The 125477-nt window shown below is 51.8% G+C and overlaps 5 protein-coding genes across 10 annotated transcripts; 3 read left to right on the forward strand and 2 right to left on the reverse strand.

The window, feature by feature from the left end:
* Positions 208-7933, reverse strand: DDX49 (DEAD-box helicase 49). Its single transcript, XM_003123539.4, has 13 exons — positions 7768-7933; positions 6782-6905; positions 6110-6195; positions 5900-6021; positions 4868-5055; positions 4585-4725; positions 3560-3635; positions 3166-3242; positions 2894-2991; positions 1675-1749; positions 944-1032; positions 765-836; positions 208-678 (listed from the first exon to the last, which is right to left on the reverse strand). Exons 1-13 carry the CDS (start codon positions 7880-7882, stop codon positions 490-492), a joined length of 1452 nt encoding a protein of 483 aa, XP_003123587.1. The 5' UTR covers positions 7883-7933; the 3' UTR covers positions 208-489.
* Positions 8152-25689, forward strand: COPE (coatomer protein complex subunit epsilon). The gene is made up of 10 exons (XM_003123536.4): positions 8152-8361; positions 14430-14492; positions 16604-16704; positions 19634-19786; positions 20956-21009; positions 21521-21602; positions 22754-22909; positions 24232-24300; positions 25265-25339; positions 25486-25689. The coding sequence occupies exons 1-10, from the start codon at positions 8236-8238 to the stop codon at positions 25531-25533; spliced, it is 927 nt and encodes a 308-aa protein (XP_003123584.1). The 5' UTR covers positions 8152-8235; the 3' UTR covers positions 25534-25689.
* On the forward strand, positions 28686-49915 carry CERS1 (ceramide synthase 1). Of its 3 annotated transcripts, none has more exons than XM_003123535.6 (7): positions 28732-29260; positions 31596-31755; positions 36228-36408; positions 38835-38996; positions 39261-39408; positions 39917-40026; positions 47994-48749. In XM_003123535.6, the coding sequence occupies exons 1-7, from the start codon at positions 29012-29014 to the stop codon at positions 48070-48072; spliced, it is 1089 nt and encodes a 362-aa protein (XP_003123583.3). In that variant the 5' UTR covers positions 28732-29011; the 3' UTR covers positions 48073-48749. The 3 variants fall into 3 exon arrangements, with proteins under 3 accessions (XP_005652979.1, XP_003123583.3, XP_020939131.1); XM_021083472.1 differs by lacking the exon at positions 47994-48749 and adding an exon at positions 49777-49915 and having other exon boundaries at positions 28746-29260; XM_005652922.3 differs by lacking the exon at positions 39917-40026 and having other exon boundaries at positions 28686-29260; positions 47994-48753.
* Positions 50141-53517, forward strand: GDF1 (growth differentiation factor 1). The gene is made up of 2 exons (XM_013991296.2): positions 50141-50477; positions 51070-53517. Exons 1-2 carry the CDS (start codon positions 50165-50167, stop codon positions 51846-51848), a joined length of 1092 nt encoding a protein of 363 aa, XP_013846750.2. The 5' UTR covers positions 50141-50164; the 3' UTR covers positions 51849-53517.
* On the reverse strand, positions 52236-90769 carry UPF1 (UPF1, RNA helicase and ATPase). 4 transcript variants are annotated; one of them, XM_021083471.1, is made up of 24 exons: positions 90229-90769; positions 75524-75666; positions 73577-73666; positions 70857-71024; positions 70298-70478; positions 68638-68799; positions 67937-68021; positions 67655-67753; positions 67025-67133; positions 66703-66862; positions 66481-66599; positions 65840-66004; positions 65618-65732; positions 64980-65123; positions 64397-64610; positions 60335-60452; positions 59762-59918; positions 59389-59531; positions 57916-58090; positions 57279-57360; positions 55573-55734; positions 55222-55439; positions 54740-54862; positions 52236-54118 (listed from the first exon to the last, which is right to left on the reverse strand). In XM_021083471.1, the coding sequence occupies exons 1-23, from the start codon at positions 90448-90450 to the stop codon at positions 54743-54745; spliced, it is 3351 nt and encodes a 1116-aa protein (XP_020939130.1). In that variant the 5' UTR covers positions 90451-90769; the 3' UTR covers positions 52236-54118; positions 54740-54742. The 4 variants fall into 4 exon arrangements, with proteins under 4 accessions (XP_020939130.1, XP_020939127.1, XP_020939129.1 ...); XM_021083468.1 differs by having other exon boundaries at positions 59353-59531; positions 67904-68021; positions 90229-90746; XM_021083470.1 differs by having other exon boundaries at positions 52247-54118; positions 67904-68021; positions 90229-90718.

Raw genomic sequence — 125477 nt, forward strand, 5'->3', positions numbered from 1 at the left:
CCAGATGAGGCCCATATAAGGGGCTTCACCAACCCAAGGTCACCTAGCTGGAATGGTCAGCCCTGCAGTTCAAAGCTTTGGGGCTGGTCCAGCAGAATGAAGAACTTGAGGGGAGGGGTGGGGGCGACATGATGTTCTGAGGGGCTGGAGAACCACAGGCGGCCACACCCTCCTCCCTCTGCCCCCTCTCCCTGAGAGTCCTACCAGGAAAGTCAAAAGATCCATTTATTGAGCATCTCCTGCAAGTGACACGCCTTCGCTCTGTGGCCCCACTGCACACCCAGGGTGACACTGGCTTGGGGTCACTGTATGTGGACTTGGGCCCAACCTCATGGCCAGTGTTCTTTCCTCCTCTGCAGGCTGCCTCTTGGCCAAGGCTCTGAAAAGGGGCCACCAGGGGCTACAGGATGGAGGGGCCGTGCACTGCACAACGTGGGTGTCCGTGGGCTCCACCGAGGGAGACTGGGCACAGTGGGAGTGGTGTGGAACTCAGGCTGGGCCCTGAGAGGGTGCTGGAGATGAGTGGGCCCTGGGCTGGGCCCTGGGTGGACAGCCCCCGTGGCCAGCCCTGCCAGCCTTCTGCCGCTGCAGTGCCTGCTCCACTTTCTCCTTGAAGCGCCGGTTCTTCTGCTTGATCTTGGCCAGCTCCGCCTTGCGCTTGGCCTCCAGGTCCGGATCCTGACACAAGGAGGACCAGAAGGTGGCTAAGCTGATCATCCCCGGGGAACCTTCCCCTCCCCTCCCCCAGCCAGCTCAGCCCTCACCTTCCCCTCCAGGATCATCTGCTTCCGCTTGTTAATCTCCTTCTTCTCATCAAAGTTGGCCGCCTCCAGTTTCTGGGGGGCAGGGAGAGGCCGTCATGGGGGGTCACCATCCTGAAGGACACGCCCTGGGCCCGGAGGTCCAACTCCCGTCTCACACCAGCCCCCTCCCCGACACTCACAATCTCGCACTCCCTCCGCACCACGTTGACCTGAGTGAGGATCTGCAGCACCTCGGCTTCCTCCACTGAAAACTCCTCCAGCTTCTTCTCTGTGGGGACACCAGGGGCCCAGAGTGGGGGAGGGAGGGGTGCAGAGGAGGGTAGACAGGGACAGGAATTTCAACCACATGGTGAGTTCCCCTTGTGGCAGAGCATGCAAGACCATCTGGGGTCATATCAGATAAAGGGTCAGGTGGGCAAGATCTAGGGTTTCAGACTTAAGGAAGGGACAAACTACTCTTTTTTCGTTGTCAGCGACACTATGAATTTGGTTAGGAGTTTTGTTTTTTGTTTTTCCTGAAAACGGTGTCCTTTAAAGTCATGGCCTTTCTGAATCTTAGGACCATCTATGCAGTGACTGAAAATGACCCAGAGATTCTTGGTCTTGGCAACATATTAAACCACCCACCCAAGGGAGGTTTTTGAACATGTTCAGGCCTTGTCCCTGGGGCTTCTGACTCATCCATGGAGACGACCCACAAACCCCGGTCTGAGAAACCAAAGTCCCTTCCCACCAGATGCTATTACAGAGCTTCTCTTTCAACAACTGGGCAACAGAAACTTCTTTGGGGGTTGTACAGGAAGGGAAGCGTGGTTTCAGCCTACCCATGTGAGCAGGCTAGCGGGCATCTGATGGGGTGATTGGGCATCTCACCCAGAGGCCCCACCTCCCCCAACCCTGCTCCACTCACTGATTTGCTCCTCAATGGCGTGTACCAGGTGGATGTCATATTGCGTCACCAGCGTGATGGCCTGTCCCTGCCGCCCTGCGGAGACACATGCAAGCCATGTGCTGGAGGCCAGGATGAGGGGCCAATAAAAGCAGGTCCTGACCCCTTGGCAGCTCAGGGTGCCTCTTGATCAGGGAAAACAAGGCAGGAGCTTGGTGGGCAGGTGGGTAGAGATGAAGGAAGCCTAGGGCATCAGAGCTCAACCCCCTGCCCACCCTCTTTGTGGCAGGCAGGTCTGCCCTGGGGATCTGCAAGACTCCAGGGAGAGGCAACTCTCCTCACAGCTTACCCTTCACAGCAGCTTGTGATGTGGTTGATTTCCCTTTTTGGTGTGGCCTTCAGGGAGCCCAGGCCAAGTCATGTCAGCAATAAGCCCTGACAGGCTTCACCCAGACCTCTGCACACTACTTTCTCAGTTCCCTGTTTCTGTAAGTGACCAGTGCTTCAATGGCACAGACAGTTGACTAGGTCCAAGACCTTCAGAATGGCCCCAAACAGGTGTCACAGTTCAAAGTTTTGGGGCTGGTCCAACGGAATGGAGAACTTGAGGGGTGGGGTGGGGGATGACATGATGTTATGGGGTGACAAGATCTTGTTACCCACTGTTTTCTGAGGCAGATGTGCCCTGCCTAGAGAGCTGATGTGACCTGCCTGAGGCCACAGGGCAGAAGAGAAGGGCCAGGCCCAGTCTGGCCCCAGAAACCATGTCTCCCCCGACTATTCCAGCAGTGAGAGAACCTCACAAACTCTGTGCCCCTCCTGAGTGGGGCTGGGGAGCAGACACAAAGATGCCTCCTAGCCAGAGTCACAGTGAGGGGTTGAACTTGGATGCCAAACCCTACACAGCAGCAGCACAGCCACTAGGACTCGTACACATATTTGCTGCTGGGCCCTGACTAGCAGCCCTGGGGTGAGGCAACAGGGAGCGGTGGGGACTGGGGCAGTGAGTGCTGTCCCCAGGGATAGCGCATGTTGCTCAGTTAGCGCTGCCTAGACCACATGGAGGGGACAGAGCACCCTCTGCGGTTTAGAAAGAACGATTCCCCCAACCTGCCTCTAGGATCTCTCACCTGTGGGCTGTGGCCCTCCCATGTCCCACCAGCTCATGACTTTGGCTCCTCATGGTGTGGGCAGGTGGGAGGGACAGGAGCCCAAAGGCCACCCCGCCCTGTCTGCTCACCTGCGCGGGCTGTCCGGCCAACTCGATGGATGTAGATCTTCGGGAGCCCAGGGGTGTTGTGGTTGATGACCACCTGCACTGTGGGAATGTCCAGGCCCCTGTAGGCAGAGGCCAATCAGCACCTCTGTCCACGTGGGGACAGCAAGTTTGGGACTCACCCAAGGTCACTCAGTAGTGAAGCTGGGGCTGCCTGACCTGAGCCCAAAGCCAGCCTCCCCCTCTGACCCTTTTCTGGGATGTCATGGGGGAGAGAGTACCCTGGAGGGGCTCACCGGGAGGCCACATCTGTGGCGATCAGGATCCGGTAGATGCTGGATTTGAACTTGGCCAGGGCGGCAAAGCGCTCTTTCTGTGCCAGATTGGGGAGACAATTGAGGGGTTGGGGAGAGGGTGGTCAGGTAGCATCTCGACACACATGTGAGCACTTACATGTGAGGCCTGGGGACAGGGCAGAGGCCAGGACAGTTGCTGACCTCACGAGGCTCACAGTCCAGAGAGGGAGAGATCCTTGAGGATGCCAGAGTGAGGCTGGCGGGTGGCAGGAAGAATGTTCCCAGGCAGAGGAAAGGGCCTGGGCAAAAGCTCTGAGGATGGGAAGAGTCTCTGGGGCGAGACTGGCAGGTGAGGGCCACCTACGGGGCTCTATGGGGCCACCCGGCACCTCACCTGTTTCATCATGGAATGCAGGGCCACGGTGGGGAAGTTGAATTTTCGCAGCATCATGCACAGGATTTGGCAGGTCCTGGCAGGAAGGACATGTGGTCAGCCCATCCAGTGCCAGGGTCCTGGGAAGGCACTGTCCCTCCCACCCCCAATACCCTAAGCAGGTGGTCCCGCATAGCTGGGGAAGGAGTAGCAGGGGTGCAGTGTCCTCCCTTCCCCTGACCTAAGCCAAGAAGCGTGGGCCCTACATCCAGACTTTTTTGGTAGCCAATATATTGGTGGGGGGCGGTCAGCCAGTTAAGTCTCCTGCGTGCACTGTGGGCTGCCCTTCTACTCTGACTCATACCAGACTGGACTACAGTTTCTTGACAATCTCCCCAAACACATCAAAGGATTCTGACATTCTTTTTGGGGGGAAGGGGGGGTGCACTTGTGGCATATGGAAATTCCCAGGCTAGGGGCTGAATTGGAGCTGCAGCTGCTGGCCTATGCCACAGCTCATGGCAACGCTAGATCTTTAACCCACTGAACAGGGCCAGGGATTAGACCCAAGTCCTCAGGGACACCACTGGGTTCGTTACCACTGAGCCACAATGGGAACTCCAACATCAAAGGATTTTGAAATTCCTGGGCCTGGGCAGAAGACAGCCCAGGTGTTGGGGCTGATATGCCGGGACTCAGAGACACCCTGAGACCATGTGGACAGGCTGTTCCAGGGCCTTTCCAGATGCTGCAAGGGTCTCCCGGGGAAAGCCTGAGGTCCCCGGCCCTTCCAGTTAAGGGTAGGTCTGAGGAACCCCAAATTCTGACTCCGCCATCAAAAGGGATGACCTTAGAAAATTGCTTGACCTCTCTGAACCTCCTTGAGCGAATCCCCCAAAACTGCTAGTCTGAGCAAAGGCCCTGGAATGCCAAGATTGGCTGTGTGCCTCACACCTGCAACCTGGGGCCAGCTCTTAGGCTTCTGTGAAGGGCTGTGTGTGGGGGGGTGTCTGGGGGACGGGAGTGGTGGGCCTCCCTGTGCTCACTTGCACGTGTTGGTGAAGATGATGATGGACCAGTCCTCGTGCTCGTCCTGGAAGTTCTGGATCAGGTGGACCAGGTAGGCATCCTTGACCTTCTCGGGCACTAGCAGGTAGCGCTGGTCCAGCTGTTCTACAGTACGCACCCTGGGGATAGGTGGGCCGGTTCCCATTCTGTTGTTGAGGCCAATGCCCCGCCCCACCCATGGGCAATAATCTCTGTTGGATGTGAGCCCTCCCCACCCCCACTGCCTGCCTTGTTCCTCCAGGAATGTGGCTGTGGACTCACGGGGCCTGAGCCTCCCAGAAGAAGGGCTGGTTGGTGGCAAGGCTCTGCAGCTCCCTCAGCGTGTCAGTCAGTGTTGCACTGAAGAGCAGCGTTTGCCTGCGGGCCGGCACGGCTGCCAGGATGGCCTCCAGGTCCACGGTGAAGTCAGTGCAGCCCTGCTCCAACAGCCGGTCGGCCTCATCCATCACCTGGAGCACAGGGGCGGGGTGGGCATCTGGGGTCAGGGCGCTGTCCAAGGCCTGCCCACACATCCAGGCGCCCCCCCCCCCACGTGCCTCCTTCTTGTTTTTATCTATCACACCATCCCAACCCATCCCTAGGGCCACACCCGAGGCATATGGAAGTTCCCAGGTAGGGGTCAAATCGGAGCAGCAGCTGCCAGCCTAGGCCACAGCCACAGCAACCTAGGATCTGAGCCACATCTATTACCTACACTGAAGCTCACAGCTACACCAGATCCTTAACACACTGAGAAAGGTCAGGGATCAAACCCATGTCCCTATGGATATTAGGCTCATTACTGATGAGCCACAGTAGGAACTCTCTCCTTTCCTGGTCTTGGACGTGGGTCCTGGAGCACTCTCCCTCTGTGTCTTAGAGGCCATCTCAGTTCCAATGTCACCCCCTCAGAGAAGCCATGCTCCCGATTATCTTCGCTAGTACAGGCCCCCTCTTGTTGGTCTCTGAACTGTCTTTTTTTTTTTTTTGCCTTTTTTTTAAGGGCCACTCCTGCTGCATACAGAGATTCCCAGGCTAAGCGTCTAATCAGAATTACAGCTGCCGGCCTACGCCTTAGCCACAGCAATGCAAGATCCGCACCACATCTGCGACCTACACCACAGCTCATGGCAATGCCGGATCGTTAACCCACTGAGCGAGGCCAGGGATTGAACCCACAACCTCATGGTTCCTAATCGGATTTGTTTCCACTCCCCTGAGCTGTCCTTGTCACCATCCCTAACGTGGTACTGGATGGCTTGCAGACACGCATTTCACAAATGAATGATGAATCAGTACCCCAGGCCAACTCACCAGGAAGCGGATCTTCTTTATGCTGAAGGTGTTGGAGCTGCGGAGGTGGTCAGCAAGGCGCCCTGGTGTGGCAATGACCACGTGTGGTTTTCTGGACAGCTCCAGGGCCTGTGCCACCATGTCTGTGGGTGGAGGGCAAGAGGTGGGGCTGGGAGGATAGTCTGAAGCCTCAGGGTTTCCATGCCCAGAGCCTCCCTGGGCCTCTCATACCCATGCCACCAACGATGATGCAGTCTTTCAAGCCCAGAGGCTTCCCCAGGACCCGGAACTGCTCTGCAATCTGGTAGGCCAGCTCCCTGTGGGTGTGAAGGGGCCAGGATGGGTCAGATAGGGGTTTTGTGCCTGCCTCTCATTCCTATTCCACCTCCTGACTGGCCCTCTCCTGTTCACACACCTTCCACAGCCCCCAGTCCCCTTAGCACAAAGGTTCTGATACTGAGTGTTGGAGGCTCATTGTGCCCCTGCCCTCTAACCAGGTCCCAGAACAGCTCATGGCTCGTCACCTGCCAGTCCCACTCAAACTGGCCCTGTCTCTTCCCATGTCCTCAGCAATGACACCACAGTCTTCAAAGCCTGAGACCCAAGTGTCAGTACCCCCTCCTCAAGGGCTGGTCAGTGTCCAGGTCCCCTCCTCTCTGCCCCCAGCTCCAGCTCCGCCCAGGCCTCTTTTCTGCCCATGTCCCTACTTCCTGATCTTCCTGCTTGCCCTAAATCAAGCCTCATGCTCAGCACTTTCCACATATCATCTTGTTTAATTCTTCAGTACCCCTAAGACATGGGCTTAATCTCTGTCCCCATTTTGCACAAATGCAAAGTGCGCTTGCCCAAGAGAACACAGCTGGTTAGCTCCCCCAAGAGGCCTATTGGGGGCCAGAAGCTCACCTTGTGGGTGTCAGGACGAGGCAGAAGATACCATAGGGATCTTCAGACAGCTTCTGCAAGATGGGCAGGACAAACGCTGCTGTCTTGCCGCTGCCTGTCTTGGCACAGCCGAGGCAGTCCCGACCTGGACAGAGGGCAAAGCAGCATCAGAGGTATAACAGATGTTCCACTGGGCCCAGTGTATAACAGCTAAGGTCTAATAAGCAGTTACTGTATGCTCAATACTGGCGTGTGCTCTTTCTGTTTCAGGATTCTGATAACTTACTGTTTTAGCAACTGACAAATTTTAGGAGGAAGAGGCCATTACCATTCCCACTTAACAGAAGGGAGAACAGATCTCAAAGCTTTGCCCAGGACACACTGCCAGTGAGTACAAGCTGGACTAGAACCCACATGCATCTGACCTGAGATGTCTGCTACTAATCACTACCTCATTTTGACTCCTTCCCAGGGATAGAAGCTTGGGAAACCCAGAATGTTCTCCAAAATCTGCATCCTATGCTCCCAAATGATGCCTTCAGCTTTATTTAATCTCTCAATTTGTCCATCTGAGGCTTCCTAAAAAGCCAGAGGAGTGAGGAGAAAAGCAGTCTACAGACTAGAGTCCTAAATTTACCTAGGTTTACCAGTTGTCGGTACCGGTAATACCGACAACCTCAGTTTCCATCTATGAAATGGAGATAGTAATACAAACTACCGAATTTTCCCAGTGTTATCTACCAGTCACTCATCAAATCATCCCAGCGCTCTGAGGCTATCTATGAGAGCTTCAGAAATTACACCACTTGTGTGCGGAAACACGGCGAGTCAATCGTACAGCCTAAACGCCAACACTGAGTAGTCGACTCCGAGAAACCAGGCTCGCCCGTGAGGCCCCAAAGCTGCCCCTCGACCCACGGTACCGGTGTGGGCAAAAGGGGCGAGAAGGCAAAGTAAGGCGACAGGAGCGGGGAAACCTCCTGTAGAAGAGGCCTAGGTACACTCACCCTCCAGGATGGCGGGGATGCAGCCGAGCTGCACGGGCGTGGGCTGCTTCAAACCCAGCTGCCGACATTGTTCCACCAGCCACGATGACAGCCCGAGCTCAGCAAAGCCAGCCATCCTCTCAGTCAGCCCGGCACCCCTGTGAGCCGTGCTTCCGGCGCTTGTCGATGACGTCAGGGAAGCCTTCGCGTTTATTGGATCTACCTTTTGCGCGGCTCCACCCTCTGCAGTTTACTGCCATTCCTAGGCTCATTATATCCTTACCATGTTTTCCCCGAGCCCGCAGACTCGAATACAACTACAATTCCCGAGATGCCCTGTGAACGCACGTGCGTCTCCCGCCCCTTTAACTCCTCTTTAAGCTCATTTCCAGGGAGCCGAGTAAACTACATTTCCCGGAGGCTCTGCGGTGGCTCTGTGCTTCCGGCCGACGTGTCCTCAGGAAGAGGAAGGGGTAAGAACACAGCGACATGGCGCCACCGGCACCCGGCCCGGCCTCCGGCGGCTCCGGGGAAGTAGATGAGTTGTTCGACGTAAAGAATGCCTTCTACATTGGCAGCTACCAACAGTGCATCAACGAGGCTCAGCGGGTGAAGGTGGGCTAGGGGATGCTAGGGGCGGAGGCGGGGGCGGAATACGCTTCCTGTTGGCCACGGGTCGTGCTCTGATTTTAAAACCCTTTCTTTCCTCGTCCCGTTTTTCCTCTCACACCTCTTTAGAGCGCGATAAGGAATTATCCCTGTCCCATGACAAAACCCAAAGCAGCAGCAGTTTATGATACTTCTCACTTTGAGCGCTCTTAGCCTGGGAGGCGTTTGAGTAAAAGAGGGGTTTCTTACCGCTATGGTAATAACAATGGCGAGGTTATTACGCTATAGTAATGATAATAGTAACAGTAATTCTTGTTGGTTCAGCGCCCACACTGTGCCGCCATACCCTCAATACCTGTGAAGTAGGGACGTTGTTTATCCTCATTGTCCAGGTGAGAACTCCGAGGCTTTTCGCAATGTCACCCTGTCCCATTAACCAGATTATTTCTCTCCAAACATGCCCATTCGTTCACTCCTCATGGAGTATCTGTATAAGCCAGGCAGAGTGCTCGTGCTGGGCTCAAAGCAGTACAAAATAGACAAAACTCCCAGCTCTCTTGGAAACCTCAGCTCCCAAGGGAGACAGAGAATTAACAAGTTAATAAACAAGATGTCAGGAGATGGTGTGATGGGGAGTGGTGAGGGGGCTTGGCTGTTTGAGGGCTGAAAAATAGAGTCCAGGGCCCAGGCAGTGAGCGGGTGACAGGAGAGGGAGCAGAAAGGACCTTAGGCAGTACTTTTGGGGAAGGGTCACGGATATTACAGTTACTTTGAGAGTGAGCCATTGGAGAATTTTTTTTTTTTTTTTTAAGGGCTGCACCTGCGACATATGGAGGTTCCCAAGCTAGGGGTCTAATCAGAGCTGTAGCCGCCAGCTTACACCACAGCCACAGCAACTCGGGATCTAAGCCTCGTCTTCGACCTACACCGAAGCTCACAGCAACGCTGGATCCCTAACCCACTGAACAAAGCCAGAGATCGAACCCGCAACCTCATGGTTCCTAGTTGGAATCGTTAACCACTGAGCCACGATGGGAACTCCAGGGTTTAGTGTTCTGAAGAGAGAAAGCTTAATTACAACTTGAGCCCTATGGGGGTGAGAGGAGATGAGAGTACTGAGTCAGAAATGGGGGTGGGGGGAGTTCCCACTGTGGCACAGTGGGTTAAGAATCCAGCTGCAGGGGCTTGGGTCACTGCCATGGCTCAGATTCAGTCCCTGGCCCAGGAACTTCCATATGCCGTGGCGCAGCTATAAAATAAAATTGAAAAAAAATTAGAGATGGGGGTGGGAACTGCTTTGCATGAGAGTGGTCAGATCAGGCCAGATCTCTCTGTCATTTGAACCTGAGACTGAACCTTGGGGAAGGATCTAACCCCATAAGTTGCTGCAGAGGTGGCCGAGGCAGGAGTGAGTTCCAGGTGATCAAGGCCTAGGAGGCTGGTATAGCAGAAGTGGGGCAAGTACAGCGGGAGAGACAAAGAATGAGGTGGACAGAGCCTTAGGGGGCGGCAGCAGCAGGGGTTTGGGTTTTATTCCAAACATGTTTGGAGGCCATTGTGGGAGGCCATCGAAGCACCAAGCAGGGGAGTGGCAGATGTCTTCAGAGAGGCACGCAGAGCCTTCGGAGGAAATTGGATTCTGAAGTAGAGAAAGCTTGTTTTCCCTTCTGGCCATTTGCAGGGAACCTCATGTCCCTGAGCATTATCTATGTAATGGGGGTAGAACTCCAAACAGATTTCAGGAAGGTTAGGATTTGCTGAAATAACGTGTGTACAATCATGTTCGCTTTCCATTGCCGCTGTGACAAATTAGCACAAACAATGGCTTAAAAGAGCACACATTTATTATCTCACAGCTTCTGTAGGTCAGAAGTTCAGCAAGGTTCTCGCCAGGCTAACATCAAAGTATTGGTCTGGCTACATCTTTTCTGGAGGTTCTGGGGAGGAATCACCTTCCTAACTTGTTCCAGTTGCTGCCTCTTGACCAGGGGCCACTCTTAGCTCCTAGAGGCTTCTCTCTAGTCCTCAAGCTCGCACATCACCCTTCCATCTCAGAACCAGCCATAAGGTTCTCATGCTTGGAGTCTCTCAGATTTCCCCCTCTCCTTCATCCCTTTAGTCTAAAAGTCTTCTGCTTGGAGCTCCCGTTGTGGCTCCGCAGGTTAAGAACCTGACATAGTCTCCATGAGGACGCACGTTCAGCCCCTGGCTTGGCTCAGTGGATTAAGGATCTGGCATTGCCACAAACTGCAGCATAGGTTGCAGATGCTGCTTGGATCCAGCATTGCTGTGGTTGTGGTGTAGGCCGTCACTGCAGCTCCAATTCAGCCCCTAGCCTGGGACCTTCCGTATGCCGCAGGTGTGGCCCTAAAAAGAAAATAAATAAATAAGTGGTCTTTGCTTTTAAGAGCATCTGTGATTAGACAGGATGTTCCCATGTAACCTAACATAGTCTCCCCATTTTGGGGCTCATAACGTTCATCACACCATTGAAATCCCTTTTGTAATGTCAACTGTTCACAGGTCCCAGGGATTGGCGTGGACGTCTCGAGGGGAGAGAGGGTACAGGGATGTGTGCGTGTCTCACTCTGCTTAGCACCACGGTTATGGGCCTCCACGCTGGGGTAGTGTATGTAGCTCACAAGAAGATTGAGGCATTCCTGGGCTCGGATTCTGGCTCTTCTAGGTTCTCTCTGCAGCCAAGCCTGATTCACTGCACCTCTCTAAGCCTCAGTTTCCCATCCTGTCACATGGGAACAGTGACATTCATTTCAGTAAGGTCTCTGTGAGATTCATTGTTATACTCATGTTCTGCCTTTTGCTTTCTGCTGAATGTCTGTTTTGCTTCTGTTATAGCAATATGTTCTTTGGTTTTTGTTTTTGTTTTTTTCTGGCTGCACCCAGATCCTTAACCCACTGCACCACAGAAGAACTCCTCTTTGAGTCTTACTGTATCATAATATGGAAACTTTACCTCCCTGCTGAAAGAACCAGCATGAGAGTGACGGAAAACAAAGGAAACCAGATCAGCAGTCACCTTGCTAGAGGCGCACTTGCAGCCCAGCCTCTGAGCCGAGGGACCTGCACCCTCTCTAGCAACATGATAAAGATGTGCCGGCCCCAAACCAAGATGTTCTCCGTGAAGAGTAGAAGTCCTTTCCCTGCTGAGCCATTTGATGTGATTAAATTCTGGTCCAGGAGTTCCCATTGTGGCTCAGTAGGTTAAGAACTGAATTAGTATCCATGAGGATGCAGGTTCGATCTCTGGCCTCGCTCAGTGGGTTACGTATCCAACATTGCTGCAAGCTGGGGTGTAGATCGCAGATGTGGCTCAGATCTGGGGTTACTGTGGCTGTGGTGTAGGCCAGCAACTGCAGCTTCTATTCCAACCCTAGCCCAGAAACTTCCATGTGCCACAGGTGTGGCCCTAAAAAGAAAAAAAAAAATAATAAATTCTGTCACGCAGGCTACCTAAACCCTCCTAGGCAGCCTCCTGGGTTGAATGGTGTCCCTGAAATGGTATGTCCATCTGGAACCTGTAAATGTGACTTACTTGGAAAAGGATCTTTGCAGCTGCAATTCGGTGAAGGATCTCTGCATGAGATCAGCCGGGATTTAGGATAGGCCCTAAGTCCAGTGACCGGTGTCCTTCTAAGAGGAAGGCAGGAAGAGGTTTGAGGTAAACAGAAAAGATGGAGGCAGAGGTTGAGGTGATGTAGCCTCAAGCCAAGGACTACCTGGAATCACCAGAAGCTGGATGAGGCAAGGAAGGATCCTCCCATGGAGCCTTTGGAGGGAGCATGGCCCTGCTGACACCTTGATCTTGGACTTCTGGCCTCCAGAACCATGAGAGAATAATTTTCTATTTGAAGCCCCCTGGTTAGTGGTTAGTTATAGTGACCCCAGCAATCTCAGACAGGCACCACCAGAGGTGGCTCTAGGTAGAACACCTGGTGAGTGATAGTGTTGGCACTGACATGTTTCCCCACTGTGCCCACAAGATGGCAGGCACTGCACAGGCGTTGGGGATGAAACAGTGGAGAAAGCTGGAAGCTGACCATCTAGGGTGGCCAGGTGACTGATGGCCACACGGGCAGTAAGGGGAGGGGACGTGCCTCCTTGGACAGTTCTCCTTGCCCTTAGGCCTGGCTGAAGGTAGTCTGGCACCACCCTGGGGTTGGGCATTGGTGGAATTCCAATTCCTCGTGGAATTCCTGGTTTCTGAGAGCCCAAGTGATCCTGAGGAGCTGTCAGGACTGGGGACCAGAGCGCTCACCTGGTGGTATTCATCAGAGACCTCGTGGTTCCCTGGTCTGAACATCTGTCCTTGTTCTTACACCTCCCAGAAGTTCTTCACTCTCTGGTTGATTGAGAGGGCCTTGAATGTCTGCTGGTGGGGTCTTGGTGACACCTTGGGAGTCCTGCAGAGTCCCTGGTGGTGCCCGTTTTACAGACAGGGCAGCCAAGGCTCGGAGTTGCCTCTGGGACCCTGGTCTGCCATGGGGCATCCTACCACGTCCTCGCTTCAGAGACTCCGAGAGCCAGCCTTTGTCTCTTTTTTTACTGAAGTTGGTGTGGGAACCCCAGATGGGTCATCCTCACCAATGTTCTCCTCTAAGGGCCATTTGAGAATCACTTATTTAGAAGACATCGTGTTCCAAATGGTGGCCAGATTCCCAGCTTGGCTACCGAGGCCCGAGCAAGCTGCAGAGACCCCGCGGGGAAGTTGGCCTGAGTCAGGCTGGGGCTAGGAGCCAGGCTTCTTGTTTGCAGTCTCCCTTGGCCTGGGAGGAGGACACGTTCACCACCCACACCCCCTCAGGCTGGGAAGAAGAAAGCCTGGTGACTAGGAGTCTGGTTCTCAGCCTTGGGGGGAAGGGCAGTGGTGGTGTGCTCCCACCGGTGGGACTCCGGACCCTTTGTCCCTGCTCCGTGGCAGCTGGACAGGCTGTTCTCTCTGTGCTCTTTTCCCAGGCCCTGTGGTTTGGAGGCTGTTGGTGTGGCAGCTCCAAGGTGGCCGGACCCCCTGCCCCTATCACTTTCCTCTCCCAGCTCCCTCGTGGCCTGTCCTGGTGCTCCCGCGCCCCCTGGGCTGAGCTGCTCTATTCCCACCCACCCGAGGCACCTCAGGGTCTACAGGAAGTTGTCCAGAACCCTGGGGTATGGTCCAAAGCCATTCTCTCTAGGAAGGGACCCTTGCCCGCCCACAGCCTCATTGGGGCCCTCCTCGTGGTCCCACAGTGAACCCTGTATGAGGTCACCCCACTCCTGCTTCTGGATTCTGTACAGTGGCTGGGCTGAGGGGTATGGTCCATGGACCTTGTTCCGGAGCACAGGGCGGTGCCCAGGGTCTCACCCAGCCTGGCTAGACCCCCAGACATTACACTGGGGCACCCAAGCTGAGCCCTCAGAGAAAGGTCCTCTCAGTGAGGCACACCTCCATCTCTTTTGTTTATCATGTTTAAAGGGTATTTTAAAACAAAAGTAAGATAGGAACAAGCAGCATGAAAGTATTTGTTCCAGGAAGTAAAGTCCCATCTCTTCTTCAGCATCAACCATCCATCTCCAGATGGAAATCCTCCCAGGCCTGTTTTCTCAACTTTTACAAACTCTAGGCACCATGGCATCACTGCCCTCCTACCACACCTCATGTCCTCGGACCATCTATACTGTTGAGCAGCCTCTGTTTTGATCTGCTGCACCCTGGGGTCCTTCTCCCTTGGCGTACATGGTCATGTGTCCCGTGGTCAGAAGCATCAGCTCTGCCCTGGCCTCTGTTGTGTGGCTGGAATGGTTTCAGCACTTTTGGTGCCCCCATCCCTCACCTGGACGGACAAGGGTGATGATTGAGCCTCCTTTCCCAGGAGAACATCAGGGTGGGACCAGATCAGGTGCCTGGCATGCTGCATGCCCTCAATGGAGGCTGTTCTCCGGCTCCCTAAGGTCACAGGCAGCTGGGAGCCAGGGCTGGGACTAGGGCCCAGACTCCCATCTGGAAAGCTGCCTGCTCCTGGCCTCTGAGGGCCTATTAGGCACCTAGCCCTGAGAGTCCTGACCTGCCTCTGTTTCCACAGCCATCAAGCCCCGAGAGAGATGTGGAAAGGGATGTCTTCCTGTACAGAGCATACCTCGCACAGGTGAGCATGGGCCCTTGCCTGTGACTGCCATCAACCCGGGGAGAGAGGAACAGACTGCTGGCAGAGGTGGGGACCACAAGTAAGGGGCCAAGTCACTGATGCCATGGAGCACCAGGCCAGAGGGATGGTGCTGGGATTTCCTGCTTTTCTTTTTTTCACTTAATGAATTTTACTTGTTAGTATGCTTCTGAGTTTACGGAATAACTGAGCAGATGGTAAAGAGAATTCAAAATTCTATCCCCCCACCCCTGTTCTTTAGGCTGCTTCTCTTATTAACATTTTAGGTTGGTGGGGTGCTTTTGTTACAAATGATGCACTGATATTGCTACTGTTTTTGTTTCTGTTTATTTTGGGGCATTTTAGGGCTGTACCTGCCGCATATGGAGATTCCCAGGCTAGGGGTTGAATCAGAGCTGTAGCTGCTGGCCTACGCCACAGCCACAGCAACATTGGATCTAAGCACACGTCTGCGACCTATACCATAGCTCGCGGCAACACCGGATCCTTAACCCACTGAGTGAGACCAGGTATTGAACCTGCATCCTCTTGGATGCTAGTCAGGTTCATTTCTGCTGAGCCACGATGGGAACTCCAACTCTGTTATTAGAGTCAGTGGTTTCTAAGGTGGCTTGGGGGGATTTTTTGTCTTTTTTTTTTTTAAGGACCTCTGCTGTGGCATATGGAAGTTCCCAAGCTAGGGGTCAAATCAGAGCTATAGCTGCCGGCCTACACCACATCTGTGACCTGTACCCCAGCTCACAGCAACACCAGATCCTTAACCCATTGAACGGGGCCAGGGATCTAACTCGCATCCTCATGGATACTCTTTGGGTTTGTTACTGCTGAGCCACAACAGAAACTCTGACACTAGGGTTTTTAAAAGGCAGCATTATCCTGGTAATAGGGCAAGCATATATCCCCCTGTTCTAAAAATAATCCAGGTGGTGAAAACAGGACTGCATTGTGCCCCACCTTGTTCCCACCCCAGGCCCACAGTACAGGTGTGGCCACCAGCCTCCGTGCTGGCCTTGTTCCCCAGCCATGGCCCTAGGCAGCTCTGTCGTGGGCACATGGTTCCACAGATGCCCCCCCCCCCGCCTCACATTAGGCCTCAGGTGGCTTCCTGAGGGTCTGTTTGCATCTTTCCCTCTGCAGAGTGTTCTGGAGCCTGATGGGACTTCCCTCTTGTGAACCAGGCCCATCTTACTCCCCCAACCTCTGGGGTGATATTCAGGCAGTGTTTGTGGCCTCCAGCAGAGTAGGGTGTCTGAGTGCACCCCTCAGTCTCTGGGATATGTTCATATATACATGTCTGTATGCACACGTGTATGAGCACTTTATTTTTATTTTTTATTTTTTGCTTTTTTTAGGGTCACACCTGTGGCATATGGAAGTTCCCAAGCTAGGGGCCTAATCACAGTTGTAGCTGCCTCTGGCCTACACCACAGCCACAACAACGCAGGATCTGAGCCATGTCTGCCACCCATGCCACATCTCATGGCAATGCCAGATCCTTAACCCACTGAGTGAGGCCAGGGATTGAGTCTGAGTCCTCATGGATACTAGTTGGGTTCGTTAACCACCGAGCTATGACAGGAACTCCCCGTACAGGCGCTTTAAAAGATGAGTGCGTGTAGATGGCAGTGTAAACACTGAAACTGTCTAGAGAGAAACACAGTGAAAAATGGGTCCCTGATTCCAATTTCCCTCTTGGCAGTGACCTGCCTGCTGGGTATTCCTCAGTGGGGTGCCTATTTTGCTCAATAGAAACACACCCCCACACCCCTTTGCCCCTAATGACACCCCCCCTGCACAAATTGGCCTCACCCTGTCACCTCATCACTAGGGGCTGGATAATGACCCACCAGGGTCTCCAGCTAGAGCAGCAGGCAGAGTGGCCCAACAGGTAAGAGTGATGCTGTGTTGGCTTCCACAGTGCACTCCAGCAAAGGTGGCACCTGTGGGCTGAGGGGTTCCCTGTGGGTGGTGGACGCCAGCCTGGAGTACTGAGGCTCCTCCAGGGTCTTGTTTGTGTGTTCCCGGGGCCTGAGAACGCAGAAACTCTATGAGGTGGTTGGGTGGAGCTGACAGGGTGCTTGTTTTGACCACAGAGGAAGTTCGGCGTGGTCCTCGACGAGATCAAGCCCTCCTCGGCACCTGAGCTCCAGGCCATCCGCATGTTTGCTGAGTACCTGGCTAGCGACAGCCGGCGGTGAGGAGGGGTGGGCGTGGGGGGCCTGGGCGGGCAGAGGATGTTGGTTGGCATCCCTCCTCTGCCCTCTCACCTCTCTGAGCCTCACTTTCCCTCACCTGCACAGTGCTGGGTAGTGATGGAGCCTGCTTCAGAGGGGCTTCCGGGGGGATCAGAGATGAGGACTTGTGTACAGGTACTGAGGGACTGCTTCGAGGGCCTCCTTGTTGCCACGAGGGCCTCCCCTGAGATACAGGGTGGGGACCTCCAGCCAGTCTTGCAGCCATTGCTGCTCACCCACAGTGCAGGCAAGGGAGTGGAGGGTGAGAGGGGACACCAAGTCCTTCCCCTGAGCTGGGTGTCTACCCCGCGCCACAGACCAGCAGTTGTCAAACTCCCTCAGGCAGTGGCCAAGAGACGGGGGTCAGGGCTGTGGGGACCCGGAAGCCCTAGGTATCCCAGGACCAGGCCCGCCTGTGCTCCGCCTGCTCAGTATGGGGTCTGAGACCGCGCACAGACCAGCTCTGCTGGCCTCAGGTGGTTCTTACTCAAGCAGGTGGGAGCCGTGTGGCCCTGGCTCACTTGGTGGAACACCAGCCTGACCCAGCAGGCCCTGCGGCCTTTCTGCACCTCAGTTACCCCATCCCCCTGGGAATGGGCTGGTCATGAGGGCTCCTGAGATTGCAGGGGTAAAACACTCCCTAGACAGTGGCTGGGATAGAAGGCTGGGGCCACACAGCCCATGACAGGGAAATGCTTTGCTCTGTGAGCTGACCCCCCCCCCACCTGCCTGTCCCAGCCCCAGGCTCTTCCACTACCCAGGCTGCTCCTCACAGCTTGGGGATGCCGCACAGGGGGTCCCTCCAATCTCTGCCCTGTGGAACTTCTTAGACCAGGATGTGGTTGTGACCTTGTTGATACTATGCTTCCCTCATGGGCCGCTGCAGCCATCTTGGGTCCCAAATGTGAGTGAGTCTGCTGTGCCCCCCACCTCTGCTCCTCGTGAAGGGCAGTGCCCTATGAGCCACCTCTAGTGATCAAGCCCCTTCGTCCACAGAGAAGCTTGAGGGGTTTACTGTGAGCAGTGGCAGCTGCATAGGGCCCCCAAGAGACATGTCCATGTCCTGACCCCCCAGAACCCATGAACCTGACCTCACTGGAAATGGGGTCTTTGCAGAGGAAAGTGGTTAAGGATCTTGCGATCTCGGATATAAGGTGGGCCCTAAATCCAGTGACTGGCATCTTCATAAAAGACAGAAGAGGAGACGCAAAGGGAAAGGTCATGTGAAAACAGAGGCAGAGTTGGGGGAACAGACACAAGCCGAGGACTGCCTTGGCACCAGAAGCCAGGAGAGGGCCTGGGGCAGATCCTCCCTCGGAGCCCCCGGAAGGCTGGAGGCTGGAGGCTGCCAGCACTTTGGTTTTAGGCTACTGGCCTCCAGAACTGTAAGGATTAAATTCCTGTTGTTTTAATAGCACCACCCTCATGCCCCTGCCACACACGTGGTGCTTTGGGACAGCAGCCCCAGGATAGGCAGCTTCCTGGAGCCATCACTTCACCCTCTCTGCACTTTGCTTGTTGGGGTGACAAACCCCATCCTCCTTTTGGGAAGATAAGGAGCCCCAAGCCCTCCAGGAGCAGGGGCTGCTGTGAACATTACAGGCAAGACCCCTCAGGCAGCACGCGGCCTGGAGCAGTGCTTGGGAGGGCAGAGTGGCTCTCGCTGCCTCCATCCCAGCAGCACAAACCACCGTCCCACACAGACTGCCCAGCAGGCAGGTGTAGAGAATGTGCCAGAGCCTGTGCAGATAAAACAACACGTTCCAGTAACACACATACCGCTAACATCACAAGGATAAGAGTAGACGTCGTGTTCACACCCTGTGTGCCAGGAACCGGGCACGAAGCTTTGTGAGGTTCTCTTGGGACTCCTCACACCAACCCTGTGTGACCTTTGTACACAGTCCTGCCATGCAGAGTGGGGAACAGGCTTGATGTGAAGTCATTTGTACATCAGGCACCTGTTTGGAGGGTGCGGAGAGAGTGACAGGCATGTTCAGGGCCCTCAGCTACCCGGACACTTGACCACCAGCCCCCCAGCAACTTGCATGAAATGTGCATTTGTCAAGACTGGATCCCAAGCCACAGCTTTTGTCTAGCAGTGACAAGGGGCTGGGCCCTGGTCTTCCTTTTCTTGTTAACCCCCTAGCAGCCCTTTGAAACAAGGAGTTGCAGCTCCTCATTTCAGTTAATCAGACCACGGTTTAGGTGTCCTGTGGCATGTAGGGGCGTCTGGCTGGTCCTTGGGGAAGCCCAGCCTCCAGCTGGCTGTCGGCTCCCAGCCGCCAGCTTGGCACACTGCCCACTTGCTGGGAGCAGCCAGCACGCCAGGCTTGGAAATGGAGAGCAGTCGCCCTCAGGACCCAAGCCCATGTGCTGACCCGAGAAGATCAGGACCCTCTGCTGAGACCACTGGCCTCCTGGGGAGGGTGGTCACCAATGTGAGGTTGGCTTGTGTAGCCTCATGTCCCTGTGGAGGGGCCCCTGGTGAGCCACTCCGTCCCTCTGCATCCAGGTGATGTGGACCCCTTAGCTCTCAAGCACCGAGGGCCGGGGGAACTCAAGGCCTGGCTGGTCATTTGTACTGTTTTGTAGGTAGAGCCAGGTGAGGCCTGTCCTGTACCACTTCCCCCCACGGGGCCCGGAGCACTGACCCCCCATTCTTCCCAGCCTCAGTTTCCCTGTCTGTAAAAGGGGTGAGAAATGCCTGGTGGGAAAGTGGCAAGACCGGCACCCAGTGGGGCTTGGCAGAGACAGCTGGGCCCATTCTGCCCCCTGCTGCTCTGTGCCTCCAGGGGCCTGACTCGCCCTCTCTGGGCCTGTCTCTTTCCATGGGGGTGAGGCTACCTCCCACCCCAGCCTTGGGCCCTGAGCAGCAGTTTCTCCCAGGGATGCGATTGTGGCCGAGCTGGACCGGGAGATGAGCCGGAGCGTGGACGTGACCAACACCACCTTCCTGCTCATGGCTGCCTCCATCTACTTCCATGACCAGAACCCGGACGCCGCCCTGCGCACCCTGCACCAAGGGGACAGCCTGGAGTGGTGAGTGGCCACCCCGCACCAGAGGAACGGCCGGTGTGAGTGGCTCCTCCGGTGTCCAGGCAGCTCAGGGCCATCATCTTAGGAACGGTGAGGGAGGCTGCTCTGAAAGGCCAGGGCTGGGGTGGGGTGCTGTCCTCCCATTTAGGCTGCAGCTCTTGTCCTCAGTCCAAGAGAGAGTTTTCTGCACGGCTGGGCCGCTGCTCCAAGGACACGCACCCGGGGCTGAAAACCCTCTGTTCCCGGCAACAGAGCAGAAAGCACCTTTGTCTCTGCCTGAGGTTTCTGTCTGCCCCCCTGCCCCCGCAGAGCCTGGTGATCCTCTGTCCTGGGCCCTGGGCCCTGGCCTTTCCATGTCCTCCCTGGGCCCCCACAGGCCACCCCAACCCCCCAACCCCCCAACCCGGGGCTGGCCCTCAGGGTGCTCCAGGCTTGGACACCAGAGCCCTGTGCAACCTGCAGTCGGCTCCACCCTGACCCTAGGGGGTGGCTGTAGGCCGTGCTGTGGCCAGGGCCCCGGGCCCAGAGGACACAGCTATTCACCCCTGTGAGCACTTTGATTTCTGCCTTCTGCTGGTTAGTTGGTCACCACGTGTTCCTTCTACATCCATTTATGTCCCACCTTGACCCAGAGGGGAATTTGTAGCAGCCTAGAAATAGGCATGATACACGGCTGATGGGGTGGTGGACCTCATGAGTATTTCTCATGCTCCTCCTTAGACGGTCAGGGTGCTGGGTCACCTTCTGGTGGGAGGACTTGGGAACAAATGGCCACGTCAGTGATCAGTGGTCACAGCTGTCTGGGTCCGAGACAGGAACAGTGGGTGTGAGCTCTGAAGTGGGAGAGCAGCTGCTCCCCTGCAGGACAGTGTTTGGAAGGGGTTGGGTGCAGATGGGTCGAGAGGGCGCAGGCCGCAGGCCACAGGCCACGGGCCTGGAGTCCCTGTCCTGGGGACCCAGTGGGAGCTCTCTGCCCAGGCGTGCTCAGTGGTGACAGGCAAGGAGTACACCCAGGCCTGAGTTTGGCTCTGCTGCATGTTCCCCTCTGCAAGGCAGGGCTGGTGGCCTGAGCACTCAGGAAGTTTCTGGAAGATGTTGCCCATATGGGGTGAGCTTCTGGTGGGAGGGTGAAGAGGCAAGGGGGTTCTCTGATCACCCACCCTGTCCCACAGCATGGCCATGACGGTGCAGATCCTGCTGAAGCTAGACCGCCTGGACCTCGCCCGGTAAGCCCCTCCCCGCCGGACCCACCTGGGGCCGCTGGGCTATGGCCTGTGCGTCAGGGGTATGTGAGCAGTGGTCAGGCCATGTTGGGACCCTGTGTTCTCCAGAAACCAGGCTTCTGTCTGCCAGGGGGCACTTGGCATGGGGATTGCCCTGAGCCCTCCCCATGGCCCAGAACATCAGAGATGGGAACATTTCTTCATTGATTGTATTCTAGTCCATTGGGGTCATGGCTTCCCCGCCCTCCCCTGCAGGGTGTTGCCTGGGACAAGGGGCATCACTATTTGTGCCTCAGTTTCCTTCTGTGAGGCGGCCAGTGGGGCCCAATTTGCAGGGTCAGAGTGGGCTTCACAAATATGCAGGGGAGAGTACAGCCACCCGTAGAGGGTGGCCGGGCCAGGGCCTGAGGTCCTGGGGCCTCATGGGCAAGGAACTGGGTGGAAGGACATGGGGGGCACTGGCTGGGCCACTGAACCACTGGGCACCTTCCCACGTCTCTCCTCCACCCCCCAGGAAAGAGCTGAAGAAAATGCAGGACCAGGACGAGGATGCCACCCTCACCCAGCTGGCCACCGCCTGGGTCAACCTGGCTGTGGTGAGCACCAGGCTTGTGCAGGGGCATGAGGGAGAGGTGTATCAGGGAGCTGGGAGGTGGAGGCAATGTACTGCGCTCAGCACTGGCTGCCCTTGTGGGCTGTGCAGGTGTGGGGGTCCACAGGTGCTCTGGTCCTCCTGCTTTCCTGAGGGCCAGTCCCCTGGGAGAGCCCCAGTCCAGGGTGTCCATGCATGCTCTGCCCTCACTCAGGCCATCTCCTGCTGGCTTCTTGCCGCTGAGTACCTTGACCAAAGCCAGAGTGAATAGACTGGGGGGTTCTGAAACCAGACTTAGCAGACCTCTCTCTGCACACGCCCCTGGAGGCGCAGAGCTGGCCTGCCCGGCAGCTCACCCTCCTCTGGGGTCTGGCCCCTGTGCTTGGCTGCTGCTCAGCCTGCTCCCCGGGCTCCTGGCACAGGGTTGGGTGACCAAGTCCCCCTCTCACTTTCACCCAAGCCCAGCCCCCTGCCTCCACATGCCTGGCCACACCCTCTCCTGGCAGCAGCCTCATTTTTGGATTTGGGCGCTTGACTTCCTTTCTCTGAGTCACTCTTTTGTACGGGCCTTTTAAAATGTGCTCCTCGTCCACATGCATCTGCACTTCCCTTTGGGGGGCTGAGGCCTCACCCCAGCTCGTTTTCAGTATCCACTCAGTTAAGTGGGGCAAACACACCCCAGTAGTTCCTTCCAGTAGCCTTTGTTTTTTCACAAGACATCTTGGTCTCAGGCTCTCCTGCAAGTATGATGCTGTATCTTCAGCAGATGGACAGAATCTTCTATTCAGAGTCCGGGCAGTTGGGGTCAGGGCTGCTGGTCATGAGCAGAGGCTGCCGCTGACAGTCCATGTGTCCCAGTGGTCCTGGCCCAGACCTTGGCCCAGCTGCTCATGCACTGATTTTTTCTCTGGAAGCTGAGGCTTCTGCATCCGTAAATGGAGGGCTGGGGGAGCCTGGTGTGAAGGGACTGCATGTCTGTTGGGCCCCCTCACGGCACAAGCTGCACAGGGGTCTCGGCAGGGGAGGGGGCGGTGCCCATGGTGTGCCTGCCACAGGCCAGCCCCGCTTGAATTGTCACCACAATGTGCTGGGCTCACTCCAGGACAGAGCAGGCAGCAGGGTGACAAAGCGGTGACATCAGAACTGTCCCTGCAGGGTGGTGAGAAGCTGCAGGATGCCTACTACATCTTCCAAGAGATGGCTGACAAGTGCTCGTCTACCCTGCTGCTACTCAATGGGCAGGCAGCCTGCCACATGGCCCAGGGCCGGTGGGAGGCCGCCGAGGGTGTGCTGCAGGAGGCCCTGGACAAGGTACAGGCTGGCACCGCCCCACCCCACCCCAGGGCTCTCAGTAGGGACTGCAGGAGACATGGAGTGTGGCATGCACTTGCCGCAGCAGCTCACGGGCAGATGGAGGTGGATGGAAGCAAGTGCAACAGAGATCCCATGGCCTGCCTTGTGGCCTCGGGGGCATTTTAATACTGTAGCAGCTAACCGTCGGGATTGCAAACAACAATCCTGATTCTGGTTTCTCTAGAAACTGGGATAATCCCGTCAGCCTGGGCCCCAGTTGGCCTGAGCTGAGCAGACACAGGCCCCGTCTCCTCTTCACTGTCAGCTTGGCCGCCTGGCCTGGGGCCTCTCGAGATGGTCCTTCACTTGGCTTTCTTCTTGGGCAAGACACCTACCCTTTGCTGCTGAGGGGAGAGCAGGCTGCAGATGGGAGGTGTCGCCTGCGCCCATCCTCGTCCATAACAGCCTGAGAGTGTGGCCATCTTGGGCCTGCAAAGCTGTCTTTGCCCAACCAGTATCTGCAGCGTTTTTAGATGTAGTGAGAAACTGACACTAATGGGAAGCTTTCTCCCTGTTCATCTCTGTGAGGGGCCAGGCTGTCATCAGAAGGTTTGCCGAGTGGAAACAGGCCGAGGGGAGTTGGTCAGATGCTCCCACGTGCTGGCATTCTCAGGCTGCACGTCTGGAGCTACCTCGCTCGCTAGGGTGCCCCGTGCTGTGGAGAGAATTTGAATCTCTGCCAAGAAGGGCAGTGTGGGCTGGAGCCAGGTCTGTGTAGGAGGCTGGGGTCCGTGCTGCGCCTCCACCAGGGGCTCTGCCTGGGGTTCCTGGCCAAGGCACTAGCCGAGCGGATTCCCAGAGTTCCCTGTGCCTCCAAGCCCAGTGTGGGCGGGACGAGTGAGGTCACCCACTTGGAGGTTCTGGTAATTTCCCACAGCTTCCTGCCCAGGCCCCTGGAGAGCAGGCAGGGTGGGTGGGGTCTGCCTCATGATCTCAGGCCTCATCGTTGCAGCAGGAGGAACTGCTAGCTGGGCTGTGATAGGTTGAGGCCACCTTGAGATTTGTGATAAATATACGTCCCTCCCAAATTACAAGATGGGGGCAGGGGTGTGTTTCAGTCTCATCGGCACATGAAGCAGCAAGCTCAGAGGCAGAGCTACTTGAGCGGGGGGTGGGGGGAGGCAGAAAGGAGGGCCCTAAGGTCGCCACCTTGCAGAGTGGCCGGTGAGGGGGACGCTGGGTCTTTCAGCCTCAAGCCCTACCTGAGATGGGGGTAAGTGGGCCAAGTCCGGGCGCTTGGAGGAGCTGACCCTGTTTGTCCGGTGTCCCCCTGTTTTCAGGACAGCAGCCACCCAGAGACACTGATCAACCTCATTGTCCTGTCCCAGCATCTGGGGAAGCCTCCTGAGGTAGGACCCTCTCCACTCCCAGCCAGATGCAGGAGGGTTTTCAAGCTGTCATGGTGCCAGCCCAGGGCCGGGCAGGGATCTCTGGTGTGACCCAGCTCCAGAGGAAGCTTGGGGCCTCAGGGTCTGGATTCTGAGGTTGGCCTGGAGTTGGGGCAGAAACCTGCTTCCCTTGAGTGGGTACAATTGCTATCGTCCGTGAGAAGTTGGTATTGCAAGTACTCCCCCAGGACCCCCATCCTGGCCATGACTTCAGGTCTGTGGGTCCTGTGGACAAGGGGCTGAGGCTTGGGGATGTGGCCTGTGCCACCTCAGGGCTGGGGGTGGACCACAGGAAAGAGCAAAGGGGCCCAGGGGAGCAGTCCTAGTGAGCTTACCTTGTCTGCGGGCAGGGAGGGAGGCTGCTGGAGCACTGCCTCACCCAGGTGCCGGGCTCAGCTGGCCAGGGACCTGTCACAGGGCTTTGCGATAATCTGTCACCAGTTCCTTGAACAAGGGTCCCCTCAGGGCTGGGGTAATGCAGGACAGATAGGACAACCCTCCCACTCATCACAGAAACCACACCAGACTACCAGTTTGGGAGAAACAGAGAGACAGACGCCCTCAGTCCCATATGTCAGGGCTGGGCCTGGGGGTAGGGCAAGGCTGGGAGCAAGGGCTCTGCCTGAGCCCCAGTTCCAGGCCTCTGGAGTGTCTCCATACCATGGGCCCAGAAAAGACTCATCTCCTTTCCCAGCCACATCCCCCCTGACCTGCCCTCCACTCCCTCTGGCCCTCTTCCCTGAACCCCACAGTGCATCCTCCAGCCATGTGCCTGATTCCAGGCTGGGGAGATGGAGAGAATGTGAGGAAACCAGGGCTCCTGCCTGGGTCTGGCTGGGTGGCCCTCATTTCATCGTACCCCCTACCCTGTAGGTCAGGACCACCATAGGGTCCCCAGATTTAGCTAACCTTACCTCTCCTACAGGTGACAAACCGCTACCTGTCCCAGCTGAAGGACGCCCACAGGACCCACCCCTTCATCAAGGAGTACCATGCCAAGGTGAGCCTGTGTGGGCAGCCCATCTCTGAGCCCCAGGGCCCCCAAGCCCCCAGGCCCTGCCTGGCAAGGCTTGAAAGGTGGGCCCTGGCTCACGGGTTCTCCTCTCCCTCTCTCTGCACCCTGGCTGCCCCCAATTCATCTTGAAGGAAAACGACTTTGACAGACTGGTGCTGCAGTATGCTCCCAGTGCCTGAGGTTGGCCTGAGACGTACTTCCGGAGCCGTGGGAATACAAGGCCAAGGCTGTGCTGCCCCCCGCCACGGGCACTTACCCTTTAACCAGGAGCAGAGGCTGTAAGCCCAGCCCAGTCCCTGTTTTGTCAATAAACGTCTCCACTCCAGGTATCCTCACCCGATCCATGTTTGCACTAGCCACTTTGAGTGGGAGGGGGCATATGGAAACCAAGGTGAGGATGGGAGGGGCCAAGCACCATCACACGGGGCTGTTCCTGGGAGGGGGCCCTGGTGACCAGGGTCTGTGAGCAGCAGCTGCACAGACTCACCTGCCCCTCAGACAGCCACCCCGTGCTACAGGTGGCACAGCCATGCTCCCCAAGCCCAGTGAGCATCCAGGGAGACTGAGACACAGAGGGGTCACAGCCATCGCAGCAGGCACCAGGATTTAAATAAAGGATCCCTGGGTGGTCTAGAGGTGATAAAGGTGCCAGAAGCACTCAGGCCTCAGCTCAAGCTAGTGGGGAGAGAGTGTGCCGGGTTCTCATAGGAGTAGACATCCACTCCCAGGCCCCTGCTCCTTACTGCCCTGTGGTGAGTCATGAGCCACGACAGACACACTGTGGTTGGGGCCACGGGTGCTTTTGGCTCACCACTGTGGCCAAAGCACTGAGCTCCCTGCCCTGAGGGAGAAATGCTTAGTGAGTGCCCCATGAGAAGAAGCTAAACTATAGACGTCCAGCAGTGGCTGGACCTCTAGACCTCTGGGCCTCTGGGATGCGGTCATCATTGAGCTATGTCCACCCGAATAACAAGAAGAATCTGCCAGGTAAAATTCTGGGGGAATGAGGAGTTCCTGTCATGGCTCATTAGGTTGGCGAACCTGATTAGCATCCATGAGGATGCTGGTTATGATCCCTGGCCTTGTTCATTGGGTTAAGGATCCGGCATTGCCGTGAGCTGTGGTGTAGGTCGCAGACACAGCTCGGATCCTGTGTTGCTATGGCTCTGGTGTAGGTCAGCGGCTACAGCTCTAAATCATCCCCTAGCCTGGGAACTTCCATGTGCCATGGGTGTGGCCCTAGAAAGACAAAAAACAAAACAAAGCAAAAGTTCTGGGGGCATGAGCATCCTGGGCAGTAGGAACAACCCATGCAAAGGCCCTGAGGCTACGGTGGACTCAGCCAGCTGGACAGGGCTCTGTCTCTGGGCCCAGTGTCTGGGTAGGGAAAGAAATAAGGTACCTGGGCTCCCAGAGCCTGGCCTCACCTGCCTAAGAGGTAGCCACAAGAAAGCTAGTCCTTGATTGCCGAGACAGGACATAGAGCAGGCAGGGTCTCTTCTAGTGGCAGGGACAGTTGGCCCCCAGCCCAGTGGGGCCTTAGCCAGGGAGTGAAGTGGCAGAGAAGGCCTCCTGGGGCAGGGCTGTCAGTAAGGGGTGGTGGTTTGTGTTGGGAGTGAGGGCTGGGATGAGCTCCCCAGGGAAGAAGAGGCCTGCCTTCTCATGTGGGGCAGGGCATGGGTGCCCTCCTTGAGACCTCAGCAGCCCCTCACTGGGCTCCCAGTGCCCCAGCCGGCAGCCATCAGTACCAGGAGCCGCTTTCTGCTCTGCACCCACCCTTTGGCAACCTCCCATCTGGACTCTGCCAAAATGAAACTTGAGGCTGGACTGGGGTGGGTGGGTGGGGGCCCTCTCCTATTACTGATGGGTGCCATGGTGACCAGATAGTGCCTGGGTGGGAGGGCACAGATGAGTGGTTGGGACCATGCAAGGCTGCCTGACTGGCCAGGCCAGACCTATGGGGGCATGTCCAGCAGCCTGGGACCCCTTAGTGCCCCACTGCTTGCCAGGCTGACTGAGGCATCAGTCATCAAAGGGGACAGATGAACCCCTCTGCCCACATTGAATACACATTCAAAAATAACAGGAGGTACAGCAGGATGGATGGTGACAGATACCAAAGAAGACTGATGGAGGGTGGTGTCAGGGAGGTAGGACAAGAAGGTGACATTGGTAGGTAAAGCCTAATGGTGAAGGAGGAGCCCTGCCAGTACCTGGAGGAACACCATTCTAGGCAGGGGGAACAGCCAGGGCAAAAGCCCTGGGGTGGGACTGCCTGGGGTGTTGGAAAGCCACCTATAGCTCAGAGGCCAGTGTGGCTGGAACGGAGGGAGCAAGGTGGGGGGCAGAGGAGAGCATGAGGGTGGGTCATGAGTCACAGGAGATGGGCTTTTACTCTGAGTGATGGGAGCTGTGGAAGGCTGTGAGCAGAAGAGGCACAGGTAGGCTCCCTCTGGCCTCTGCAGGGTAAAGAGGAGGCCATGATACCAGGCAGGAGTTACAAGGGTGGCCGAGGGTCATGTAAAGGCTATGCAGTTGCAGAGAAGTGGCTAGATTCAGGAACATTTGAAGGTGGGGCACACTGGATGCTGATGTGCTGCAGGAACTGGGGGAGGGGGTTGGCAGTGGAAGGAGGGATGAGGGCCCCGAAACTCCTCTACCTGCTTTCCCCTGCACACCTGAAGATCATGTCGGGCTGGTGGCCATATGCGCCCCACACTGATTCCTGCACTCCGCACCTTGAAAAGCTATGGGAGGACTCCTAGGCAGGGGGAAGGGAGGGACACAGGTGTGTCAGAGGCCTGGGGACTGGGAATGAGGGCTAGCAGTGGCAGGTGAGAGGATGTCCCCAAAAGGCCACTGATACCCTCACTGATGGCCAGTAGGGCTTCGGATACAGGGCCCCGTTAGTGGACATTGGAAGATCACTGCAGTGGTCCCAATGAAATGGTGGTCTTGATCCAGCCTCTGAATTCCCCCGCGCGCGCACCCACTCCCTCAGCCTCCCTCAAGGTCTATGTTAACCTGCGGCAGGGAGGCCTCCGAAGTCCTCAGGGTCACGGAGGCAGCAGGTGGGCCCTCATGTCAGTGAACAATGAGGTCTGAGTGTGGGAGGCAAGAGAGGTGTGCTGGAGGGCCTGCTCTGTCGGTCCAGAGCACGGCCTGTTGGTGACCATCGTGCCCCAAGTCGTGGACAGCCTGGTGGGGTGGGGGAGGCCAGGGTGGGCAAGGGCATCCAGGCGGGTACGGGGTGGAGACATGGGGCCGCTCTGGCCCTGCTAGCGGGTTCAGTCAGGCGGGCGCTGGGCAGACACCCCCTTCCCCCCGCCTCCCCGGCTCCTGGGTTTCCTTCGCTGGAAAATGAGCCCGAGCGTGGGCCCGCCTCCAGGACGCGACGCGACAACGCCGGGACTTGTGAGCCGGAGGTCGCCGCCACTGCCTCCAGGGAACTCAGCTTCGGCGCGCCCCCAAATCACGGACGCCGCGCCCCCACCCCGAGTCCCCGTGGGGCGGAGCTAGAGCCGGCCCCGCCTCTCCGTCCCCCGCGCTCTGGCCGGCGCGCCCCCGGCCCAACTGCGGCGCGTGACGCGGGGCGCACAGCTCCGGCGGCCACCGCGGGCGGGCGCAGACGGCCGAGACGGCCGGCTAACGGGCTGCATGTCGGCGGCGGGGACTGCGGCGGGGCCGGCCGGGCCCGAGCCCATGCCGAGCTACGCGCAGCTCGTGCAGCGCGGCTGGGGCAGCGCGCTGGCGGCAGCGCGGGGCTGCGCGGACTGCGGCTGGGGGCTGGCGCGCCGCGGCCTGGCCGAGCACGCGCACCTGGCGCCGCCCGAGCTGCTGCTGCTGGCGCTGGGCGCGCTCGGCTGGACCGCGCTGCGCTCGGCGGCCACTTCGCGCCTCTTTCGGGTCAGTGCTGCTGGGGGTCAGGACTTGGGTGCCCCGGGTTGCGGAGCTGGGATGTTTGAGGGTCCCGGGACGGAGACCCCGGGCCGCCGCGCGCCCCCTATCTCCGTGAGCCAGAGTGACTGGAACGTGGGGGGCCTCGGGCCGAAGGAGCTCGGGGCGCCGAATCCTGGGCCGCCTCGTGCCCCTTTCGGTCAGTGCGGGATGGCGGTGGGGGTGGGGGTGGATGCGGGGGTGTGGCCGGGTTGGGGGAAGCCTAGAACGTGGGGACCCGGACACGAGTAGCCTGTTAAAAGATGTAGGGGAATTCGGGCACCACCCATTCCGGCTGGTGCGGGAGCCCCAGGCGGTGGGAGGGCCTGAGCTGCCGCGCACACTAGGGCCGGGAGGAGCTGGGGACGGAGGAACGGAGGACGCGGGTTGGAAAAGCTCGGCGCACAGGGGCCGCCTGCGCCTTGTGCCTCTGGGCCTTGCAGGGCGCGCTCGGAACCAGAGCGGTGTCCGGGATCGGTGTGGCAGCGGGACTGGCTTGTCCGCTGTGCTGGGAAAAGGCAGGAGCTGCTGGGTCGCTGCCGCGCGCCTGTCTGGAATCAGCGCCACCCTCTGACCAAGGGATGCAAGGGCCTGGGCTCCCCGGCCACGCCGTGTTCACAGCCTTTGGGGAGATGGCACGGCTTGGGTCTTCGAAGCTGAACTGTGTGGCTTCCAAGGGCTCGCGACCGAATTAGTCAGTTTTCAGCAAGCCTGGGAAGGCCACCTCCCTCTCCACCTCCTAGGAGAGTAATTGAGGGGGTGACATTGGTGACTGGCCTCCCTCCCATTCTTGGGGAGGGGTCGCTGCTGTGGAAGCTCGTGGGAAGGCGTTTGGGCCCCTAGCTTGGTTGTGACTGCCCTGAGGACCAGCTGGGGTTACTTCGCCTGTCTGACTGGAGGTGGCAGGGGATGCAGGGACAGAACGCCCAGAGCCAACAAAGGGGCCTTTTTTTCTCTGCTGGCTGGGAAGAGGCTGGCCCTTGTTAAGTCAGGGATGGGGTGTTGTCCGGCTTCCATTGTCCCCACTCCCACTCTCGTGTCACCCGCCTGGGGGGCAGAGACCCCAGCCACCACCCTGCTCCAGGGAGGGGGAGGCAGGCATGACAAAGGCCCCTCCATAGGTCAGCCCTGGTCCCAATCTGGCTATGTTGCTCCCCCACCTTTCCAGTTTCCAGCTGGGAAGTGGGAGGTCCAGGAGGAGGAGGGCCAGAGCCCTAGAGGGAGATGTGGTCGCGCTGCGACTGCCAGGGTGTAGCGTTCTTCCTCCCCATGTCCCCGAGGGAGCCAGGTGGGGGACAGCAAGGCCTTGTGCCCCTCACTTTTGGAATCCCCATAGATCAGGCAGTCACTCCAATTCGAGGCTCGCCCTTCCCAAGAAACAGGCGGAGGGGCTGGCTGCCTTGTCCTCCAAAGCTCATCTTCTTGGCAGCCGCCTAGTTGCCAGGGGTTACCGGAGCTGGATCTGGCCGTCTCCATGGCGACTCTTGGCGCTCCGCCCCCTCAGCTTCTCCTAGGGGTAGGGGGCAGGGCTTGGCCAGCAGCTCTGGAGCCCCGCCCCCAGAACCCCACGGGCGCTGGGCCCCTCACATTCCTCCTTGCCTCACAGTTGCATGCTCCTACTTCCCTTGTGTCCTTCCTGACCCCCAGGTTCCCCTATCTGTGACGTCCCTTCCCTGACCCATCGCGTCTTTCTTCCGCCGCTGCATTCTCTCTTCCTTTGTCCCTCTGCCTTCCCATGTCCTCCTCCACTACCCACCCCATCTTCCCAGCCCCCTGTTCCTCTCTAGTCTCCCCAGATTCCTCCTCTGAAGGCAGCCCCTTCCCCTCAAGAATCTCCCCCATAGGGATCACTTGGGGTTCCAGCCCCCATGTTCTGCCAGATACCCCCACATTCCCCTCCATATTCTCACCACTGGTTCACCCCCAGATCTCTTGAATCCTCCCTCCTCCCTGTCATACCTCTAGTTCCCCCTGAGACCCCCACCTCAGACCCCTTGCTCCCCTGGGCTGACCCCTCTGGTCTCCCTTGCTTTCTGCCCACGTGTCCCCTTCCTTCCCTCACAGCCTTCCCTCACGTTTCGCTCAAGCCTCCTCCCCATGTCGCTGTGGCTGGACAGCTGGGCACTAAGTTTAGCGCTTGGCAGGCGCACGTGGGCTCTGGTTACGTTCCAGGTGGCTATGGGTACCGGTCCTGGCCTTCCCCAACACTGCCTGGCCTGGGGAGTCCCTGGGCCTTGGTTTCCCTATCCTGGAGGAGCAGCCCTTGGCCCCTAGTGCTGATGGCTGCCCGCCTTCTCACCTGTAGCCCCTAGCCAAGCGGTGCCGCCTCCAGCCTAGAGATGCTGCCAAGATGCCTGAGAGCGCCTGGAAGTTTCTCTTCTACCTGGGCGCCTGGAGCTACAGCGCCTACCTGCTCTTCGGCACTGACTACCCCTTCTTTCACGACCCGCCCTCCGTCTTCTATGGTAGGGACCCGCCATCGGCCAGGAAGGGGCAAGAGGGGGAGGGCTCGGTTCTAAACTCAGAGAAGGGTATGTGGGGGGAGCCGGACACTGATCAGACATCCCTTGCTGGATTGTCTGCCCCTGGGGCCAGGAGAGGAGGCACTTGACCCTGTCAGGGCTCAGGAAGGCACCCCAGAGGAGGTGACCCTTTGTGTGGGTCATGCATCTAAGTGTCAGGAATAGCACGTGCAAAGGCCCTGGGGCTTGCATAAGCTTGATATGTGCAAAGATCACTGTCAGATGGACACTGGCTGAACAAAAGCAGCAAGGAGCCCAGTCAGCCAGGGCAGGGGGCAGCAAGGGTCTTTACCGGAGGGCCGTGAGCAGAGAGGGGGGACATTGACAGAATGATCTGAGGAGGGGGCTGAGGATGGGAGCATGAGGGCTCGGACCAGGTCAGGGCCCGAGCAGGCAGAGTGGCTGATTTGAGATTTTTTTTTTTTTTTTTTTTTTTTTTTTTTTGTCTTTTTAGGGCCAAACTGGTGGCATATGGAAGTTCCCAGGCTAGGGATTAAATTGGAGCTGCAGCTGCTGACCTACACCACAGCTCACAGCAACGATGGATCCTTAACCCACTGAGTGAGGTCAGGGATCGAACCTACATCCTCATAGATACTAGTCAGGTTTGTAATTGGGTTACCACTGAGCCACGATGGGAACTCCTCGATAACTGTTTTAAAGGTAGAATTGGTAGGATTTGCTGCCAAACCAGAGGTGGGTGTGGAGGAGGTGGGTGTGGAGGAGGGTGGGGCCCACACGGTGGTCTAGGGGCTGGGGGTGGAGCAGGTCTGGGGGAGACCAGGAGCTGGGTGTGGGATGCCCAGGGGGCTAATACTGGAGGTCAGGGAAGGAGGTGAGGTGGGGGTGACATGGAGAGTCCAGAGCAACAGGTGTGTGGAGAGGAGGTCAGACACCCACAGACAGAGCAGGGCCGCCAACCTGCGTGGAATTAACTGTTCCTTTGTTCCCTCTGCTCCATTTCTCGGGCCCCCCGGCTGGAGGGGGGCTATGCGCCCCCCTGTAGCAAGTCTTGCCGGTGTGATACAGGTGGAAAAGTTGGTGTCCTGTTTCCACAGAGGGTGCCTCTGCGTCCCTTCCTTCTAAAGAGGGACAGAGGCACCTGGCAGATGGTGGTGGGGAGTGGGGGGAGGGCTCCTTCCCTCTGTTGACTGTATCGCCACCTGCACCTGCGCACAAAACGCAGGGGGAGGCCCAGCTGGGAATGTGGGTTTTGCTGCTGAGCCTTGGGGCTCCCTGGACATGTTAAACTGGGGGTGGGGGCGTGTGTGTGTGTGTGTGTGTGTGTGTGTGTGTGTGTGTGTGTGTGTGAGATATGCTGGGTGTCCTGCGCTTTTTAGTAAGTAAAATTTACTAAAGATGCAGAGTTCCACTGTGGCTCAAGGGGATTAGTGGTGTCTTGGGAGCGCTGGGATGGAGGTTCGATCCCCATTCCAGCATAGTGGGTTCAGGATCCAGCATTGCCGCAGCTGCAGCTCAGATCTGATCCCTGGCCCAGGAACTCCATATGCCTCCGGGGCAGCCAAAAAGAAAAGAAATTTATGTAACATAGAATTAACCGTTTTAGCCAGTCACAAAAAGACAAATGCTGTGTGATTCCACTTACATGAGGAATTATATAGAGTCGTCAAATCCATAGAGACAGAAAGTAGGATGGTGGGTGCCAGGGGCCGGGGGAGGGAAGACGGAGAGGGAGTGTCTGATGGGGTCAGTTTCAGTTTTACAGCATGAAAAGAGTTTTGGAGATCAGTTGCACAGCAGTGTGAAAATAGCTAGTGCTACTGAACTTCAAAATGGGTTACGATGGGAGTTCCCGTCGTGGCACAGTGGAAGCGAATCCGACTAGGAACCATGAGGTTACAGTTCGACTCCTGGCCTTGGTCAGTGGGTTAAGGATCCAGCGTTACCGTGAGCTGTGATGTAGGTCACAGACGAGGCTCACATCTGCGTTGCTGTGGCTGTGGCTGTGGCTGGAGGCTAAAGCTCCAATTCGACCCCTAGTCAGGGAACCTCCATAGGTCTCGGGTGCGGCCCTAAAAAGACAAAAAAAAAAAAAAAAAGATGGTAAATTTTCTGTCTCATACATTTTTTTTATCCCAACTTTAAAAAACTCACTATTTTCTTTTCTTTCTTTCTTTCTTTCTTTTTTTTTTTTTTTTTGGCAGATTATACTCCTGCTTTATTCTCTGTGTTTCAAAAGAATTTTAAAATAACAAAACAAATTTATATACTATACAATTCAGGGTAGGGCTGGGCTCAGGGAACATTTCGTTTCTCACCGGGTGGGCAGAACCCTCTGTCTCCAAACATGTTTTGAGCTACTTGACTTTCTGCTTTAAGACCTGGTCCCAGTCTTGAAACCTTGGGAGGTTAAGTTCACCACCCAATATGAGCTGGAGACTGCACAGCCATAGGGAGGAGGTTCTAGTTCAGACATGAGGAGAGGGACTTCCCAGAAGGGATCGATAAAGCCTCTGAAGCAGAAACAGGAAGAGACAAGGGCATTTCCCTGTGCTCACCCATGGGTCTCCACTCAGTACACAGGGGCTGCCTTAGAGCAGCAGAAGCAGGTCAGTCTGATGGAGGAAACTTCTTGGAGTAGCTTCCAGAAAAACTCACCATTTTCAAAGTGAGCAATTCAGTGGCAGACAGCACATTCACAGTATTGTGGAAGCACCACTCCTGTCTGGTTCCAGAACATTTCCATCACCCCAAAAGGAGACCCTGTTAGCCGTCAGCCCCCAATCCCCTTACCCCTCCAGTCCCTGGCAACCACTGATCTACTTTCTGCTTCTATGGACTTGCCAGTTCTAGACATTTCATTTGCTTGAAATCATGTGATAATACATGACCATTTGTGACTGGCTTCTTTCACTCAGCCTAATGTTTTTGAAGTTCATCCACATTGTAGTGTGTGTGTCAGTGCTTCTTTCCTTTTTGTGGGGGCACATAATATTCCATTGTGTGAATTTACCGCATTTTCTGTACCCGTTCACCCACTGATGAACATTTGGGCTATTCCCCTTTTGATGATTGTGCTGCTCTGGACGTGAGTGTACAAGGATCTGTTGAGTCCCTGTTTTCCGTTCCCCTGGACACAGGCCAAGAGCAGACTTGCCAGACCATGGGGTCTGTGTATTCATAGCCATGGAGGCCGCTGTGGGGAGAGTAGACTGTTGGGAACAGGAGGAGCTGGGGCAGCGCTGGGCAGGAGATGGTGGCATCTGGACCAGGGAGGGGGGGCAGGGGCAGGGCGAGCTAGTGGCAGCGGGGACTGAACAGGGACCCCCAGATGGGGGCCCAAGTGGACCTCTGTTGCAGGAGGGGCCAGGGCAGAGAGGATGGGTTCTCACTGAGGTGACAGCATAAGAAGTGTCTAGGGGACAGCAGAACTCCACAGGGACTTGAGGGTCTGGCTCCAGATCACTGAAGCGTGGGAGCAGGAAGCCTGGGATGAAGCCCAGGGGGACCATTTTGGGGTCTGGACAGAGAAGGAGCTGCAGAAAGCAGGACACAGTCCGGAGTTCCAGGTCAGGCGGGAAGAGCCCTTGCAATGGGCCGTGGAGAGGAGGTGGCGGGGGTGGGGGTGGGGGTGGAGCTGTTGGGGGGAGGTCATTGTTGCTGGCAAGCTGCCAAGGCCCGAGTGTGGGTAGGCACCTGTGCCCGGAGGCCCAGGGGGTGGCTGCAGGAGGCAGGGGAGCACAGCCAGGCACACTCGTAGATGACTCCATGATCTCTGCCTCAGCTGCTTGGCTGACACAGTGAGGCAGGCAGCAGCCTCTGTTGGTTTGGGGATTTGCTGGGAGGGGAACCCAGAACAGGGCATCTCCAGATAGTCTGGTGAGTAAGAGAAGATGGAAACGGGGGCTGGGCAGAGTTGGAAATTCTGCAAAGGCCCAATTTCAGGGTAGGAATGCCTTTTTCTATAGATCTAGAACTGTTCTAAAAAATAATGCCTATTTGGAGTTCCCGTTGTGGCTCAGCAGAATTGAATCTGACTAGTATCCGTGAGGACGCAGGTTCGATCCCTGGCTTCGCTCAGTGGGTTAAGGATCTGGCATTGCTGTGAGCTGTGGTGTAGGTTGCAGACACGGCTCAGGTCCCGCATCGCTGTGGCTGTGGTGTAGGCAGGGAGCTGTAGCTCCGATTCAACCCCTAGCCTGGGAACCTCCATATGCCACAGGTGTGGCCCTTAAAAAGACAAAAAAAAAAAAAGACCCCCCAAAACACCCTATTCCTAAACAATGGTGGGTTGGAGAATTAGCAACAGAAAGCCAGCAACTAGTACACCTGCAGAGACGTGTGGCACACCCAGCACGTGGAGGACACACGCTCAGCTTGAGGGGGTGCATGGGGTCACATGGGGGTCCCAGAGGCCCCATGGGTCCCTGACGACCCGGTCTGGCCCTCCCCAGACTGGAAGACTGGCATGGCAGTACCACGGGACATTGCGGTCGCCTACCTACTACAGGGCAGCTTCTATGGCCATTCCATCTATGCCACACTGTACATGGACGCCTGGCGCAAGGACTCAGTGGTCATGCTCGTCCACCACGTGGTCACCTTGGTCCTCATTGTCTCCTCCTATGCCTTCCGGTGAGTTCAGGAGGGCAGAGGGCACTGGCGAGAGCAATGGCAGCAGGCTGGCACTGGGCAGAGGCTAATGCCTAGATGGAGGGCATGGGGGTGTCCATAGGGGAGGTTTCTGGAGAGAGATTCCTGAGTGATGGGATGAAACAGGTGCAGAGAGGCACCACCCTGCCCCCACCCCATCCACCCTGCCCCAACCGCTCCTGGATAGCACCCTTGGCTGGGTCACATAACAAGTGTTCACTGAGCACCTGCCATGTGGCAGGTGCTGCCAGGGTGCAGCCATGAGCACAACAGACAAACCCTGACATTCTAGAGCCCACTGTGGCCAGGACACGTGTCACAGTGCTTCAGGTGGAGCCCATCCAAACCATGACCTGCTGGGTGTATAAAATCCACCCTGATTCCAAGGGCAAAAGAGAGTGAAAATACCTTGCAATCGATCCCTTTGTTACATTTACATGTTGAAGTGACAGTATTTGGGATATACTGAATTAACTAGCATATATTACTAAAATTAATTTTACCTCTTCCTCTTTACTTCTTTTAAAAAATGTGTCCGATAGAAAATTTCAAACAACAGGAGTTCCTGTTGTGGCTCAGCGGATTAAGAACCCAGCTAGTATCTATGAGCATGTGGATTTGATCCCTGGTCTCACTCAGTGGATTCAGGATCCCGAGTTGCTGCAAGCTGTGGCATAGGTTGTACACGTGGCTTGGATCTGGTGTTGCTGTGGCTGTGGTATAGGCCGGCAGCTGCGGCTTTGATTCGACCCCAGCCCAGCAATTTCCATATGTTGCAGGTGCAGCTGTTAAAAGGAAAGAAAAGAAAAATTCAAACAACGTAAACAGTTCATATTCAGTTCCCATTGGACTAGCTGCCCTCGCTGCATCCTCCAGCACCAGTAGCTATGCCAACTTTAATTAATTAAATGTAAATAAAATCACACATTCTGTACTTTAGCCCCACTATGTGGCTGCTGACTCCTGGGTTGGGCAACGCAAATTTAGAACATTCCCATCATGCTTTCTTTTTTTTTTTTCTTTTTGCTTTTTAGGGCCATACCTACAGCATATGAAAATTCCCAGGTTAGGGGGTCAAATTAGAGTTGCAGCTGCCAGCCTACGCCACAGCCACAGCAACACCAGATCTGAGCCATGTCTGAGACCTACATGGCAGCTCACAGCAGTGCTGGATCCTTAACCCACTGAGCGAGGCCAGGGATCAAACCCACATCCTCATGGATACTAGTTGGATTTGTTTCCACTGTGACACAATGGGAGCAGCTCCCCTATCATTTTTGAAAATTCTACCAGACAGCCCTGCTCTTGAGGGTAGGATCAGATAACAACAACCCCCCCCAAAAAAACCCATGAAAAAAAAAGAACAATTTGTTTGAAGGTGATAACTAAGGAAAAGTCAAGTCAGAATAAAAGGACTGCAGGGATGGTGAGGTTAGGTGGGGTGGCAGGGGGTGACAGGGGAGCAGAGACCGAAAGGCGGTGAAGGAAGGCTCATGTCGGGTGATAGGCACAGCCTGTGGCTGTCAGGAGCCTGAGTTGTCAGGAGGGCGGAGTGGAGATGGAGACTTTGACAGAGGCACACAGCCACGTCTAAAGAGGCACTTAGACTCCTTGGCCCAAGCAGCTGTGAGGCAGAAGGCTGGAGGTGGGCTGGGGATGGATGGGGCTTGAGGCTTTAGATCCTGGTGGGGGTGTGACCTTTCCTAGATAAGTCCGCAGTTTGCAGCAGTGTTCAGATTATTTATATAAACCTGGGAGCATCAGCATAGCAGTCATGTTTAAATGTGGGGGATCTGGGAGTTCCCGTCGTGGCTCAGCGGCAACGAACCCAACTAGTATCCATGAGGACGCGGGTTCCATCCCTGGCCTCACTCAGTGGGTTAAGGATCTGGTATTGCCATGAGCTGTGATGTAAGGTCACAGATGCAGCTTGGATCCCGAGTTGCTGTGGCTGTGGTGTAGGCCTACAGCTGTAGCTCTGATTTGACCCCTAGCCTGGGAACTTCCATATGCCGCAGGTGCGGCCCTAAAAAGAAAAAATAAATGTGAGGGATCTGGACATGGAATACCCCAGGCCTGTAAGGATCAGGGGTCATAGAAGGTCAGAGGTCACAGAGGGGAGGAAAGATTGGAGAAGCCACTTCCGGGGGACTTCCTGAGTCACTTGAGGACAGTGAGATGGGAAGGGTGGGGGCCTGGGTGAGGCAGTCACAGGACAGGTGCAGCCTGGGTGCTGCTGCTGACCTAGCCCTTGAGGGGATGGGCAAGGAAGGCAGGCCAGGGAGGGTGGCTCTGAACAGGCCCACTGGAAGCCTGGAGGGGTGGCCAAGGGGGCTTGTGCTTGGGAACGGTGTGGACAGGGGTCCCAGTGTAAGCAGCCCTCTCTCCTCTCCCACCTCCCTCCCCAGGTACCACAAGGTGGGCATCCTTGTGCTCTTTCTGCATGACATCAGTGACGTGCAGCTGGAGTTCACCAAGCTCAATGTCTACTTCAAGTCCCGCGGAGGATCCCACCACCGGTTGCACGCCCTGGCTGCAGACCTGGGCTGCCTCAGCTTCAGCCTCAGCTGGTGAGCGCCAGGGACGGAGGTGGGCCTAGTGGAAGGGGCGGGGGACCTGGTGGAGGTGGGTGGGGTTTGACGAGGTGGGCGGGGCCTGACAGGGAAGCCGCAACACTGGAGTTCGGCAGAAGCTAGTGGGGCAGGAGTGAACAGGGGTGGGGTAAGGAGACAGGGAAGCGCGGGGACAGATGGATGACAGATGCACAAAGACCAGAGGAGGCCACCCTCCTGCTGTCTCCCATAGCCTCCCCAACCTGTCCCTCCCTCGTGCAGGTTCTGGTTCCGCCTCTACTGGTTCCCGCTCAAGGTCCTATATGCCACGAGCTACTGCAGCCTGCGTTCAGTGCCTGACATCCCCTTCTACTTCTTCTTCAACGCACTCCTGCTGTTGCTCACCCTCATGAACCTCTATTGGTTCCTGGTGAGTTGGCACCCGCAACGCCTCGACATCCACCCCCCTCCCCGCCCCAGAGACCAGTCCTGTCCTGGTCCTTGTCCCCAAGGAGTGGTCCAGGTGCAGGCCCTTCTCACACACGCCCAGGCTGGAGGGGCATATGAGGCAACATGAAAAGGGCCTGTGCGGAGTTCCCACCGGGGCTCAGCAGTTAATGAATCTGACTAGCATCCATGAGGATGCAGATTTGATCCCTGGCCTCGCTCAGGGGGTCTAGGCTCCAGTGTTACCGTGACCTGTGGTGTAGGTTGAAGACGTGGCTCAGATCCTGTGTTGCTGTGGCTGTGGTGTAGGCCAGCAGCTACAGCTTCGATTCGACCCCTAGCCTGGGAATCTCCATGTGCCATGAGTGTGGCCCTAAACAAACAAACAAAAAAAAGAACATAAGTGCCTGTGACAGGAGCACACAGCCATCAAGAGGGTAGTGAAGTTGGCGAAGGGGCTCCCTGCTCACCCGTGCCTTCCCCTCCCACAGTACATCGTGGCTTTTGCTGCCAAGGTGCTGACGGGCCAGGTGCGAGAGCTGAAGGACGTGAGGGAATACGACACAGCTGAGGCCCCGAGCCCCCAGCCCCACAAAGCTGAGTGAGTGTGGAGGGGCCGCCGCCGCCCCGGTTCGTTCCTTTAGCCACGTCTGTCTGACCGAGTGCGCTCTGTGGGCAGGCCCTGGAGACACGGCAGCAGCTGAGGCCGATGCGGACAATGTCCCCCCCGGAGCCTGTGTGCAAAAGAGAGACTGTGATAAAGGCATGGATGATGTAGCACCAGAGTTAGATGCTGTCAGGACTGATAGCCAGGAAGATCAGGGCAGATGGTGAGGGGTGAGAATCAGGGTCTCAGGGATGGGAGCCGTGAGAGCCAAGTCCGGTGGTGAGGAGCAGCTACTGGCCAGGCCTGACGGCAGCCTCTAAGCAGATAGCAGTGGGGGGTGGGGTGAGGGGGTGCTGTGGACAGCCCAGAGCGTCCTTGCTTTGTTCATGCTGATGCAACCACTGGCCAGCCAAGCAGGAGATAGGGCCGGGGGCTCGGACCCAGGTGGAGAGAAAAATGGGCCTTGTCCAACATCCTGGAGGTAGGGCCCTTAGGACCTACCAGGGGCCAAAGCCCCTGGCCTGGAGGGGCCCCAGGAGTGAAGGGAGGGTGGGGTGACCAATAAGGTCTAAAGTGTGCAGTGCTCACAGGCAGCGTGAGGAGAGGTTGAGCAGCAGTGAGGTGGGGGGCTGCTGAAGGCCTGCAGGGCGCTACCCAGCAGATGCACTGATATGGCCCCCAGGAGGTCATCAGTGACTCATCTGGGAAGGTGGTTTCTGGGAATCAGTGGGCTCAGAGTGGACAGTGAGAATGAGAGAAGCAGAGATTTAAAAATCTCGAAAGGAGTTCCCATTGTGGCTCAGCAGGAACAAACCCTGCTAGTAGCCATGAGGACACGGGTTCAATCCCTGGCCTCTCTCAGTGGGTTAAGGATCCATTGTTGTGAGCTGTGGTATAGGTAGCAGATGCAGCTCGGGTCTGGCATTGCTGTGGCTGTGGCGTAGGCCGGCGGCTACAGCTCCAATTCAACCCCTAGCCTCGGAACTTGCATATGCTGCAGGTGCAGCCCTATAAGGCAAAAAATAAAGTAAGGAGTTCCCATTGTGGCTCAGCAGAAACGAACTGACTAGCATCCATGAGGACACAGGTTGGATCCATGTCTTTGCTCAGTGGGTTAAGGATCCAGCATTGCTGTGAGCTGTGGTGTAGGTCAAAGATGGGACTCAGATCCCACATTGCTGTGGCTGTGGTGTAGGCTGGCAGCTGTGGCTCCGATTGGACTCCTAGCCTGGGAACCTCCTTATCCATGGGTGCAATCCTTAAAAAAACAAAAGACTAAATAAATTAATAAAATAAAATCTTCCTTGAAAGACATGAGATGGGGAGCAGAGAACCAGAGGATTGCTAGCACCCAGGATAGAGAGGAGTCAGGCAGGTGAGCAAGGATTGTGGGCATGAGAGGGCCGGGCAGCAAGGGAGGTCACCCCAACATTGTTGTAGAACCAACCAAACTTGCTTTGGATGTAGGTAAAACAGAAATAAAAGAATCAAGCCTACCCAAGAGCTCTGGCTCGAGCTGCCATTTACCAAGATTGGACTCAGGGCAGGGCCATGTGCACGTGGGAGTGGGGCTTGGGAGTCTAGTTTGGAGGGTGTTGGATTGTCGATATTCAGCGAACACGAGTTGGGAATTGTGTGTAGAGATTGGTGAGGGCTCACTGAGTATGACCAACCCTTAGAGGCTTCCAGAAGCAGTGGCCAGGAGTTTCCGTCATGGCTCAGCGGAAACAAATCTGACTAGCATCCATGAGGACGCGGGTTCCATCCCTGGCCTCACTCAGAGGGTTAAGGCTCTGGTGTTGCTGTGAGCTGTGGTGTAGGTCGCAGATGCGGCTTGGATCCTGCATTGCTGTGGCTGTGGTGTAGGTCAGTGGCTACAGCTCTGATTGGACCCCTAGCCTGGGAACCTCCATATGCCATGGGTGAGGCCCTTTAAAAAGACAAAAAAAAAAAAAAAAAAAAAAAAAGGAAGAAGCAGTGGTGAGGGCATGGAGGCACCTGCTTGGCCAAATCTAAAACTCTAAAAGATCTTTCTGCTATAAAATTGTGAACTCATGGGATATCCTTGTAAACACAGAGCCCAAGGCAAAGAGCAAGCCAGACCCCCTAGCCCCATCTTGCTCCCTGCTCTGTCTCCCCCATGAATGTCCAGCCAAGAATGCGGGTTGGGGGGCCTGGAAGCCCAGCCCCAAATGACAGCATTCCCACTAGGATGGCAAAGAACAAAACTCCACACAGAAATGATAAGGGACCAGCGGACACACTGCCATAGCTGGCCCCAGGGCACCACCTGCAGAATCTGATCCCTAAGGATGGCTAGACGTAGTACAGTGGGGTATAAAAATTGAGATGGGATAAAAAGCAATGAGAATGTGGGCTGTGCCACAAAAGAGCTGGACAGGACACCTCAAAACCATCAGGTCGTGGCAAACAAGAGACTGAGGAGCCATCCCAGCTCAGACTGACCAAATGCGGTGTGGGATCCTGGACCAGAAAAGGGATATCTGTGGAAAAACTGGCGCAATCCAAATAAAGTCTACAGTTTAGCTTACAGCAGTGTCCCAGCATTGGTTTCTTAGTTGTGACAAATGCTCCCTGGAGATGTAAAAGGTTCACATGCAGGAAAGCTTGGGCGAGGGCTACCCTGCAGCTCTATGCTGCCTTTGCAGTGTTTTTGCAAATCTAGAATTATTCTAAAATAAAAAGTTCATTAAAAATGTAAGAGGCGTGGGAGACCATCAAAAACCGCATCGGATGTTATATTGCTTTCCTAGGGCTGCTCTAACGACATGCCACAAACTGGGGGGCTTAAAGCAGCAGCAGTTTATTCTCTCACAGTTCTGGAGACCAGAAGTCTGAAATGAAAGTATTGGCAGGGCCACACTCGCTCTGAAGGCCAAGGGTTGGATCTTTCCTCGCCTCTTTCAGTTTCTGGGGGCTCCAGATGTTTTTTTGGCTTGTGGCTGCAGCACTCCAGTCTCCTTTTCTTGCCTTCAACTGGTCTCTTCTCACTGGCTCTTCTCTTTTGTAAGGACATTTGTCACTGGGTTTAGATCCACGCTAAGGCCACTATGATCTCACCCCAAATTCCTTCACTTAACTACATTTACAAAACCTCTTTTTCCAAATAGAGTCACATTTACAGTTCCAGAGGGTGGGATGTGGATATATCCTTCCAGGGACCACCCTTCAAACTACTCTAGATGTTGTCGCCAATGATTTGATACAGCTGAAAAGAGAATTAGTAAATTGAAAGGTGCAGTCTCCCACCACTGAGACCCAGAGCATAGCCTAAAGCAATGGGAAATATGACAGCTAGAATTGCAAGAATTATCTGGCTGAGTTCTAATAGGAGACAGACAGACAGGGAGAGACAATATGAGAAGACATAATGCTGAGGATTTTTCCAGAAAGTGACAAGATGTAAGTCATAGGCAGGATGAATACAAAGGCATCTGTGTCCTGAACACATCATAGGGAAATGTAAAATGGCCACGGAAGTGAAGAGATGACCTAGGAAACAATGACAGCCCAACAGTGACAAAGGAAGCTGGAGGACTGGAGTCAAGTATCACCTCAAGTGCTGAAAGGAAGTAACAAGCCACCCAGGGAATCTTGTACACAAGCAGTGTACTCAAGAGAAAGCAGTGACTCAAGAGAAAGGATACCCATTGGCTTGCATGTGATCCTGGGCTTGATCACCAGCATCTCTACCCACCTGCCCCAAAAAAAGAAAGAAAGAAAGGATACCAAAGGAAGAAAAACTGAGAATGCTTATTACCCCCACCCCCCTCCCGCCCCTGCAGATCTTCCCGATGGGCCTATTTCAGAAAATAGGGAAGCTACCCCAAGAGATAGACGAGCAAAAGAATGGAATCTGGGTCAAATTTTTTAAATGCCTAACTTGAGAGATTTAAAAAATTAGAGCTGAAGTATCAAATATAATTGAAACAGGTTTGGTGGCTTTGCATTTTTGCAAGAGGGTAGGGATTCCTTTGGGGCTATGTTAAGGGCTTATGTTAACACTATTAGGGTGTAGAGGGGAGAGTGGAACAAAAACCAGGTGCAAAATAAATGCAAAAAAAGGAAAGTTAGACGGAGTTTCCATTATGGCTCAGTGGGTTAAGAACCTTACGCTGTCTCTGAGAGGATGCAGGTTCGATCACTGGCCTCACTCAGTGGGTTAAGGATCTGGTGTTGCCATGAGCTATAGTGTAGGTTGCAGATTCGGCTCAGATCTGGCATGCCTGTGGCTGTGGTATAGGCCGGCAGCTGCAGCTCCGATTTGACCCCTAGCCTGGGAACCTCCATATGCCACAGGTATGGCTGTAAAAGAAAAAAAAAAAAAAAAGTAATGTTAAAAAAGTTAGAAAAAGCAAGATTGGAGTTCTCGTCATGGCACAGAGGAAACAAATCCGACTAGGAGCCATGGGGTTGCAGGTTCGATCCCTGGCCTTGCTCAGTGGGTTGTGGATCCAGCGTTGCTATGACCTGTGGTGTGGATTGCAGGCGCGGCTCGGACCCCGAGTTGCTGTGGCTGTGGTGAGGGCCAGCAGCTATAGCTCCGATTGGACCTCTAGCCTGGGAACCTCCATATGCTGTGGGTGCGGCCCCAAAAAGACAAAAACCAAAAAAACAAAAACAAAAGAACAAAAAAACCCCAACCAAACAAAGAAGACAAAAAGCAGGATGAGCAGTGCAAAATAGGAGGGTAGAATCTCAAATTTCAGGCATCCAAATAAACATCCATGGAATAATCATGACAGGAAACTGGGTGTTTGTTTTTTGTTTTTTGAAATCCGTTTCTCTCTTAGTTAAAAGACTTCAACTCCAGCGTACATAAAATTTGCAGGTAAAAGCAAGGAAGAGAAATTCAGGTGTAATTTTTGATCTAGAGGACCCGCATGATGCAGCCCTAAACGGGACCACAGGAGGTGAAGTCCATGCTCTGTGCTCCTTGTCAGACAGTAAACAGGTGTTCTAAACACAGGAACATTTCTCAAAATTGAAAAAAAAAAAAAAAAAAAAGCAAAAAACAAAAATGGAGCTCCCGTGGTGGTGCAGAAGAAACAAATCCAACTAAGAACCATGAGGTTGCAGGTTCGATCCCTGGCCTTGGTCAGTGGGTTAAGGATCTGGCGTTGCCGTGAGCTGTGGTGTAGGCTGCAGACACGGCTCGGATCTGGCGTTGCTGTGGCCTAAACTGGTGGCTACAGCTCCAGTTGGACCCCTAGCCTGGGAACCTCCATATACCTCGGGTGAAGCCCTAAAAGGATAAAAGACAAAAAAAAAAAAAAAAAAAGAAAAGAAAAGAAAAGAAAAACACCCGAAAACTGAAAAATAAGCCATAGGGGCAACCTCTGTTGCTGAGAACCAGAATCATGCAGACTGTATAGATGAAAATTCAGTAATTAAACAATGATGGAGAACCACTTTGAGGGAATCCTGAGTGGGAAACAAATCCTGTGGCAGAGCAGCACTGATGCCTTCCTCACCTCTGCGGCCCCAATGTCTGTTCTCACCTCTGATCCCCGCTCTGTCTTCAGCCCCTGTACCCCATCTCTCGGGCCGTCAGGGCTGCCATCTATCAGGAAACTTCACCCAGCTCTGGGGCTGCTGACCTGCCCAAGGACACCCCCCATCCCCGGCTTCCGCCTCTGCTACACTCTCAGCTGCTGCTGCCGAACCTAAAGAGCTGTGACTGCACATCTGGCCCTCGCAGCAGCACCAGCTGTGGTTCCTCAGCGACACCTGGCCAGTGCCTGCTTGCCCGTCTCCTCAGCCACTAGCTGCCCTCACCACTGTCCCCTCAGCCCAGTGACTTGGCTTCTGGTGACCCCAAGAAAGCAGGAATAGCCAGATGAGGACGTCAACCCTCTCGTGCTGGCTGGTCACTTAGGTAGACAGTCTCCCTCTGAGGCCACCATCCCGGGCCAGGGATATCCACCCCCTTGCCTACTCAGGGCTCTTCTTTTCTTTTTTCTTTTTTCTTTTTTTTTTTGTGCAGCGTAACTAAATGCACTCAGCTCATAGTTCCACCGATGAGCTTCCCTCCGCTCTACCTCTTCTGGGCAAGGAGAGACACCCCCCCTCTCCTTGACCTTCTCTGTGGCCCCGGCCAGCTTCTTTCCCTCCTTTACAGCCCAGCAGCCCACTTTGCCCCCACTTCTTAAACCCAGCCCCCTCTGGGGTCATTCCCCATTTCACACATCCTCCACCCCCACCAGAACACCCCTGCCTGCTCCACTGAGTGAGGCCTTCTTGGTACTAAACCCGGGGGAGTCACTTCCCCTTCTTTTTCTGTTTTAAAACAGTTTCATTGAGATAGAATTCACACGCCATGCAATTTGCCCATTTACCATGTATATAATTCATTGGTTTTAGTCCATTCAGCATTTTTTAAAAATTTTTAAATGTTTTGTCTTTTTAGAGCCATACCCTCAGCATATGGAGGTTCCCAGGACAGGGGTGGAATTGGAGCTACAGCTGGAGCCTACGCCACAGCCATGGCAACACCAGATCCGAGCCGCATCTGCGACCTACACCACAGCTCAGGGCAACATTGGATCCTTAGCCCACTGAGTGAGAACAGGGATCGAACCTGCATCCTCGTGGATACTAGTCAGGTTCATTACTGCTGAGCTACGACGGGAACTCCCCACCATGGTTTAAGAACATTTTTGTCACTTCCCCAAAGAAACCCCAGACCTGACCCAACCCCTCCTGTCACAATCACCAGTCTGCTTCTGCTTCCCACTTCCCTTTTTGGTGCCTTCCTCCTCTGTGTCTGGCCTTCCCCTCTCCCAGAGCCCTTTCACTTAATCCATCCCGACTTCCAAGTTTCTCTCCCAGTTCTCAGTGCTCCTCTGAGTACCATTCTCTGTGTCGGTGTCTGCTTGACATTCCAAGCACCTTCTAAAGTATCCAAAATTGAGTTTCCATTGTGGCTCAGCAGGTCAAGAACCCAACTGGTATCCATGAGGATGTGGGTTTGATCCCTGGCCTTGCTCAGTGTGGGTTAAGGATCTGGCGTTGCCACAAGCTGTAGCATAGGTCACAGATGCAGCTTGGATCCTGTGTTGCTATGGCTGCGGTCTGGGCTGGCAGCTGCAGCTCTGCTTCAACCTCTAGCCTGGGAACTTCCATATGTTGCAAGTATGGCCATAAAAATAAAATATCCAAAATCAACCCCCACCCCCAAACTACCTCTCCTGAACATCTGTCCAGTGCAGCTAATGACAACTCAGGTGAAAACCTTGCAAAACCCTAAGGGTCCTGCTTTCTATCCTTATCCTCAAGGAGCTATCCAGAATCTGCCCAAGTCTCTACCAGCCCTCATCTCCCTCCAGCTTCCACCCTCACCCTGACTTTTTTTTTCTTTTCTTGCCACAGTCACAGTGTATGGAAGTTCCCAGACCAGGGGTCAAATCCAGGCTACAGCTACAGCCACGCTGGACCCTTAACCCACTGTTCAGGCCAGGGATTGAACCCACGCCTCAGCAGCAACCCGAGCCACTGGGGAGACAATGCCGCATCCTTAACCTGATGTGCTACAGCGGGAACTCCAACCCATGCCCTGATTCTCTCTCCCTCCAGTGGTGCACTGAGACTGAAAAGTGTAAATCAGATCCCAAAGCAAGGCCATCTCACTGGAGTTGGGTACTCCCCTCATGGCACCCTCCCCTGCGCCCAGTACTAACACTGCTTTTGAGGTGGGAGGGGGCACTTCGAAGCTTGTGCAGAAAAACAAACCAGAATCACCACAGGAAAGCTCTGATAAAAAAGCACAGGGAAGGGGGGCATGAAATCCTTGGAAGTATTAAACTTCCTATAAAAGTATAGGGATTAAAACTGAGCAGGAACAGAGCTGAGCCCATCGAACTGGGACATAAGGATCCCGGGAGGGAAGGAAGAACTGTCAGTGGAACACTTGCTTGGTAACCATCTTTATCTCGCATCAGCCCCCAGCGGAAACTCCCAAAGGATCAAAGATGTCGAAGCAGAAGTACACGCTGTGAAATCCACCAAGAGCTGAAATGAGAGTGTGTGGTCCAGCCATTGAACTATATGAGAAGCCAGGCACCCCACCTCTGCTCCATCAAGAGGACCAACAGGCAAAGCCAGAAGATAAAGGACAGATGGGAGGTTCACAGAGGGCTTATCTCTGAACTCACAGATAAAGGGCTCCTGCAATGGCCACATGAGGAAGAAGCAGCCCACGGAAGAGTGGGCTGAGGGGGAGATATGTGCTCCCAGGAAGGGGTATCCAGTGGCTCTGGCCCAAGGGAAGAGCGGATTAAAGTGACAGATCTCAGTCTGCAGGAAAGTCTTTCTGTTTTTCTGCGGGAGAGTCTCTGAACTAGAGTGCTCTGCAAACCAAAGGGACACAGGGAGCACCAATGAGCCTGTGCTAGTTTCTGTGTTGGGATACACAGGAGTCAGAAACAATGGTAGATCCCCCAGGAGTGTGTCAGGTGAACAGTGAGTTTTCTCTGCTTTCTGATGTCTAGATCGTGAGAACATAGTATTGGCTCAAAAAATTTAATATGTTTGTATGTAAATTAGACTGCAGCAAAGAGACTGATGGACCATGTGCAAAGACATGAAGGATTCCTTTAGGTGTTCCCATCGTGGCTCAGTGGTTAACAAATCCGACTAGGAACCTTGAGGTTGTGGGTTTGATCCCTGGCTTTGCTCAGTGGGTTAAGGATCCTGCGTTGCCATGAGCTGTGGAGTAGGTCGCAGACGTGGCTAGGATCTGGCGTTGCCGTGGCCGTGGCATATGCCGGCAGCAACAGCTCCAATTAGACACCTAGCCTGGGAACCTCCATATGTCACGGGTGCAGCCCTAGAAAAGACGAAAAGACCAAAAAAAAAAAAAAAAAAAAAAAGTTCCCGTAAGTGGGAACAGAGATAACAGACATGGTCAATGGCTGCGGTGAGATGCCGTCTCGGCACCAGCATGCTGGTCAGTTAAACTCCAAGCAAGTGTTGGCGGTAGAGGCAAGGAACAGGGGCAGGCCTGTTGGATCTGGTCCGGTGGGTCTGGGCAAAACCCCAGGGTGCAAGTCCCCTCCCAGTCAGAACCCCAGAGATCTGCCACTAACACAGGCAGGGAAGGTGGAATTAAGGAGAGAAGAAGTGCACTGGGGAGCGATCTCAATGGCACGCACATTTGGGGAAAACTGAGGTGCAGGAGAAGACACCCCTATGGACAGATGCCCATTGTTTACAAGTTATGGGTCTTTGGGATCTTAAGCTGGACACTATCGATTCGTTTTAAAACATTTCATAACATGTTTTACTGACATGGAAGCAAAATAGGGGCTGTGGCAGAGGTAGACTGAGGGCAGTGGATGAAGAATCACTGGGAAGCCTTTCCTGGTAGGGCTGGGGGAGTTGGGGGAGGAGCCTGCCCGGTGGGGTTGCAGGGGGCTCTGGCCAGTTCTGCCTCCCAGGAAGAGGAGGAGGAGAAAGTGCTGGTCTAGGTCCATGCGGTGGGGTTAAGTCAGGCAGAGTGAGGGAGGTAGCTTTTGCCCTCTAGTGGCCGCAGGTGGCGCGGGGGGAGGGGAAAGGAGGGTTTAATTGTAGGGAAAAGCGGGGACCACTTGCCCAGCAGGCAGATGGCAGGGTCTTTTGGCCTTGTGGGCTGGGCAAAGAGCTATGGCGGGCAAGGAAGGCGGGACGGGGCGCTGCGCGGGGGCATGGGGTTCCCAGGTTAACCGGGCCGGTTCTGGCTCTCAGGAAGCCGCTGAAGAACGGCCTGGTCAAGGACAAGCGCTTCTGAACCCCTCGACCCGGCCCCGCCGCCCAGGACCCAGCCATACCCAACCACGCCCCCGGGGACCAGCCATGCTGTTTCCCCAGTTGCCCCCGGACCCTGGCCCTATCAAGCTCCGCCTCCTGTCCCCTCTCCCCCGCCCTGGCCACTCCCCGGACCCCTGCCCCGTACCCTCGAGACCTCGCCCCCTGGATTAGTCCCAATTCGGCTTCAGAATCGCGGCCACGCCCCCCGGGGCCCAGACCCTGCCCAGCCCCGCGTCTCTCCTGCGACCCCTTCCCCGCCCCCAGACCGCAGGTCCGGGAGCCCAGCAGCTCCTGAACACTCGCCGGACCGCCGCCTGCAAAGAAGATGCCCTCGCCTTGCCGCCGAGCCCTTCTGCTCCTACTGGCCCTGCTGCTGCCCTCGCCATCCCTGGCCCGCGCCCCTGCTGCCCCGGGCCCTGCCGCCTCCCTGCTGCGGGCTCTCGGGTTGTCCGACGCACCCCGGGACGCCCCCACGTCCCGGCCCGTACCCCCGGTCATGTGGCGCTTATTCCGCCGCCGGGACCACCAGGAAGCCAGGGCGGGCTCAAGGAGAACACCCCCGGCGGCCGCCCTGCGGCCGTGCCACGTGGAGGAGCTGGGGGTCGCTGGAAACATCGTGCGCCACGTACCGGACCGCGGTGAGTGGGGCCTGCGCTGGGGGCGTGGGTCTGAGAGACGGAGATCCCGCTGGGTGCTCCGGGCTGCCAGGAGCTTCCAGTGGCGCGTAGAGAGGCTGGAATCTCTGAGGGTCCCCACTCGCTAGCCCGCAAGCAACCGGGATCTCTGCACTCCATCCATTCTTCCGCGTGGACACCTGTGGGGAGGGGCGGGGAGTGGTCCGAAAGCCAGCTTGCAGCTGAAGCCCTGCCCCCACTCCATCCCACCCCTTCTGCCGCTTCACACCACTAGATGCCTTCCTGCAAATGCCACCCCGCCCCAGCATCGCTTCCCCACGGGCCCCAGGCGTTCGCCCACCCTCCACCCCCAACCCTGCCTGTGTTCCCAACTGCGGGCTGGCCACCCTTGCACCGGGCAGGGCCTCTTCCTTGGAAGTGATGCCCTGCCCCCCGCTCCTTCTCTCCCCGACCCCCCGCCGCCTCACACCATTTGACGCCTTCTAACAGATGGTGTGCCCCCAGGCCCCCACCCTGCCCGTCCCCAACCCAGAGCCCCTCTCGGGGCACTGAGTAGGGACGCAGCGCCAGCCGAACCCTCTCCCTGCCTCCCCAGGCGCGGCTGCCCGGCGCCCGGAGCCCGCCTCGGCTGCCGGGCAGTGCCCGGAGTGGACCGTCGTCTTCGACCTGTCGACCGTGGAACCGGCAGAACGCCCAAGCCAGGTTCGCCTGGAGCTGCGCTTCGCGGCTGAGGAGGCGTCGGCGGGGATGGCGGGCAGCTGGGAGCTGAGCGTGGCGCGCGCGGGCTCTGGTCCGGTGCTGCTCCGCCAGGCGGTGACCGCCCTGGGAACGCCGGTGCGCGCTGAGCTGCTGGGCGCCGCCTGGGCCCGCAACGCCTCGGCGCCGCGCAGCCTCCGTCTAACACTGGCGCTGCGTCCTCGGGCCCCCACCGTTTGCGCGCGCCTGACCGAGGCCTCGCTGCTGCTGGTGACCCTCGACCCGCGCCTGTGCCACCCTCTGGCCCGGCCGCGGCGCGAGGCCGAGCCCGCAGTGGGCGGTGGCTCGGGGGGCGCGTGTCGCACGCGGCGGCTCTATGTGAGCTTCCGCGAGGTGGGCTGGCACCGCTGGGTCATCGCGCCTCGCGGCTTCCTAGCCAACTACTGCCAGGGAAAGTGCGCGCTGCCCGCCGCGCTGTCGGAACCGGGTGGGACGCCCGCGCTCAACCACGCGGTGCTGCGCGCGCTCATGCACTCGGCCGCCCCCGGCGCCGCCGGCCTGCCCTGCTGCGTACCCGCGCGTCTATCGCCTATCTCTGTGCTCTTCTTTGATAACAATGACAACGTGGTACTACGGCACTACGAGGACATGGTGGTGGATGAGTGCGGCTGCCGCTGATGGGGGCAGGTGGGCGGTGGCAACAATAAACACTACGTGGTCCGCTCTACTGTCTTCTTGAGCCGTGCCAGGGTGGTTGGGGGTGGGGAGGGAAGCGGCCGAGAGCATCACCATGATCCACCAGGGTGGTGGTAGTGGGGTAGTCTACAGCGACGCCACCGGCCCATCCCTCCCAAGCCTTCCAGAACCCCCATCTCCCGGCGGCCCATGGCATGCGCCTGAGCTCTGGGAATTGCCTGAGCAGTCTCCGCTGTGCATATTTGGCCTGTCTCAGCCTTCCCATCTAGGTGGTTCCAGGTCCTGCGACGCCAACCAGCCAGACCCCCAGACCAAGTCCTATGCCACCCCCCCCCCGTAGTTACCCAGCCCGGGGGTGAATGCAAGAGCTATTTTATTAAGATTTTTATTGGTGACAAAAGAGCTTAAAACAAATTGACCAAAAAATCAAAAGTTAACGTTGCCTTGGTACAGATGCGCCTCAATTTAGGAAACTCATAGTAACTGCTGCTAAGGTGGAGAAAAAAACGCAAACAGCACAAAGCGGAGGCAAAGCATTCCAAGGAACAGAACAGGGTGGGTGGGTGTGTCACCCATGGGGAGTTCACACATGGGGTCAGAGCAGAAACCTATCCAAACTCTATGCAGCTACCAAAAGAAGTGGGAACCGAAAGCCCTACAGCAATGGTAATAAATAAGAGGCCTTGCCAGAAGGAAGGTGGCCTGTACGTCCCCATCTCTCCCGTGTACCAGCTGGAATCTGGAGGCTCTGGGATAAGGCCAGTGTCAGGCACACCGGGAGGGGGATGCTGGGGGTCAGGGTCATCAAGGCCCAGATAGGCAGGATTAGGGTTAGACGGTCCCGACTAGATCTGGCCAGGGGAGGCTAATACCTCACCATGGTTTGGGAAGAGCTGGGGTGATTCCACCAGCTACAATAACTTCTCCAAGTGCAACCAGACCCAGGCAGAGACCCCCTTGTATGGCCAGATGGAACAAACTCTTCCAAGGCCTTCCACACAGAACTTATTTCTGAAACTTACTTCCCTTTCCCCCCAAAGCAGAAACGACCCCACCTCATTGAAGCTGTGCCCCACAGGTAGAAAGGGCTCCAACTAAGGGAGTAGGGTGGGGAACGAAGGGGGATGGGGTGCTCAGTGAGTCTAACCCATCACAGGCACAGTGCGCGCCTGCCCGGGGGACAGGGACGGATCTTCCTGGCTGCTGCTTTCCACCAAATCCTCAGGAAGGAACCCAGGGAAGAAGCCACTGACGGGTGAATAGCTACCTTCCCGCCCTCCGGCCTCAGGGCCAAGTCCTGCCAGAGGCCCCTCCTGGGGGGGGGGTGGGTGGGAGCGGGGCCGAGTCCACGGCGCACTGGAAGCGCTTTGTTTCTCGGAGTCCAGCGGAGACCACGGAGCTGCCTGCCCGGCCGAGGACCGCGCTCCCTCACTGCCCTGATGCACAGGGAGAAGCCGCTGGAAGCTAAAACTGAAAAAAATCCTCCTCACGTCACAGGTGTCGATTCCAATCTTGAGTTGTGTCGCCTTGTTTAAACTTCGTTTCTGGAAGCTTCTGACATCTCCCAGGTCCACCACTAAGATTTGAGAGATAAACTCAAGAAAGTATTTTTTTCAGTACTCCCTTCAAAGAATCTTAAAAAAAAAAAAAACAAAAAACAGAAACCACCCAGACACCTTATTTTCTTAAAATGAAAACGCTCTTAGAACACAGGCAGCATGAGAGCGGCGGTATCAGAGCCGGCATGGACAGAACCCGCACTCTGAGGGGCTCTCCCGGCACGGCCGCCACTGCAAGGAGCCTGCACGGCACAGAAATGCTAAGTTTTTTCCTGCTAAAACGTAGTCCCCTTTCAATAAAAGAGAAAAAAGAAAGAAAAGAACAGAGGAAAGGGCTACTCTGAGATGAGGGTCTTCCTCCCTCCGCCCTGGTCGCAGACCCAGGTGTGGACGCGGCGGGCGCTGGGCTCCTCGGCGGGCGGGGCTGGCGGGGCTCGCGGGCGGGCGGTCCTCCGCGGCCCGCCCCACCTCCCGCTCTCCCTTCTCCTTCTCCTCGCCGCCACGTGCCAGCAGTGGGCGCTCGCTCTGTCTCGGGCTCCTCTCTCCTTCGGGTGCTCCTCTCCCTCTCCTGTTGCTCACAGTGGTGCTTCAGTTTTAGCAGTGGAAAACAGGTATCCATTTATTTTTATTTTTTATTACCCAGAATAAGATGCTGATGGACTAAGCCACGTAGCTTAGCTCTTCTGCCGCCACCTGTCGGGAGGGAGAGAGGGCAAGAGGCTTCAGAGGAGGTGGGAGCCTGGGGCAGCTCCCAGGCCTGGCCCAGAAGGCACACCCTTTCTCCCAGACTCCATTTGGCAACTGCATCCCCATGTGTGGAATGGACCTCAGAGGCCAGCCGGGTGCTCAGACCAGAGAGAAGGTGACTGAGGTTGCGTTGTAAGAGCAGGGCCCCTTCTCTCAGCAGCACCAAACACCAGCACACAGGCAAGTTGGGGCCACATTACAAAAGGGAAACCATGTGGCAGGGTCCTCACAAGCACCAAGAAGCACATATAGAGGCACCCGTGCACCTGGGAGCTGGGACTTTTGCCACCCTCAAGAGCTGCCCATCAGGGGGAGGGCTACTTCTGCCCCCTGGCTGCCCACCTGGGTGGCTGGGAGGCTCCCATATCCGCCCCTGCCACACTGAGCTCTAGGACACTCTCCAGCGAGGACCAGGGAACACGTAGCTCATACTGTGAGCAGAGGCCCCGGGACCCATACAGGTGACAGACAGCTGGCCCCTTGGGGACCTGAGACTCCCACCTCCTTTTCTGAATTTCCCCTACAAGTCCAGATCCCAGCAAAGACCTCCTCCAGAGGCCAGCTTGCCTTCTAGTACTGGGACAGCCCCGTCACTCCGCCGTGTTGGTACGCCCGCTCTCCCTGGTATGTGGAATCTTGTGACAGCGCCACATCGATCTGGGACTTAAACTCATCTCCAAGGTAACTGTCCTGGAAAACAAGGTTGCAGAGATGTGTACCCAGTCAGAGGACACATACTTATCCTCCCAGCCTCGAGAACCTGCTCAGTGTCTAGCCTGTCACCACCAGTCCCAAGGAATAATCTGGAAACTTATCTTCAGGCGTAAGTAGCAAGAAACCCTCACTGGTTACCTCACCATTGGAGACAAGTATCCCAGGCCAGCTACCCAGGATGGTACCGTGGATGGAATGTTTTAGACCTCGGACCCACTACTAAGGTCTTTAAGGGGCGAGTGTCCTAGGGTCTGCATGTGTGAAGAGGGCTCCCTGGCCTGGTCTGACTGCTCTGTGGTGTGAGATGTCTCAAGATAAAGTGCCAGAGGGCTCACCTGGGACAGCTCAGGCTGGGAGAGGCCGGGCTGGCTCATCTGGGAGGGCTGGCTCATGGAGATGTAGCCCTGGGTCAGGGCGCCCTGTGAGAAGGGCTGTGATGCCACATCCTGGCTGGCCTGGCTGTTGGGGAGATTTGTCTGGCTGGGGCCTGGAAGCCCAAAGCGGTTCTTCTGGCGTCCTCCACGACCAGTCTTGCCTTTTGGGGTGCCCCGGCCTGAAAGAGAGCAATCCAGGGTTCCTTGAAGGAGGTTCTGAGCCTCATAGACAAGCACAGCTGCTCAAAGCCTGGATGTGACAAACTCCAAGGCCAAACTGCTTTTTCCCATGGGATGCTGCTTGGTGCTCACCTGTGGCTGGCCCGTTAGCTTGTCCAAAGTACCCCGGTGGCGGCATGGGCGGCATAACCAGGTTGAAGGGGATGGGAATGTTCATGGCGGCCACATGGCTGGGGCCGGCACTGATCATGCCAATCTGGTCATGGGTCTGGAAGTACATGTTTGAGGGCCGGCCTACAAGACACAAAGTGAGGAGTTCCCATTGTGGCTCAGCAGAAACAAATCTGACTAGAATCCATGGGGGCGCAGGTTTGATCCCTGGCTTTGTTCAGTGGGTTAAGGATCCAGTGTTTCCGTGAGCTGTGGTTGGGTCTCAGACTTGGCTTGGATCTGGCGCTGCTGTGGCGTAGGCTGGAGGCTATAGCTCCGATTGGATCCCTAGCCTGGGAACCTCCATATGCCATGGGTGCGACCCTAAAAAGAGAAAAAAAAAAAAAGACACAAAGTGAACAGCAGCCATCACACTGCATCCAAATAAGTCTGCTGCCCAACCCCAAACCAGCTGGTCTGCCCATAGTTGAAATGCCTGTCTTGTTCTGTCGCTGCTTAGCCTGCTCCAGCATTCTTGGTGCACCCCTGCAGCAAGATCACCTGATTCAGGATCTTACAACTCACCCCACCCCTACCCCCAACAGCCTCCTTGGGCTGGTAGCTGGGAATGCACCTTTTCTCCCAGGGGATTCTGAGAAGCACTAGCCTAAGGGGATATGAAAAACTGAAATTGTGTTGTGTTTCTAGTTTAAAAAAAAAAACCCTTTTAATGGCAAATGTCACATTTGTATTGCATGCTACCACCACCATCCCCACCACCCAACTGACCAAAAGCAAGAAAACACTAAGCTTGATAGACTAGTGGATCTTTCTGAAGACAAAAGCCCCAAGGCAATCCTGGGTCTACCCAGACCCACGGTGGACTCAGGGACAAAGGACGGACCCAGGAAACCCTTGGCTACATGCCGACTCACTGGATATGACAATGAGAGATCTGTTGTTCAAGAACACAATCTCCAGTCTGAGCCTAGAGCCCAGGAGAAAACACTGGGGCAGGGAAGGAGCCTTGCCAATTTATCATGTAAGAGGAGCAGCTAGAGTGCACCCGCCCTCAGGGTGGATGGCAAGCACATGAGAGGTAGAAGGCCAATGTAAAATGCAGGCAGGTGGCACAGTGCATGGGCAAGGTGGTCACCCTCTGTGGAGGGTGGTACAGGGAAGGGTCCCAGGAGGCAGAGGTTTGAGGGATGAGTGGAAACGGTCTACAGACTGGCTCAGGCTGGAGGAGGAGTTCCAGGCAGCAGAGACAAGGCTCAGCCTTAGTACATACAGAAACTTCACCCAGGAACAGAGGCTGTGCGCCCAACCCTAGGTCTGACAGACAGAGCTGAAGCTTCGGGAAAGCTGCAGGTGCGACCCTCCCACTGAGAAGGTGAGCAAAGGGTGCGGGGGGGCGGGGGGCACAGGGACAAACCGGCAGAGTGGCAGTATTTGCTGAGACCGCTATACACAAAGCTGTATTATTTTAAAAACATCTGGTTTTTAGAAACTGCCAAAGACCACTTATTTGATTTTAAACAAGAGAAGCTGAGAAAGAACTCTCATTGTCAGGCAGGTTTCTGTGGACTGAGGCTTGGAAGGCCACCCAGGATTGACAGGGCTGGAAGCTGTGGGTGTGGGAATGGTCAACAACCACAGGGCCGGCCCAGCACCCTGCAGAGACTCACCCTGGCTGCTCCGGTCATAAACCGATCCTGGGATAATGGCCTCCCGGGCATCATACATGGCTGTTGTCATGAAGCGGGCTCCCTACAAAAGGTTCAGATGAGTGAGGAATTGTATTTTGTCGACACCAGAAAGGACTTTCCGAAGATCTGCTGGCCTGGGAGGTGACCAGGCTGCATGGAAGGCAACCCTGAGGCTTGTCAGCCTGTATGTTTTGGGCCTTGCCCATCTCTCCTCGCCTGACCTCACCTTTGATGATGAACATTTTCGTCCCTGGGAAATCTCAGGCAGCAACCACTTCCTAAGCCCCCAGAGCACCTTGGATTTGCAAAGTGCCCGAACTACTTGTGTCTGACTCCTGGATGCCACCTGTGACGTAACATCTCATAAGCTCTAAGGCCAGAAAGACCTCAGAATGCCTAGGAGACCTGGGCGGGGGGGGAGGATGTGGCTTCGGGGACAGGTCAAGATGCACTGCTCCTATTCACACTGACACTTGGGTCTAGCCTCAGTTCACACTCGTCATGAGTCACACCTGCCATTGCTTACCTCACCACCACGTGCCTAGAATACAGGCTTGGGGAGAAAGGATTCCCAGCAGTCTCCCTCCCCGACTCCCTTCCCCTGCCCGGCACTCACCGGGTTGATGGTGTTGACCAGCTTCCTGGGCTTGCTGAACTGCATGAGGCTCTCCCGAAGATTGTTCAGAGGCCCCTCCACCAGCACCTTCTGCTCCTTGTAGTAGTTCAGCAGGTGGTTCCACAGTGGCTGCTTGGACAGGGCCTTTGGGTTGCCCACAATAATGACCCCATATCTGCAAGATGTGGGGATAAGAGCACCATGCTTAGGGCCACACAGTGAGGAGAACACCAGAAAGGAAGGTCCAAGATGAGACTAAACAAACTCAAAACCCAAGTCCAAAGTAAAAGGCGCGACACTCCTCTTTTCACTGCACAGGGACCTTGGGGGTCACTCTCAACCTCCCTGACCAAAAACCTGGCCTGCCTGTGTCCACCGTTAATGCTGGGGACAGATGGGTAACTGCAAGCCAAGGTGACTTTCATTCCAGCCCATCCTCGATCTTGCACTCGGGTTTGTTTGGGGGCAGGTTTCTGTGGAGTTCAGATATCAAAGCACTTCCATGGGCAGATGAGCTCAGAGTTGAGTCTCCTGGTTTGCAGCCATGAATCAGCCTCCCGGGCACCAGGTCATTAAAGGGGCCCAAGCAGGTTCCACAGTGGCCTTGAGCACCCTGAGGGGCTGGGGACATAAATCAATGCCCAAGCTGAGCTTCTGGTGGATACTCACCCAACTATGCTGAAGACACCCCCAGTGCTGGCTACCAAACAAACAGGGTAACAAAAACCAAGGTGCCCTCATTAAGGAAGGAAGCAACAAGTGAACATGAGCCCAATTTGTGGCTGGAACAAGGGCAACTGTCTGGTTGCCGTGTCACATTGGGGTGACACGGGGGTCCACCTTATTCTCTGGGTCCCTAATTCAGAAAAGTTATATTTCAGGAGTTCCTGTCGTGGCTCAGTGGTTAACAAATCCGAGTAGGAACCATGAGGTTGTGGGTTTGATCCCTGGCCTCACTCAGTGGGTTAAGGATCTGGCGTTGCCATGAGCTGTGGTGTAGGTCGCAGACGCGGCTTGGATCCTGAGTTGCTGTGGCTGTGGTGTACGCTGGCAGCTATAGCTCCGACTGGACCCCTAGCCTGGGAACTTCCGTATGCCACAGGTACGGCCCTAGAAAAGGCAAAAAAAAAAGTTATATTCCAGAGCCAAACAAGGCAAACGGCACTAAAATGTTAGACTCATGGATTAAATAACTCAACAGGGATTCAGACTCTGCTGTTGGGTTTGAACTTCCCTCAAGACTGAGGCCACAAAAAGCCACCAGGACACAGAAACAAAGACAACTCGTGGCTGAGACATTCTTTCTGAATTGCTCTTGAAAGCCCTCTGACCCCTAGCACTGGCAAAGCCTCTCTACCATGCCCTGTGCTGCAGCCCAAGATGTGGCTGGGGTGGGAGGATTAAGAAGAAGAGAACTAGGCAGTGGGCGGCACCTGCCTCCAGCAAGGCCCAGCATGACTTAGTCCTCCATACCGTGCTCTGGTCAAGGCCACATTAAGCCGCCTGGGATCATTTAAAAATCCAATGCCTTGGTGCTCATTTGCCCGCACACAGGAGAGGATGATGAAGTCCTTCTCACGTCCCTGGAATGCATCCACACTGGCAATCTCCACCTCCTGCAAGCAGCATTAGTCATGGTCAGCCAGCAGGCTAACCTTTGAGGACCCTCCCACCCCCAGCTTGCACAAAAAAAGTCAAGATGCAGCATCAAATCCTACCGATAACCCTGGGACCTGAAGCTTGCAGAGCCCCCAGGTGCTGGCCACCTGCTCACTGCACCTCCACTGCAGGGTGGTCAAAGGTCAGTGCCTGTGGTAGGACCCAGCAGACCCCACTGGGCACACACCTGGTAAAGCTTGGTGTGCAGGGAGCCGCTGAACTGCATGTACTGCACCAGGTAGGAGCGCTGGCCCTCATAGGGCGTGATGATGCCGATCTGGTCTGGCTTGGCACCCGCTTTCAGCAGCTTCGTGGTGATCTTTTCCACATTTGCGGCTTCCGTCCTAAGAAAGCCAGGTTTTCACTTCCCAGACTTCACCTGTGAGCTCCTGAGACCCCATCCCCTGCTCCCGCCCAAGGCTGGAGGCTGTGGGAGGCTCGGGGGCAGCTCTGCCTCCAGCACAATCCTGTGAAGGCCTGCCCAGGGTGCCCACAGCTGGGCTGCCCGTCCTTTACCAAAAGGGTCATGAGGGCCAGAAAAGGTTCACAAATGGGCTTGTAAAGGATCTGCTCAACATAAAAACATACGCTGAAAAAATGAGGAGGACATATGCTGTTGGTTTAAATGTCTGAAGAGAATGAGGATAAGGAAGACAAGGACAAGTTTCAGCACCTCATTAAAACAAAACCACAGGTTAGCAGTCACTGGAAAAACCATCTCTGAAGCCAGGAGATACACTGCAGATGAGCCTCTGCTTACCTGTTCAGGTAGGAGGTGCCAGAGCTGGCAATCTCCTCTTGGCCCTGGGTCACATAAAAGAACATTGGCTTATCTGGTTGGGGCCACTGGAAGTCAAACCCCTTCTTCACACGATCCGCTGTCATTGTAGAGGGAAAAAAAGACAACACCCCATCAGAGAAGAAAAGTGTAGCCAGTGCTGGCTGAGCTGGGGTGGAGAGCTGAGTGGAGGCCATGCCATCCTGGGCAAAGGCAAATAATGGAGCAGGAGACAGCAGGTCCCAAGAAAGAGATCCAGGTCTGCAGGGCCCGGGCAGGCCACCGAATGGGTCCTCTGACCAAAATTCCCAGGAATGCTCACCACCATGCCTGGTTGCCTGGTATAAAACCAACTACTCGCTGAACAGATCTCATTGGGTAGTGCTTTCTGCAGTCTAAAAGAACTCTGTCTACCACAGGGTAACAAAGATATTCTGTTTCCTTCTAGAAGCTTTATGTTGTACTTTAAGGGACTCATATACCCCTATAACTGGCTTTTAAGGATGACACTATTGAACTGGGCTTGACACATAAACCAGGGCTTGCATACAGGTGGGTCTGCCTGTGGATGCTATCCTGGGCGCTGTGAGCAGTGTCACAGCCACTGCCCCTTTACAGTATGAGCATGACATCTTCTAGTCTGAGCTGCCACCTTCATCTGGCTCTTCATGTTCAACTTGGGTGCTTGGTCCTATGCATAGCCTTATATTTTAAAAAACCAGCTTGTCAAATCATACACTCCTCCCACCACTTCGGGAATTCTGACTGGAATTGCATCTAATCAACAGATTAGCGTAAGAAAACTGATTTTGTGCAGTGAAGAAGCCTAATATTAATGAGGGAAGCCCAATCCGTGAAGACACATTTATGATCCCTTTTATGTCAAAACTGAAAATGAGGCAAAGCCCATCTCTATCATTCAAGTGAGAGCAGAGTCTGGACTTGTCAGCCCAGGGGCTGCTGGGAAACACTTAATCACCAGCTGGGGGTAGGGCGAGGGCTAATCTGTAGTGCTCGCCAACATCTGTGCTGTAAACACTCTCACCACCACTCATGTCAGGCTACCCCGAGTCCATGGGCCTGGGCAGGCACCAGCACTGCCCTGGATAAGGGGCACTTCGGGGCTGCAAGGAGTTGGTCAGGCTGTACTTACATTCATGTGCTGGTTACCCAGGTGTGTTCACTTAATGCAAACTAACAAGGCTGAACACTTGGAATCTGGGCACTTCTTTACACTTCAATAGAGTTTAAAGAAATACACTTATGTGGTGCTATGTCCTGGGCACTGATGGTTCAACACTGAACCACCACCACCAATCCCTGCCTGTGGAGGTAGTTTGAGCAGGCAAGGGTCTGAATCAGCATTAAGTGGCAACTCTCCCAACAAGTGTCAATTGCATCAGAGAATCAATCACAAACAAGCTCCTTGTCACCTGGCCAGCTCTAGCCACATCTGCGGCATATGGAAGTTCCCAGGCTAGGAGTCGAATTAGAGCTGCAGCCGCCAGCCCACACCACAGTGCCGGATCTGAGCCGCATCTGTGACCTATGCCACTGTGGCAGTGCTGGATCCTTAACTCACTGAACAAGGCCAGGGATCAAACCCACAGCCTCATGGGTACTATGTCGGATTCTTAACCCACTAAGCCACAATGGGAACTCCAGCACTTTTTTTTTTTTTAATCCCTGCCAGGCCAGTTATCAGATCTGAGTTGCAGTTTTGACCTCCACTGCAGCTGCAGCAATACCAGATTCTTAACCCACTGTGTAGGGCTGGGGATCAAACCTGCAATCCAGCACTCCAGAGACACTGCCAACCCCACTATGCCACAGTGGGAACTCCAGATTTTTTTTTTTTCTGGGCACAACCACGGCATGCAAAAGTTCCTAGGCCAGGGATTGAACCCGTACCTCAAAAGTGACAACACTGGATCCTTAACAGCTAGGGCACCAGGGAACTCCCCAGTAGCATTCTAAGTGTCAAGACTGCACCACATGGCAACTGCATGGCCCTGGATAGACACGCACACTTCTCAGCCTCAGCCTTCTCACCTATAAAATGGGCAAAAGGGGAGTTCCCATTGTGGCTCAATGGTAACAAATTCAACTAGCATCCAAGATGATGCGGATTCAATCCCTGGCCTCGCTCAGTGGGTTAAGCTTCTGGCATTGTGGTGTAGGTCAAAGATGCGGCTAGGATCTGATATTGCTATGGCTGTGGTGTAGGCCGGCAGCTGCAGCTCTGATTTGACTCCTAGCTTGGGAGCTTCCATATGCCTAGGGTGCAACCCTAGGAAGAAAATAAACAAATAAAATTTCAAAAATAAAACAGGTAAAACAAAGCTGACATGGTAGGCTGTTGGCATTAACGAGATACTAAGTCAGTGGTTCTCGAATGAATGCTGCTCTCAGAACCGCTTTATACTCTGAAAAGTGGAAAAGTCTAAACAGCTACTGTTTTTGTGGATTACATCTACTGATATTCACTGCACTTTAAAACCCAGAAACTTAAAATATTTAAAAATTCATTTAAAAATAAACATATTAGGAGTTCCCGTCATGGCGCAGTGGTTAACAAATCCGCCTAGGAACCATGAGGTTGCGGGTTCGATCCCTGCCCTTGCTCAGTGGGTCAAGGTTCCGGCATTGCCGTGAGCTGTGGTGTAGGTCGCAGACGCGGCTCGGATCCTGCGTTGCTGTGGCTCTGGCGTAGGCTGGCAGCTACAGCTCCGATTCGACCCCTAGCCCGGGAACCTCCATATGCTGCAGGAGCGGCCCAAGAAATGGCAAATAAAAAAAAACAAAAACAAAAAAAAAAATTAAAAATAAATAAATAAAAATAAACATATTAGGAGTTCCTGCTGTAGTGCAGTGGGTTAAAGATCCAGCGTTGTCTCTGGTGGCATGGGTTTGATCCCCCGCCTGGTATAATGGGTTAAGGATCTGGCGTTGCTGCAGCTATGGCGCAGGTTGCACCAGGAACTTTCATATGCTGCAGGTGCGGCCAAGAAAGGAAAAAATAAATAAGAATAATAAAAATTTTTTGAATGCCTGAATTTTCCACTAAAATACGTATTTAGTGAATTTCTGTAAGTCACTTCACTATCCTGATTACTCCTGTTCCTAGTCTCCCATGAGCCCCTGCAGCATGTGAGGATGGTGAGGCCTCCCAGATATGTGGCTGGAAAAGGGTAGTGTATTTTATGACCCTTCCCACTACTGTGGAATTCTGCCCCTGATTCTACAGGAAAGCTGGACAGGTCATCCTGTAGGTCAGTGACAATGGCCAATGGCCATTCTACTCTGCCCTGTGCTCACAAGGCCTCTGACCCCAAGTGACGCTGTGGCAGCCTTGCCGGCCGTTGAAATGGGTGTGCCTGCTCGCCCAGTCAGGCAGAGCTTCCAAAGGCTGACAACCACAGTATGTCTACGAGTCCTTCCTTCAAGCACCTCACACACCTGTCTTAGGAGGACATCCTCTCCCATCACACAGAGAATCATAAGAACGTGAACTCAGGGATCAGCAAATTTAGTACTCTTCACTTCCGCATCCACGACGTTGCCTGCTACAGGCATGTGGTAGTGACAACACACAGCAGTCTGTGTGCACTGCTGACTCATGCTGAGGCTTTCTGTGCATTAGTGGAGGTGTGGCACAGCCAGAGGATGCGCACACAATAGGACAGTGTCACCATGAAAGTAGTTTGGCCTCTGTTGTGCAGAGGTCTTTGTGACCCCAGGGGTCTGGACTTTGAGAACCACTGACAGAAGAAGGAGTTAGGGGGTGGTCAGCTCTACCACCCCGCTTTTGTGTGTTTTGTGTGATAAGCCAATGGTGGGAAATCTCATGTAGTGACTCTGAACTTTACAAAGAGGCAGGCTTCTTCCCTGCCCATACTCCAAAGCTACCCAAAACTCAGGGTGCACATTCTGCCCCACTGACCACTGTGCCTCTCTGAGGCAGTTGTTGCATAAGGCCACTCAGGAGGGAGAGTGATGCAGGGTTTTGTCTCCCCAGGTTTCCCAGCCTGGGCTGGGCATTACCTGCAGTAACGCCGTTCTGAAGAGAGCCCTCATAGAAGATGTTGGACGGGAAGGCACTGAGTGCAGGGTGCATCCGATACTGGACCTGGAGACGGATGGGACGGATGCCCAGGACCACCAGGCGCTCGAAGAGTGACTGGGACAGCCCAGCCTTGGCCGCCTTCTTGCACATCACCACAGGGCCCAGCTGGCAGTGGTCACCCACAAGGATCAGCTGTGGTGAGAGGCCCACAAAGATGAGAAGCTCAAGCATGGAACAGCTTAGATGTCCGCTTGCAGGGGACTAGGAGGCCCAGGGTCCATATAACCACCCCACTATGCAAATTCAAGTGGCAAGATACTAACTGGGGGTGGGGAAATGCCCACCACATATAAGAAACACACAAATTTGCACTGAGAACCACCTGAAGGTACTGTGTGGTGACTGCACCCTTCAAAGACACTCTCAAAGGGCGTCAAACAGCACCGAAAGACATTTGAAAAACCTAACCTCCAGCCCTAAGAATTACACAGAACTGGAACAAAAGGGAACAAAAGAGTGCATAACAATTTTCAAAAAAGACAATAATGTGTCTTGGCCTACCTGCTTGGCTCCGAGGACCACAGGGACCATGCACTCTGGCTCGGTGGCCTGGGTGCTTTCGTCGATTAAAATGGAGCGGAACTGCATCTTGGCAAGCCTCGGGTCCCCTGCGCCCACACATGTGCAGCAGATGACATCTGCATTCTGGGGAAGAGTGTGCGCCAGGCATCAGGGCACCTGCACAGTTGATGTTCCCAGACCCCAAAGGGCAGGCAGGACAGTTATGCAGACACCATTCCAGGCCATGCCCTTCCGACAACATCTACTATTCAGGCTAAAGTGACGCTGATTTAAGCGATGGGCTTTGTGCCTAAGAAAGGGCTCAGTGCCTCGAGACAGCCTCTGAGGGGCAGTGCTGAGCCAAGGAAAACATACTCAAAACCAAGGCCCACTTTTGTAGGTTTGTCAGGAAAGAGCAGGACCCCCACCTGACCCCCACCCTGTGTGCAGACCAGATTCCTAAGAACTCTCCTATGGAGGAGAGTTCTCTCCTCAAACTGAAAAAAAACTGACTAAAAGCACCGTTCTGGGCTTATTAATAAATCCAAACGAGTCTCTGAGCCCAAACAAACAGACAAAAGCCCAAAGGCCCAGGCCCAGGCCCATTCTCCAGGCAGCAGGGCGGGTAAGGAGCTCACCATGAGCAGCTCCCTCTCGGCGGTGCGCTTCAGGGCCCGGTACCGCTTCTCATCTGCGGATGACAGCTCCCCAGTCTCATCCTTCAGCTGCTGCAGCTTCTGGAGCTCTGGCATGCTGGAAACACAGGGGCACATGAGTGGGTGTGGGAGGGGTGCCCCTGTGTTTCCAGGGCCTGCACAGGGGAGGCACACCTCGCTTAAGGCTGGTTACCCAATGCCTACCTGTCCATGTTCCTGATCTGGTTGTGCAGGGCCAGGAATGACACCGGGGAGTCAATGGCCTCGCGGCTCTTAGCACAGAGCCGCACAACTTTGAGCCCAGTCTGGTGGATCTTCTCGGTCAGCTGATCCACAGCTATGTTGCTTGGAGCACAGACGAGCACGGGCCTTCAACACAAGGTGAGTGAATGTCTCAGTGCTCGCCCAGAGAAAAGCCTAATTAGCCAAGGCTGTGGTTTTGAATCATGGGCAGTGGAGCCAGCTCTAGATCTAAGACAAAGGCCACGAGCGACATGATGCTGAAAGAGCTAAAACCTAGATGGTCTGGAGTTTCCCCTCCCCCCCGATCTTCACTCCACTCATGCAAAGCACTGCTAACATCTGAGTCCAATATCTTCCCCTCCTATTCGTGCTATAAAGACTTTCAAAGCTCCGAGGTGCACGCAGGCACAACACAACCCAGGACTGAACCTACCCACTGCAGCCTTTACAAGAACAGAACGTTTCCTTGTTAAAAGCAATCAACAAGGCCAGATCTCTAATACAAACGGTGTAGAATGTAGCATACCAGGTACCCGTGGCCCCAAGGTCTTCTGGAAGACAAGCCTCCCTCTCTACCCACCGTGGGCTATGCAGAGCCCTACCCATTGCCTTGCCGAGCCAGGTGGTAGACGATGGTGGCTGAAGTCACCGTCTTCCCTGTGCCTGGTGGGCCTTGGATCAGGCTCAGTGGTCTTTGCAGCACAGTCTTCACGGCATAAACCTTCGGATACAAGTGGCCATTAGGGCTGCAGATGTGGCAGAGAGCCACTCACCCGGCAGGCTCTGCAGTCCAGGACCCTCCTGTCCCCAGGATAGGTGAGAACCTGAGAGTGGTTGAGGTCTGGGAGCCCCTGTGCCGTGAAGCGCTTCGGCAGCTGGCACTTGATGATCACATCCTCCACCTCATGGCCGAGCAGTTTGTGGTAGATGTAGCCTGACACAGAGGTCTCATCCACAGCAAAGGTTTTCAATGCACTCTGCATCCTGAAAGGAAAGCTCCAGGTCAGTGGCATGCACAGCCATGGAGCTAGTGTGCAGACCTGGCCCTCTGTGACATGGGGAAGCACGGAGATGCTGGAGGTAGTAGCCACGCCAAAGGCAGGTTGACTGCCGGGGAAGCAGAGGAGGGGAAAGAGGTGGACATACCTGTCGAATGATGTTGACTTCCACACAAAATCCACCTGGAAATTATGAGTCACCTCCACGGGAGCACCCACACTGCTCCGAAGCTCAATAGCGATCTCATCGCCATAATCTATGCCACTGAGTTAAGTTTCATTCTCATCAAAATCATTTCTGAGGAGCCCTCACTCGGTTACAGAACAGACAGACCCTCCTCTGCATCAAACAGAGAAAACACAGCCAGACCCCATGTTCTCACTGACAGGTTCTGTCCACTGTGTCCGGGCCACCACAGCCCAGCTCGGAGCAGCCAAGCCCAGGGCTCAGGTTCCAAACCCTGACTGTGAGCCTCTGCAGAGCCCTCAGGTGCAGAGCTTGGAGCACCCTGGCTTCTGCCTAAGCAGCTCTTTTTTCAGTTTTATACAAACAGTGCCCCCTCAGAGTACAACTAAAGACAGGGCTTCATGACCTGAAACAAACATGACTCGAAGGGGCTGTTGCAGCCATGGCTCTACGCAAAACACTCTTTCCTCCCCCTGAGGCCCCAAGACCCCTCCCCAGGGCGATCCACACACAGGTCTCCTGTGCTCAGGACAAGCTGTCAGAGACTTGGGCAGAGGTGCCTGTGCCAGCCCTTCTTTACACAAAGGATACTATCAGGGACCTTGATGACGTGACCGATCCCTTTCCATAGGGGTGCCAAGTCCCCTTTGTACCGCAGGCATATCTCATCCCCCTGCATGAGTCGCATGTCTTACAGGGAAAAGACAGCAAGAAAGTTAGTGTTTTCAATATGTGCCACAGATGCCACCATGAAGGTTCAAATTAAGGGACACTTTACAAGGGTAAAACTAGGAATTTTATGCTACTTATGATCACAAATATTTTAAAACTTAAAATCACCTCTTAACCAAATTATGACTAAATCCTCATTACCAGAGTCAGTCTTGGGCAAAGTGAAGTAGGCGATTCTCTTCTTGTTAAGGCCCAGGTCCCACCTGACCGTGATGTTATCTTGAGTCTGAGCACATAAAAAATAAGAACCCTGTTAGCCTGCGACACAGACACAGGCCTGGACTCCTCGTGTCTGGGTTTCCACAGGCATGTGCCCTATGGTGAGCAGCACTCCACAGCCTGAAACATCAACCAGGGCACATCTAGGAGAGAAGCCATTAGGACCTCAAAACCTGCACAGGACGACCAGGAGACCCCCACACAGACGTCTATTCTTGAAGGCAGCTTGTCTGTGGACTGTGGAAGAAGAGAAGGAAGCTGATGGTTGAGGACACAGCCCATGAGCCTCAAAGCTCCCGCTTCCTAAGCACAGTGCCCATGGGACGGGCATAAGACGTGTTCTCGGCGTGCTGTGGGCTCCTGGTATCTGGGTCTCGCAGCTGTGGGCAAAGGCTACAAACCCGACTGTAAGGAACTTTTGTTGGATTTAACAACAGAAAACACCCAGGGGTGTCTGCCCACAGGTTGCTCCCTCGCCTGTCCTCAATCCACGGTTGTGTCTCTTGGCGGCTGCGATTCAGCCCATATCAGCATTTGCAATCTGCAGAGGAAACTGCCCTCCCCTGACCTTAGGAGAGATGCTTTGTTAAAATGACCAAACCCTCCTGAACACACCACATCACCTGGGACTCCTTCAGTTTCTTATCGTAGTCGGCCTCCAGCTTGACCAGAGGACCGAATATGTTCTGGTACTGGTAGGCATCCTCGTACCGCAGGAGGACATGCTGTGGCTCCTCATCTACTCCCGGCTTCTCCAGGTCCTCCAAGGTGGCAGAGGGATTTTCCTAGAGGACAAGAACCAGCACTATTCTTCCCTGTTTTCACTATATGGGGCTATATGGGGGCTCACCAGTCACCAGAGGCACAGGGTGCACCCAACACTTCTCAGAACGAGCTCACGTTAGACTGACAGAGAGAGGGACGCCCAGTGGCTGGTGGTGTCCATCCCCTAAGGAGAGCACTCGTATGGGGAAGTCCACCTGGTGGACATCCCAGGTACACAGCTCAACACACCTATACCATCAGATGGCCTCATTCCCTAGCAAGTGCCTAGCCCCTGAACTGGGAGAAAGAAACATTTTCCTGGCTGCCCGAAAGAATACCCGTTTCTCTGGCTGGGTCAAAGAGAAAGGGAGGCCCACCTCCCCATTTCCTTCTGATCCCATACTGCCAACAATGCACACTTCCCTGGCAGAGCCAAACTGTATGTGGGCTGTTTGGACACAGACAGGAATGATGAGATAACAGTAGCCACCTAATAATCTGCTTGAAAAATATACTGACTTGCACTTGAAGTGAAAATAAATTCACATTTAACATTTCTGATTACATCTGTGCCTAATTAAAATTTCTAGCCTAGTTTTTTTTTTTTTTTTTTTTTTTTTTTAAGGCCTGCACCTGTGGCATATGGAAGTTCCCAGGCCCAGGGTCGAATCAGAGCTCCAGCTGCTGGCCTACGCCACAGCCACAGCAATAGCAATGCCAGATCCAAGCCATGTCTGCAACCTATACCACAGCTCACAGCAACACCGGATCCCCAAACCACTGAGCGAGGGCAAGGGTTGAACCTGCATGCTCATGGATACTAGACAGATTAGTTTCCGCTGTGCCACAAAGGGAACTCCCTAGCCTAGTTATTACATCTAAACAGCAGGACCACAGAAAGGCTTCCCTGGAGAAATGATCTGGAGGCAGGATAGGAATCCTGCTGCCTGGCCTGAGAGGCCCTCTCCCCTTCACCTGTCTGGCTGCTCTGGGCCCGACATCTCTGCCCTTTGGGACCCTGACCCCATTCCCACTCAAGGTCTGCCCCCAGCCTGGTGTCACCCTGGCTCTGACATGTCACAGGCTCAATAAGGTTTTACAAAGTAGACCTGAACTCCTGTTTACCCAGGCCCAACTCCTCCTGACATGGCCACCTAAAGCCATTTATGGTCTGTTCCCATTTTCCTCCTTCCCACCACTCACTCCTGCCCTCAGCAAGAAGGGAGAAACTGTTGGAGTTTCTATGTGGCGTAGCGGGTTAAGGATCTGACGCTGTCACTAGAGTGGCTCAGGTCACTTCTGTGGCACAAGTTTGAGCCCTGGCCCAGGAACTTCAAGCTTTCCTTTCCCAGAGGCCTGAAAGGAGATGCCCGGGGAACCCTCGTCCCAGCAAGGGGCCACTCCAGGTGGAAATTCATTGGCGCTCCTTCTAGAATCTCCTGACACTACCCCCAGCTCCACCTCCCTTCCTGGAAATTTGGTGCTGAGGTGGATGTGCATTTCCAGCAGGCCCCGCACCTTCCAGAGCTCCTCCAACTTGTTGATCTGCTGGGCAGTGATCTGCCGGGCCCGCAGCTGCTCCTGCTCTGAAGGGATCTTGACCAGCCAGGACAGGAAGCAACGGTCCTGGATCAGGGGCTGCCACTGTGAGCTGTCCCAGTTGATGTCCTTGAGGCTGCTCTGACTGGCACAGGGTTGCCTGCAAAAGCCCCAAGAGTGGAAAGCCCACGTAAGGATGACCTCTGCTCCCACCTCAAAGTGGCATTTCCTACATTTTATTATATGATCACATTACCATTAAATTGTTAGCAATAAATTGCATCTCCCCATGCACTTGAGTTCTGAACTCTTAAAACTCAGAACAGACTTTGCTTTTATAGAATTGCTTTTATGATTTAACCAGAACACACCCCACAAGAGTTACTCAACATTCCCAACTCTCTAACAGGCCCCAATCTCTCGAATCTCCTTACACCTTGCCGGTCAGCAGAAACCATTTCAAAGTATCTTAAAGCTCCATGGAGTAGCCGAGTCTTCTGGGAAGGCGACTGGGGCTGAAAAGGGACCCCACCCTCACCTGCACAGCAGCACCACAACTGAGTCAGCCTTGGCAGGGATGAAGCCGAGGAGGAAGACATTGCGGCAGCCACAGTTATAACACTCCAAAACCGTCTCCCCCAGGGGCCCATCCTTGTGCAGAGTCACCTCTTTGCATTTTGCCCTCACGAGGTGATTTACGATGTGGCTGAAACCAGGAAATGATAAATAGTTAACACCCAAAGTTTGGCTTTTCACCACTTCCAATTTTTGAGCCCCGTTAAAAGTTCCGGTACCGTTCACGGTCCATTAACAGGAACGGTCACACCTCATCCATCTGGCATCCCAGGGGACCAGCCCGCCCCTGAACTGGCTCCCCACTGAGCATAAAAATCAATCCGACTCAAACCATTTTTAAGGAAAACTTCCCTAACACGTTTCACATAGTTCCTGCTTCTCCCCTGCTCTCACCCCTCCCCAGTTCCTGCTTTCTTAAATCCAACTTATCAGGCCTGACTGAATCTATCTCTGGGGCCAAGGCTGCTGTCCTGGAGAGGCAGGAGGCTTGCCCCTCCCACTGCTCCTCTTTGCTCCCTGTAGTTTCTCTGCTGCTCCTTTCAAAATCACTTCTCATGGCCCCTGTGCCTGCTTCCAGGAGCAAAATCCCTTCTCATTGCTGCAGGCCAGGAAACCTGATAACCAAATGTATTAGAAACCTGAGGACAGTAAAAAATATGGAGTGGGGGCAGGGGATGTGGGGTGGTCAGGACTATTTTCCGGAAGCACAGGGCCAGCTCTGAACTGTCTGAAAGCCCTGCCACCTTGGCTCTTTCCTTGCTGCGTGTGGCCAGGGCTCTGCCATCCTTCTCATTTCCAGCTCATGGCTCACCTAAGCCAGGGCCTTACTGAGTTCTCCAGTCACTGAATTCCACCCGCCGTCATGCCAGCCACACTCTGGGGCACCTCAGGCTCTCCCAGCCACCCCTGCCATCTGCGGCCTTGCTGCAGGTTTGTCAGATGCTAAGCATGCCTATGGGGCCTCCAGCCTTCCCTTTGCATCACCTTGGGAAACCCTCCTCCAAGCTACGGCTCAGATGCCAACATCCTAACCCTCTTTGGCCCCAGGAAGACTGTCAGATTATCTAACTAATCATCACTGCTCTCAGTACCTCCAAAGCCCCCCAATTCCCTCTGGAGCCACCACCACTGGCATTCTACCAGAATCAGTGATTTTCTCCTGTTTTTCTATGCTCACCTCACCCCATTACACTGGAAGCTTCCTGAGGACGAGTGGCTACCCCTTCACCCTCACAATCTGACCTTGCACAGAATACACAATACTGGTTGACTGAGGGTTTTCCCTTAGAGGCCCCTTGCTCACTTCCTTGATTTTGGCTCTGCTGACCGGAAGCTGGGGTTGCCAGCTAAGACAAGTTTTATTTAATTGCTTTTCCTGCAGAAGAGGAACTAACGCAAACAGAGTCACACTTACATTACCCAGAACATTCAGAAGACAGGATGCCAGTCTCTTCTGATTACTGTGAAGATGCTCTTCCTTTCCAATCTCTAAAGAAAACCAGCCCCCTTTCTTGCTTCACTCAGAACCCCACCACTAACTCCAAGGTGGCACAAGATCTGACTATCCTGTGTCCTCAGGCCACATGATGGTGAACCCTGGTCCACAGCTGCCAAAGCACAGGAAGAGTAGGGGCTCTGTACAAATAAACCTGCCTATGAATTCGGTCACTTTATTTCTCTAAAACACGAACCTCAGAGGAAGGTGACACCTTCCCTTTCCCCGAGGCATATGGAGGTTCCCAAGCTAGGGGTTGAATTGAAGCTGCAGCTACCAGCCTATGCCACAGCAACTCGGGATCCAAACTGTGTCTGTGACATAAAGCACAGCTCATGACAATGCCAGATCCTTAACTGACTGACTGAGTCCAGGAATCAAACCCTCATCCTCATGGATACTAGTCAGGTTCATTACTGCTGAGACACGACGGGAACTCCAAAGATGACTCTTGCTGGCAATTTGGAGCCTTGTCCCAAAGATATTCTGCTTTGCTTCTCTACGGCAATGGAATGAGTCGCTGCATATCATGGCAACCCTGAAGGAGCCACTAGGGCCAGACCCATGTCAGCAGTGGGGGCTGAGGAGTCCCACTTGAGCTTAGACAAACGGACTCTCCCCTGGAGTCCGAGTACCCGCACAATGCTGGTCTCACCCCAAACACAAAACAAGGGACCCAGTCACAGCTGCTGCTGATCAACAGCAGGAAGGGAAGCCCAGAGTCAACGGTCAAGTGAACTTAATTTAATCTGATGATTCAGGATCTGGCCCATATTAGCCTCAGGACTGCTCCGATGAGCTAAGGCCAGAGGGAGCCTCCTCAGGAAGCGGCTCCCATGGATGCCCATTAGTGTCTTGGGAACATCCTCCCCAGGCACCCAGTAATGAAGATGAATAGGCATGCCAGGAGCTCATCTTGCAGAAAAATATAAATAAAAACTGGGAACGAGAATTAAGCCAACCCTACTTGCATAATAAAAAGAACCGCAGAGAATAAATCAAGGGTAAATACATTAAAGCATTCACACACCACCATCTGTTTCAAGTTAAACCGGTCACAGAGGAGGGGAAAAAACCAGGTTTGTTAGCGTGATTTTATATTGTGCTTTGCTTCAACATTTCCATAATTTACACACAAATCTGAGCACAGCACTGATTAAAGACACATGCTCGGTTTGATTATCTACCTGCCAGAAGTATTTCCACGTCCATTACAGAACCACTTCTTGCTAGTATTACAGTAAACCACGCAAGCAGGATCGTGTATTCCGCAGTAACTAAAAAAGTCAAAACATCAACAGTTAAAGCTGGAGATCGCTCTCTGGTTTTAATTTGGCAGGATGTAAAATTCTTTCCTCTTACAACATTTTTAAGTTTTTCATTAAATACATACTCAAACCCAACAATCCCACTAACAAAATCCAATCAGTTAACTTGCAGAAGCTTCCTGACCCTGCTGAATGCAAGGAAGGGGTTGGGGTGCTGCATAGACTCCTCAGAGACACCCCGGCAGGCAGCAAAGCCCCTGCCAGGTGCCGGTGCAAGAGCTGTGCAAGGTGCCAGGTGAGCCCAATAATGGAGGCCTAACACCCCCAAGGTGACCTAGTTGCTCCCCTTGGCCTCGAATTTTAGGAACTGTGACTTTTAAGCGGGGAACTCAGCATCCCTAGCTCTAGGGGCACAGAAGAAACGCTGAGACCATGCTTCGTTTACAGTGCCTTCCACACTCCGGCAGAGGGCGCCATGCTCCTAGGAACACTCAGCTCAACCCAGCAGCAGAGGGTCCTGGGGTGTGGACTGACCTCGGGAAAGCCCCCTGGACTCCCTTTTCTTTTTTTTTTTTTTTTGTCTTTTTTTTTGCTATTTCTTTGGGCCACTCCCGCAGCATATGGAGGTTCCCAGGCTAGGGGTCGAATTGGAGCTGTAGCCACTGGAACTAGCCAGAGCCACAGCAACGCAGGATCCGAGCCACGTCTGCAACCTACACCACAGCTCACGGAAGCGCAGGAACGTTAACCCACTGAGCAAGGGCAGGGACTGAACCCGCAACCCCATGGTTCCTAGTCAGACTGGTTAACCACTGCGCCACGACGGGAACTCCTGGACTCCCTTTTCTGAAAAATCAACACACCAAAAACAGAAACACTGGCTCTCCACAGAGTTCTGTATGTAGATGAAGCCAAAACCCAGTCCCAAACCAGAATGTGCTCTGGCCAAGAACCTTCCCAACACCTCACATCAAAGGGACACTCCTGGCTCCACTTCACGGGGATGGCAGAAGGGGGAGGGGGTATGCAGATTTTAACCACCTAGAGCTTCTCCAGGACCATGTCACAGGTATCTTCATATATAAGAGATACACTAATACATATGTAAAAACATTTGTCAATGTAAACAAAGAGCCAACATAAAGTAAAAAAGTCTGTCCACCAAATAGGGAAAGGACAGTGCTGTGTTCCATGGTGGATGAAGACCCTGGAGGGGCAGCATGCCCATGGGATGGGCGGAGCTGAGCAGAGGCCTAGGCCCACTGCCCTGACTGGCGGAGTGCCCTGAGCAAGATCATTTCACCTCTTTTGGTCTCAATTTCCTCATATGTGTGTAACAAAAAAGCAAGATTAAGTCCAAACATAAGGGATGGGTCCTCCTCTAGATGAGAATTCCAAATTTGGTCAATAAGCAGGTCTATCCACTGACTATTCGCTTCCAATTTTTCAGGAATCTTGAACACATCAGGGAGGCAGATATTTTAAAGACTCTTACAGTAACCTCTTTGTAAGAGAAATCTTAGCTGCTCTATTTATACTCTAGGCCTAAATGCTCATGCAATGAGTTCTGATAATTAGTGGTACTAGGGCAGGTACTAGAGAACAGCCCCAGGGCCTAAAGAAAGCAAAAAGGGGAAACTTTTCCCCTCCAGCTGGGAGAAATCAGGGGTGACAGAGGATGCTAATCCTTGCCCAGTAACAGGGACTTCTGCATGTACCAGGGCCTGAGCAACCTCCTTAGTCCCAAGGACAGTGTTTCCAAGCGTCACAGTCCACGGTCTTAAATGGGTCTCTGTAAAATCAGCAAATGCACGTGGAACACGGGCGCTCTGGGAGATGAGTCTCCCCTCTGCTGAACACACTTACCTGCAGGCATGCACGGGGAGATCCTTCGTGTAATAAGTATCCTCTTCATCCTCTTCAAAGTTCAACTCAGCCAACAACTGGCTGGTCTTGGCCACGCTGTCATCCACAGCCCCATTCTGGAGGATGCCCTCAGGTCCACCGACCTACAGCAGAATGGCAGCATCACTATGAAACACTGCAGCTTCTGGGCCTCAGCCCAGGCACATGGCTTTTCCCATGAGCAGCCACTTTCACGGAAACCCTCCCATGAAACTGGCCAGCTCTTCACTTTGAGACAGTTCAGCTTCTTCTGCTTTTGACTTTTCACACTCCCCTCTTCCCCATCAAACCTACCTGGCCAAAAACGGCATGGGTGACTGAGGTCATCCTGCCTGCTGCACAGCCAGGCCCAGCCTCATTTGGCCACAGAACCACAACCACAGCCAGGATGCTGAGGAAAACCCTCCGTTCCCACAGCCAAGGGCTACAAGGAGCAAGATGACTTTTTACAAACCAGTTATGGTCCCCCTGGAGACAGCTGCACAATGTCAGACAAGAGGGCCTGGAATCCCACCACAGTGGAGGGTCCTTCCAAAGCCTAAGCACCAGAAGAAAAAGTTGTGACTCCTGCAGATATGGGAATGCAGTTCTCTCATTACTCTGTGACTTCCCTCACTGTCAGTTCCCCTCTCCAGAAGGCAGCCTTTCTTAATGATGAATTAGAAATTGAATGTTAGGATCACCTTCCAAATTCAGGATATAATCTTAATAAATGTACTACCTTTTATATGTTATAACAGCAAAAACATACCAATAGGCAACTTTGGATAACTAAGTGGTGAATTTCAGAGGCACTTCTGCTGAGCTCAAACATTCATTCCTGGGCCCACAGACTCAGCTTGTCTGAAGGGAACAGGTGCTCCTAACGTTGCCATCCAGGAGCTGTACCTCAGATGGCAGTCAATGGTTGCCATCATCGCCCCCATAGCCCATCCAAGGCAAGGTGGGGTCAGGCAGCAGAAGCACTGCATGATGAAGGATGGCGAGGAATGAAAGGAGCCACAGGGGAGGCACCAGTTTCTCTGAGATGTGAGATGTGATCAGACACTGGCCTGGCTCCCATGCATAGCCCCTACCAAGAAGAGCCCGGGAACCCAAGCCACACCCAAGCCACACCATGTGGCTGGTTCAGGCCAGTCCCTGTCCACTGCTCCAGTCACCTATATGAGCCGAAGGACAATGCAGCGCCTAAAGAGGGCAACCAGAAACTGCGAAGATGCGCTTGGGTTGTCTAGAAGGCCAAAATCCATCTGTTTTATAATGGTCTCAGTCAGACCAGAACCCCATTTCACAGTGGCTGCCACCACTTTGATATACTTTTTTCAGAAGGTGATGACCAGATTAAACACAAGAAGACTATCCTTTCGGGGAAAAAAAATTTTTTTTCTCAAAAATGAAAAATCAGGAGTTCCCGTTGTGTCTAAGTGGAAACAAATCTGACTAGTATCCCTGAGAATGCAGGTTCGATCCCTGGCCTTGTTCAGTGGGTCAGGGTTAGGTCAAAGAACGAGCTCAGATCCCTCGTTGCTGTGGCTGTGGTCTAGGCCAACGGCTACAGCTCCAATTCAACCCCTGGCCTGGGAACCTCCATTTGCCATGGGTGTGGCCCTAAAAAGAAAAGAAAAAATCAACACTAACTTTTAGGTTTAGATGTAACAAAGATAATATTATTAACATCACCCCAAGCACCTTTTGGGGGATACCTCCCCTCACCCTTCTTTTTAGGGCCACACCCACAGCATAAGGAAGTTCCCAGGATAGGGGTCAAAATCCAAGCTGCAGATGCCAGCCTACACCACAGCCACAGCAATGCCAAATCCAAGTCGTATCTGCAACCTGCCGAGCAAGACTGCATCTTCACAGACACGATGTCGGGTTCCTAACCCACTGAGCCTCAACAGGAACTCCCTGATCTCCTTGTTTAAAAAATTGTAGGTGGTTCTGTGGCATTAAGTACATTCACATGGTTGTACAACCACTACTACTATCCATCTTCAGAACTTTCTCATCCCAAACCGAAACTCTGTCCATTCCCCCTTCCTCAGCCCCTGGCAATCTCCATTATACTTTTTCTATCCATAAATCTGACTACATCCAGGGATCTCATATAAGTGGAACTGTAGAGTATTTGTCCTTTATGGCTGGCTGAATTAACCTAGAATAATGCCCTCAAGGTCTATCCGTGTTACAGTATGTGTCAAAATGTCCTTTTTAAGGCTGAATAATATTCCATTGTATGGACATGCAACATTTTGTTTATCCATTCATCTGTCAATGAACACTTGGGTTGCTTCTACCTTTTGGCTGCTGTGACTGACGCTGCTATGAACATGGAGTGAAAATCTCTTCAAGTTCCTGTTTTCTTTTTCTTTCTTTCTTTCTTTCTTTTTTTTTTTTTTTTGTCTTTTTTTGCCTTTTCTAGGACCACTCCCATGACATATGGAGGTTCCCAGGCTAGGGGTCTAATCGGAGCTGTAGCGCCGGCCTATGCCACAGCCACAGCAATGCAGGATCCAAGCCACGTCTGCGACCTACACCACAGCTCACAGCAACGCCAGATCATGAACCCACTGAGCGAGGCCAGGGATCAAACCAGCAACCTCATGGTTCCTAGTCAGATTCGTTAACCACTGCACCACGATGGGAACTCCTCAAGTTCCTGTTTTCAATTCTTTAGGGTATATATCCAGAGTTGGAGCTGCTGGTTCATATAGTTATTCTGTTTAACTTTTTGAGGAACTGCCACACTCTTTTCCACAGCAGCTATAACATTCTACATTCCCATCAGTAGTGCACGTGGGTGGGCGGTAGAGTGCTAATTTCTCCACATCCTTTAACAAGTGTGAAAATACTTGTTATTTGTCTGTTTTTGATAGAAGCCATCCTAATGGTATGAGGTGATATCCCACTGTGGTTCTAATCTGCATTTCTTGGATTATTATGATGGTGAGTATCTTTTCATGTGCTTGTTGGCCATTTGTATATCTTCTTTGGAGAAAAGTCTATTTAAATGCTTTGCCCATTTTCAATCAGGTTGTTAAATTTTTTGCTGTGCTCTGAAATTCTGATAGCAGGTTACTGTTTCAAAAAGTCATCTCTCCATCTGGCAACTCTTCTGACATGTGCAGTGGCACTGCTGGGGTGACAATGCCAACAAGGAGCAGTGCATCTCTCAGTGTGACTCCCGAGGCACACATGTATTAATTTTCTGCAAGTGTGTGACCAGGTTATAGTACCTGGATTTCACTTCATGGCAGTGAAAGAACCATACAGATCATGCTATAGGAGATAGCTAAGAGGATGTGGGCCACAATCCTGAGCTCAGAATGGTATTTATGTTTTTAAATGGTTGGATTAAATACCTAATAATAGGTATTTGCTTCTTGTCCCACAAAGCCTTGAAACATTTACTACCTAGAACGTTTTAGAAAATGCTTGCCATGGAGTTCCCACTGTGCTGCAGTAGGTGAAGAATCCAACTGCAGCAGCTTGTGTCACTGTGGAAGCACAGATTCAATCCCCAGCCAGGCACAGGCTCAGATTCAATCCCTCACTCAGGACCTTCTATATGTCATGGGTACAGCCATTAAAGATAGCAGAGGGGAGAGGAGAAAATGCTTGCCAGAGTTCCCATTATGGCTCAGGATAAGAACCTGACTAGGATACATGAGGACACAGGTTCAATCCCCAGCCTCGCTCAGTGAGTTAAGGATCCGGTGTTGCCGAGAGCTGTGGTGTAGGTCGCAGACAAGGCCCGGATCCCGTGTTACCATGGCTGTGGTGTAGGCCGGCAGCTGGAGCTCTGATTCGACTCCTAGCCTGAGACCTTCCATATGCTGCAGGTTCAGCCCTAAAAAAAAGAGAGAGAGAGAGAAAATGCTTGCTGACATTTCTCCAAAGAAGACATATAGGTGGCCAACAGGGACATGAAAAGATGCTCAATATCTCTAATTATTAGAGAAATGCAACTCAAAATTACGATGAGGTATCATCTCACATCAGTCAGAATGCCCATGATTAAAAAGTCTACAAATAGGAGTTCTCACTGTGGTACAGTGGGTTAAGGATCTGGTATTGTCTCCGTAGTGGCACGGGTTTGATGACCCAGGAAGTTCCATACGCCACCAGTACAGAAAAAAATTAAAAAGTCTACAAATAATAAATGCTGGAGAGGGTGTGAAGAAAAATGAACCCTCCTGTACTGTTGGTGGGAATGTAAATTGTTGCCACCACTATGGAGAATATGGAGGTTCCTTAAAAAACCAAAAATAGACAGTTCCCTTGTGGCTCAGTGGGCTAAGGGTCCGGCAATGTCATAGCAGTGGTGCAGGTTCGATTGCTGGCCCAGGAACTTTCACACACCACAGGTGTGGCCAACCACCCCCCACCCCATGATCTCACAATCCCACTCCTGGGCATACATCAGGAGAAAACTCCAATTTCAAAAGATACATGCACCTTAATTTTCATAGCAGTACTATTTACAACAGTCAAGATATGAAAGAAACGCAAATGTCTACCAAGAGATGAATAAAGATACAGTATATGTATACGATGGAATACTACTCAGCCACAAAAAGAATGAAATGATGCCATCTGGAGCAACATGAATGGACCTATAGTATCATATTAAGTGAAGTAAGTCAGACAGATAAAGACTAATGTCATATGATATTGCTTACAAGTGGAATCTAAAGAAATGATAACAAATGAACTTGTTTACAAAACAGAAATAAAACTCATTCTGCTGTATAGCACAAGGAACTACGTCTAGTCACTTGTGATGGAACATGACAAAAGATAATGTGAGAAAAAGAATGTGTATGACTGGGTCACTTTGCTGTACAGTAGAAACTGACAGAACACTGTAAACCAACTATAATGGAAAAAATAAAAATCATTTAAAAAAGCAAAAAATAAAAAAATTAGGAAAGAATTATATGAAAAAAATAAAAATAAAAATCAATTCAACAAATTAAAAAAAAAACCTCAATGACACAGAAAACAAACTTATGGTTATCAAAGGGCCATAGAGGGGTGGGTGAGGGTTAATCAGGAGTTTGGGATTAATTATCAACTTTATACATAGCATACACACTGCTATGTTTAAAACATAAACAGGGGAATTTCCATCATGGCCCAGCGGAAAGGAATCCAACTAGAAACCAAGAGGTTGTGGGTGGTTGTGGGTTCAAACTCTGGCCTCATTCAGTGGGTTAAGAATCTGGCGTTGCTGTGAGCTGTGGTATAGGTCAAAGATGCATCTTGGATCCCACATTGCTGTGGCTGTGGTGTAGGCTGGCAGCTGTAGCTCGGATTGGACCCCTAGCCTGGGAACCTCCATATGCCATGGGTGTGGCCCTAAAAAAAGAAAACAAATAAACAAAACCAGATAAACAGGAATCTGCTATATAGCACAGGAAACTATATTATCTTATAGTAATCTATAATGGAAAAGAATCTAAAAAATTTATGTGTATATCTAATTATATATAAATATAATTGAATCGTTTTGCTATAAACCTGAAACTAACACAATAACTAACTACACTCTAATTTTAAAAAATGGTTAATTAAAGGGAGTTCCCATTGTGGCTCAGTGGGTTACAAATCTGACTAGTAACCACAAATATGCAGGTTCAAACCCTGGCCTCTCTCAGTGGGTTATGGATCCGGCGTTACCGTGAGCTGTGACGCAGATCACAGATAGGGCCTGGATCTGGTGTTGCTGTGGCTGTGGTGTAGGCCAGCAGCTGCAGCTCTGATTTGACTCCTAGCCTGGGAACTTCCGTGTGCTGCAGGTGTGGCCCTAAAAAGGTGGGAGTGGGGGAAGGGAACGAAGGAAGGAAGGAAGGAAGGAAGGAAGTGAGGGAGGGAGGGAGGAAAGAAAATGTTTGCCAACTTCTAGTGTAGAACTCCTAAAAATGTCTCATCAGGTTGCATAAGCTTTTATGTATAAAGAAATATTCTCAGTGATGTGTGCATCTTTGCTTTCCTGAAACATGAAAATTAATATATGGAGTAACTCAGAAACCTGTGTGCCACCAGATGCCCTCACTCTGCCCACTCCTGCTTCGTCCAAGGCCTCAGATCCTACACTTTGCCTTACTGAGAGAGGAATGTGTGAGGCTCTTAACAGAGCCTAACTAGCCATGTGGCAACCCTTTCTGCACCACACACACTCCTTCAGGCTTGTAAGGAGGAAGAGGTATAAGTGCGCTCTAGGAACTCTTAGAGACAACACAGTATGGACACAAAGTCAGATGAACACTCCCTCACCACCAGGCAAGGCAGGGAGGCCGGAGAGAGGAGCCCAGATCCTCTGAGGCCCAGTAGGCCCTCCAGCTGTGTGGCTGGGGAGAGTGGGTGTGTCCCTCCTCACAAGCATGTGTGTACACCACATGCACGTGTTCATATTGAACCCCCACCCAGCCCTACTCCTGCCCAGCTGTGACCTGATTACAACACAAAACTCCATTAGCTGGGTTCTTAGCTTCTCCTTCTACTCTCTGGAAAGTTTTATGATAAACATTAACTTCAAAAACACATTTGACCTTAGAAACTAAAATGAGTTAAAGCATTAAAGAGTACCTGGCACAGAGAAGGACCACAACCCAAGACAAGTGACATGATGGAAGAAGGAGAGGAGGGTCCTTGTCTGGCACAGGACTGAGGTTATCGATTTATCACCTCCAGCCAGGATCCCTGGGACCTGCTGGGCTCAAGAGGGAAAAGGCCTCCCTGCATCCTGGGGCTACCTGACCCCATCCACAGGCACCACGTTACTGGGTCTAGAAAGCCAGGGAAGCAGTACCCTCTCCACCTCTGCTCTGGACACTCACTACTGAAGTCCATCTATGAGCTGCTGAGCTGATCAAGGTCTTGCAGAAGTTTTCTGCCCAGAGAGTTTCTTATGACCCACTGCAGAACTCAGACTGTGCACATCAGGGCAGGAGGAAGAGGTTACTTCATGCCCACAGATGAAAAGCACATCAATTGAAAAAACTGCCACTAAATGTGCTGGTAAGAACTTTTAGACCACAAAATTTTTACCCCAAGTCTCCTAAGTGTTGTACCACTCAGCATAAAATAGACCTTTCTGCCCCTCAACCCGACTCTGTTGATGCCATAGGGCCTTGGCACATACTGTCCCCTTGGCTTCTGCACAGATGGCTCCTGGTCCTTCAGTCTCGGTCCACAGGGCGCCTCCCCTGACCTCATCTAAGGGGCCTCAGGGAGGCCGACTGTACCTGTCCTACTCCCAACTAGGACCCTAGCACCTAGAACTGAGCCCACAACCCAGGAGGCTCTCATAGTGTTGGCTGAATGAATACATCTTCTCATCTAAAAAATAAAGGTTGGGATATAAAATGACTCATCATTTGTTCTTTTATTCCAAGGTTTAAATAAAAACGAGTGAGAAATCGCCTTTCTTTCAAGTGACCTGAAACAAAGAGGAGCTATAGGGTCTCTGCGCTCTGCCTCAGGAAAAGACCAGTCTCCCTCAACTTTGGAAAGTTTCAAAACTACAGAGAATGAACATCACACACATCCACCACCTGGATTTACCAGCCGCTACATTTTGCTAAGCTTGCCCTCTCCCTCTTTTGCTCTGCACGTACACACTTTCATTTTCCTGATCCACTTCAGAATCACAGGTCTCAGGACAAGGGCTTTCTCCACATAACCACATTACAAGCATTACACTCAAGAATAATGCTGATATAATACTGCCACCTAATACGCATAGGCACATTTCCCCAACCTCCTAATAACGTCCTTTATAGTTATTAAAATCCAAGAACCAGTTAACAACTACACATTACTTGTGATGTCTCTTAGCCTTCCTTTTTTTTTTTTTTGTCTTTTTTTGTCTTTTTGCCGCTCCCGCACCATGTGGAGGTTCCCAGGATAGGGGTCTAATCGGAGCTGTAGCCGTCAGCCTACACCAGAGCCACAGCAACGCTGGATCTGAGCCACACCTGCAACCTCTACCACAGCTCACAGCAACGCCAGATCCTTAACCCACTGAACAAGGCCAGGGATCGAACGCACAACCTCATGGTTCCTAGTCAGATTCGTTAACCACTGAGCCACAACGGGAACTCCTCTCTTAGCCTTCTTTGGTCCATTAGTTTTAACCACAAGAAACTGTTGAGATTTGACTATATTTGACCTACAGCACATGGTCCCACTCATCACAGAGGTCCCTGGGCTCTGGATTAAAGGAGCCCCACTTGCCCCCCTTTCAGTCACATGCTGGGTCTACTCCTACAGTGCGTTTCAATGCTCAAGGGTATCCTCAACCTGTCCAGGGTGTCTGTAGCTCATCTTGGGTTGCCCCTGTCTGCCCAGCTTTGGGATCGGACACCCTTAAAGGAACTCAGATGGAATTCACCCATGCCTGCAGGGAGAAGCCAGAATGTGAGAAGAGGTTCAGTCCAGAAGGCAGGACACCTCAAAGGACAATGACCTGGACTGAATCCTGGCTCAACGGCATGAACACACAAGAGAAGAGGGAGGGGCTGCCTAGATCTGGGCTGGAGACATGACAATCGCATTAACGCTAGATCGCACAGGGGTCTAGACCAGGTAAATAATCTGATTGTAGAGAAAGGGAAGCCCCACGTATTAGATGATCCTGGAAAATTACTCTTGGTGCTGTTCAGCTGACAAGAGCAGTGTGGCTATGAAGGAGAGATGCCCTTTTTATGTTTTAGAAATGCATGCTAAATATTATAGGTCAAAAATGGTTGCGTGGCACTAATTCATATGACTCAACCTCAGAAGAATGAAACGATGAGTTGAATTTGCTTTAAAACACTTCAGTGAAGAAAAAGAAAAAAGGAAGAAAGAAAAATCTTCACAATCATCAAAAAGACTGATGGGCAGGGTTTGCTTTATTTACTTATATATGAAAGACTTCATAATAAACATTTTTACACGCTATGGATGGTCAAGGTGGCTTCCTGGAATCAGTGTTAGCTCTGTAGAGCCATGTACTTGAAAGACCAGCACAACTCTGACCAAATGCCTTTTGTCCAGGATGAGAAAAGCCACCTCTCCATGCTGACTGTCATCCCTGGCAGCTGAGCACTACGGTAGACAGGAAAGTACTATCCACAGGTGTGACAAAGAACTACAAGTGCATAGCTCAGCTACCAGTTTCCTGGTGAGGCCTCTCCCGCCTGCAAGGCCTCTCACCTGGCTCTCAGGGCAGCTCCTCCAAAACCAGCACCATCCTCGCTCATACCTTCCACAAGAAGGGAGCCCTGCCTCAGCCTGTGGGTGGGGGGAGGGATCCTGCAAACTAATGAAAATCACCATGGACAGGAACTCTAGGGGAGTCATGCATACTTGGGGACAATGGGGTACCCAGGCCATAACAAATATGTGCTGAGGAGAAGTGGCCACTGTGGCCACCTGGTACTGTGGTAGTACACACGCACTCGCATGCAAAGGCATACATTTGACCCCAGTGCTCTCTGCCCAAGCTCTCTACACTCTGGCACCTCTCTTTGCATCTAAGGGCCTTTCCTTTCAAGATGAGGTCACAGCACCAGTCAGCAGCAACACCAGGCTTCAGGATCCAGCCCGAGCCCCTTGGCGTGGACACAGGCCCTTGCCAACACCCATTATTCTTCCATGCCAAGCCCTCTGTCTATTCCCTCCACCCAGTGGATGCACCTTCCTGAACAACTCAAGGACCACCACTCACAAAGGCTTTCCCTTTGCAGGGCAGACCATTCCCTCTTCAAGGCACTCACTGTGCCTAGGGTCAAATGCAGACTGGGCCGAACCTACCATTTCTAACAAAGCAGCTGCAGTTGGCAATGGACTCACTTCGACGCCCAGCCCTCTGGGAGCACAGCAAGACAGGGAAGCAGAAGTACGGAGAGGAGGATGGTACTGACAGCCTGAGAGTCAGTGTGGAGCGGACGAAAGGAAATGTGAACAGACACATGAGAGCTCTCAGGCTCACCCTCTGAGCATTGTGGCCAGGCTTCAGGTCCTGTCTCTGAAGCCCAGTACAGAACCAGGTACATAGGTGGCAGCGCTCCCTAATGTGTGACCAGGAGTGGCTAAGCAAGGGGTCATCCATTTCCCCACATTAGAGCTTTAACAAGAGACCACCAAGATTAGCACGACAAATACAGAAGAGGAAAGGAAAGGTGGCATATAAGAGAAATCAGATAGTAAGTGACTATCCTGATGGTTGCAGAGTCCAGGAAATTTACTTTAAAAAAAAACAAAACAACAAACCACACACTCAGAACTGAACACAAAAACAAGAACTCTCTGGTACAACATCATATCTCAGTAAAGCTGTTAGAAAGATATCTCTTTTTTGATTATGGGAGCTAGACTGATTGAACTTTGTTCTTCTGTTAATATTGGTATGGTATTAGTGTTAACTTTTCCCCCATCATGCCAAATCTGGGTAAAGAAATTAACTTCGTAAATACAATTAGAAGTTATTTCACTTATTCTGCACTAACCGACATGGAACTCCCTTTCTCTTAATCACTAGGAGAGTCTTAAACATTTGGAGCCAAACCCCAGAAATCCAATTTAAAAAAAGGGCTAGCTGAACACTTGCCAGAGCTCCAATGAAGTTAGCAGCATCTTATCTCTTAATTTTCTTAAAGCAGTACTTATGCCACAGCTGTACTAACTGAGTGTTCACAAAACCAAAAGAAAAGGCCCACTCAAATTTTAAACTCACCATTTTTAGGAACTCCAGGACTGTATGGAACTCATTCCTTATCACAAGGTAAGGGTCAGGAAGCAGAAGATGATCTGTTTACCTCGATAGTCAAGGATATGTCAGAAGAGCCTTCCATGAATTCTGAAGCAGCCAGGTTCTGAAGACTAGGTAGCAACCTTTTTACAACCTTATAAATTGACACACGTCAATGTATGTAAACACCCGTGAATCCATCGATCAAGATAATGAACACATCTATCACCCCCAGTCTCTTCCCGCTTTTCTCATTCCTCCCTCCTTTCTTCCCCTCCCCACAACCACTGATGTGCTTTTTAAAACCAAACAGGTCACCTCAGCACTTTCTAGAGTTTTATATCAAAAGAATCATAGAGTACATACTCTTTTTATTTTGAGTGCATCTTTCATTCAGTGTATTTTGTTTTTGTTTTTGTTTTTTGTCTTTTTTGCTATTTCTTTGGGCCGCTCCTACGGCATATGGAGGTTCCCAGGCTAGGGGTCAAATCGGAGCTGTAGCCACCAGCCTAAGCCAGAGCCACAGCAACACAGGATCCGAGCTGCGTCTGCAACCTACACCACAGCTCACAGCAACGCCGGATCGTTAACCCACTGAGCAAGGGCAGGGATCGAACCCGCGACCTCATGGTTCCTAGTTGGATTCGTTAACCACTGCGCCACGATGGGAACTTCCATTCAGTGTATTTTGGAATGTATCCATGTTGCTGTGTGTATCAATGGCATGTTCCTTTTTTTGTTTGGTAGTGTTCTCAACTCTTAAGATTTTCACCATAATTCCAGTGTTTGGAGGAAATACAATAATAGCAACAATCAAGAATAAATATTCCAACTAGGCAGACCAGAAGGTTTGGAACACCATCTATTATGCAAAGGACTTCTGAAATTACCTTTCCCTGCCCTTTGAGGGGTAGGGGAAGGGGCTACAAAAGGGTCAAAGGCTCAAAAGATAACTGCCCCTTTATTTTAAGGACACTTGGCAAGGCCATGTCAGTGCTTTTTATCCCAGGATCTCAAGGGCTTTGATAAATATCAATTTCATTTCATAAACAAGAAAACAAATGCTATTTGAGCCAATGCAGAACTCAGCAGGCATCAGCTTGGCCTGCCATTCTCCCACCCATCCTGGCCATGACACACATGTGTTACCTAAACAAACTTTCAGGTAAAACCAACTGTGCAAAACTGGCAGTCAAGACATATCAAAAGTGGCTACACATTGGAAAACAGTCTGGCAGGCCCTGAAAACCACATGCAGTTGTTTCCAGACCACCCAGTAGTTTCACTGAAGGCTTACACCCACACAGAAACTTGTACACAGATGTTCACAGCTGCATTCTTCATAACAGCTAAAAATGGAAACAATCCAAATGTCCACCAACAGGTAAGAGGATAAACAAAATGTGGTCTGTCCATCTATGGAATATTACTCAGTCATCGAAAGGAATGGAGCACATGCAACATGAATGAACCTTGAAAACAGGCTCAATGAAAGAACCAAAGACCACATACTGTATGATTCCACTTATATGGAATCATACCGAGGAGATAAATCCAGAGAGAAAAAACAGCGGTTGCTTGGAATTGGAGAAGGGAGGACTGACAGACTAAGCGATGTGGGATTTCTTTTTACAGTGATGCAAATGTCATAAAATCAACTGTGGTGGTGGCTGTGCAACTCTGAATGTACTAAAACCACTGAACTGCTCACTTTGAATGGGTGAAGTATATGGTACATGAACTCTATCTCAATAAAGCTGTGAAATGAAAGTGGATGCATAGCATGTGACAATTCACAGCCACTCAGCCAGTAAGATAAAATCAAAAGGCACTCAGAATAGAAGCCCCATCATACAGCTGGTTACACAGACAAGTCTGAAGACAAATAAGGAAAATCTTCCCAAATGTTGTAGGCAGCCAATGCCTCCAACTGGCACAGGAGATACTCAATTTTTTTCCACTTTCTGGTTCTATTCAGACTCTCCTGCCCCCAAATCCAAAGCTTCCTCTTGTGACTCCAAGGATATTACTCCCCAAAATACAAATCCAAAGTTAGGCTACAGAGTTAAAGTAAGGAAGGACAAACCGTTTTGATGTCATCAGAATTCAAATGAGTTCAACTATAATGTTTCCCTCCAGTGGAGTGTTTTAATGCTCTTATTTAGTACAGTTCAATGGTCAGGTGCAGGAAAAGTAATCAATTATTGCAACTAAAAGAGGACACGCCCCCACAATTAACCGAAAACAGAAACCAAGGACCAAAACTACAACTTGGAGCTGCCCAGGTTTGCTGTTTTATAGGCTACAGTTTAAAAAGGATTTGCAATAAAACAATTACCTTTCACAACCCTGAGCTACCATAGGTCATGACACACTGCTCAACCAAGAGATTTTTATCCTCAGCTTCCCGGACATGGTGGACGCAAATTATAGACAACACTATCAGGTCTATCCGTTCATACAGAAGTCCAATTTCACATATGTCTAAAGGTAACCAAATAAGAGCTGTTACCCCCATTTTAAAGTTGTGGGAACAAATCTACAAGGTATGAAACTACAAGTGTTATCAAGAGTCTCTGGTGGCTCATTCATGTCTCCATGCAAACTTTCCCCTCTAACTTCCCCCATCATATGTAAACAAAACTGAAAAAACATACATACATGCACACCTGTTCTCCCTGATGCCCCCACCCATCAAGCATCTATTTTTAAGGAATCTGAGGTTAGAATGAGTCAAATGTTTTTTGCTTCTATTAGGGGCTAAGAGAAAGTCCAAGTGGGTGGTCTACCCATGGGAGTGACTCAACCAACTACAATGTAAGCCCCCTTCCCCAGGACAGGGTCTAAGCTCACTCTGGCTGAGGACAGGTTGGCTCCCCAAGATCTGACGGTGGGTCCTCATGTCAAGGGACACCTGCAACAAGGCAAGCCCTATATCTCCTCCACGGCTGAGAATTCAGGAAAATAAAATCAAAGGAGGTACCAGGCAAAGAAATGGAATCTGAGATTCAGAAGATGATGGCTACATTCCCAAGTGAGCCCAGTTCAAGACCACAGCCAGCCCCCTTGCCCACCCTAGGGCAGGGCCCCAGATCCAGGAAGTGTATGCCCAATACTTCTCATAACACAAACCCAAATTTAAAATAGTCTTCACATCATTAAGAACAAAAGTCTCTGACGTGGCAGACCAATTTAAGTAAAACCCACCACTATTACCCCGTTGGAGGAACAAACTCAAACCCAACTTTTCCAAGGCAGGGCTGCGGAGTTACGTAACAGGTCGGTTTCAGCAACAGGCAATGCCAGAAAGAAAAACAAAACGCAAACTGCCTCCTGAATAATCTTAAAAGCCAACGAGTATGGGGTTCACGACTGGAGGCAAAAGTTCCGTTTCTGCTGGGGGAGCCTCGACCCTCCTCTCACCAGCGTCCCTGAGCCCAGGGAAATCTGAATCCGCCGCTCAGTGGGCATAAGAGGGGTAAGGGAGAGTGCTCTGAAGGTTCCGACCACAGGTAAGGGGGTGGGGCAGGGCGGTCGGATCAGCCAGAGGAGGGGACCGGAGCAGATCACCGACCCAGCTGGAGAACTCGGGGACAGGTCATCCCCGACTTGGCCAAAGACAGACCCGGAAGGGGACTTGGGACAGATCGCGTAAGACCTAGCCTGAACGAGATCCTGAAATCACCCGGACGCAACCAGAGCAGGACTTGAGGTAGGTTTGCCTGGATCCGGCTGGAGAGCGGGAGCCGGGGCAGGTTACTCCGGGGACGTCCTGAATGGGAGAGACCCCGCCAGGTTACTCCAGGCCCGACTGGAGTTTGAAACACGAGCACATCAGCCTCTGCCCCGATGGAGGGGGAGCCAGGGCAGGTTCCCGGCCGCCGAGGCCTGGCCCCATCTTCCGGCGCCGCCATGTGCCGCTCACCTGAGCGTCGAGCTGTCCGGCGGCCGCGCCCGGCCCCGCGCCGACCGGGGCCCCAGCGCCTCCACCTCCAGGACCACCGGGGGGCGTCTGCGTCTGGCTGGGGAGGGTGAAGTCGGTAAACTCGAACTCGGAGCCCTGCGTGTCGGCGCCGAGGAGCTCGGCCTCCTCGGTATCCAGGAAGGTGAGCGTCTGAGAGCTGGGCCCGTACGCCTCCACGCTCATGGTGCCGCCGCGTAGGGCCCTCAGGCCGGCTCCGCGCCGCACTCGAGCCCGCCGCTGCGCTGAGGCCTAGGCCGCAGGTCTTGGGCAGCCGCCGCCGCCGCCGCCGCCGCCGCCGCCGCGCCCGCGCTCCTGGACAAGATCAAAACGCCCGCCGCGGTGCGAACCGGGTCGAGAGCCACGCGCGCCGAGCCGCCGCCTCTGCCGCTGAGCCCCTCAGTACCACCGCTTCCTTCGGAGCCGCCCGCCCTCGCAGCCCCCGGCAGGAACCGCCGCCGCCGCCGTGCGCGTGCGCGAGCCCGACGCCGCCGCAGGTGCGCGTGCGCGAGCCCGACGCCGGCGCAGACGAACGCGCTCCTCGAGGACGCCTCCTACCGCGCCCGGACTCCCGGAGCTGAGTGGGCCGACAGAACGCGCAGCGCGCAAGCGCGGGAGGCGGGGCTTCCAACCGTCTTCCCGACGGCGGCTCGAGAAGCTAGTCTCGCTCCAACCGCTCCTCCGTGGCGCCTGGGCAGCGGATGGTGTAGATGTGGTGGTCCTTGCCCTTAGGGGCGGCGACAATGTCTTGGGTTAATTGACCGCCAACTGAATACCTTACACAGGTGGAACCCAGCTGGGGAAGCTTGTCGAGGACGGTGCGGTGCGTCCCCATCTTTTAGAGAATCTTCCTGGGCCTGTTTCCTCACCTTTAAAATGGGGATGCCTGGCACATAGTAGCTGCTCAGTGTGCATTTGTTGAATAAATTAGTGGGGACAGCCCTTAGCACAGCACATAGCACGCAGAAATGGTGGTTGCAGCAGTTCTGTACAATTATAATATTATTCAGAGGCAGTATATAACAAAGCACTTGGGAGCACTTGCTCAGGTTTGAAATCCAGACCTGGCCACCTACTGGCTGTGTGACTTTGTGCAAATGATTTCACGTCTCAGCCTAGGATTTCCTCCGCTGGGAAAGGGAAATAATAACCATTAAGATGGGCTGAGGGGAGTGCCGGTAGTGGCTCAGTGGAAACAAATCTGACTAGGAATAATGAGGATGCAAGTTTGATCCCTGGCCTCCTCAGTGGGTTAAGGATCTGGCATTGCTGTGAGCTGTGGCCTAGGCTGCAGACATGGCTTGAATCTGGAGTTGCTGTGGCTGCAGCAAAGGCCAGCAGCCGTAGCTCCAATTTGACCAATAGCCTGGGAACCTCCATATGCCGCCACTTCGGCCCTGATCTGAGGAATGTCTGTGACCCATACCACAGCTGATGGCAATTCCAGATCCTTAACCCACTGAGCGAGGCCAGGAATGGAACCCACATCCTCATGGATGCTAGATTGGGTTTCTTAACCACTGAGCCATGATGGGAGGTCCCTCTCGGAGTTTTAAATGCATGCCCTACCCTGCCTTTGATCTAGCAATTCCACTTCTAAGGATATCCTCTTATTTCCTACATATACTCACATTCGCAAAATGGCACTGTGGGAGTTCCTGTCGTGGCGCAGTGGAAACTAATCTGACTAGGAACTATGAGGTTGTGGGTCCGATCCCTGGCCTCACTCAGTGGTTAAGGATCCATCGTTGCCATGAGCTGTGGTGTAGGTCTCAAACGAGGCTCAGATCCCGCGTTGCTGTGGCTGTGGTGTAGGCTAGCAGCTGTAGCTCTGATTAGACTACTAGCCTGGGAACCTCCATATGCGCAGGTGCGGCCCTAAAAGACACACACAAGAAAAGACAAAATGGCACTGTGGGTGATAAACTAAAACATAACCATTTAACACAAAAGAAAGCAATAAAGGAGAAATTGGGGGGAAAAGATACCACATATAGAAATAAATGGCAGAAATAAGTCCCTATGAGTAATTTATTAAATGTAAATGATTAAACTCTCCACTTAAAAAAGGAGTTCCCATTGTGGCTCGGTAGTAACGAACCTGACTAGTATCCATGAGGACTCGGGTTCAATCCCTGACCTCGCTCCGTGGGTTAAGGATCAGGCATTGCCATGAACTGTGGTGTAGGTCACAGACACGGCTTGGATCCCACATTGCTGTGGCTGTAGTATAGGCTGACAGCTACAGCTCCAATTTGACCCCTAGCCTGGGAACTTCCATATGCTGCAGATGTGGTCCTAAAAAGACAAAGAAAAAAAAAAGAAGAAGTTGTCAGAATTGATTTGTTTTTTAAAAAATCGTGATCCAACTATGCTGTCTTACAGGAGACTCGCTATAGATTCCAAGACAAGTAGGTTGGAAGTAAATGGATAGAAAAGATATTCCATGCAAATGGTAACCAAGAGAGAGCTGGATTAGCTATGATAATACCAGATAAAACCGATGTTAAGGACTTCCCATTGTGGTGCAGCAGAAACGAATCCAACTAGAAACCGTGACATTGTGGGTTCGATCCCTGGCCTCACTCAGTGGGTTAAGGATCTGGCGTTACTGTGAGCTGTGGTGTAGGTCACAGACAGAGCCCAGATCTGGTGTTGCTGTGATTGTGGCATAGGCTGGCAGCTGAAGCTCCGATTGGACCCCTAGCCTGGGAACTTCCATATGCCATGGGTGCCCTAAAAAGACATAAGACCAAAAAAACAAAACAAAACAAAACAAAAGACGTTAAGACTAAAATTGTACTTGAGACGAAGAACATCATATAAGGATAAAAGTTTTTATCTATCAGAAAGAAATAACAATTATAAACATGAAAACACCTAACAACAAAGCCCCAAAATACATGAAGCAAAATATGATAAATTGGAAGGAGATATAAACAATTCAATAGTAACTATGGTTTACTATAGAGGAAGGGAGTTAAAGGTTTAAAGAGATTGAAATGTTAGAATGCATTTTTCACTTAAGACATTCTCACCCATCCTGGGAGGGTCCAGGGGACACAACTTTCAACTGTGAGAAATAAATTCGTGAGGGGAACACCAGCTTCCTAGAAGAGTTCTGTGGTCTCTCCTTCTGCTCTCTCTCTCTCTCCCTCTCCCTCTATCAAAATTTACAGCAGTAATTGCTGCCACTGAATTGGAAAACCTACATGTAATCACAGAAATTGAAACTTGAGATGGCACAGGCCAAGTCATGGCACCCAACCACCAAAGGCAAGATGGTTGTGGTTATCATCATGGATAGCAGAGTCAAGCAGCAATCAGAATAGTCTAACCCACAGAGACCTATGGCATTGGCTAGTTGATTGTAGTGTTCCTAAAAGTGAAATAAATGGGGAGCCTACTAAATTCTTATTTGATCTGTTTAAACAGAAAAGTTCTAGGTCAAGTGAACAAAAGTCTAACTTGCATCATGTCCTTTCAATCAATTCTCAGACTTGATGCATTTCACAAACCTAGAACCTCTTTAATGAAGAGGATGCTGGTACCCTTTGAGGAAGGACCCTGGTACACTAGCAAAAATTGGTATGTTATCTTTCTCCCAGTCTTCCCCAATGGGACGTATGGTCCTTTACCAAGGTGCATATGCACTGGGAAAAAGGAAATAATTAGAACTTTCAGGGATTATTAGACACTGGCTCTGGACCAGCACTAATTCCAGAAGACCCAAAATATCACTGTGATCCACCAGTCAGGATAGGGGCTTATGGAGGTCAAGTTATCAACAGAGTTTTAGCTGGTCCCACTCACAGTGGGTCAGTTGTTCCCTGAACCCATTCTGTGGTTATTTCCTCAGTTCTAGATTCCGCAATTGGAATAGATACACTTAGCAGCTGGCAGAATCCTCACATTTGTTCCTTAACGCTGGAGTGAGGGTTATTATGGTGGAAAAGTTCAGCTGAAAGAGAACTGTCTCTTCCTAAGAAAATAGTAAACCAAAAACAATACTGCATTCCTGGAGGGATTGTAGAGATTGGTGCCACCACCTAGGACTTGAAAGATGCAGTTGAATGTATATCCCCATTCAACTCTGCCATCTAGCCTGTGCAGAGGACAGCTGGAGCTTGGCCAATGACAGTGGATTATCACAAGCTTAACCAGGAGTTCCATTGTGGCTCAGCGGGTTAAGAGCCCAATTAGAATCCATGAGGAGGCATGTTCGGTCCTTGGCCTCACTCAGTGGGTTACGGATCCCATGTTGCCACAAGCTGCGCATAGACTGCAGATGCAGCTTGGATCTGGTGTTGCTGTAGCTGTGGCATAGGCTGCAGCTCTGATTTGACCGCTGGCCTGGGAACTTCCACCTGCTGCAGGTGCAGTCATAAAAATAAAAATAAATTTGGAGTTCCCGTTGTGGCGCAGTGGTTAGTGAATCTGACTAGGAACCATGAGGTTGCAGGTTCGATCCCTGGCCTTGCTCAGTGGGTTAAGGATCTGGCGTTGCCGTGAACTGCGGTGTGGGTCGCAGACGAGGCTCAGATCCTGCGCTGCTGTGGCTCTGGTGTAGGCCCGGCAGCTACAGCTCCAATTAGACCCCTAGCCTGGGAACCTCCATATGCCACGGGAGTGGCCCTAGAAAAGACCAAATAAATAAATAAATAAATAATTTTTAAAATATAAAAATAAATAAAAACAATCTTAACCAGGTGGTAACTCTGGTTGTAGCTGCCGTACCAGATGTGGTTTCATTTCTTGAGCAAATGAACACATTCTTGGTACCTGGTATACAGCGATACAGTTGGCAAATGCCTCTTTCTCAATCCTTGTCTAAGACCCACCAGAAGTAGTTTGCTTTCAGCTGGCAAGTCCAGCAATACATCTTTACTGTCCTACCTCAGGGGAACATCAACTCTCCAGCCATATGTCATAATTTAGTTCACAGCAAACTTAATCATCTTTCCCTTTTACACGATGTCACATTGGTCCAGTATATGGATGATATTTTGATGATTGGACCTAGTGAACAAAAAGTAGCAACCATTCTGGACTTACTGGTAAGATATTTTCATGTCAGAGGTTAGGAAGAAATCCAACGAAAATGTAGGGCTAGAGTTCCCTTGGGGGGCAGCAGGTTAAGGATTTGGCATTGTCACTGCAGTGGTTCAGGTCACTGCTGTGGTGTGGGTTTGAGCTCTGGCCTGGGAACTTTCCATAGGTGCAGCCAAAAAAAAAAAAATCAAATGCCTTCTAGTTCAGTGACATTTCTAAGGATCCAGAGGTTTAGGCCATGTTGAGGTGGCTAAGTTGTCACATCTGGCCCCATCTGCCACCAAGAGAGGGGGAGAATACTTAGGGTCCTCTTTGGATTTTGGAGGTACCTTTCCTCACTTGGGTGTGTTACTCTGGCTCATTTACTGAGTGACCTGAAAAATTGCTGGGTTTGAGTGGGGCCCAGAACAAGAGAAGGCTCTGCAATAGGTCCAGGCTTCTGGCTAAGCTGTTCTGCCACTTGGACCGTAAGATCCAGGACATCCAATGGTGCTCAGAGTGTCAGAGGCAGATAGAGATGCTGTTTGGAGGTTTTGGAAGCCCACATAGGTGAATCACAGCATAAGCCCTTAGGAGCAAAGCTCTGCCATCCTCTTCAGGTAAATACTCTCCTTTCAGGAAACAGCTTTAGGGCTGCTCCTGGGCCTTGGTAGAGACTACACCTTTCACCAGGAGCCACCAAGTTACCATGAGATCTGAGCTGCCCATCATGAACTGGCTATTGTTTTACCCATCAACCCACAAAATCAGGTGTGCACAGCAGCATTCCATCATCAAAAGGAAGGGGTAGATAGACAAGATCAGGCCCGAGCAGACCCTGAAGGCACAGTAAAGTTACCTGAAAAAGTGGCCCAAGTGTCCATGGCCCCCACTTCTGTTCCACTGCTGTCTCTTTCCCAGCCTGAACCCACAGTCTCATGCAAGACTTTCCTATCATCGGTCAACAGAGGAAGAGAGATCTCAGACAGTCCTTGTGATATGCAGGCACCACCCAAAGTGGACAGCTGCAATTCTACGGCCCCTCTCTGTGACAACCTTGAAGGACAGCTGTGAAGGGACATCCTCCTGGTGGGCAGAACTTCAACCAATGCACTTAGTTGTTCATTTTGCGTAGAAGGAGAAATATGGAGTTCCCGTCGTGGCGCAGTGGTTAACGAATCCGACTAGGAACCATGAGGTTGCGGGTTCAGTCCCTGCCCTTGCTCAGTGGGTTAACGATCTGGCGTTGCTGTGAGCTGTGGTGTAGGTTGCAGACGCGGCTCGGATCCTGCGTTGCTGTGGCTCTGGCGTAGGCCAGTGGCTACAGCTCCGATTCAACCCCTAACCTGGGAACCTCCATATGCCGCGGGAGCGGCCCAAGAAATAGCAAAAAAGACCAAAAAAAAAAAAAAAAAGGAGAAATGTGTGATTATACACCAATTCATGGGCTATAGCCAGTGGTTTGTGGATGTCAGGGACTTGGAAGGAACATGATTGGAAAATTGGGAACAAAGAGGTCTGGGGAGGAGGTATGTGGATAGACATCTCTGAACTGGGGAGGCTGGGTGGGTATGTGAAGATATTTGTGTCCCCTGTGAATGCTCATCAGTGGGTGAACTCAACAGAGAAGGATTTTAATAATCAATGAGACAGGATGTTCTGTGAACACCCGTCAGTCTCTTTCCCCAGCCACTCTTGTCACCACCCAAGGGAACACTCATGAACAGTGGTCATGGTGGCAGACATGGAGGTTATGCATGGGCTCAGCAACATGGACTTCCGTTCACTAAGGCTAGTCTGGTTATGGCCACTGCTAAGTGCTCAGTATGCTGACAATGGAGACCAACACTAAGTCCCCAGTATGGCACCATTCCCTGGGGTGATCATCCAGCTACCTAACAGCAGGTTGATTACTTTTGGATCACTTCCCTCATGGAAGATGCAGCATTTTTTTTTTTTTTGGTCTTTTTATGGCCGTACTCACAGCACATGGAAGTTCCCAGGCTAGGGGTGGAATTGAAGCTGCAGCTTCCTCCCATAGCCATAGCAACACAGGATCTAAGCTGCATCTGAGACCTACACCACAGCTCATGGCAACTTGGGATCTTTAATCCATTGAGCAAGGCCAGGGATCAAACCTGCATCCTTGTGGGTACTAGCTGTGTTCTTAACCCACTGAGCCACAATGGGAACTCCAGAAGCAGCATTTTTGTTCTACCGGAATAGGCACTCTGGATGCAGAAGTTCCTTCTCTGTATGCAATGCTTCTACCAAAACTACCATCCATGGATTTACAGAATGGCTTGTCCACCAGCATGATATTCCACAAGGCATTCTTCTAATCAAGAAACTCACTTCACTGCACATGAAATGTAGCAGTGAATTCACTAGTCTTACCACATTCCCCGACATCCTGAGGCAGCTGGTCTGATAGAGCAGTAGGATGGCCGTTTGAAGACTCAGTTAGTTACAATGCCTGCAAGGGGACAAAACCTTGCAAGGCTGAGGCATGGTTCCTCAGGAGGCTGCATATGACCTGAAGCTGGTATATGATGCAGTTACTCAAATAGCCAGGATTCACGGCTTCGGGAATCAAGATGTGGCTCTGGGAGTGGTACTATTCACCATTACCATGAGGGATCCCCTAGCAACGTTTTGCTTCCTATCCTGGTGACTTTATGCTCTTCTGGCCAAGAGGTCTTCCTTTCAAAGGGAGGAATGCTTAGACTAGGAGAAACAACGAGGATTCCATTGAGCTAGAAGTTAAGACAGCCACCTGGCCACTAAGGGTTCCTTATGCCTCTGAATCAACAGGGAAAGAAGGAATTACTGAGCTAGCCGAGGTGACAGATCCTGATGAGTGAGGGGGAAATGGGGCTGCTATTCCATAATGGAGGTAAGGAAGAGTGTGTCCAGACTACAGGAGATCTCTCAGAAGGCATCTCTTATTACCACGGTCTGTGATTAAGATTAAGGTCAATGGAAAGCTACAACCACCTCATTCAGTCAGGACTCTGAATGAACCAGATCCTTCAGGAATGAAAGTTTAGATCATCCCATGAGATAAAGAACCATGACCACTCAGGTGCTTGCTGAGGACAAAGGGCATCTGGAAGACAAAGAAGAAAGTAGTTAATACCAGGTATGATCACGTGACCAGTTACAGAAGTAAGGACTGAAACTGTCCTATTTCCTTCTTTATTTGGTTATAAATATATGTGTAATATCTTTTTAAAAATTATTTATTTATTTTTAATCTTTTTTTCTTTTTGGTCTTTTTACCATTTCTAGGGCTGCTTCGTGGCATATGGAGGTTCCCAGGCTAGGGGTCTAATCGGAGCTGTAGCCACCGGCCTACACCAGAGCCACAGCAACTCAGGATCCGAGCCGCGTCTGCAACCTACACCATAGCTCACAGCAACGCCAGATCCTTAACCCACTGAGCAAGGCCAAGGATCGAACCTGCAACCTCATGGCTCCTAGTCAGATTTGTCAACCACTGAGCCACAACAGGAACTCCAATGCTTTTTTTTTCTTTTTATGGCTGCACCTGAGGCACATGGAAGTTCCGGGGCTAGGGGTTGAATTGGAGCTTCAACTGAGACCTATGCCACAGTCCCAGCAATACTGAATCCAACTGACATCTGCGACCTATAACACAGCTTGTCACAACGCTGGATCCTTAAACCACTAAGCCAGGCCACGGATCACGGATCGAACCTTCATCCTCAAGGAACTTCATCCTCATGGGTTCTTTTTTTTTTTTTTTTTTTTTCATCTTTTTGTCTTTTTAGGGCTGCACCCATGGCATATGGAAGTTCCCAGGCCAGGGGTCTAATCAGAGCTGTAGCCGCTGGCTTATACCATAGCCACAGCAATGCTAGATCCGAGCAGAGTCTGCAACCTATGCCACAGCTCACGGCAACATCTTATCCTTAACCCACTAAGCAAGGCCAGCGGTCGAACCGAAAACCTCGTGGTTCCTAGTCGGATTTGTTTCTGATGCACCACGACAGGAACTCCCTTTTTTTCCTTTCTTTTTAATCACCAAGTAATACAGGGATATAGTCTAATTCTTTTTTTTTAAAAAACTTTTTTTGTCCATCCCGCAGCATATGGAGTTTCCAGGCCAGGCCAGGCATTTAACCTGTGTGCCAATGCTCCAGAGATGCTGCCAATCCTGTTGCACCATGGTGGGAACTCCACTATGTCGGGTTCTTAACCTGCTGAGCCACAGTGGGAACTCCTATTTATTCATTTTTGTCTTTTAGGGCCACACCCGCGGCATATGGAAGTTCCCAGGCTAGGGGTCAAATTGGAGTTGCAGCTGCCAGGCTACACCCCAGCCAAATTAATGCCAGATCTGGGTCGCATCTATGACCTACACCACAGCTTGCAGCAACTTAGGATACTTAACTCACTGAGTGAAGCCAGGGATTGAACCCACATCCTCACCAATACTATGTTGGGTTCTTAACCCACTGAGCCACAAGAGGAACTCCTGTTCTTTTTCAAGGCTGTTATTTGGGTGGGGGAATGTCCGTTCAAGTCCTTTGCCCTTTGCCTTTAGTTATTTCCATTTTTCTATTTTTATTATTGAGTTGTAAGCATTCTTTTTGTATTCTTCTTTCTTTTTTTCTTTTTAGGGCCGAACCCAAGGCATATGGAGGTTCCCAGGCTGGGAGCTGAATCAGAGCTGTAGCTGCTGGCCTACATCACAGCCATAGCAATGCAGGATCCAAGCCACGTCTGCAACCTACACCACAGCTCACAGCAACACCAGATCCTCGACCCACTGAGCGACGCCAGGGATTGAACCTGTGTCCTCATGGATACTAGTCAGATTCATTTCCGCTGAGCCAGGACAGGAACTCCTCTTTTTGTATTCTGGATACAAATCCTTTGTCAGATAGATGATTTGCAAGTGTTTCCCCTCATTCTGTGGGTTGTCTTTTTCTCGATGGCATCATGGGGCACAAAAGTTTTTAATCATGATGAAGTCTAAATTAAAAACAGTTTTTCTTTGGTTGCCTGTGTTTTTGCCATCATTGCTGAGGAACTATTGCCTATTCTAAGGCCATAGAGATTTATTCCTACATATGGTGGGGGGGGGTCCAACTTTATTTATTTGTTTGTTTTGGCTTTTGAGGGCCACTGGCATATGGAAGTTCCCAGGCTAGGGGTCGAATTGGAGCTGTAGCTGCCAGCCTACAACACAGCCACAGCAACGAGGGATCCAAGCTACATTTGTGACCTACACCACAGCTCATGGCAACACCAGATCCCCTACCCACTGAACAAGGCCAGGGATAGAACCCGCATCCTCATGAATACTAGTTGGATTTGTTTCTGCTGCGCCACAATGAGAACTCCAATTACCAGCTTTATCCTTTTACGTCTGGGTATCCAGTTGTCCTAGCACCATTTGTTGAAAAGACTGTTCTTTTCCCATTGAATTTTTTTGGCACCCTTATCAAATGCTTTTTTTTTTTTTGTCCTTTTAGGGCCACACCCACGGCACATGTAAGTTCCCAGGCTAGGGGTTGAACTGGAGCTGTAGCCTCCAGCCTACACCACAGCCACAGCAATGCTGGATTCCTCAGCAGTGGCACCATATTATATTTCCATCAGCTGCAACGCAAGGGTTCTGATCCTCCACATCCTTGACAAAAATTGTTACTTTCCATTTTCGATTGTGGCCCTCCTAGTAGGTGTGATGTAGCCTATTTTCCTTCCTATTCTCTTGTCAACTTCTAACACACTAAACCAGTTACTGATTGACTGACTGATTGATTTTGTGTTTTTAGGGCTGCACCCGTGGCATACGGAAGTTTACAGGCCAGGGGTCTAGTCAGAGCTGTGGCCACTGGCCTACACCACAACCACAGCAACACCAGATCAGAGCCGCTTCTGCAAACTACACCACAGTTCAGGGCCACACCAGATCCATAACCCACTGAGTGAGGCCAGGGATCAAACCCACGTCCTCATGGATATTAGTTGGGTTCATTACAGCTGAGCCACAATGGGAACTCCAAAAATTTTTATGTTTGTCTGAAATTCAAATTTACCTGGGAGGCCTGCATTTGTATTTGCTGAATCTGGCAACTCTATACTGGCATCTAGTGGGTAGAGGCCAGGGATGCTGTTAAACATCCTGCAAAGCTCAGGACAGCCCTCCACCAAAAACAAAATCTTGTCCAAAATGTCAATAGTGCTGAGGCTGAGAAACTCTGGGGTGAAACAAACACAAGGATAGCATTGCTCAACTAGTGCTCCGGCAACTCTGAGAGTAGGTGGGATCAGCCCATTCTTTTAGGAGTGGAAACTGAGGTTCAGAGTAGGTGAAGCAAGTATGGTGGGGGGTGGGGGTGAGATTAACCAGATTCTCTTCAAAAATCATCTCAGGGAGTTCCTGTTGTGGCACAGCAGAAACGAATCAGACTAGTACCCATGAGGATGCGGGTTTGATCCCTGGCCTTGCTTGATGGGTTAAGGATCTGGCATTGCCATGAGCTGTGGTATAGGTCACAGATGAGGCTCAGATCCTGAGTTGCTGTGACTGTGGTATAGGCCAGCAGCTGCAGCTCTGATTCAACCCCTAGCCTGGGAACCTCCATATGCTGCAGGTGCAGCCCTAAAAAGGAAAAAAAAAAAAAATCATCCCAAAAAATTTGTCCCAAAAGAGACAAAGGAGCTTTTCAAAAGGGGCCTGGGCTTACCCCTCCCCTCCCCCAATGGAAGCAAGCATCTCAGATCTGTCTTCAAAGGATCCCATTCCACCCCTTACCAGACACTTAGCCTGAGAAGATCCTGGGTGTGTGCATCTTAACACTACCCCGGAGATCCTCTTTAGGATGTCACATGGAGAGGATGAGAAATGAAACAATGCTTAGTCTGGCCACATTCCCATCACTGAAGTGTCCCTGGCCACTTTTGTCTACTTGGTTACTAGTCATTTTAAATAACTTCCCAAGAAAATCCCTGGTGACCTAGCCGGTTAAGGATCCAGTGCTGTCACTGCTGTGGCTCAGGTTACTGATGTGGCATGGGTTCATTTCCTGGCCTGGGAACTTTCTTAATTAAGCCTTGGGTGCAGCCAAAACAACAATAACGACAACAAAAAACAACATCTACCAAGCATTCACTAACATTTGTCCCCTCTAGTGAGTCGAACAGTGTTATTCCAAAAGAAAAGTCCAGGTCCTGGAATTCCTGTCATGGCTCAGCAGAAACAAATCCGACTAAGATCCATGAGGATGTGGGTTCAATCCCTGGCCTTGCTCAATGAGTTAAGGATCCTGTGTTGCCTTGAGCTGTAGTGTAGGTTACAGACGACGCTCAGATCTGGTGTTGGTGTGGCTATGGCATAGGCTGGCTGACTGCAGCTGCAGCTCCGATTCAACCACTAGCCCAGGAACTTCCATGTATCACAGATATGACCCTAAAAGGAAGAGAGAAAAAAAAAAAGATATGTCCAAGTCTTAACTTCCAGAACCTATGAATATGATCTCACTTGGAAAAAACGGTCCTTGCAGATGTAATTAAATGGAAGAGCCCAAGACAACATCATCATAGATTAAGAGTGAGCCCTAAATCCAATGACAAGTGACCTAAGAAGATACAGAAAGGGAGAAACACAGAGGAGAAGGCCATATAGACGGATTTAGAGGTTGGAATTATGTGACCCCAAGCTAAGAAAATCTGGGAGTCCCCAGAAGCTGGAAGAAGCCAGAAAGCATCCTCCCCTATAGCCTTCAGAGGGAGCACAGCCCTGCCAACACCTTGATCCTGAACTTCTGGCCTCCAGAACTAGGAGAGAATAAATTCCTATTGTCTTAAGCCCCCAGTCTGGGTTAGTTTGTTACAGCAGCCCCGGACACTAATACTCTCACCACATGACCCACATCTCAAACCTCTCATTCAATCCTTGGACTATTTTTTTTGTACCTCTATTAATTATTTAACATAAGTGTACATTTTTGGAGTTCCTGTCATGGTGCAGCGGAAACGAATCCAACTAGGAACCATGGGGTTTCGGGTTCAACCCCTGGCCTTGCTCAGTGGGTTAAGGATCTGGTGTTGCGGTGAGCTGTGATGTAAGTCACAGACTCAGCTTGGATCCTGTGCTGCTGTGGCTGTGGTATAGATTGGCAGCTATAGCTCTGATTTGACCCCTAGCCCTGGAATCTCCATGTGCCAGGGGCGTGCGGCCCTTAAAAAAAAAAAAGAAAAAAGAGGAGTCCCTGTCGTGGCATAGTGGTTAACGAATCCGACTAGGAACCGTGAGGTTGCAGGTTCCATCCCTGCCCTTGCTCAGTGGGTTAAGGATCCGGCGTTGCCGTGAGCTGTGGTGTAGGCTGCCGACGTGGCTCGGATCCCGCATTGCTGTGGCTCTGGTGTAGGCCAGTGGCTACAGCTCCTATTGAATCCCTAGCCTGGGAACCTCCATATGCCGCGGGAGTGGCCCAAGAAGTAGCAAAAAGACAAAAAAAATAAAAAATAAAATAAAATAAGTGTACATTTTTAAGCTTTTTTTTTTTTTTTTTTTTTTTTTTTGCTTTTTAGGGCTGCACCCACAGCATACGGAGGTTCCCAGGCTAGGGGTTGAATTTGAATCAGAGCTGCAGCTGCCAGCCTACACCGTAGCTCACGGCAACTCTGGATCCCCAATCCACTCAGCAAGGCCAGGTATTGAACCTGCATCCTCATGGATACTAGTCAGATTCGAATCCACTGAGCCACAATGGGAACTCCCAAATATACTTTTTTTTTTTTTTTTTTTTTTTTTTGTCTTTTTAGGGCCACACCAGCAGCATATGGAGGTTCCCAGGCTAGGGGTCTAATCGGCGCTACAACTGCCGGCCACAGCCACAGCCACAGCAACTCAGGATCCGAGCCACATCTGCGACCTACACTACAGCTCACGGCAACGCTGGATCCTTAACCCACTGAGCAAGGCCAGGGATGGAACCTGCGTCCTCATGGATACTAGTCAGGTTAGTTACCGCTGAGCCACGACAGGAACTCCCCAAGTGTACATTTTTATTTGGATTGCTTTTAACTTTATAAAAGGGCATCAAGCTTCTTGTGATCTTGAGGGCAGTTACTCTTTTTCACACGGTGATTCTCTTCTGAGCTGTGACCATATTGGTGTCCGTCCCTCTGGGCATGCTTTTTGACAGCAGTATAACATTCCAGAACCTCCATTCGGACAGATTCTGGGGATGGACCCCTCCAACACATCTAGCCATTTCTCTTGGGCATGTCACAAGGCATGTGAATATTCCACTTGAGGAAGAAGAATCAGACAGTTTTGAGATGGCCACCACTGTACAGCTATCCCTGGTGTTCTATGCGCATCTCTGAAAGCCCTATTCCTGCCATGCTGGGTATCGTCTCACTAGGTAATATATACATATATCTATATCTATATCTATATATAGATAGATATAGATATAGATTTTTTTTTTTGTATTTTTAGGGCTGCACCAGTGGCATATGGAGGTTCCCAGCTAGGGGGTCAAATCAGAGCTACGACACAGCCACGGCAACATGTGATCCAAGCTGCATCGGCAACCTCCACCAGAGCTCGTGACAATGCCTGATCTTTAACCCAATGAGCAAGGCCAGGGATCAAACTTGCATCCTCATGGTTACTAGTCAGATTTGTTTCCGCTGAGCCATGACAGGAACTCCTCACTGGGTAATTTTTGTCGACAAGCTAGATGCAAATTGGTATCTCACTGAGGTACTCAGGTTTTTCTAATGTTTTTAATGCAATTCACATAAGGTAAAATTCACCACTTTGGCTATTCTAAGGTGACATTTAGTACATTTGTAATGCTGTGCAAACACCAGCTCCAGTTCTAGAATAATTTTGTCACCTCAAAAGGAAACCCTGTCCCTTTAATGCAACTTTTGAGAAAAATAACGGTTGTTTAATTGATATTTAATATTTGTTTGTTTTTCCTATTCGTGGGGGGAGAAAAAAAGTTTTGTGTGTATGGGGTGGAGGATTCCTGACTGTAAAAGTAACATATTCTTGATCCTGGAAAAGAAAAAAAAAAAAATCAGACAGAACAGAAAAGCAGGGAGTTCCCGTCATGGCTCAGTAGTTAACAAATCTGACTAGGAACCATGAGCTTGTGGGTTGGATCCCTGGCCAGTGGGTTAAGGATCCGGCATTGCCGTGAGCTGTGGTGTAGGTTGCAGACCCAGCTCAGCTCAGATCCCAAGTTGCTGTGGCTCTGGCATAGGCCGGCAGCTACAGCTCCGATTAGACCCCTAGCCTGGGAACCTCCATATGCCACAGAGCAGCCCTAGAAATGGTAAAAAGACAAAAACAAAAACGAAAAACAAAAAAAAACAGAAAAGCAGTAAGAATATAAAGCCACCTGGAATCTCATAACTCAGAACACAGTGTCTGCCACCATTCCCTCCCCCAGATGGCTGTTGTGAAAAAGACTGATACCAGCAAGTGCTGTGAGGATGAGGAGGAACCAAAACTGCCCCCAGGGCCACTGGAAATGCAAACGGCTTCGGTCACTTGGAAAGGCAGTTAGGTGGTTTCTTCAAAAATTACCCAGTGAGGAGTTCCCATTGTGGCGCAGTGGAAACAAAGCCAACTAGGATCCATGAGGATGCAAGTTTGATCCCTGGCCTTGCTCAGTGTGTTAAGGATCCGGCATTGCCCGTGAGCTGTGGTGTAGGTTGTAAATGAGGCTCAGATCCCTTGTTGCTATGGCTGTGGCGGCAGCTGCAGCTCTGATTTGACCCCTAGCCTGGGAACCTCCACATGCCTTTTTTTTTTCTTTTTAGGGCCAAACCCTCGGCATATGGAGGTTCCCAGGCTAGGGGTCAAATCGGGCAACGCCGGATCCTTAACCCACTGAGCAAGGCCAGGGATCAAACTTGCATCCTCATGGATCCTAGTTGGATTTGTTTCCACTGCGCCACAACGGGAACTCCCTAAAAAAAAAAAAAATTAACACAAGTCAGCCTTTCCTCTCCTCAGTATTTACTGGAGAGAAATGAAAGCAGGTGTTCATAGAAGATCTCTTTTGTGAATGCTCACAGCAGCTTTATTTTTTAGTAATCATCCCAAACCAGAAATAACCCAAATGTCCACCGTCAAGGGAATAGGTGAACAGACGGCAGGATACTTATCAGCAATGAAAGGGTGTGAACTGTCAACACTCTGGCCACATGGATGTATCTCCAGACCATCAAGTGGAGTGAAAGAAGCCAGATGTAAAAGGCTACATATTGCACGGTTCCTTTTGTATGCCATTCTGAAAGTACACATTAATGTAAACTGACAGAAAACAGGTCAGAGGTTGCCTGGGGAGGGGTGGGAGAGAGAGATTGGGAGAGAGAGATGACAAAGGGCAGGAGGGAAGAATTGGGGGTGTTGGCTGTGTTTGCTCTCTTGATGTGGTGGTGACAATTTCACAGGTATAGACATATAACAAATGCATCAAACTGCACACATTAAAAATTTACAGGTTTTGGAGTTTCCATTGTGGCTCAGTGGTTAACGAATCCGACTAGGAACCATGAGGTCGAGGGCTTGATCCCTGGCCTTGCTCAGTGGGTTAAGGATCTGGCGTTGCCGTGAGCTGTGGTGTAGGTCGCAGTTGCGGCTTGGATCCTGAGTTGCTGTGGCTGTGGCAAAAGGCCGGCAGCTAGAGTTCCGATTAGACCCCTAGCCTGAGAACCTCCATGTGCCATGGGTGCAGCCCTAGAAAAGGCAAAAAGACCAAAAAAAAAAAAAAAAAAAAATCACAGGTTTTGGTGGGAGTTCCTGTCATGGCTCAGTCGTTATCCATGAGGATGCGAGTTTGATCCCTGACCTTGCTCAGTGGGTTAAGGACCCAGTTATGCTGTGAGCTGTGGTGTAGGTTACCAACGCAGCTCAGACCTCACGTTGCTGTGGCTGTGGTGTAGGCCGGCAGCTACAGCTCCGATTCGACACCTAGCCTGGGAACTTCCATGTGCCGCAGATGCAGCCCTAAAAAAAAAAAAAATTCACAGGTTTTGGTATATCAGCAGCAACTGAATAATTTTATTTTTTTAATTTATTTATTTTAAGGCCACACCCATGGCATGTGGAAGTTCTTGGGCCAGGGATTGAACCCATGCCACTGTGGTATGGTAACCAGAGCCACAGCAGTGACAACTCTGGATCCTTAACCTGCTGAGCCATCAGGGAACTCCTAAAATTTTTAAAACAATATAAACCATTTCAGACCACACTGAAGTCCCTTCAGGCCTCCACCACAAGCACCTCCCTCTCTTTCTCCCTCTCAGCCCAGGCTGGGTCTCAGGTGGATCTCAGCTAATCCCAGGCCTGTCCCACTCAGTGACTTAACCCAGCTTGCGTCGCACCCAGAATTCACCCGCCAGTCTTGAATTCACAATTCTGCCCCACATCCTGGCCCAGCCCTGCCTCGAGTTCCAAGTCAGCCTCCAAGTCCAGGAAAAATGGAATTCTTCTCTCGTACCGAGAGGGGTCCCTCGAGAGTAAGCAGTGGCTGTGGCTGCTACAGGGAAATTCCACGACTTCGGAGAAAAAAGGACTTTTAGGATCTTAGCTTTCCCCCAGCCCAACTTCTTTGAAACCCCATCTGCTGGGTTCCTGGTTCCCACAGAAGTGGCCCTCGCCAGCCATGCCTCTCTGAGACGTGGCCAACTGGGCTGACTCTGCACCCCATTTGGGGCTCTCCCCAGGAACAGTGGGCACTTGTGGGCCCCCCTGGCAGCCCCATTCTTGCTTCAAAGGAGCCTCTTGTGGAACATGGACATGTGGCCAAAGGCCCAGCAATGCTGGTGGGGAAAGAAAAACAGGCATGTGTGTGTATTTTATAGCCTTCCTCTGCTCTCTGAACAGCCCCTTTGAAGGTCACGCTGGGTCACAGCAGGCCTTGGGTGGTAGGGGGGGACAGTGGGTGGCCACCTTGATTCTCATTCAACCACAGGTTTCTTTTTTGGGGGATATGCTGGGGTGTCTGGAAGAGGTGTGTTTTGGCCTGGCCTCAGAGCTCTGGGTCCCAGAGAGACTCAAGGCTGCTATTGTGGGTGGCAAGGCTCCAGGGAAGTCAGTCCCCAGGGACCCCTTCCGTTCCCACACCAAGCTGCCCGCTGGGATATATTGGGGGTGGAATTTCACTGTAACTGTTTTAGAAGGTGCTGGGGTGGGAAACTAAATAACACCTCCCAGGGGGGCCCCTGACTCAGGTCACTCTACCCAGTTCACAGATATCTGTGTGGCGTCTTATAGCAGGGAGACAGATGATAAGAAACCATTATCAAAAATTGGTAACCGGTTTTGGAGTTCCCATCATGGCTCAGTGGAAACAAATCCGACTAGTATCCATGAGGTTGCAGGTTCAATCCCTGGCCTCCCTCAGTGGATTGGGGATCCGGCGTTGCCTTGAGCTGTGGTATAGGTCTCGGACGTGGCTCGGATCTGGAGTTGCTGTGGCTGTGGTGTAGGTGGGCAGCTGCAGCTCTGATTAGACCCCTAGCCTGGGATCTTCTATATGCCTCAGGTGCAGCCCTAAAAAGACAAAAAAATAAAAATAATAATAAAAAGAAATCAGTAATTGGTTTAGTGTGTTAGAAGTTGACAAAAGAATGGGAAGGAAACATCACACCTACTAGGAGGGCCACAATGGAAAATGGAAAATAAGAAGTTTTTGTCAAGTATGTGGAGGAATCAGAACTCTTGTGCATTTCGGCTGATGGAAATGTAATATGGGGCCACCGCTGAGGAAAACAGTTTGGCGATTCCTCAGAGTTACACACTGAAATGCCACGTGACCCAGAAATTTCACCTCTGAATATATATGCCAAAGAATTGAAAGCAGGGTCTCAAAGAGGTGTTGGTGCATACATGTTCACAGCAGCACCAATCACAAGTGCCAAGAAATGGAAAGAGCCCAAGTGTCCATCAGCTGATGAATGGATAAACAGAAGGTGGCACCTTCACTCAGTGGAATATTACTCAGTCATAAAAAAGGACACCACCATGTGATGAACCCCGAAAACATTATGTCAGGTGAAAGAAGCCAGATGCCAAAGGCCACACAGTGTCTGATTCCATTTTTGCGAAATGTTCAAACAGGCAAATCCATAGACAGAAAGCAGATTAGTGGTTGCCAGGGGCTGGGGGAGGGGAGATGGGTACAGGGTTTCCTTTCGGAGTGATGAGAATGTTCTGGAACAAGACAGAGGTGGAGTTCCCGTCATGGCACAGTGGAAACAAATCCAACAACCAACCATGAGGTTGCGGGTTCCATCCCTGGCCTCACTCAGTGGGTTGTGGATCCGGTGTTGCCATGAGCTGTGGTGTAGTTCGCAGATGCAGCTTGGATCCTACATTGCTGTGGCTCTAGCATAGGCTGGCAGCTGTAGCTCCGATTATACCCTTAGCCTGTGGGTGTGGCACTAAAAAGAAAAAAAAAAAAAGACAGAGGTGATGATTGCACACATAGTGAATGTACTAAGTGGCACTCAATTGTCACTTTAAAGTGGTTAAAATTGTAAATTTTGTGTCATATGTACTTTAACACCAGAAAGAAGGAAAGAGAATAGGGAGGGAGGAAGGAAGGAAGAAGGAAAGAAAGAAAGAAAGAAAGAAAGAAAGAAAGAAAGAAAGAAAGAAAGAAAGAAAGAAAGAAAGAAAGAAAGAGAAAAGAGAAGAAAAGTATTTCCTGAGGGCTTGATGGACATGGACACCTAAAAGCAAACTGGGCCACTTGCAGGGTCAAAATCATTGCCCATTTGTGGCCAGAAGACCAGCAGCTTCAGTGTAAAACCCATCAGACCAGCGTTCCTTGGCTTGTGGCTGCATCACTTCAACTTCTGCCTCAGTCTACACACAAATTTCTTCCCTGTATCTGAGTCCTTTTCTCCTCTTATAAGAACAGCAGTCAGGGGGTTCCCATCGTGGCTCAGTGGTTAATGAATCCGACTAGGAACCATGAGGTTTTGGGTTTGATCCCTGGCCTTGTTCAGTGGGTTAAGGATCCGGTGTTGCCGTGAGCTGTGGTGTAGGTTGCAGAAGTGGCTCTGATCCCGTGTTGTTGTGGCTCTGGTGTAGGCCAGTGGCTACAGCTCCAGTTAGACCCCTAGCCTGGGAACCTCCATACGCCACGGGAGCAGCCCAAGAAATGGCAAAAATAATGAAAAAGGCTGAGATCTCAAGCAAAATAAAAAAACTTGAAAATTGCAAGGTCAATAAGAGGCCATGACTGACTCTCACGTTGGCCCTGGCCAAAGGGTGGGAGACAGCGTTGGGTGGGTGAGGATGCTGGGATTCACTCTGTGTATGTGAATGGTGGTGGTGTAAATTTCTCCAGTGGCTATTTGGGAAAAGGGACTCAAAGTCGAGATGTACAAACCATTTGGCTGTGGCTTTGCTCATCCAGGAATTTACTCAGGTGAAATCACAGGGGTACTCACCAGGCGAGGTGCGGGGATTTCACCGCCATGTGGAAAAACCAGAGCCACACGCACAGAAGGTACTTCATCAGATGGATCTGATAAGTCAACTGCCGTGTGCCCACTTGATGGAATATTATGCAGCTTTTAAAAAAGAGGCAGGAGTTTACGTCATGGCCCAGTGGTTAACGAACCCTACTATTATCCATGAGGATGCAGGTTTGATCCTTGGCCTCGTTCAGTGGGTTAAGGATCCAGCACTGCCGTGAGCTGTGCTGTAGGTCACAGACACAGCTCAGATCAAAGTTACAGTGGCTGTGGTGTAGGCCGGCAGCTGCAGCTCCAATTTGACCCCTAGTCTGGGAATCTCCATATGCCATGGGTGATGCCCTAAAAACACAAAAGACAAAATAAATTAAATAAATTAAATTAAATTAAATTGAAATAAAAAGAGGCAGAGGAGTTCCCACTGTGGCAAAATGGGATCATCGGTGTCTTGGGAGCACTGGGATGCAGGTTTGATCTCAGGCCCAGCACAGTGGGTTAAGGATCCAGAATTGCCGCAGCTGTGGTATAGGTCTAAACAACTACTTGGGTCTGATCTCTGGCCCCGAAACTCCATATACCTTGGGGTGGCCAAAAATAAAATAAAATAAAGTAGAGGAGTTCCCGTCGTGGCGCAGTGGTTAACAAATCCGACTAGGAACCATGAGGTTGCGGGTTCGGTCCCTGCCCTTGCTCAGTGGGTTAATGATCCGGCGTTGCCGTGAGCTGTGGTGTAGGTTGCAGACGCGGCTCGGATCCAGCGTTGCTGTGGCTCTGGCATAGGCCGGTGGCTACAGCTCCGATTTGACCCCTAGCCTGGGAACCTCCATATGCCGCGGGAGCGGCCCAAGAAATAGCAACAACAACAACAAAAAGAGACAAAAGACAAAAAAGACAAAAAAAAAAAAAGAAATGAAAATAAAATAAAGTAGAAACAAAGATTTATACAGAAGAAATTGACAGAACATTGTAAATCAACTATAATAAAATTTTTTTAATTTAAAAATTAAAAAAATAAAAAAGAGGTAGAGAGGTAGATAACACTTCACACCAGTCAGAATGGCCAAAAAGTCTAATAACAAATGCTGGAGAGGGTGTGGAGCAAAGAGAACCCTCCTACACTGTTGGTGGGAATGTAAATTGGTGCAACCACTATGGAAAACAGTATGGAGTTTCTTCAGAAAACTGAATATAGAACTACTGTAACATCTGGCAATCCCACTCTTGGGCATATATCTGGACAAAACTTTCATTCAAAAAGATACATGCACCCCTATGTTCATTGCAGCACTATTCACAATAGCCAAGACATGGAAACAACCTAAACATCCATCAACAGATGAACGGATTAAGAAGATATGGTACTGAAATTCCCTTCGTGGCTCAGTGGTTCACAAACCTGACTAGGAACCATGAGGATGCAGATTCTATCCCTGGCCTCGATCAGTGGGTTGGAGATATGGCGTTGCCATGAGCTGTCGTGTAGGTCAAAGACATGGCTCGGATCTGGTGTTGCTGTGCCTGTGGCATAGGCTGGCAGCTGGAGCTCCGATTCAACCACTAGCCCGGGAATTTCCACATGCCGCGGGGATGGCCCTAAAAAAAAAAAAAAAAGAAGAAGATATGGTACATATACACAATGGAATACTACTCGGCCATAAAAAGAATGAAATCATGCCATTCACAGCAACATGGATACAATTAGAGACTCTCATACTAAGTGAAGTAAGTCAGAAAGAGAAAGGCAAATACCATATGATATCACTTATATGTGGAATACAAAATATGGCACAAATGAAACTATCTGCAAAACAGAAACAGGCTCACAGGTTTGTGGTGCTTGTGGTTGCCAAGTGTATTGGGGATGGAATGGGATAGACTGGGAGTGTGAGGTTAGTAGATGCAAACTATTGCGCTTAGAATGGATGGGCAGTGAGGTCCTACCCTACAGCACAGGGAATTGCGTCCAGTCTCTTGGGATAGAATATAATGGGGGATGATGGGAGAAAAAGAATGTACCAGCTGTATAGCACTGGGAACTATACCGAATCACTTATGGTGGAGCATGATGGAGGGATAATGTGAGAAAAAGAATGTATATATGTATGTGTGACTGGGTCACCTTGTTGTACAGTAGAAAAGTGACAGAATACTGTAAACCAGCTATAATCAAAAAAATAAAAATCATTTACAATTTTTAAAAGTATCTACAGGGAGTTCCCGTCGTGGCGCAGTGGTTAACGAATCCGACTAGGAACCATGAGGTTGCGGGTTCGGTCCCTGCCCTTGCTCAGTGGGTTAACGATCCGGCGTTGCCGTGAGCTGTGGTGTAGGTTGCAGACGCAGCTCGGATCCTGCGTTGCTGTGGCTCTGGCGTAGGCCAGTGGCTACAGCTCTGATTAGACCCCTAGCCTGGGAACCTCCATATGCCGCAGGAGCAGCCCAAAGAAATAGCAAAAAGACAAAAAAAAAAAAAAAAAAAATTATCTACAAAAAGTAAATATTCGCAGCAAAAGTATATCCAACTAGGAACCATGAGGTTGCAGGTTCGATTCCTGGCCTCGATCAGTGGGTTAAGGATCCAGCATTGCCATGAGCTGTGGTGTAGGCCACGGACGCAGCTCGGATGTGGTGTTGCTGTGGCTGTGGCATAAGCCAGCAGCTACAGCTCCAATTGGTCCCCTAGCCTGGGAATCTCCATATGCCGCGGGAGCGGCCCTAAAAAGCAATAAATAAATAAATATCCTGATCTTTTTTTTTAAAAAAAAGAAAAAGAATGTGTATGTGTGTGTGTGTGTATATGAATGACTGGGCCACTTTCCTGTACAGCAGAAATTGGCACAACATTGTAAATCAACTATACTTTAAAATGTAATGAAGGAGTTCCCGTCATGGCGCAGTGGTTAACGAATCCAACTAGGAACCGTGAGGTTGCGGGTTCGGTCCCTGCCCTTGCTCAGTGGGTTAACGATCCAGCGTTGTCGTGAGCTGTGGTGTAGGTTGCAGACGCGGCTTGGATCCAGCGTTGCTGTGGCTCTGGTGTAGGCCGGCAGCTACAGCTCCGATTCGACCCCTAGCCTGGGAACCTCCATATACCCTGGGTGCGGCCCAATAAATAGCAAAAAAAAAAAAAAAAGACAAAAATAAATAAATAAATAAATAAAAATAAAATGTAATGAAAAAGAGGTAGGTATAATAAAACAAACAAATAATAGGCCAGTTCCTCAAAAAGTTAAACGGAGAGTTACAATATAGTCCAGCAATTCTTTGTATTTTTAAAAATATTTTGTCTCCGCTTGCACCATGCAGAAGTTCCCAGGCCAGGGATCAAACCCACACCACAGCTGTAACCAGAGCCTCAGCCATGGCAATGCCACATCCTTAACCCACTGAGCCACCAGGGAACTCCTGGTCCAGCAATTTTACTCCTAGACCCTAAAGAATTGTGCTCAAAGAAGACCATATGGATAAATATTCATAGCAGCACTAGTCACAATAGCCAAAAGTGGAAACAATCCTAATGTCCATCAACAAATGAACAAATTGCCATGTATCCACATGTGAGATAATAGAAAACACAGATAGGTTTCTGGCCCCAGTTTCTGACACAGAACTCCTGAAACTCTTATTTCCTAAGTGGCAAGAGTACCAGGAACATCTTTTGTTCACATGCAGTGACTCTGATTGGGCTCCTGGATGGATGGAAGCTGGTTGCCAGAAATACTGAGCCGTGATTAGAAGCTTGGAATCTTCAGTCTTACCTTCCACCTGCCAGAGAGGGGAGAGACACTGGAAATGGAATAATAATTTACTTTTTTTTTTTTTTGGTCTTTTTTCTAGGGCCGCACCCACAGCATATGGAGGTTCCCAGACTAGGGGTCTAATCAGACCTTTAGTTGCTAGCCTACATCACAGCCACAGCAATGCCAGATCCGAGCCGAGTCTTCGACCTACCCCAAAGCTCATGGCAACTCCAGATCCTTAACCCACTGAGTGAGGCCAGGGATCGAACCCACAACCTCATGGTTCCTAGTTGGATTCGTTTCCGCTGCACCACAATGGGAACTCCTAATTTGCTTTTTTTTTTTTAATTTTTTTAGGGCCACACCTGCAGCATGTGGAAGTTCCTGGGCTAGGGGTCAAATCAGAGCTACAGCTGCAGGCCTATGCCACAGCCATGGCAACGCCAGATCCAAGCCGAGTCTGGGACCTACCCCACAGCTTGAGGCAACACTTGATCCTTAACCCACTGAGTGGGGCCAGGGATCAAACCTGCATCCTCATGGATACTAGTCAGTTTTGTTTCCGCTGAGCCACAACAGGACTCCCACGGAGTTGATAACTGATCATGGCTACATGAGGAAGCCTCCATAAAAATCCCAATAGTATGGGCTTCAGAGAGCTTCTGGGTGGGTGAACACATCTGTACTGGAAGAGGGACACATCCCAACTCCATAGGGACAGAAACTCCTGTGCTCAGGACTGTCCCAGATCTCATCCTGTGTCTCTTCTTCTGTATCCTTTAACATACCCTCTAATAGACTGATAAACATAAATGTTTCCCTGAGGTCTGTGAGCTGCTCCAGCACACAACTGATTTCAAGGGGAAGGCAATCATGGCAACCTCTGATTTGTAGCCAAGTCAAACATAAGTTGTGGGTAACTCAGGGAGATATTGTTTGTGATTGGCATCTGAAGTTTGAAGGCAGTCTGATGGGACTGAGCCCTTAACCTATGGGATCTGATGTTTTCTCCAGTTAGATAGTGTGAGAATGCAGTTGAATGGTAATACACCCAGCTGGTGTCACAGAATTGCTCAGTGTGTGTGTGGAAACCCTGCACAACTGGCATCAGAAGTGTTGGAAGTGTAAACCAAGTGTATGAGTAAAAGAGACACATAGGAGAAAAGCACTGGGGACGTTCCCGTTGTGGCTCAAAAGGTTAAGAATCCTACGAGTAACCATGAGGATGTGAATTTCATTCCTGGCCTCATTCAGTGCGTTAAGAATCTGGTGTTGCCTTAAGCTATGGTGTAAGTCACAGATGCAACTCGGATCCTGCATTGCTGTGGCTGTGTTGTAGGCCGGCAGCTGGAGCTCAGATTCAACTCCTGGCCTGGGAACTTCCATGTGCCACAGGTGCAGCTCTAAAATAATATCAAAAAATCCCTTTTAATTAAGGCATGAAATTTACCATTTTAGCCACTTTTAAGTGCATAGTTCAGCAGCATGAAGTACATTGTGGCTGTGCAACCATCACATCTGTCTCCAGGACTTTTTCATCTTCTCAGACTAAAACCCCACTGAACACTAACTCATCATTCCCCCTTCTCCAGCCCCTGGCAATGACCCTTCTACTTCCTGTCTCTGTGAATCTGACTCCTCTAGGAACTTCAGAGTGAAATCATAAAGTATTTTTCTTTTCGTATATCTTCTTCTTTTTTATTTTTTTGTGTCTTTTTTTAGGGCCGCACCCGTGGCATATGGAGGTTCCCAGGCTAGGGGTCGAATCAGAGCTGTATCTGCCAGCCTTCGCCACAGCCACAGCAATGCGGGATCCAAGCCATGTCTGCGACCTACACCACAGCTCATGGCGATGTCGGATCTTTAACCCACCAAGGGAGGCCAGAGGTTGAACCTACACCCTCATGGATGCTAGTCAGATTCGTTCTGCTGAGCCATGACGGAGCTCTGTTTGGTTGTTTTTTAACTTTAGTAAAATATACCTAGCAGAAAGGTGCCTACTTTAACCATTCTTAAGTGTGCAAATTCATTGGTATTTAGTACATTCACAATGTTGTGTAACCACCACCACTGTGTAATTCTAGAACTATTCCATCACCTCCCCAAACGGAATGGGCATCTGTACCTTTCAGAGCAAACCTAGCCCTGGGATAAAACTGTCAGTGCATATCCTGTCTGTATCGTAGGAATGTGAACATTTCTGATCCTGCTTTCTAATTGGAATAGAAAAGAATGTATCCACCAAAGCAATGGCCATAGGCAACATGACCAAAGCCTCAGCAACAAGCTTCTGGCAAGGCTTCCCCTTCTGCACAGCAGCTGGACAGGGCGCCTACTCAGTCAGGCCTGAGGCAGTCCAAGGTCATTCTCCAGGGCCCATCTGCTACTGGCAGAGGCTGAATGGAGCACTAAACAGAGATGTGATAGGGGCCCTTCCCTATGTCCTTTGATGGTGGCCAGTCTCCGTGGATGCATTGTTCATGTTTTACTGCTCTGGCTGCAGGTGGGGACAGTTCCAGAGCTTTCCTGTGTCCATCCCCACTCATATCCTCCAGGCCAGGGACAAAATGGTGAGAGAAAGTTCCTCCAACTTCTAAGTATATCCATTCTCAGCCCTGCACAATCAGGGACTGAGGACCTGGTCCACTGTGAGTTCGACTTTCTTAAGGACTTTGCTCGTTACCTGCCCCACCCCGCCCCAGCCCTCGGTCTCCAGGCTGCCATGGTGACTCACTGGTTTCTGGGTACCAATGTCAGATCAGACCCTGTGTCCGACAGTCCTCAAAGTTTCTAGGCACCCACGTTCTGCAGTGGACTGTGCAAAAGGACTGGGGGTTTGTCACGGCCAAAAAATTGACACTGTCCTCCCTCCTGGCACCTGACCACCTCTTCAGGCAAGCTTGGGTCTGGGAACTGGGTGAAGGGATTGAGTGTTTTTTTTTTTCTTTTTCTTTTTTTTTTTTTTTTTTTTTTGGCCTCCCCAAAGCATATGGAGTTCCTTCGCCCAGGAACCCAGAAGAGCCACAGTTGGGACCTAAGCCTTAGCTCCTTAGGATCCCTAACCCACTGTGCCAAGCCGGGTATCAGACCTACATCCCAGCACTCCCAAGATGCTGCTGATCCTGTTGCACCACAGTGGGAACTCTGAAACTCTTTTTTTTTTGGCATATGGAAGCTCCCAGGCCAGGGATTGAATCCGAGCCACAGCTGCGACCTGTGGAAAGAAAAGGTCAAGTCAAATTTGAGTCCACAGCTGCAACAATGCTGGATCCTTAACCCACTGCGCTGGGCTGGGGATCAAACCTGTGCTGCCACAGAGACAATGCCAGATCCTTAACCTGTTGCACCACAGTGGGAACTCCTGAACTTAAAAAAAAAATCTTATTGAATATAGTTGATAGACTGAGACTCTTTTCATTCTGTTTTGTTTTTTTGGCCATGCTGGCAGCATGCAGAATTTCCTGGCCCAGGGATCTAACCTGCGCTAGAGCCACAGCAAGTGACAATTCCAGATCCTTAACCCACTGAGCCACAAGAGAACTCCTGGATTGAGACTCTTAATTGGGGCTCCCACCCTCAGCCTCCTGCTTCTCTGTTCTTGCATTTTCAGACTGTGATTGTTAATTAAGTGGCATCCTTGGTACCTGCCCATCCATCCCACCCCAGGGACAACTTTTAGCTCTATTAACCATTTCCACAACTGTGCTGGCTCTTGCACTTTGCCTGTCTATATCAGCCAGGTTCTTCCAGAGGCAAAGATCTAAGGATATGCATACATTACGAAATTTTTTTTCTTTTTATGGCTACACCTGCAGCATATGGAAATTCTCAAGCTAGGGGTCAAATTGAAGCTGCAGCTGCCGGCCTACACCACAGCTCTCGGCACACCAGGTCCTTAACCCACTGAGCAAGGCCAGAGATCAAATCTGCATCCCCATGGAGACTATGTAGAATCCTTAATCTACTGAGCCACAATGGGAACTCCTCATTCCCCTTTTAAAAGGCCAAGTCGGAGTTCCCGTCGTAGCGCAGTGGTTAACGAATCCAACTAGGAACCATGAGGTTGCGGGTTCAGTCCCTGCCCTTGCTCAGTGGGTTGATGATCCGGCGTTGCCGTGAGCTGTGGTGTAGGTTGCAGACGCGGCTCGGATCCCACGTTGCTGTGGCTCTGGTGTAGGCCAGCGGCTACGGCTCCGATTGGACCCCTAGCCTGGGAACCTCCATATGCCGCGGGAGTGGCCCAAGAAATAGCAAAAAGACAAAAAAAAAAAAAAAAAAAAAAAAAAGAATCTATAAAAAAATAAAAATAAAAAACAAAAAAATAAAAATAAAAGGCCAAGTCAAGTATTTCCCATCATGGCTCAGTGGTTAACAAACCCAACTAGCATCCATGAGGACTTGGGTTCGATACCTGGCCCCCTCATTGTGTTAAGGATCTGGCATTGCTGTGAGCTGTGGTGTCGGTGGCAGAAGCAGCTTAGATCCTGCATTGCTGCAGCTGTGGCCTAGGACAGTGGCTACAGATCCAATTCCACCCCTAGCCTGGGAACCTCCATATGCCACGGGTGTGGCCCTAAAAAACAAAAGACAAAAAAAAGAAAAGAAAAGGTCAAGTCAAATTTGAGTCCATTTCACACTGGACTTTCTCCTTATTGCAACAGATTGAAATCTCTCCTGACTCATTTATTTATTTATTTGGCCATGCCCATGTCATGCAGAAGTTCCTGGGCCAGGGATTGAACTGGTGCCACAGCTGTGGCAACGCTGGATCTTTAAGCAGCAGGGAACTCCAATTTTTTTAAATTGAAGTATAGTTGATTCCTTATGAATATTGTGTTCGTTTTCAGGCATACAACATAGCGATTCAGTTATTGGGTTTTTTTGTTTGTTTTTCGGTTTCTTTTTTTTTTGTCTTTTTGCTATTTCTTGGGCCACTCCCGCGGCATATGGAGGTTCCCAGGCTAGGGGTCCAATCGGAGCCATAGCCACCGGCCTACACCAGAGCCACAGCAACGTGGGATCCGAGCCGCGTCTGCAACCTACACCACAGCTCACGGCAACGCCGGATCGTTAACCCACTGAGCAAGGGCAGGGATCAAACCTGCAACCTCATGGTTCCTAGTCAGATTTGTTAACCACTGCGCCACGACAGGAACTCCCCAATTCAGTTATTGTTTTGGGGGGTTTTTTGCAGACTGTATTCCTCTATAGGTTATTACAAGATATTGGGTATAGTTCCTTGTGCTGTCCAGTACACTTTTGTTGCTTATATATTTTATGCAGTTTGTATCTGTTAATCTCACAACCCAGGTTAGTCCCTCCCCAGTTCCCTCTCCAATTTGGTGACCGTAAGTTTGTCCTGAGCCCCTTACCTCATGTCCAGCCTTGTTTGTCTTTGACACAGTGGAGTTTCTCCATCCTCAGGGAAACCTCGGTTTTGTTCCTAAATCTTCTCAGCTGGGGAGTTCCCACTGTGGCTCAGTGGGTTAAGAACCTGACTAGTATCCATGAGGATGTGAGTTTGATCCCTGGCCTTGCTCGGGGGATTAAGTATCTGGCATTGCCCTGAGTTGTGGTATATGTTGCAGATGCTGCTTGGTTCCTGCATTGCTGTGGTTGTGGTGTAGGACAGCAGCTGTAGTTCTGATTCAACCCTAGCCTGGGAACTTCCACGTGCTGTGGGTGCACCATGCAGAAGTTCCCAGGCCAGGAATTGAACCCGTGCCACAGCTGTAACCAGAGCCACAACAGAGACAACACCAGATCCTCAACCCACTGAGCCACCAGGAAACTACTTGGTTTTGCTCCTTATAAAGAACAATGGGAATACTTCATGGAGAGAGGCAGGTTCACACCTGCCTTGCCAGAGTGAGACCTGACTGGCCGGTGCCCCCATGAGGTGTCCAGGTGGGAGATGAACCCGAGGTTCGCTCTGGCCTTCAGTTTGATCTGACTGTAGACCCCGGGCTGAACATGATTCAAGCTTTCCCTCCTGGACATTCCTGTCGTGGCTCAGTGGTTAACGAACCCTACTAGTACCCATGAGGACTCGGGTTTGGTCCCTGACCTCACTCAGTGGGTTAAGGATCTGGCATTGCTGTGAACTCTGGTATAGGTTGCAGACACAGCTCAGATCCCATGTGACTGTGGCATAGGCCAGCAGCTACAGCTCCAATTCAACCCCTAGCCTGGGAACCTCTATAAGCCACAGGTGTGGCCCTAAAAATACAGACAGACAGACAGACAGATGGACAGAAGGAAGGGAGGAAAGAAGGAAAGAGAAAGAAAGAAAGAAAAAGAGAAAGAAAGAAAGAAAGAAAGAAAGAAAGAAAGAAAGAAAGAAAGAAAGAAAGAAAGAAAGAAAGAAAGAAAGAAAGAAAGAGAAAAGGAAAGAAAGAAACAGCTTTTCCCCCTGGCCTTCTGGGGTAGGGACCCAGACTCTGTTCAATAGGACAGGATGTGATCACCCAGGCCTGAGAGCTCCCATGGGGTTTCAGCAGAATGTTTGCTGAGGGAATTACCATGGACACATCCAGGGCACATCCTGGGGCGTGTTGGCCAATTTCCTGGGCAACAGGTTCTGCTTGAAGCAAGGTGGCTTCTTGGGTCTGGACCCTCCAAACAAGGGGCCATATGTCCTTGCTTTACCAATCTTGGCACAGTGATGCTGGCTTGACTGTGGAAAACAGGTTTGAGTTTTCTCAAACAGTTCAACATGGAATGCCCACATGATCCAGCAATTTCACTCACAGGTATAGACCCAAGAGAAGTGAAAATAGCTGTTCCACCCAAAACTTGTACACACATGCTCAGAGCAGCACTGGCCACAATTGCCCAAAGTAGAAGCAACCCAAATGTCCACGAACAAAACGTGGTACAACCGTACAGTGGAATATTATACAGCTGTGAAAGGGGAGGAAGCATGGACACACGCTCCATCGTGGCCGAACCTGAAAACCATTATGCCAAGTGAAAGGAGCCAGATACAAAAGGCCACACGCTGTATGACTCCATTTATGTGAAGTGTCCAAACAAGCAAATCCATAGAGACAGCAGATTAGTGGTTAGTGGGGCTAGGGGAGGTGTGGGAAGTGACTCTTTCTGGGATGATGAAAAAGTTCTGGAATGAGACAAAAGTGATGGTTGCTCAACATTGTGAATGTACTAAATGCCAGTGAATTGTTCACTTTAAAATGATTTCTACATGATGGAAATTTCACCTCAACTAGACGAAAGAAAGGTGGCTTTGGAGCTGTTCTGCCTGTGATGGGCTCTGCCCCTTTGCTTACTCCCTGCACCATCCCAGGCAAACTGCCACCTTCCCTGGCCTCCTTTATGGTCCAGTTATCTGGGGGCACTATAGCACCACTTCCCACCTGATCCTAGTCCCCACCCAAGGGTAGGAAGTATCCCACTTGCTCCCATTGTGTCTGCAGCCCCCAGCAGAGACCAGCACACAGTAGGGGTGCAGCAGGTGTTTGTTGAATGAATAAATGTTGGGAAATGCATTCACTCTGGGCTTTGTCCCGATCCTCTATTTTTCTGGGGAATTTCTCCCCAGGTGGGGGGATGGGGGCAAGGGGGATTTTGCTTAGCTAGGAAATCCCTGCAGAACCCGGGCCTCTGAGGAGGGCACAGGAGGGCGAGCCGGGTTCGAGCCACTCTGGAGAAGGAACAACGTCATGACGAGGCCTTTCCACTCTGCGGTCAGACTCCCAGCCCTGAGAGCCATAAAACAGCCCTGCTCGGCTCGGACTGGAAACATTTTCTTTTAATATATTCCTGGAGGCGTTGGCAAGGCCTGCGAGGAAAATTCCAGGGGTATAAGGAGAGAGGTCTTTGGCGTCCACGGAGAGCCTGGAGGGGGTAGCCAGGCCTAGGGCCTCGGGGGGATCCGGCTGTGCTGGGGGAGGCTGAGGGGCCCCAGTAGGGTCAGCATGTAATCTGGGCCAGGGAGCCTCCTGCAGATCGACATACCTCCCTGGGCCCTGTGGTGGCGGGGACAGCGGGTGGCCTCGCCGGTTGGAGACAGTTCTCCACAGGAATTCATATAAAGCTGCTTCAAGATGTTCCCAGTGAGCATGAGCACACTGAACCCACAAGGTGCTGACGTCTGAGGAAGGAGCCTCCCGGTGCCCAGAACAGGGCAATGTGGTCCACACACCTCCCATGGCTCCCTATTGCCTCAGGATGGAGTCCAGACTTCATCATCTGGCCTGTCTAGCTGTATGGCCCTGACTCCCCTCACCCCACGTGAGCTGGGTGCCACCACAGCCAGGTCCGGGAACACTGACTTGCTCTCATCCCCCTAGGCCTTTACCCACACTGGACAATCTTTGTGGCCTCTGACCCGGTTTATTCTCTCTCTCTCTCTCTCTTTTTTTTTTTTTTTTTTCGGTCTTTTGTCTTTTTAGGGCCGCACTGCAGTGTATGGAGGTTCCCAGGCTAGGGGTCTAATAGGAGCTCCAGCTGCCGGCCTACATCACAGCCACAGTAATGCAGTATCCGAGCTGTGTCTGCAACCTACACCACAGCTCATGGCAACGCTGGATCCTTAACCCACTGAGCAAGGCCAGGGATTGAACCCAAAACCTCATGATTCCTAGTTGGATTCGTTTCTCCTGTGCCATGACGGGAATGCCCAATGCTGGATTCTTAACCCACTAGGTACCTAGGGAACCCCTCTGACCTGGCTTATTCTTGTTCCTCCTTCAGCTGGAGCTTAGAGGTCCTACCTCCTGGCCCCCCATAGCTGCCTATGCACCCCCATCACATCACCACCACCCTGGCATGCATTAAGGGTGAAATTCTTGGTTATTAATCCTGGGGCATTTCTTGGGGAGATCAGGGGGCTTCAGAGGGATGTTTCTCAAACCTTGTCAGTGGAGCTGGTATGTCTCTTTGTCCCCAAGAAGACGGAATCCCCACCTACTATGTTCTGGGCAACATAGTACATGATGGGGATGCAATACAGTTTGTATTGGTATGAATATACATACAAAGAAAATAATTTCAAAGAGTGAAGTGTTTAGAAGAAAGTTGGGTGAAGGGATTTTTGCTCTGGGGTTGGGGAAGCTTCCAGAGGTTGGTGATATTTAAGCTGAGTTCTGAGGGATAGGAAAGAACCATGTAACTATGGAGAATGAGAATTTCCAGCAGAAAGGATGGCTTGTGCAAAGGCCCTGGTGTAGGAAAGGACATGGCTGTTGGTGGAACAGTGAGGAGGCCAGTGTCCTGGACAAAGCAAGAAAAGGAGGCCCTTGGTGGGCCAAAGGGATGGGCTGAAGTCAGCTCATGTGGGGCCTCACAGGTCACAGAAAGGAGGGGGAATTTACTCTGAGAGTAATGGGGAGCCATGGAGGGTGTGTGAGCCAGAGAGGAACATGATCGGACTTATGATTTTGAGACATCCCCTGTGGCCAACCTGGGGAAGGAGGGGCAGTGTCCAGGCAGGAGTCAGCAGGGTGGAGACCAGGGCAAGGCTGCAGGGAGAGACAAAGTATTTGGATTTGTATGTTTTGGAGGCTGAGGGGACAGGAGCCACTAACAAACTGGACGTGGTGGGGGGTAGAGGGAGGAGCACAGACGCGGCAGGTCTCGGGCCCAGCTCTGAGTGAATGGTGGGGCCATTGCCTGAGACAGGAAGCCCTGGAGAGATGACATCAGGGTACCAACAGCCATCCCTTGGCCGTGCGGTCAAGGTGTCTGGTTGGAACATAGGCCTGGGCCAGGCTGGTTGGGCTCCGTGGGCCTTGTGGGCCAAGAGTGGCCTTTGACATCCAGACCTGGACGGGGTCCACCAGGGAGAGGCAGGCAGGGGCGTGGGCCGAGCCCTTAACCCCCAACCTATGCGCAAGCAGGCAGGGCCCAAGTTTCCCCCATCCGAGTCCTTTTGTTCCAGCTGGAAACCAGGACCAAGTCGAGATGTCCAGATGTGGAGTTGGATGCAGCCCCGTGACCGTGCGGTTTGGGGAGGCCTAGCATCCAGGCGTCCAGCGAGTCAGGCCTCCGTGTGGCCTCATTGGCCATGGCCTGGCTGGGTGGATGGGGGGCAGGGGGACAGGATGGTTTCAGCTCTGAGTCTCTGGCTGCAATTGCAAAGGTTAAAAAAATAATCATCAGCACCAGGGCCTCACCCCTCCTGGTGTCGAGCCGAGTGCTGGGTGGAAAAACAGGCCCCGGGACCCCCGCCAACCCACAGGTCTGAGACCCACCCAGAGACCTGTTTAGGAGTAAGGGCAGGGGTCAGGAGGGCAGAAAGCTAGGTCCCGACATTTCTCTGGCCATAGAAGGTGACTCAGTTTCCCATCTGGATAGGGGGGTTTTGCTCTGGAATCCTGTCCACATTCATGGTCTCCTGAAGTACAGCTGTGTGCCCAGCCCAGGGCCAGGTGCTGGAGACCAACCCCACAGACAATCCCTGGCCAGCCCTGCCCAGCCATCCAGCAGCACAGGGTGTGGGATTCACTGGACAAGGGCTGTCACGTCCCTAGGCCTCAGTTTTCCACCTCTTCAATGGGGAGAAAAACAGTCCCCTCCTCAGAGCATATAATCCCCATGACAACTTCCCCTTGTTGGACCACTCATGGCCCAGCTTGGAGTCCTATGGACAAGATCAAAGTGGTCCCAAATCTTCCAGTCCAGGGGCACAAGTCAGTTGTTTAAAATCAAGTGAGACAGGACTTCTCTTCTGAAATAGTTGGTTAAGGATCCAGCATTGTGGAGTTCCCGTCATGGCTCAGTGGTTAACGAATCCGACCAGGAACCATGAGGTTCCAGGTTCGATCCCTGGCCTTGATCAGTGGGTTAAGGATCTGGCATTGCCGTGAGCTGTGGTGCAGTTCGCAGATTCGGTTTGGATCCCGTGTAGCTGCTGCTGTGGCTGTGGCTGGCAGTTCTGGCTCCAATTAGACCCCTAGCCTGGGAACCTCCATATGCCGCAGGTGC

The sequence above is a fragment of the Sus scrofa genome, chromosome 2, assembly GCF_000003025.6.
Source record: "Sus scrofa isolate TJ Tabasco breed Duroc chromosome 2, Sscrofa11.1, whole genome shotgun sequence".
NCBI classification, from domain to species: domain Eukaryota; kingdom Metazoa; phylum Chordata; class Mammalia; order Artiodactyla; family Suidae; genus Sus; species Sus scrofa.

What these genes read in the sequence shown, in the direction of transcription:
- CERS1 (XM_003123535.6), top strand. Translation starts at nt 29,012, where the DNA reads ATGTCGGCGGCGGGGACTGCGGCGGGGCCGGCCGGGCCCGAGCCCATG. An exon ending in GTCTCCTCCTATGCCTTCCG is followed by an intron (nt 36,409 to 38,834) that starts GTGAGTTCAGGA and finishes CTCCCTCCCCAG; the next exon opens with GTACCACAAGGTGGGCATCC. An exon ending in CTCAGCTTCAGCCTCAGCTG is followed by an intron (nt 38,997 to 39,260) that starts GTGAGCGCCAGG and finishes TCCCTCGTGCAG; the next exon opens with GTTCTGGTTCCGCCTCTACT.
- COPE (XM_003123536.4), top strand. Translation starts at nt 8,236, where the DNA reads ATGGCGCCACCGGCACCCGGCCCGGCCTCCGGCGGCTCCGGGGAAGTA. An exon ending in ACAGAGCATACCTCGCACAG is followed by an intron (nt 14,493 to 16,603) that starts GTGAGCATGGGC and finishes TTTTGACCACAG; the next exon opens with AGGAAGTTCGGCGTGGTCCT. An exon ending in GACCGCCTGGACCTCGCCCG is followed by an intron (nt 21,010 to 21,520) that starts GTAAGCCCCTCC and finishes TCCACCCCCCAG; the next exon opens with GAAAGAGCTGAAGAAAATGC.
- DDX49 (XM_003123539.4), bottom strand. Translation starts at nt 7,882, where the DNA reads ATGGCTGGCTTTGCTGAGCTCGGGCTGTCATCGTGGCTGGTGGAACAA. An exon ending in ATCTTCACCAACACGTGCAA is followed by an intron (nt 3,636 to 4,584) that starts GTGAGCACAGGG and finishes CCTTCCTGCCAG; the next exon opens with GACCTGCCAAATCCTGTGCA. An exon ending in CGCCATTGAGGAGCAAATCA is followed by an intron (nt 1,033 to 1,674) that starts GTGAGTGGAGCA and finishes GTGTCCCCACAG; the next exon opens with AGAAGAAGCTGGAGGAGTTT.
- UPF1 (XM_021083468.1), bottom strand. Translation starts at nt 90,450, where the DNA reads ATGAGCGTGGAGGCGTACGGGCCCAGCTCTCAGACGCTCACCTTCCTG. An exon ending in AGAAACTGAAGGAGTCCCAG is followed by an intron (nt 68,022 to 68,637) that starts GTGATGTGGTGT and finishes TTATGTGCTCAG; the next exon opens with ACTCAAGATAACATCACGGT. An exon ending in CATGCTGGGCCTTGCTGGAG is followed by an intron (nt 58,091 to 59,352) that starts GCAGGTGCCGCC and finishes CACATCTTGCAG; the next exon opens with ATATGGGGTCATTATTGTGG.
- GDF1 (XM_013991296.2), top strand. Translation starts at nt 50,165, where the DNA reads ATGCCCTCGCCTTGCCGCCGAGCCCTTCTGCTCCTACTGGCCCTGCTG. An exon ending in GCGCCACGTACCGGACCGCG is followed by an intron (nt 50,478 to 51,069) that starts GTGAGTGGGGCC and finishes CTGCCTCCCCAG; the next exon opens with GCGCGGCTGCCCGGCGCCCG.